We start from the raw sequence: 121,896 nt of genomic DNA, 5'->3' as shown, positions 1-121,896 counted from the left end.
TAATAATAATAATACATAGAGATAGGAAGAAAAATAGTAAGAAAAAGAGTTTCTCACACGTTTACATTTGTAACCAATTTAAACGTGTATCCAAACTAAGTGAGGTCGTAAAGTTATTTTTTCTAAGAATTAGATTTCCTCCTTTGCATTACGTCACTTTAACTTTAATCATTTTGTTCTCTGTTGCATCATTCTCGAACCGTGGAATGGTAAATGTTCTCTGTGGTTTCCTATACGAGTTTTAATCTATTCATTAACCGTTTTCACATTAATGGTACTGGACGTTTTATCCGATACAGGCATCGTGTCTTGGTAGCCAGTTTGAATACTGTGACCCATATTAAAAATATATTGCCACAACACTTTTTAGTGTTCGAAGGTCTATCGAACGAGTGTCACTCGATCCATGTTTTCATTTAAAGTTTCGAAGTTGGGCCCCCATGAAAGACGGGACTGGGGGTTACCGCAACAACATCATTCGACGTGCCCCGTGTCATTTTCCTGTTTCACTTTTTAATATGTTTATTTATCTCCAACCGTTTTCTGTTGGACTTCGCTTATCAAAATATTTCTAAAACTGGTTTACTGGCCCCAAAATATGAAATTCAGAGTGGGGGTGGGGCGACTGCCCTCCTGCCTCACTGACACCTTTGTCTAGCGGCTGCAATATGAAGCTATTCCACGCCCTTTCACATGGTTTTAGTTACATTTACTTCGGACTCTTGACTGCGAAGACATTAGGTTTTTAAATAAAATTAATTTGCTGAGCAAAATTGAACTTTATTGAAAATAAACTTGGATTCATTGTCCTCTGAACGCCCTAAATATTACTTTACTTCAATAAATTATTTACTTAAAAAACAACCAGTCTAGTTTAGAGCTCGAGTCGAGTTTAGAGCCGAGTTGGAGGAAATTTTTCGATCCGAGTTTTCGAGTCGAGCTCAAAGGTGTCTGTTTCGAGCCGAGTTGAGTTTCAATGAAAACTCGCTCATGCCCATCCTTAACTGTCTCTCGTTCACGGTTTTGTTTAGGACTCTCAAGTAAGGGTCGATCGATATGTTGAATCTCGGTCTAGTTTCGATTTACTCAAGTCTGTCTCGTCTCGAAATTTAAAGAGGAGAAACATGATACTTAGAGTAATCTCTGTCTCGGTATCACCATTAGAATATGTTACGTATGTTCAAGTTTAATTCTAGAACGCTTGGAGCAATTTCAACGAAGTTTGATACACATATGACATACAATCACAATAATATTGTAGGGCAAGATATCTCCGGTCTCCCTAGCGGTGGATAGAAGGGTGACGTATAAATAATCGAGAACGACCTACATTCATGTCGAATACACATTTTTAAGAGTCGCTATACTGATTGTTGAGAGTCCAGATGACATTTAAGCTCAAGTTTAGTCTAATAGAACAATAGATCTCCGTAGAACCTCATGCTAACTGTTAGAAATGAATAGAACTATTGAACCTACCAGAAATTTTGAAAACAAATAAATTGCACGTCAAATATACATTTCAAATATTTTAAATAAACTTTTATTCTTCCGTGTATACAGTTCAAAGACTAAACCATATTCGATTACCTATTAAAGAAAAAAAGAAAAAAAAACGAAAAAAAAATCATAATTTAACGTCAAACCATTAAGGTCTTTCGGCTGAAGGAGATGAATGATTAATGAAAGTGAATGATGATGAAAAATTAAACTTTGTGCTCTCCTACTCTGAATCAAACCTGGAACCACGTACAACAAAGGAAATACGCGCTAGTCACTACACTAGCAGAGAAAATTGCTTATTGCACTCGTTCGAGTACAAAGGCTATATGACACGGTGACCTTCAATTTAAGGTAGAACCATAAGCACCGCAATACGATCAAATTTCAAGGCTCTCCTCATCAGGACTCCAACCCAGGACACGGTGTAAGGAAGGCGCAAGTGCATGATTGTAAATATTTTGCCGTAATTTAAATGTGTTATACGGAGTATTCATATAGTTTTTGGCCAAGAAGAAGAGAAAAGTTGTAAGCTGTTGTAGTTTTATTCATTGAAACTTCCACTGAAATTAGTTACATACATTAATTCATACTATCCTTCGATATGGACAACAAACCCATGTGCAAAAATCCTGCTGCTCTGTAACAATAGATAGCAATTTCCAAGAATTGTCTCACTTCCCTCTATGCTCTGTACCTTCAACCATAAAATACAAGCATCATATGATCTCTGCATCTTTCGGAATGATGGGAGAATTTTGAAAACGCTACGTCTTATTCAGAGCTTACGAAGCAGAGATGGATATTTTTGCTAACTCTCACTCACACTCACCTACCAAAATGAGGGTGAGAGAGGGTGAGGGTGGCCCCCTTGAGAGCAAAAATGAGTGAGGGTTCCAATCTCTGGCTCAGACATCGTCAAGAATATGCTTTTCCTTCGTTTTGTAAAGTTTCTTCAATCTTCCTTTTCAATGCTCCACATGGAATGCGTTTCTTATGTTCTTGCCTCTGAAGCAAATGAGTCCACTTAAGCGCGAAGCGAGTGCGGGCTCGCGATCACACTCACTTCTTTCAACTGTGATCGTGCTCACTTGGGCTCGCGCTCAGTAATCTTAACTGCACTCGCGCTCGGTCGCACTCGCGCTCACTAATCGTAACTGGGCTCGCGCTCACTTCTCTCTACTGGACTCGCGCTCACTCGCGCTCGCGCTCAGTTTTCCCAACAGAGCTCGCGCTCACTTTTTTCAACTGGGCTCGCGCTCACTTGAGCTCGCGCTCATTTTTTTCAACCGGGCTCGCGCTCACTCGGGCTCACGCTCACTAATCTCAAGTGGGCTCGCGCTCACTTTTTTCAACTGGGCTCGCGCTCACTCGGGCTCGCGCTCACTAATCTCAAGTGGGCTCGCGCTCACTTTTTTCAACTGGGCTCGCGCTCACTCGGGCTCGCACTCACTTTTTTCAACTGGGCTCGCGCTCAATTATTGAGCGCGAGCCCGATTGAGTGCGAGTGCCGAGCTCACGAGCGCCGGGCTCGCGAGTTTGGACACCTATGTTCTGTGCAATGTTTTCCCTTCAGTATTTATACATTTCACTTCCTACACAAAACTGCATGAAATCTACAAATATTGATATTAGAATCATGGTACTGGTATCAGTACTTAGTATGATTTATCGATATTGTGTATTTTCTGGACCGGCACAGGAACCATATTCTGATTTTTTAGCATATATCCAACAAATATGTCAACTCAGGAACGAAAAAAAAATCCCCGTGAACTGATTTCCCTTGGTAGCTCTTTGTGCCCAAGAATATCATCCAACCGTAATCATTGGAAGGTTTACGGGGTTTGGGGCTTTTAGGCTGAAGCCTAGCCAAATTTCAGGATTTCTTTTTTTTTAAAAAAAATAATGTCAGTAAGTCCTATGTGTGTAAGCTTCAAGCCCCCCAAAACGTCCAGCGATTAAAAACAAAAACAAAACAAAAAAAAAAAAAAACAAAGAAAGAAAAAAAGAAAAGAAAGAAAGAAAAAGCTAAGCCTTACTGAGTGAAGCGAATGAAGCGGATCCGCCATTGTTCGCAATTTATTTTCCGACAAGAAATTAATTCCAGCATCTACCTTTATAGGATATTTACCTAAAATTAGAAAGTAGGAGGTGCCAGTAGTAATAATTTCCTCTCTAAGCTATATTTTGGACCGGTGGAAAGTAACCCCTGATTAAAGGCTGAAGCCGCCTACTCCCAGTTTTATTTTTTCTATGTAAACTTTGAGTATTTCTTGCGAAGATTATTCGCCAAAATACATCTCCAGGAGGAAAGTACAGAATAGAAGACTTTCGCAAGTATAAAAATTACATATGTTAATTAGTCTTGTTACATTGTATGTTCTAAATAAAAGAAAATTAAATCTTCAAATTTTACGTTCCACGCTTATAGGCTACTGTGTAGGGTACAGAAGAGGGCGACGATGACATGAACGAAGAGGAGTAGTGATGAGCAAATGCAAGACTAAGACCAAGACCCAGGTGGTCTTGGTCTTGCACACCGAGTCTTGGTCTTGGTCTTGCACTGGCACACTTGATCTTGGTCTTGGTCTTGGTCTTGCATCGGGATTCCTGGTTTTGGTCTTGGTGAAGACTCTTGTAAAAACTGCAAGACAAAGACTCTTGCGCTCATCACTAAAGAGGAGAAATGTAAAAATAATAGGAGGAAACGGGACAATCCGAGAAAACTCACGCACGCGGTGTTTGTCAACCACAAAACCCATTTTGCACAAGCTGGGATCGAACCAGAGACTCCACTGGCAAGAGATGATCCCTCTACTACTGACTCACCGCGATCTAAATAAAGTTTTGATATAATCAGTGAGAGATGGATTATTCTTTCTTGCCTTGTTAAATATTAGCCACTTCTTTGTCCAAATATGTCTATTTCTTTATTCTTTTTCTCAACAACACAACATTGATAGTACCTGCATTTAAAACCATTGCTTCAAAAGTAATGTTTGAAGGACACTTCATGTTGTGCTAACTTTAGAATATTTTCTGCAAGCCTATGTAATTGGTTGTTTTTTAAGTCAATAATTTATTGAAGTAAAGTAATATTTAGGACGTTCAGAGGACAATGAATCCAAGTTCATTTTCAATAAAGTTCAATTTTGCTCAGCAAATTAATTTTATTTAAAAACCTAATGTCTTCGCAGTCAAGAGTCCGAAGTAAATGTAACTAAAACCATATGAAAGGGCGTGGAATAGCTTCATATTGCAGCCGCTAGACAAAGGTGCCAGTGGGGCAGGAGGGCAGTCGCCCCACCCCCATTTTGAATTTTAGATTTTGGGACCAGTAAACCAGTTTTAGAAATATTTTGATAAGCGAAGTCCAACAGAAAACGGTTAGAGACAAATAAACATAATAAAAAGTGAAACAGGAAAATGACACGGGGCCACCCAAAACATCGCGTGGACAAAACCTCGCCGCCAAAACCTCGTGGGTCCTGAGATCAAGCCAACGTTCAAGAATTATCCAAACTTCAACACTCCCTTACGAGGAGTATTTTGCAACATACCTTCTTATGGTACAAGGAGAAGATTTGTACCAAAACGTAAAGGTTCTATGCTTAGTAGTTTTTTTATATCTGGAGAACGGCAAAATTCATTCAAGGCATTCCATTCCATTTCTCCTTAGGGCATGCATTTCGCAAAATATTGTCTTATCTGGAGCTAGTGCCCTTGTGGAGCAAGAAGATTTATACAAAATGTCAAGTTTCAAAACCTAATAAGTTTTGTAAATCTGGCGATAGAACATTCTACATTGAAGAAACCGTCGTGAAGAGGTTTTATCCTGACAACATTTCTTCCCAGGCGACACTACGTCTCGCTTAATTTAGACCAGGCGAGATTCTGTGTCGGCCTGGTTTTGGTTTTGGTTAGGCGAGATTTTGGGTATGGCGATATTTTGGGACGCGAGGTTATGGCAAGGCGAGGTTTTGGCCCGGCGAGATTTTGGCCCGCGAGGTTTTGGGTGGCGAGGTTTTGGCCAGGCGAGGTTTTGGGCGGCGAGGTTTTAGCCAGGCGAGGTTTCGGCCCGGCGAGATTTTGGGCCGCGAGGTTTTGGGAGGCGAGGTTTTGGCCAGGCGAGGTTTTGGTCCGCGAGGTTGTCGCCGCGAGTTTCTGGCCGCGAGGTTTTGGCCAGGCGGGGTTTTGGCCCGGCGAGATTTTGTCCCGCGAGGTTCTGGCCGCGAGGTTTTGTACCCAAGCCGTTCCCTCTGTCTTTACGGTGTATCTGAATTGCCACAACCAGGTAGTATGGTTGGATATACACACCAACAATTGACCTTCGCCTTATCTCCACTCGCATTCAACTCACGGTGTGAGGTCCAATTGAACACAGACATCCACGAAAAGGGACAGAACTTTCTTGGTTACCTTTATAGTTATGCACAAAAGTATAGCGTTTGGTCCCGGACAGTAGTTCTTGATTAAGCATAATAAAAACTATCTTGAATATGATTTATGGATAATAATAATAATAATAATAATAATAATAATAATAATAATAATAATAATAATAATAATAATAATAATAATAAGAAGAAGAAGAAGAAGAAGAAGAAGAAGAAGAGGAAGAAGAAGAAGCTAAAATAGTGTTTTTAGTTTTCCAGAAGGAAAACAAAATTTTCCTTTCTTTCAGGCCTCAAAAACACTAGCAGCAACACATTTTTTTGGCTTTGTACATTGTAGCTGCCCCCCCTCAAAAACGACGGACCCCCCTACACAAACCTGCTGGCTACACCCCTGCCCATTTGATACGAGCTGCGATCGAACCAGATACCTCACGCACCAGAGATGAACCTTCTTCTACTACTGAGCCATCAGAATCTAAATAAAAATTTGATATAATCAGTGAAAGTTGGATTATCCTTCCTTGTCTAATGTTAAAATCCTATTCCTTGTCCAAACATACCTATTTCTTTAGCGTCTTTTCTTTATTCATTTTCTCAACAATATAACATTGGTAGTACCCGCCGTTAAAACTTTGCTTTCGATCGATCCATTCTGCAACTGCTTTCCTCAGCTTATATGCGTAAATTCATGCACAATGCATGAACTGCATGACGCGCATAAACTCACATCGTTAGTTTACGCGCGTAAACATACGGTAGTGTATAGCTGAGCTTATGTTGCAGACCGACATTAAACAGGTGTTTGCTTCAGGAATAAAATATAAGAAATGTATTCCAAGTCCAGATTATAACGACCTGCAAGATTTTAACCGCTATGCAAACGAAAATAAAGGAAAAGTGCATTCTGTACTATCTGAAGTGTATTATATTTATCCACTCGACGAATGTTTGACATCTGACCTGTGATCTCATTGTCGAAACATCTTTGGGAATGGAAATCCCATTTTTTCATACTTATTATCAGTGGTGTTTGAGGCTGGCATTTGTTTTTGTTTTGCAAATTCCATGGCCATTTTCTTTTTCTAATAGATCATAGAGTAAGGAAACTTCTTGACCCTACAAGGTAAGAAATTTATATATAGCAACTAATGTGAAGCTTACGTTCATAGAAAAGTCGAGCGAAATATGTATTATTTTAATTGTAGGTTCTTTAAATCTCAACAAACAAGAGCTCTTAATAGTGTTAAATACATGTAACATAATTTTTTCTTAGCTTATTAATTTATATTATGAAACATTTTATTTATTCTTAAAAAAAAAAAACGACAGTTTTAGCAAGTTAATTTTACTGAATTCTTCTTGAGATCTTTAAATGTATTTTACGCGAAATTTAATTACTGCACTATGTAATTTTAATATTTATTTTTAAAAAACTGAAGCAATATTATATTTATATTTTAGAAAATTTGCAAGGTGCAAGGGACACTTAAATAGACCAGAAGGAGAAATATACAGGGTGTCCAATATACAATGCAACCCGGAGTTTGGGATAGAACTTTTGAACCTGAAGTAATACACGAATAATGGTTATACCAAAGTGAAGCTTTGTTCATGCATATATTTTTAAACTAGGAAGCAACGATTGAAGTACACTAGGAACCACACAGTGTTGCCAGATGTAACCAAAGGTGTATTTTTTTTTTCAAAACATGTAAATTGACACATAACTCATATGTTTGGATGTTCTTCGTTAATTTTCAGTTTGTTTAGTTGGAGTAGCTTGGAAAGTATGGAGCAGAAAAAAGAATTTTTCATTTCCACCGATAACTAATCGGATGAGGCCTCTGTAAGGGGTAACTAGGGAAATCGTAGTTTTCATAAATTAACACTCTGAATTGGCAACTTTACTGATGTTTCAGTGCATCAAAAGGTGTGTTAAGCATCTAATTACATTATGCAATTCCTGAAAACAATGAAAAACAAACTTTGAAATTATAATGAAATTTGTTTTTACTTATATGCATCCGGCAACACTGCTATTCATTTCTATGGGGCTATTTAAAGCAAGAGGCATACAAGAACAAATCTCGAACTATTCAAGACCTGGAAACGAACATTCGCGGTGCCATTGAGAACATTAACACTTCTAATCTTCGTAAAGTTGTTGCCAACCTGGTGAAACGTGTGAACCAGTGTTTGAATCAAAACAGAGGACACTCCCAGCATCCGCTGTAGAGCTGGTAACTCATTTCTGATAGTAGCAGTGTTACCGGGTGCATGTAAGTAAACGTTTTATCATGATAATTTCAAAGTTTGTTTTTCATTGTTTTCAGGAATTGAATAACGTAGACAGATCCTTAACACACCTTTTGATGCATTGAAACATCAGCAGTTGCCAATTCAGTGTGTTAATTTATGAAAAATACGATTTCCCTAGTAACCCCTTACAGGGGCCTCATCCGATTAGTTATCGGTGGAAATGAAAATTTCTTTTTTCTGCTCCATACTTTCCAAGCTACTCCAACTAAACAAACTGAAAATTAACGACAGAACATCCATACGTATAAGTTATGATTCAATTAACATATTTTGCAAAAAAATTGATTTACACCTTCGGTTACATGTAGCAACACTGTGTGGTTCCTAGTGTACTTCAATCTATGCTTCCTAGTTTAAAAGTATATACATGAACAAGGCTTCATTTTGGTATAACCATTATTCGTGTATCACTTCAGGTTCAAAAGTTCTACTATCCCAAACTCCGCGTTGCATTGTATATTGGATACCCTGTATATACATACATACATACATACATACATACATACATACATACATACACACTTCCTTCCTTTAAAGTCTTTTTATTTTATTTTTTATTTATTTATTTTTTTTTTCGAAATCTACTCTGAAACGATAGCATTCAGTTTGCCACTACTCGATTTTGGTGTTGTTTGTCACAATATTTTCATACGGATTTATCAGATCATATTACAGTGAAGTTTAGCACATACCTAACGAAAGAGCTAAAGGTTACCAGGCATTTATATTCATATTGATTTAATGTGATTAAGTGGTATGTATTCTCGTCTTCCGGACAAATGAGGTATCATATACTAATTGCTAAAAAAAAAAAAAAAAAATCTAAATTTTACGATAGCTTCGTCAATTGACATAATTGTTTAAATAGTAAGGTAGTTAGGGATCTCTTGCCTGTCAGATGTCAATTAACAGATTAATATTTTTTTTTCTACAACAAGCAAGACTTTATTTTACATGAATTAAAGACCAAATACAAATTCAATTTATGCTCTTTTGCAGGAGACCAATTCGACAAGCTTGGAGCCTTATATAAATGACAGCGTTTTGGTACTAATGAAAAATACAACTTACGGTATAAATGTTAATTTTCGACCCATGTTGTGTAGATGCTGGTCGATTACTCGACGAGATGCTGGTTGGTTGCTGAGATGATCCTTGGTCCTCTCCCTTACCTTTTTATATTGTATAAATTTCCTCAGTCAGACCCTGAGGTTCTCCATAACAGCCTTGTTTGTTCACTTAATTACTTTTTACGCTACGTGACTGCCGGAGAACCTCATTAGTCCACGATAAGTGTGACTGTTTATTCAAAAATTCTTTTGTAACCTAATTTAAGTACACATACATTTTTTACATATAATTACTAGAAAACAATGCTAGTTATTTCACTAAACTTTTTTGATATATTCCTTTTTGCAATATGTTGAGCTAACTTTTTTTTTTCAACTCATGTCATAGTTTCAATACAGTCCCCCCACTGATGAGGAACTGTTCCTGAACATCACCGTAGTGTGTGTCACTTTTTTTTTTTCAACTACAGTTGTGTAATGAAACTATGACATGAGTTGAGGGGGGAAAAAAAGGAGTGACACACACTACGGTGATGTTCAGGAACAGTTCCTCATCAGTGGGGGACTGTAATGGAACTATGACATGAGTTGAGAAAAAAAAAGCTCAACATATTGCAAAAAGGAATATATCAAAAAGTTTAGTGAAATAACTAGCATTGTTTTCTAGTAATTATATGTAAAAAAAAATGTGTATGTGTACTTAAATTAGGTTACAAAAGAATTTTGGATAAACAGTCACACTTATCGTGGACTAACGAGGTTCTCCGGCAGTCACGCAGCGTAAAAGGTAATTAAGTGAAGAAACAAGGCTGTTATGGAGAACCTCAGGGTCTGACTGACGAAATTTATACAATATAAAAAGGTAAGGGAGAGGACCAAGGATCATCTCAGCAACCAACCAGCATCTCGTCGAGTAATCGACCAGCATCTACACAACATGGGTCGAAAATTAACATTTATACCGTAAGTTGTATTTTTCATTTGTACCAACTCGCTGTCATTTATATAAGGCTCCAAGCTTGTCGGATTGGTCTCCTGCGAAAGAGCATAATCTGAATTTATATTTTGGTCTTTAATTCATGTAAAATAAAGTCTTGCTTGTTATAGAAGAAAATTATTAATCTGTTAATTGACATCTGACAGGCAAGAGATTCCAAACTACCTCAATATTTTAACATAATTGTATTTCCTGTTTTAACGCAGTTCGTAAAATTACCTCATTTTATATAATGTAGCTACTATTTTTTCCGTTATGTTATGCGATTTAAAAACTGGCATTTATATACTTAAAGAAATGTAAAGATGAATCGAAAACTAGAACCACATTATGCTTATCATTATCATTATCATTATGCTTATCATATATAACTTCTTGACTCAAAGCAGTGGTGCCCACCCCCCCTTATGTCCATGACGCACCCCCCCCAATTGTCTATCCGTAGGTGTTCTTCCATGAAAAAATCTTCTTTTCGATTAATTTTACCCCCCCCCCATCAAACATATTTATATAGATTTTTAACCCCCCCTAATATTTCAATGACGCAGTTTGCGTCATAGCCCCCCCTTGTGGGCACCCCTGCTCAAAGTGATATTATGATGTAAGTTTCATATTCACAAACATCTTGCTTGACCTTTCATTAACTTGTAATTTTCTTTGATAGGTGTTGTTTTAACAAATTACAGGCTATAATCAACGCACAATTTCAAAAATTTAGTTTTAATACTCTTAAATTTGACTTAAATTAAGAAATGTTCATATTTACTGTATTGTAACAGGACAATATGCCTTCAAACAGCAAACACATAATTAAAAGTAGAGGCTGCTTCGGAGGGAAGTCACCGTTAAAAAATTAGTTTTCTTTCTTCAAGTGAGAGAGAAAAGATAACCTAATGGACTTACAAGACGTGGGACTCGATTAGAAACACTATTTTACGGGCCCCAGGCTTCCAACTAACTTGCATATATATATATATATATATGAAGGGCTTGGAGTAATATAACTTTAAGCCACATTTATACGTATTGTGCAACGAAATTTATCGCTGCACTACAATACAAATTAATGAAGGCAAGAACACCATTTACGATATTTACTGCCATCTAATCTCAATTTTTGCAAATTTGTCAACAGCAACGGGTAGATTTTGTTTTTACAAATGCGGCTTAGCACTATATTGCCCCAAGCCAATTATCTATCTATCTATCTATCTATCTATCTATCTATCTATCTATATATATATATATATATATATATATATATATATATATAATATATATATATATATATATATATATATATATATATATATATATATATATGTAGGGTGCAAATTACAGGGAGAGATGAGGGGGAATTTCCCCCTCAATCACATTTTCTTCCCCCCCTCCAAAGAAGTCAGCTGAAGTATATCCACCGGGGATGCTCGCTTCTCCCCAAACTATGCTCAGTATAACTCCAAATTTCTTCGGAATGATCGATGCAAACTATTCAGTTTTGGTCATTTCTACTTAAACCTGATTGTCCATTATTTTCAACGTTGTTTAGTTGAACTATATTATTATGACTATGGTTGTTACTTGCAACTGTACCTTCGTACCCTTTAGTTCGTCATCGTTCGTGAATTTGAATGTACTAATTGCGTATAACAAAGCCACATATGGATTTATAAATGTTCTTAGCGGTTGGTCAAGAAGAAGTAAACAAATAGCTTCTTCCACCATACTTGGCGAAGTTCGGACATGCCATATTCATCCTCTACATTTGTATCGATTATCATCTTATTTTAATTTTTGTTATAACATGTTATTTCATTTTCCAGTGTACTCTTTGTTAGTACATGCTCTTCATTCCCTAGTAGTTTGTGTGTATGCAACTCAAAAGTTGCAATTAATTTGTGATAGCAATTTGTGATAGCATAGCAATTACTGCCTTTACAGCTTACGGAAATGAACTTTTGAAACTGTACTCAAAATCTGAGTACATCATTCGTCGTTATAGGTATTCTCTCGTAAATATATGTTAACGTACACGCTGGGGATTCGCTCCTAGTGAGCAGACATGTTAGTGAAGGTGATTTTTAGGTGAAATGAAATGAAATCTTTGAGTTTTACGTCCCACGCTTATGCCGGTTAGGCTAAAGGAGACGGTGATGATGAGTAATGAATGAAATGGTGGAATGAAGACAGTGGGAGGAAACGGGAGAACCCCGAGAAAACCCACGCACACGGTGTTTGTCCACCACAAAGTTCACTTGGCGGGAGCTGGGATCGAACCCGGGACCCCAAGCACCAGAGGTGAACGCTCTACCACTGAGCCACCGCGGCCCCCTGATTTTTAGGTGAATAAGCGCATAATTTAAGATTTGTTTCAGCATTTGTTAATACGACTGGTTCTCCGTGTCATTGTCCGTGTCTGTATCATAGGTGTCCAAACTCGCGAGCCCGACGCTCGTGAGCTCGGCACTCACGCTCAACCGGGCTCGGGCTCAATAATTGAGCGCGTGCCCGAGTGAGCGCGAGCCCACTTGAGATTAGTGAGCGCGAGCCCCAGTGAGCGCGAACCCAATCGAGAGAAGTAAGTGCGAGCCCGAGTGAGCGCGAGCCCAGTTGAGGGAAGTGATCGCGAGCGCGAGTGAGCGCGAGCCCAATTAAGAGAAATGAGCGCGAGTGCGAATGAGCGCGAGCCCAGTTGGGAGAAGTGATCGCGAGCCCGAGTGAGCGCAAACCCAGTTGGGAGAAGTGATCGCGAGCTCAAGTGAGCGCGAGCCCAGTTAGGAGAAGTGAGCGCGAGCCCGAGTGAGTGCGAGCCCAGTCCAGAGAGATGAGCGCGAGCTCGAGTGAGTGCGAGCCCAGTTAGGAGAAGTGAGCGCGAGCGCGAGTGAGTGCGAGCCCAGTCCAGAGAGATGAGCGCGAGCCCGAGTGAGTGCGAGCTCAGTTGAGAGAAGTGAGCGCGAGCGCGAGCGAGCCCAATGGAAAATGGCCATCTATGATCCTCGGTGCTGAAAGAGGCGACAAAAACACAATCAAACCAACGAACCTCTCAATCGGAGGATGGTTCCCAATTTGATTTAAGATGACATCAAACAACTTTTCTGTACTGACGTAGTATCATGAAGCAATTCAAACATGTTGTCAAATCAAATTAACGTGAACGTAATTGTATCATTTTATGGACGTTGAAATGAAAGAGTAATACTTTGTATATACAACAGTATCAAATTAGAATACCATTTGAAAAAAGAAAGAAAAAATGAATCATTCAATTTTACGGCTCACAGTTATGCATTTTAGGCTAAAGGAGGGGAATAATTAATGACAATGAATCAATATGCAAGAATTGGTAAAATAAGAATGGAGGAGGAAACAGGTGGACACCGGGAAAACCCACGGGCAGGGTTTAGTTCACCACAAACTAAAAAGAGTCCAGGATCAAACCAGATATTCCCTCGTACCAGAGGTAAATGCTCTATCACCACCATTCACCCCAGAATATAATTTATTTGGAGTTAAATTATCCTTTTACACAGACGCTTCGTAAGATGTGAGACTTAAATTTAACCTGGAATTAAAGATAAGTAAGTTAGACACGAAGATGTTCTTTAAATTAAACAGGAATTTGTGTCTCAAATAATGGTTAGAGCTCCTCCGTGGCTAAGCAGTTAGCGTACGCGCCTTTGGCGTGGGAGATCCGGGTTCGATTCCCGGCGGGAGCTCATGTGGTTCGGATTCCACGTTAATCAGTAGGTCCACGTCTCACATAGCCTCGCTGCTGAAAGGGACGCTAAACTGAAATTCAACTCAACTCAAATAATGGTTAAATTATTGCTGAACGTTAATTTTTGTTCTAGCCTTTCTGTTAGATAAAAGTTATTGTATACTCTGTTTCTAACAAATTTAAATGAGATGGAAATAAAACAGCAAAAGGTATTTAACAGGATTTTATTTGTACTCTAAAATTTTGTTTGTATTCTAAGCATAGCGCATCCTTAATGCTTCATGTGACAGGTGTGTAGTAAACAATAAAACCAAATAATCGTTGTGGGTTGTTCGTCTTAGTTTCTTCATTTGAGCATGTTGAAGATATTGCATGTTCAATGTGGGTCTGAAAACTTAATCCGTTGTTTCAACAGAGCTGATCACCAATAACACATTGGCGAAGTCGCATGACATAAAACTTTCTTTTGTTGTTGTTGATATTTGATAATGGCTTTGGAAGATCGACCTACACACGATGATGTATTCGACGACAATATAATAAAAATATTCCAGACTATGATGCTATGTAAGAAGGTTCTTCATACATGTTCTTGTACTTATGGAATTGAAGGAAAAACTTATACCTCAGATGTTTAGATCCAAAAATCGTTAACCGGTTTCTTCTTAACAGTGTACAATGATTACTTTAACTTGGTTTTCTTCTAACGCTTAAGAAGGAATAATCTTCGCGTCCAGTCTCCGGACATGTTTGCTTGTTTTGTATTAAATTCCGTTAGGTAAACAGATGGTAATGTAGAAAGAATATAAATCATAGGAAAACGTGTCCCACAACATGCTTCAATGTTGATTTTTTTCACTTTCTAATCTGTGAAGTTCTTCCACATACCTATATTTTCTTTTTATTACCTTTTCTTTTTGAAGACGAATGGTTAATTTTCATATGATGCTTCATTGTAATCAATTAGTTTTCAATTAGAGTGAGAAAAAAGAAAAGAAAAGGAAACTTTCAGATAAAATACATCAAACTGACACTGCAAATATACTGATAATTTTATTATGATTGAGAAACCGAGGCAGCTAACTGTACCTTCCAGGTTTCACTTTAAGAAGTTCCTAATAGCTTTTTTTCGTCGTAACAGTCCTTGTCAATTCCTTCTTTTCTGAAGTACTAAACAATGAAGGGTTCCGAGAAAAAAGGAGAATGCGCAAATTTATGCCACCACCGTCTCCATCTAGAAGGCACATCTTCGGCCAGAACTCTAAATGCTTCTTTTATTTCAAGTTCCACAACTAGTTTCAAAGACTTAAACTCATTATCTAAAAGCCTGTTTGTCTTTCATTTTCTCACACAACAAAATAAATGAAGAGTCACTAAGGATGCATTTCGTTGTTGCTTCCACTTTAGAATCCAATTTGCAACGTAAAGGTTCGACAGTAGAAATAATTTTTTTTAAAGTTTCTCTGGACTTCTTGAGTATTTTTCAATATCAACGATATTACGAAGCAGCAGTTTATCTATATAACATCTAATACGATTTACTTTTCTGCTCACTAAAGAAGAAACACTACTTGGTACAGTATTTAGCGCTCCAGAATTATCAGAAACTATAGTTTGGTCAGTAGATGTGCAGGCATCTGTTGCGTCCTGAATGCTGTCTTCAACCGTGGACTGAACTGCTTGATCACGAAATCTTGGAATACTAATACATGGCACAAACATGGTATTAGAAGCATACACGAAACACTGACTTTCTGGTTCAGTTGTCTGCTGTAACGTCTGCTGTTGCGACTGAGACTCAGTTGCTGAGCACAAGTTCTGCTCCTCAACCGATTTAAATTCTGAATAATTTCCAGGACATTCACCTGCAAAACTTCTCCATCTATCTCCAAATTCTTCATGTTGCACTATGTGATCACTGGCCAAAACATCAAGGTCAAATAATTGTTTACGTAAAAACAGATGAGTAGGATATAATGAATGGTAATTTTCATTAGCTGTATACACGACAATTAAATTTTCTATAATATCAAGAACTGATGAAATCCGAAAACTTGATCTTAAAATTAAAGTAGACGAATATCTGTGTCTCAAAAGAAGTTGCAAAAGAGACAACTTTTTGACGTGGTCTTGCATTAATTCACCTTGTTCCTCGTGTACTATGAATTTCTTCTTCTGTTGACTTGTTGCAAAGCTGTGTGGTGATACTGAACGGTTGGTATGTTTCAGGTAACACGAAGAATACTTGCCATTGCCATGTGACAAAAATAATGCTACATTTTGCGGAATGCATTTAATAAATGGTTGCAGTCTCCTCTGCTTAGGTGTTCTGCACCCAGCTAGTGAAACTTGGATAACCTTCAACGGCAAAGGACTCAATGCCTTTTGGAAAGCTACAATATCTATTGTGGCGCTGCGAAGGGCAGATTCCAAAGATGTCGTCGAAATTTTGACATTCACCGAGCAGCAGCAGTATAGTTCTTTAATTACGACACTTAACGAAGGTGACACAGAAGCAGCCGTAACACACCTTTTCATAGACCTTGCAACATCCATGACTTCTGGACTGACATTATTTCCAACAGTTTCCTTGTTTCTTCTACGGCGCCGCCTCCTCTTTTTCTTGGGTTTCTGTTTTGGAGTACTATCCCTAGCTGGTGCAGTTCCCAGAAAAGGTTTTGTGTAAGTTGGTAGACGTGCTGTAAAAGGTAATGGATGATAGCACTGCATGTAAGTATCTCTATACAAATAAGGCCTGATTGGATACATGGAAAATCTTCCAGGCATCATGTAGGGTTCTCTAGCCCTGTACCTTGCAAAGATATCCATTTGGGTTAGCTTATTTATCTTTTTTTTTTATGATTTACTTAGCCACAATCTAAAAACACTTCCTTTCTTAACACACATAAACGCTCGTCTAAGGAAACCATGGTAAATCTATTCTTAGAATAAAATATTGTTATGTTTGTTGAATTAATTTATTCGTAATAGCTAAAGGGTTTAACAGACACAATTAACTTTAAAATGTATCGACTACAAGCTCTTGACATCCAGCTCTTGGTCTCAAACTTATTTACGACAGTTCGCACTCACTGGGATTCCAGACTTCTTTTCTGCAGAAGTCGACTCTAAAATAACTGAAATTTTCGAAATTCAAGATATTAGGCAATCAAAATAATTAAATGAAGAGAAATTGCTCACAAAGAAGGGTCACGCAGTGGCTCCGCTGAGATCCGAACGAGACAATTGTGTTTGCATTTGGTATGTTATAACTAGACGAATCCTAAAGTTATACGTGCCACCGGGCGGAATGTCGTGAGTTACAACATATTTTGTAATATAGAAGCTACAAAGCTGGCAGAATAGTTTGAACCTAGTCATTTGTTCGAAAACGCAGGGGTGCCCATCCCCCCAAAGCTGATGGCGCACTCCCCCCCAAAACTAATAATCTCTTCCCTCCTCAAAACTCAAGTCCTCTAAAAACAATTGCCCAGTGTAGCAGTAGTTTTTATAGTACTAGTAATTGTTATTTTTGTTGTTGTTTTTATTTCCTGTAGTAGTATTATAGAATGCTTGTAGTAGTATTAGGGGCAGTAGTAATTATAAAAATGGCATTACTTTTATTAGTAGTCTTGGTAGTGTACAATACTAAATATGTTCTATAAGGATATTGAAGGGCATAAAAACTTCTACACACTGTGTATGGCACAGGTATTCTTTTTTTACAATTAGTAGTATTATTTTTTCTTTACAAAATATTGATATAATTCCCTTGTACATGAAAAGTAAGACGCAAGTTACAAGTTATTGAGTTTGATACCAAAAGAAAATGTTATCCTCGAAATTAGCCTACAAAAAGAAGTGATATCCAACAAAAAAACATTCCTGTAAAAGAGCCAAGTACGAGTGGCCTTAAAAAGAATTGAAATCACAAAAATGGGCACCAAGTTCTGGTGGACAACAGTTACAAACACTCACTGGCTCACTTCAAATTTAGATTTGAAACTTGGCTGTTGTCTGTATGGTTACCACTAGCTCACAATTATGTCAAACTACTTTATAATTTTCAACAGACAACATAGGCAAGTCTGTATGGTTACCACTAGCTCACAATTATGTCAAACTACTTTATAATTTTCAACAGACAACATAGGCAAGTTTCAAATCTAAATTTGAAAGTGATTCCTTGAGTGTTTGTAACTGTTGTTCACCAGAACTTGGCGCTCATTTTTGTGATTTCAATTCTTGGCGCTATTTTAACCGATCTATTGTTCGGTTACGTTTACATTTATTTATTTATTATGGACTACATATAATACGTAACAATATTCTGTTACTACTTGATATATGATGAATGATCATATTTTCTATAGTTTTCTATGTGTGTGAATGTGTGATTACATTTTCCAGGATCTGCGAAAAACGAACAACTGCCTAGCTGGCTTCACTCTGTACAATACATGGAGCTGAATATATAGAATACTACTGGAGCGACCTCTCACGGAAAGTCTCTATTGTACACAGTGATGCCACTTGTGAGCTGGTTTTCAGTTTACCGCAGGCCCTGGAAAATGTAATCGCACAAACAGAAAACTATACAAAATATTATTATTAACAGCATTACTTATTAAGTGTCGTACATGGTATAAATAAGAAATAAATAAATGCTCCCAGCAGAAAATGGGTAAATTACCTACACAAAGCGATAAACCGACCAGCCCATCCATTCATATAGCAACTTGCGCGGTACTTCATTCATAGAGTTTCTAAGCAGGGGGTAGGGGGATTCATTCTCGAGATTAAAAAAAAAAAAAAAATCGCATCGTGTTCCAATGTTATTCTGACGACAGCAAAATTACTTATTCGACATTAGAGTAAAATTCTTCCCCAATTTTTTTTATTCCCCCCAATTTTTTTCTCGATGGCACAACTTGTGCCATTCATCCCTCCTGTGGGCGGTCCTTCTCTCTTAAAACGAACCAACCTTTCCTTTCATACGGCTACTTGCGCGGTACTTCATTCATCGAGTATCGAAGCAGGGGTACGGGGGTTCACCCCGGAAAATTTTTGAAAATTAACTTATCAAAATCGTGTTTTAATGCTATTCCGACAGTAAAATTGCTAGTTCGAAAGTAGAGTAAAATCCCCCCCCCCCGATTTTTTTCTCAATGGCGCAGCTTGCGCCATACATCCCCCCTGTGTGCGGCCCTGCGGAAACGGTTGGGTAAATGGAAAACTCGGACAATACTCATTCCATCATTTTCAAGACCACACTTTTTCGGATAAAAAAAGTTTACCCCAGGGTCCTCGCAGGGTCCCAGACAGGGTCCAACTCAAAATTCTCAAATGGCAAGGGCGGTTAGGTAGCACATCGTTTGAAAGCTGTTGTAAAACGAAAGAAAATGCAGCAAGTCTCGACTCTCTATGACAACTCTGTGCAAAATGGCGGAGGGACAAAATGTAAACAAAACTTAATTGAAAAGTCCATGGTCACCCCTATAAATAGGAAACGGCGAGACAAATGTGAAAGTAGGAAAGAGAGTGTGGCATTATTTTCAAAGTACAACAATTTAAGTTAAAACGTCTTGTCCCAGGGCTCACACAGGGTCCCGGGTGGGGTCCAACTAAAACAGTTTCAAATGGCAAGAGGGGTTAAGTAGCTCATCGTTTGCAAGTTCTTGTTAAATGAAAGTTGATGGAGCAAGTCTCGACTTTCTACGACAACCCTGTTCAAAATTACGGCGGGTCAAAATTTAAACAAAAGCATATTTGAAAAAACTATGGCCACCTTGAATCCAAGATGGCCGCTTAAAACCTATGTTATACATAACAGTACAAATCTAAATTTCTACTTTTCTCTATTATCTATAGAGAAATAGAAACAATAGGAAGACTAAAGAGCAATTGAATTTCGATTCACTTCAACTATTATTTCATTCGGTAACAACACATATATGTTTTGTTCTTAATGCACGTTTGTCACGGTTCTCTCGACATCATTTACTTGAATATAACGAATATGCTATGAACACACAACTCTGACTTCCTTCTCATACTGCTAAACAAAAGTTGAATACCTTCTGGTATTTTTCTAATTTTGTCCTACGTAGTTCATGCAAAAAGGACTTGCTGCACCAGTAGGTTGGTTACTCTATTGTAACGTATTCGTGATGGTTCATTTGTATGTCATTCGTTGGTTTGATCGCAATACTTCAAGCAATACCAAATATTAAAAAGAAAAAAGAAAAAGAAAAAAAACATTCATTTGCAAAATTGGCGAGTAGTACTAAACCATGTGTAAGTCATTTCAGTACATCGAACATCGTTGTTTGGACACAGTAGTCCAACAAATAACACGTTTATATACAAACTCATTTTTCACGCTGGCAGCCATATTGAATTACAGATTATACCCTTTGATATTTTGTGGATATCTACTAATAAAAATAAACGTAAATACCACATTTTGCTTCTCCAACACCAGTAGTGTGAGCTGGACATGCTTTCGATACAAAGTGCGGCATTTTGAACTCAAGATGTCGCGTTTTTTAACATTTCCCATATTTTCGTCACATACTAATTAACATTAATGTTAAATTTGGTTTTCCTAGCTTCAGCAGTTTAGCATGCTTATCCTTTCGATATAGGTTTTAAGCGGCCATCTTGAATTCAAGGTGGCCATAGATTTTCAATTAAGCTTTTGTTTACATTTTGACCCGCCGCAATTTTGGACAGGGTTGTCGTAAAAAGTATAGACGTGCTCGATCTTCTTTCAGTTAACAAGAGCTTTCAAAGGATGTGCTACCTTTCTTGCCATTTGAAACTTTTTAGTTGGACCCCATCTGGGACCATGTGGGGACCCTGGGACAAGACGTTTTCAGTTAAATCGTTGCACTTTAAAAATAATGCCACACTTCCTTTCCTGTTTTCACATTTGTCTTACCGTTTCCGATTTATAGGGGTGGCCATGGACTTTTCAATTAAGTTTTTATTTACATTTTGACCCACCGCCATTTTGCACAGGGTTGTTGTAGAGAGTCGAGACTTGCTGCATTTTTTTTCATTTTACAACAGCTTTCAAATGATGTGCCGCTTAACCCCCCTTGCCATTTGAAAATTTTGAGTTGGACCCCAAAAATTTTGTCGTTGAAAATGATGGGATACGTGTTGGCCAAGTTTTCCACTTACCGAACCGTTTCCGAACAAATGACCACAGTAGGTTCAAACTATTCTGCTAGGTGATTTTTTGTAGTTCTTACATTACAAAGTATGTTGTAACTCAACGATATTCCGCCCGGTGGCACGTATAACTTTGGGATTCATCTAGTTATAACATATCAAATGCAAACACAATTGTCCCGTTCGGATCTCAGCGGAGCCACTGCGTGACCCTTCCTTGTCAGTATTTAATAGTTACCACATCTTTCTTACTTTTAAATTTCCAAGCAATGCTATGCATAAGAATCGAAGTCTTATACAGCGACTTTGTCCGCCCGTCTATCAGGCTGGTAGCCAGCCCAAAAATGTAGGGAGGGGTAATAGAAGTTAGTGAGGCCCGATCCAATCACATTATAGTACATCACCATATTATAGATCATTTCCAAGCCTACAGGGTTTGTCCGGAAAGTAATAGGACTGAGTCGATTTAAAAAAATTATTGAGCCAATCGTTACAATTCTTTAAAAACTTTCAAAATAGGCTCCTTCTGCGTCGATGCAGCGCTGCCAACGCGATTTCCAAGCATTGAAGGCGTTACGGAAGTCATTCTCCGGAATAGCCTTGAGAGCCGCGGTGCAAGCTGCTTGGATCCCCTCTGTCGTCTCAAATTGCTTGCCTTTCATCGGGCGTTTCAGGCGAGGAAACAAAAAGAAGTCGGGGGGGGGGGGCACATCTGGGCTGTAGGGCGGCTGCGGAAGCGTTGGGATGCCAGCCTTGGTCAGGTAGCTGTTCACAAGAAAGGCGGTGTGAGCCGGGGAGTTGTCGTGGTGCAGCTTCCAGTCGGCTCCGATGTCTGGTCGGACCCGATTGACCCATCGTTTGAGTCTCTTGAGCACTTCCACGTAAAACTTGGCGTTGACGGTTTGTCCAGGAGGAACAAATTCATGGTGGACGATGCCTTTGATGTCAAAAAAGACAATGAGCATCGTTTTCACTTTGGATTTGCTCATTCTTCCCTTTTTTGGGCGAGGAGACGCCGGCGCGTGCCACTCGGAAGATTGCCTCTTTGTCTCGGGATCATACTCAAAGATCCATGATTAGTCACCTGTGATTACGTTATTCAAAAATTGGGGGTCACTTTCACACATGTTCAAATTTTCTTGGCATAATTCCACTCACCGCAATTTCTGGTTGTCAGTGAGCACTTTTGGGACAATCTTCGCGCACCAGAGTTGGCGTGGGTCAATGAAAACTTGACCCATGACCCACCTTGACCCACGACCCACTATAAGCCACTACCCACTGTGACCCACTCTGACCCACCACCAACTGTGACCCACTCTGACCCACGACCTACCGTGACCTACCACCCACCGTGACCCACTCTGACCCACGACCTACCGTAACCTACCACCCACCGTGACCCACTCTGACCCACCGTGACACACCACCCACCATGAACCACTATCATCCACTGTGACCTACTCTGACTCACCAAAATTCATTGTCATCAACTCTGAACATGATCCACGGCCTCTTCTGTACTGACTAAAGAGTTTACACTTGTAATAAAATAAGACTGTGAAATTGTCACTAATCGGAGTTTGAATTTCTAGTCAATCGCTCAAGCACCACTCTGTTACAATAACGGTGGATCTGACCTTTACGATATAAAATGGTAAAGTGTTTATCAGTGAGAAAATTGAAACAGTCCGAGGTGGGGGGAAATTAGTGTGTGCCTAAAATATGCTTGTACTAAGAGAGTATTCTTGTAAGTGTTAATTTCTGAACGCATTCCAAAAGAAACTTATATTCGCAGGAAAATACCCCTGTACAATATGGAAAAGGTTATGGTTTCTCAGTTCACAGTATTTTTCTCACAAAAGACTTGAAAAATCAATTTTTCATAGTGTATAAAGGTGCTCGGGTACCCTATATGAGAGCATCTCCATAAAGTATGCTCATAATTGTAATTTGTGTAATCACTAAAACACCACATATGCATAGTTACAAATATGCATAATTGCAATTATTATCAATATTTATAAAAAAGCAGTTTACCTAAAGCGAAGAAGAGACTTACTAAAAATTAAGTACAAAGTTGAATAATACAAATAAGCCATTAGTAATACAAGTATACATTTTCCATAACTCGTAATTTTCCACCTTAAAACAAATCTGAAATCGGGTTTATTTCCTGTTGGTAATTTTTTCGTGGTAAATCATCCACAGCGGAATGATGTCCATCCTTCAGCCAAGAAAAAACTAGCTCGTCTATTTTGAGCTTATCTAGCGGTGGGCCATTAACATTGATGAATAACAAGTTAGACAATGTTTGAGCACTTAGTCTATATCTAATATCAGTCATCTCTAAATTCATAAGGGGAAATCTCCGTTCGCACTCCGTCGTGGAAATTGATAATACTTCTACCCGACTTCTGCAACTCCTCATCGACAATCTGCTTGTTAGACTTAAGTCTGATAACGAATTTTCTTGGTCATTTTTGAAATACTCAGCAAGAAGTATCATCTCTCTATCACCATACAACATCTTTTCCATATCGACCATGTCAGTTGGCAATGTCGACTCATGGAAAACAGAAACTTCATCTACCACACCTTCGATAGGGAATCTTGTGCATAAATTATGAATTAAAGCCTGATAAACTGATGATTTCTTATTTGTTTATAAATTTAATTTTTGTAATTACACATAAAGGTTTGATGCCATTACCAAGTTCCCTCCTCCGTCTAGAAAGCGAAAGGGAACGAGGTTGAGAGGTGACTGAGAATTTCCCTCCTTCCCCTTCAATTACCACTCTGATGTTTGCCATGTGCCAAATTACGATGAATTTCAATTAAATTATCATAGTATAATTATTTCCTTGTTCAATTATTGATACTTTTAGTGGAAAAAAGGATGAAATTTGAAAGTTCCAAATCAAGGTAAGTAGACCAACGTAAAGGAAAAAAAGTATAAAATTTTCCATATAATTATGCGTATACAGTGAAAAATCCTTTTTCCGGACAGCGGTATATTTTACAAATGTACGGCATCCTCTTGCTTACTATAGAAATCAGTACGGAGCATACGTTATCCATATGCTACATAGGCACTGCCCTTAGATGTTACATCATGCCGTTGCAGGATGTCTGACATCTAACAGTTTTCCGTATATCACATGTATATACTTATGTTACCTTCGGCAGCTATATGTTATATACGTCCATTTGTATGTGAGATCCTGACCGCCTACATTGTTTCATACAGAAAGTACGTATACATGGAACACTTATACAGAAAGTATTATAAAACATGCGTTTTCAATTATACGTCTGCTGTACGTTAAATCCAAAAACTACAGGAATTACACAGGGAACCTATCTTTTTAAGTACGCCACCTACAATTTTTTTCTCAGTGTACAATCCAAACTTAAAATTTCCGTGTAATTAAGCTTACAGTACAAATTTTATGCCTATTTTTCTCACAACTTTATGGGGTGATTGCCCTGTGCTGTAAGCGCTCCATATAGTAAACATAAGCTTCAGCAATTATTATAGTAGAAAGCAATGGGTATATGAAACCAAGCAGTTTTTTTTTTTTGTTTCTGATTTTTTTTTTAAAAAAACATTGATCATTTTCGATCATTTTTACAAACCAACTCACTAAAAATTTCTCATATATAGAAAGTGCCCCCCTCCCCCCGTCATATAGGAGAATTTTAAAAAAATGCTAGGACACATTATATTTATTTTCAATAAAGAGTTAATACACTGAATTTGAGCTCCGTAAGTTTAACGGCGTGTGAGATACTATTTTTTTCCGCAAAAATTCGGATCCTCACTACCTCCTTACAAGGGAACCTTCCGAAAATGATAGTTGCAGGGAAAGATGTGACCTATGCCAATGGAAAGAGCTGTAACAGAGATGTTCATTCCCAAAAAAATTAGCTGCCCATAGCAATAAGTTCAAGAAATATAAGGGATGGAAGTTCGGGAAACAGCAAGGTTGAACAAGGGGGAAAAAGTGCAAATTCCGCAAAAAAGGGCGGCACGGCAAAATACAATGCTGACAAGTGATGAATAGAAAGAGACTTGCCACAATAGGGAACAAAAAAAATGAAGGCCACCAGTGGGGTTAACAGTGTTGCCAACTGCAATGAAAAGTACATGTTTTGCAAAGAGTGCAATATTCAATGTCTATCTTTAATGTAGAACATAAGCTATGACGTGTATAATCAGTGGAAAATAGAAAAAACAGAAGTACGAAAAATACGGAAAAGACGGAGTTGGCCATAATGCGCCACATTTGATCACGAGCTGTACATATTAGAATGAACAAAACAAGAAGCACCAACTATGCAGGAAACCGACGTACCTAGATTCGAAAAGAAAAACGAGTTCCAAAGTTGGCAACACTGGCCATGAAAATCCTCACAATTCTAATATAGTTAGGCCACTCGCTTCACAAAAAGAAAATTCCGGCTACAGGCATTAGCCTTCGCATCATTTGTACATGCTCGTCAACATTGTACGTGCAATTGTTCGATGAGACAATGGTCCAAACAGAAGATAAATTTGCAGAGAGCAAAGCGGAATACTGCCAATCCGTCACACATGGTACAATGATCGCCTGTGAATGTCTCGAAACAGTACTCTAGAGGTGTCGGAACCTTTGGTGGTCTTTCTATCACATATCCACACCTGTAGAAAGCAAACATAATCAATGGCTTGATTTGCTGTGTGCTGCTGTCTGCAGTACTATCACCGCCTATATGATATATTCAGAGTGTCCCACCTAACTCTGCGACTGAAATGGTTTCAAAGCGAAAAAATGTGACACATCCAGTTGTGCAGGAATGTACCCATGTCAGCGAGCGACAAACTTCTGTAAGACGCAAGTGTCCCCAAGTCCCCCATCATAGGGTCCCAGGGGCCAACTTCAAAATTTCAAATAGCACCATAGGTCGAGTTATATTTCTTTCGATAAATCTTGGAATATGCAACAAAGCATATCAGAAATATTTACTATATAGGATTTCAAAATGGCCGCCAAAAATATCTGCTCGGTGACAAGAACAACGTGCATTTTTGGCGGCCATTTTGAAACCCGTGCTTCATATAGCAAATATTTCTTATAGGCGGTGTTGCATCTATCCAGAGAAATATCATCCGCCCCCTGTTCCCATTTGAAATGTTGCGGTTGACCCCTCGAGCCTTATGATGGGGGCCCTGGGGGACTTGATTCTTACAAAGTTTTCTTGGCCCTCGACATGAGTACATTCCTGTGCAATTGGATTTGCAACATCTCTTTTCGCTTCGGAGCAATTTGAGATCGCAATGTTCGATGTCATGTTAAGACACAACATATATTTGTGGCGGCCATTTTGAAAACCATGCTTCATATAGCAAATGTTTCCTATAGGTGTTGTTGCACATTCCATGATCTATCGAAAGAGGTACCACTCGGTCTCTGTTGCCATTTGAAAGTTTGAAGTTGGCTCCTGGGGCCCTATGATGGGGATCCTGGCGGCACTTGCTTCTCACAGACTTTTATCACCCCCTGACATTGGTACACTTCTGCACAACTGGATCCGTCACATTTTTGTTCGTTTCGCAAATCTTTCAGGTCACAAAATTTGCTGGGACACCCTGTATATTCCCACATACGACCCAACCATGACATAATGTTCACTACTTCTATTATCGGTTGTTGGCTCAACCCTACCATTTCATGTTCCCCGACTTGACATTGCCTCAATCACTCCAGCATTGATGCATTCCGAGTGATGCCTGTTGCCGGAATTTTCTTTTTGTGAAGCGAGTGGCCTAACTATATTAGACTTGTCTGAATGTTCATGGCCAGTGTTGCCAACTTTGGAACTCGTTTTTCTTTTCGTCTCTAGGTACGTCGGTTTCCTGCATAGTTGGTGCTTCTTGTTTTGTTCATTCTAATATGCACAGCTCGTGATCAAATGTGGCGCATTATGGCCAACTCCGTCTTTTCCGTATTTTTCGTACTTCTGCTTTTTCTATTTTCTTTTGTTAGATTGTACCACTGATTATACACGTCATATCTTATGTTCTACATTGCAGGTTGACACTGAATATTGCACTCACTTCATATAGCGCTCTTTGCAAAACATGTACTTTTCATTGCAGTTGCCAACACTGTTAACCCCACTGGTGGCCTTCATTTGTTTTGTTCCCTATTGTGGCAAGTCTCTTTCTATACATCACTTATCAGCATTGTATTTTGCCGTACCCCCCCCTTTTTTTTCGGAATTTGCACTTTTCTTCCCTTGTCCAACCTTGCTGTTTCCCGAACTTCCACCCCTTATATTTCTTGAACTTATTGCTATGGGCAGCTAATTTTTTGGGAATGAACATCTCTGTTACAGCTCTTTCAATTGACATAGGCCACATCTTTCCCTGCAACTATCATTTTCGGAAGGTTCCCTTGTTAGGATATTATGCATTATAATAAAAGCAATATGATATCCCAGTTTGGATTAAGGCCTAAGTATATACCAAAAGTAATTTCATTTGACATTGCAATTTGACCGTGATGATCAGGCACACATAACTACATTCAATTTTTTAATAAAATAATTTATATATTACAGTGATTCAAAAATGTAATTTTTCCAGTAGTTAGCTCCTCTAAAAACTCACAGATCTCGAAAGCCAAGTAGTAGTATAAGTCCTATTGCTATTATTACAATTAAAAATATCAATATCCAAAAGTGCCTGAAGTTCTTTTTTTCACTTGGTTAGATATACTCACCTCAGTAAGTAGACAGAAACAAATGGTTGAGTTGAGTTGATTTTAGATTAGCGTCCCTTTCAGCAGCGAGGCTATATGAGACGTGGACCTACTGATTAACGTGGAATCCGAACCACATGAGCTCCCGCCGGGAATCGAACCCGGGTCTCCCACAGAAACAAATGGAAAAGGAAGGGAAATGAAGGTCTTGAAAGTAAAACGAAGACAAATTTACCAGTCTTCAGACGATACTGTCTACAATGCAGTGAGCAGAGTGGGTCGGTATATCATACTGAGTCGGTGGGTCGAAGTGGGTCATGGTGGGTGGTGGTTCGCAGTGGGTTACGGTGGGTGGTGGGTCACAGTGGGTCACATGCTGTTGACCCACGACCCACTCAAAAACTTGACCCACTTGACCCACTGACCCACTCCATCTCTGGTGTACACCACACACACCTTATTACGGCAATAACTGTGCACAAATTGCAAAATACTTCACAATCTTCGAAAGGAAATTTTCAAACACAGGTGGTTTTTCTTCCAAATAACCGCTTCTTCCAAATCATGCATACCCAATAAGATTAGCAAATCTAGGAGAAGAAAACTGATTATGAATCAGTGTTGGGATCTTAATTATATTATTACGGAGATATAAATTCATGTTATAGTTGTAGAGGACAGTGTCAGAAAAAAGCATCAAGAAAATTTTTAACGGCCTAAAGAACACAAGAAGAGGCTGAATCTTACCAGTTGTTTCTGCAGAAATGGTTTCTATTATGAGTTACTCTTTAATAGGTTCAAAATTGATGAATTGTGACCACTCCACGAAGCTAATAACAAAATGGACTTTGCATTAGATGCTTGAAGAAAAATCTCTTGGAACCATGATCTCACAACACTTGATGTTAATTGTCCCGGATTTGACGCTTTCACAAGGATATTTTCAAATTTAAAGAGGTTGTGTTGGACTATAAGACAGGGTTCGAAATCCCGGGGGGGACGGGAGGGGTTTCCCCCCACCAAAAATTTTACACTTGAGTATCCTCCTCACCAAAATCTGTAAGGGGGGACACCTTAATAGGAAAATATAATTAGGTCTATAATGAAAATTTTCAGACAAACAATAATTTTAAATGCATGCTGTTTTAAAAAAAAAAAAACGTTGTTTATTTGTAAAAGGATCAGGTGTTTAACTTTTTCGGTTCGGTTGTTGACGAGATGAAGACCTTTATTCTCTAGTATATCAGTTACCTGCAAAATTGGTAAAATTTCTCAAACAAACAGATTGTTTTTCAATTTCAGTGGACGAATCTGCAAACAGGTTTGCGGGTAAGCACTTGCTGTTATATGTAACATATGTGGACGAAGAAAATAAACCTTGTTGTCGTTTTTATAAATTAGTGCCTGTAGAAAATGCCGATGCAAAATCCCTTGAAGAGAAAATTATTCAAGCATTTTCCGAAGATGGAATAGATATTTCTAATCTTAAAGAAAAACTTGTTGGATTTAGTTCGACGGGGATGCAGTGTTTATTGAGTGAAACGAAGGTGTTGCTGCTCAAATTGGAAGAAATGTCAACCCGTGCCTAATTAGCGTACACTGCATGGCACATCGAATTGATCTTGTTTCTGAAAGAGTTTTTGGTATTGTGAATGCTGTTCACAACTTTGAATGTTTGTTAGGCGAACTTTACAAGGTGTTCAATAAGTCATCTACAGCTGCGAAACTTAAAAGTATCGCGATAGTCACAGATGCCGCAGGACTACTGAAAATCAAACGATTGTTTCACATACGTTGGATTTCAAATGAGAAGAATGCAATATTGGCAGCCTTTACATATTTTTCTTGTATGATGCAATTCCTATTCTTGGAGTATGAAAATAATGACCATTTCAACAGACAGTTTTAAACTGAGTGGTATTTATATAGAAAAAAAAAAAAAACTAACTGTCGGAGAAAAAGAACATTCTATTTTCGATTTTCTTCTGGATACTCGTATTGTGTCCATTCTGCCTAATAGTGAAACGATGCAAAAGGAAGCAGTTTCGTACAATGAAAGAGAAAAAATGAACCTACAATCCATGCACTGAGGGAAATGCGTATGAAAGATGATGTCTACCAAAGTCTTTGCAAAGATAAGTATTTAGTGCACTGCACACAAGCATCTGATACAGGGAGTGATGATAGTGAGTTTGATCAAATAAGGTAGCAGGTAATCCAGGGCTTAGTAGACGAAGTGGAAAGAAGGTTTCCTTCTAATGATGTGCTAAAGTTATTTTCAGGGTTTGAAAATAAAGATCGTAATAGCATGAGTGGTTTATACGGTAACGTAGACGTATATAAAGCACCTCAATTGTTTGGTTTGAATCTTGATACTGCAGTGTCAGAATGATTTGGTTTGATTTAGTTTAACGTCCCACGCTTATGCCTGCTAGGCTAAAGGAGACGTGGACCTACTAATTATAATGGACTCCGAACCACTTTGGTCGTTCAACTGTACCCCACCGGGAATCGAACCAGAGACCACGCTAACCGAAGTCAAGCGTGGTAGCCACTAGACCAAGCGGGGGTTCTACAGTGTCAGAATCAGAGATGTTCACCCTTGCGAGGGTGGCCCTCTCGAGGGCATCCTCACCCTCAAGTTCCCTCGCCCACAATGACGCGAGGGCGAGGGAGCGCGAGGGCGAGGACAAGTTTTGGCCGCGAGGACGAGGGTGCGCGACGGCGAGGACAAGATTCGATGGCGAGGGTGAGGGTGCGCGAGGGCGAGGAAAAGCTTCGAAGAAGAGGGTGAGGGTGCGCGAGGACGAGGACAAGTTTCGGCACCCAATATATATATATATATATATATATATATATATATATATATATATATATATATATATATATATATATATATATATATATATATATATATATATAGATAGATAGATAGATAGATAGATAGATAGATAGATACATACATACATACATACATACATACATAGATAAGTAGATAGATAGATATAGATATATAAATGATCGAAAATAATCGATATTATGTAGTATCGAATCCAAAGTTTTCTTGGTCGCTAAGATGAACAGTCACACTTCCGATGGCGTTTAAATTTAAATTTAGCCATGTAACTTTGTGGAGGGGGAGGGGATATATATATATATAAATGTAAACAAAAATGAACATGATTACGTTTGTAACTTAATAAGTCTTGAACCACCCGACCGATCTCCATCAAATTTTCCACATAGATGAAGTTCGGGCCTGAGATAGTTTTTACCTATTACCTTCGGTGGTCCAAAGTAAGGGGGAGGGGAGATATATAAAAATGATCGAAAATGGCCGATATTAGTGTCGAATCCATATTTTTCGAAGTTGTTGTGATGAACAGTGACACTTCTGATGCCGATTACATCCAAATTCTGTCCAGCAACTTGGAAGTGAGAAAGGAGAAAATATCCGAAAACTGATCAAAAATAACACATATTAGATTCGAATCCAAATAACTTTTCACGGGTACCAAACACGTAAGGAGTTCTGCATTTAAAGATATTATTTTAACCCGCGTCGAGATAAATTTGCACTAAAAGTAAACTACCTCTTATGGATTGTTTTGTTTTCGTAACAAGCGAGTTATGCCATATTGTAAAGCTACTACTGAAATAATTATTAATAAATTATGAACACATTCGTCTGTTATTTGTGTGAAAATTGTTTTTTAAAAAAAACTTTACCCCTTCAGAAATCCACTCCTGGATTTTTTCGGGACAAACGAGTTATACAGTATTGTTAGATTATTAATTAAGCATTTCTTTACGAAATATGAATAACACTGTCTGAGGCGTTAACGGGAAAACCGTCGAGGGAAAACTCATTCTATAGGTAAACTCTCCCTTCACTCACCCTTCTGAATGCTTACATGATGAATGAGTTATGCCATATTGTTAGGTTATTAGTGAAAATTTATTTATGAAATCTGATTGAGAAAATTGTGCAAAAAGAACTCAACCCATACAATAAATTACACCTTTTGTATTTTTCAGTGTAGATTCATACTATGGTGTAGAGTGTTAATAACATATTTATTTATAAAAAGTAAATAAACTCGTTAGAGCTGTTTTCAAGAAAATTGAATTATAATTAAGTTTCATCCTTCAGTAAACTACCCTTATTTTTAGGTGCAGGAGGAACATTTGAAACGATAGAATAGTATAAAAACATTATGTATAGAATTGGTCCAGATATGTTGACTGCCATGGCCTCTAGCTGAATGCATGTAAAAGCGTGACGAACAGATGGACAGATATCGAAAACCCATTTTACCGATATGCTTGGGACCATGAAACGTAAATTCCTTGAAATCTAGAATTCGATCTTTATCACTGTTACCACACTTTCTTCTTTCGTCGCTGGAATGTGAAAATGAAATCTTTAAGTTTTACGTCCCTCGTTTATGACCGTTAGGCTTAAGGAGATGGTGATTATGAGAAATGAATGAAAAGGGTGGAATGAAGAAAGTGGGAGGAAACGGGAGAACACCAATGAAACCTACGCACACGGTGTTTGTCCACCACAAAGTCTACTAGGCATGATCTGGGGTCGAACCAAAGATTCCAGGCAACAGAGGTTAAAGTCTCCAACTGAGCCACCGCGGCCCCGAATGTGAAAATGAATATTTCTACACCGACACGTGAGGTGATAATGTCATTCCAAAAATGCAATAAGTTAAGTTTAATGTGTTGTCATGCTAGAAAAAAGGCTTTTGCTTGTTTGTTGTATCCTTTTAATATCAGTTGTTCACGCTACTGTATATTTTAAACGAAGTGTATGATTATCGTTCATACACATGTTCGTATTCATGTTCCACGCACCAAGATCTGTATAATTTATTTGTTTTCAAAGAAAGCATTCTTTATTCCTTACACGGACTTATGAGTATAATCATATTTCTTGCACTTGTGGGTATGACTCTTACCAAATGAAAGACCTTTCAATACTCTAAAAAGCAGAAGAATAATTTGCCATAAGCTTTTCCTTTCTTCATGACAACAAACTTTTCTATTTCATTCGCTGTTTGGTGCTAAGATTGGAAATGCTGGATGTTGCGTATGCTTTTTCTGTTCATGACTCACACAAACCAGCAGGTAGTTGAAGTTGGTCTGCTGTGCAAGAACGGGGAGGGCAGAAGTAAGCACACAAGACCATACCTCTTACCGCTGCTACCAATAGTACTTCAATCCTGACTAAGTACGTCGATTAAAGGAACATATCAATAAGTTATTTCCTCATTTTATCGTTTCGGTTCTTATTAACATGAAATTTATACACTTCCTATAATATTTTGTTAAAGAAAACAAAGATGGAATGGGATGGGATTCGATCTGGTGTCAAAATAGTAGAAAAACGTCCAGTCCGCCACTCTGCCCACCTAACCACTGAGACTCCTGAAGGTTTATATTCGGTTTAGGTTTTTGGTGTCTTTTATAGCCATGGAGAGTGTGACTTCCAATCTCAAGAGAAGAGTTTTCCTGTTTTCTTCTATATTTATGTCCGAAATCATGATTACAGACGCTAATTTATATTTGGCAGACTATCTAGACGCTAGGTTTAAACCAATAAATTCAGTATTTTATTCCACTTTCTAGTTCTTTGCTCCAGCTTTTTTACTAGTAGTTGTCAATTTTCCCTAGCAATTGTGCTCTGCTACTGCGAAAATCCCTCAAAAGCATGATTGCCAAAATACACAAAACCGACCATAATTTTGTTTTTTGCTTATACTTTTTATTATTTTATTATATATTTTTGAAATATCTCCATAAATTGCTTTGTATTATCTCGACTTACTAATAACAGAATTTTATCCATAAATATAAGGAAAATGGAATAAATGCGACAAGTCATGAGTTACAGTATACGCGCCATTTTTTTAACATAGTGGTACAACAAAGGTATAATTTTCATAATTTGTTCTGAAATAACCAGAACAAGACTGGAATTTTTGTAATAGTTGCCGTTAAACAAGATGCTAGAAAGTGTTTATTACTAAACTCATTAATAGTTATCTGAAAATCGTTATTTACTTTATGTACAATTTCAATTTTAACATATTTGGTAGCCAACCATATGAAAGAAGTTTTTGTATATAGCACTATTACGCGTGTTCCGTAAATAATCTTCTGTTTATTTGGTTTTACTTATATTCTCAATACTGACGAAAAGCTGATGGCATAATTCTAATATTAATATTAGCTGAACTTGTGCTCTCTACACAGCGCATCATTCACATTTGAGCATGAATCTCCTTCTTATTCCTCACAACATCTGTACATGTTCCTTTACAGACACAAGTGAACGACATCTTGATAAAAATCAGCAAGGGGTATCATAAAGGGGAAATATTTCGATTATATTTTTCAATATCTCGTACCGTTTGCAACATTTGAGTCTACTTTCGGTTGGATTTTCTAATTCATGTATGATCAGTGTTTTCTCTCTTCTTGCATGCAATATGTAATAAGCAAATACATTATATGCACAATTAATTTTAATGTCAGTGATATATGGTGTCCATTGGGCAAAACACTCCAAACAATTTATGGTGTTCATTAGGCAAAAGATTCCAAATAATAAAGATTCATCTTAGACTGGAGAAATGGTTATCCTCCGTTTTTCATTATCATTTGGCCATGAAACAAACGCCTGAGAGATATACAACCCCTATATACAAATATGTGGTGTTAGAATATTTAACTCGTAGGATATGATGCTTTACTTTTTTAAAAATTGCAACACTTCCAGTGTACCCCTAAAAATGTAATAAAGAAATAACAGCCATGTTTTTTAAATATTCAATTAGAACTGGAGAATCTACACAAAATTTGGAATCGATTAGTGAAAACGGCACGTCTCTAACACTTGTGGTTTTCAAGATCTCATTGTCGAAAGCGTTGGAGACAAACATATAAACTTTTCTTTGGAGACAAACATATGAACCTAGCATTTTAATATATAGATATATCACGAAGATAATTAATGACAATATTTTTATAATAACAATGTAATATTTTTACCAGAAACAATAAATGCGTGTACAGAATTTAAGTTGCTAGGATTCGTATTGTTATTTGCAACAGATAAAACATTCTTGAAAAAAAAAATTTATTTAAAAGGAAACAAAACTATACTACTTTCGTTGGTGAGAGACTTTGAAGTGCACCTTTTCTGTCAACGAGTCAGCTTAAAAATTACAGTTCAAATAGGTTCATATACAACTTACGTATCAAGCATTTAAGTGTCAAATGTATTCATTAAAAACATAAATCATTTAATGTGAAACTTCGTCCAGAAGAAAGTCCTTTATTCCACCTGGTAAAGAAACAATCTCTTCTACTAGATTGGTAAGTTCTCAAATATTGTATTATCTTCTTACTAGATAATTTTAACTAAATATCATTAACTGATTCTCGTTTTAATCTATTACTTTTTAAAAGAATAATGAATAGAATTGAATCTAGTCCTTTAAGATATAGCAACAAATGTATAATATGTTAAAATAAAATGGTAAAACGAAGGTCAAAGTGAAAACGCATAAACAGGCATTTGGTCCCTAGTAACATAGCGAAACAATTCGTCAACAATTTGACGAAGGGTCGTATCTCAAAATCTCACTTTTTCAGACAAAAAGAAATAAATATAATTCCACAGAGGAGGAAAAAGTTAAAGATGCAATAATTGATCAATAATTCCACATAATTATTATCTGGAATTTGTGACGAGTTATTACATGTTCAAATGGCTTCCCCCCCCCCCCACGTAATTATTATTTCTTTGTTCATGTCTGAAAAAATGAAATTTTGAGATACGATCCTTCGTCAAATTGTTGACGAATTTGAAACGGTAAGTACAAAAAAGTTAATATTCGAACAATAAAGGAGAGCATTTCGAGATAGCCATTTCTGTATACCTAGATACCGAATTTCATTACATTTTTGGTATTTTGGGAAATTAAAGCTCTTAACTTACGTTACATACGTCCAATGCAAATGTGGTCGCTGTCTTGGATGTTCAATAATGTTGAGAATCATTGTTTTAGATAATGTATCTGTTATATAAGAACATGAAGTAACCAATTCATTAAGTCTCTTATACTTTTGAAGAACAGGAGCAAAAATTGGGGCACGGTAGTTTATTGGTAGAGCTCTCTCCGCTGGTACGGGTACATTTTGATTCGATTCCTGTCTACATGAATTTGTGGTGGACAATTGTTTTCCGTGAGTTTTCTCGGGGGTTCTGTTTCTTCCCACATTCTCATTCCATTAATTTCATCATAATCATTCATTTTTATTAATCGTCTATCTCCTTTAGCCTAAAAGGCATAGTTGTGGGAAGTAAATCTAAAAATTTTATTTTCTTTCAAGAGCAGAAGGCTTAGGTTGATTTAGAAAGCAGTCATAAAGTTCCTAGTTTCACTCTCAGCAGAAATCACGATACGATATATTAGTACTTTTTACAAGTTATTCCTGAAATATTATACACGAGGCTTAGCTAAAAGTAACGGGCTGGCAACTCTGTCATAGTATATGTAGAGCAGTAGGGAGCGCATGCACGCAGAAAACCCTTGAACTTTTCAAAAGAGAATGATATTCATGAGTTGTAGGTCTCAGTCGGGTTAAGTCTGTGAGGAGTGATAGAAGAGAGAGGTGTGCCGGAAGAATGACAAATGTGAAAATTGATCAGCGCATTAACTTGAAATTCCACGTGAAATTAAAGAAATCATCGAGTAAGTGTGTGAAACAGTTGCAAAATGTGTGTGGTGATAATACGTTGTGATGTACGTCAGTGTTTGAGTGGCACAAACATTTCAACGAGGAACGAGAGAACGTTGTTGATAATGAAAGACTGGTTCGTCCTGTCAGAGCAACAACAGAGGAAAATGTGTCAAAACTGATTGATACTGTCCGGAAAGATCGCAGGTTCAGCATTCGAATGATAGCAGACATGGTGGGCATCGGCAATTCTGCACAGACCATCTGAACACGCGCAAAGATTGCACTAAAATGGTACCAAAAATCCTGATGTAGGAGCAGAAGGACTTCTGGAAGCACGTGTGCAGTAACATAATGGAACGTTTGGAAGCAGAACTGGACTTGTGAACGAAAATTGTCACTGGTGACGAGCCCTGGATCTACCAGTATGGTCCTGAAACGAAAAGACAATCCATACACTGTAGAACTCTCTCATAACCACGAATGGAAAAGGCACGCAAGATTAAATTAAAATGAAGGTCATGCTCATTATGTTCTTTGATATCAATGGCCTGCTCCTAATTGAATGGGTACCATCAAGTCAGACAACTAATAAGCAGCATTACCAGCAGGTTTTGGTGTAGCTGCGAAAACGTATGAGAAAGAAAAGTTCCCTCTTGTGGAAGAACAATGAGTGGATTGTGCATCACAACAATTCTTCGCATACTGCTTTGACCGTTAAGCAGTTTCTGGCAGCTAAGAAGAAGCCAGTGTTTGAAAATCCACCTTATTCACTGCTCTTGGCACCGTGTGATTTTTTCTTTTACCGAAAGTTAAATCCGCCCTCAAGGTAACTCATTTTCAGATCATGGAAGAAGTGAAGCAGAAAACGGCAAAGACATTCAAGACGGTGACGCCTGAAGAGTTAATAAATTTTTTCCAACAATGGAAACTTCGTATACAAACAATGTATAAAAAGGGGAGATGAGTTTGTTTTAAGGGATTACTTTTAATTTGTAAGTTTGTGGCAACGAAAAACCGCACTTTTGGCACCAGTCCTGTTATTTTATAGCCAGACCTAGTATATTTTCCATGAATGCAACACAAATACTATTATATCGGTCTACTTTGATTCCACGGTTTTCTTCTTCTTTTCATTATTTCTTTAATTTCTTTATTGTGAAATATATTTTTAATTTGTGGAAGTTTTATATGATTCGTAATTGAGGTGGAGTAGTGATGAATAACGGTATCTCTTAAATCGAAAAATGGCTTTTACTACTTGATTTTTATAGTTAAAGCTAGTACTCCAATGAATTGTCGATATTTTCTACATCATCATCATCATCATCATAATATTATTATTATTATTATTATTATTATTATTATTATTATTATTATTATTATTTACAGAGTCGAGTGTAGTTTCTCAGAAGCAGAAAAGAAATCCACATCAAAAACTTTCAAATGGACTGGAATCCTGATGCAAATCTTCTGGAAGCATCCTAAAGCTAAGTACTAAATTTATTGATTTCTTATTTAGATTTGCTTAATCTATTTGTATGATTTTGATACTTGCAATATGCTTGTAAAACACCCAACTTCACATACCCCTGACGGACATTTTCAATGCTGATCTTAAATTTGAATTCCAAATAGTGAACTATGAGGAAAACCTACATTCACGGAAACTTGTAGTCTCTGTCTGAATTATAACAAAATCGTTTTTATGACATCTATTTTAACAATTTGTTGAAAAATAAGTTCTAAACTGCTTTTCAAACATTTTTCCTAAAACAAAAATCGATATATGATTTTTAAAAGAATCATACGAGGGGTAATCAAAAAGTTAGTGCAATCATTTAGAAGAAATCTACACTGAAGAACTCTGAGACCATGATGGTATTAGTCCTTTTCTACCGTGCCGTCAGCGACACATTTTTGCCAGCGGTTCTTTACTTTCTGTAAGCCCGATTTGTAAAAGTCTGCATTTTGAGTTTGAAACCACAGTTCAACCTCGGAAATGACGTCATCCCTACGATCAAAATAGCGTCCTCTGAGTGGATGCTTCATTTCTGGAAAGAGAAAGAAGTTTGGTGAGTATGGGGTGAGGCAATATTCCATATCCTAATTTCACTACCTTTATCATAGATGCATGGGCGGAATGAGCTGTGCATTGTCTGACAACCGCAGCATGCCTTTTATGACCAATCCACGACGTTCTTCTTCAGTTCCTCTCGTAACTTAGTCAGGAAATGGGAATAATTTGTACTATTAATAGTTTGCCCTTGTGGTAGGTAGTCTGTCATGATACCTCTTCACAGTCCCAGAAAACGGAAAGCATCACCTTGGCGGCATACTTCTCCATTCGTGTCTTTTTAGGGTTAGGAGAGGAGGAGTATTTCAATTGTTTGCTCATTTCATTTGTTTCTGGGTCATAAAGATAAACCCAACTTTCATTCATTGTCACTAGTCTGCCGAAAAAGTCCTACTCATCCAGCTCACAGCGATACCCCACCCATTGTGCTGACACTTTCTGATGATGCAGCTGGTTGTGAATGATATTCCAGGCAGACCTATAACTCGTACATATTTCACACATAAACATTTTAAATGGTCGTCCTCCTGCCTTTCATTGTGATCTCAACTTTCTCCGTCAAGGCAGCATAATCAGTGAAAGAGGTTTTCCAGATCTAGAAGCGTCCGCGGTAGTCATGCGTCTAGTTTTGGAATTGCTGTTTCCACTTGGATACCATCTCATAGAAGATTCTTTCATCCCACTCCTTTGCTGATTTCCTCTGAAGATGGAGGAACTTAACGATGCTCCGTGCCTCAAGTTGTCAACCATTCCTTCTTCATTGATTTACTTGCAAAAAAGAAAAAAGGAAAAGAAACAAAAAGTAAAAAAGAAAGAAAAAAGTTGTTATAACGTGTCCAGAATTTATATGATTAACATACAAGAGTTAACTATAAGATGTATGTCCGAGGGGTTTCGTAGTTCGTCACCTTCTAGACGATTACATGAAATTTTTGCTATCTTCTCGTAAATGCTCCCAGTAGTATTATTGCTTATTTTCATCTGTATTGATAGACACATACCTTCCTGGAACATAAAGGTATGAGGCTCGAGCAATGCTCAGCAACGTCATCTGATCTAAATTAAGTTGAAAATATTTTAATTTGTAATTGTCATTAAAAGGTGTGTACTAACTAATAGTTTCTTGCAAGAAAATGAAATGAAATGAAATCTTTTAATTTAACGTCCAACGATTATACCTGTTACGCTAAGGGAGACGATGATTAAAGCAAATGAAGTATGATGAAAGAAAGTGGGAGGCAACGGGAGTAAACCTAGAAACAATGAAGCACAAGTATTGTTCTTACACTATTTATTATAAATTAGTAATATATTAAATAGAAATAAATTGCGGTGTCTACCACAAATTTACTTGGACGGGGATCGAACCAGGGACCCCACGAACCAGAGGTAAGCGACTACCACTGAGTTACCGTGCCCCACTTTCTTGCAAGAATTTATGAGTGCGTTGAGCATAGAAGTGATCCTACACGTTACTAAAATAGGTGTAAAACTTCAGAAGGATAAAATGTGCTTAAAGTTTTCTATTGATAGAGTGGCTTAGTATTAAAAACTACACATATATGTTGTAGCTTTTTTTAAAAAAGGTAGGGTAGCATTTCTAACCACACGCACTATTTTGATATCACAATGCAAACACAAGTATTGTTCTTACACTATTTATTATAAATTAATAATATATTAAATAGAAATAAATTGCGGTTTAATGAGGACGTCACCAGATAGTTTATTTGTCCCAGATAGAAATCGAATATTTACTAATAGATTAAGTATGTACATTTTTTTAAAAAAATGTCCAGTCAGTATCCAGAAAAAGAAATTTCAGAGCGTAATTTGCCAAAGTTGAAATCAGCTTCAGTTGTAAAGAAGGTTCAAATGTATCGTATGTAGTAATGAACAGAGTAGAAATGTGAAGATTAAGAAAAGGAAACAAAAACTGGTTAAAGGTTTCAAAATGAAAATGTGGTAAGAAATAGAGAAAATTATTTGTGTCGAACGGAAGCCCAGTAATAAAGTGTTGCGAAAGGTAAGAAGGTAAAGAACAATTAAAAAGAGTAAAAATAACGTAAAGAAGGTTCAAATGTATCGTATGTAGTAATGAACAGAGTAGAAATGTGAAGATTAAGAAAAGGAAATAAAAACTGGTTAAAGGTTTCAAAATGAAAATGTGGTAAGGAATAGAGAAAATTATTTGTGTCGAACGGAAGACCAGTAACAAAGTGTTGCGAAAGGTAAGAAGGTAATGAACAATTAAAAAGAGTAAAAATAACCAGATGTGATAAAAGGTATAATTGAGAGAAAATTAAGAGAGTAAAAAATGGAATTGATGAATGGTATTAAAGCAGATAACTTTATGTCAAGAAGAAGAAGTTAGCTGAAAACGGGTGGATTGAACATCCACCTCCAAAGAATGCCTCTAAAGGAAACATCCTTTGCATAGCAATTGGGTACTTAGTTTCTACATATCATAGTAGCTACTTGCTCTTTCTCCTCTGGCGTCGCCATTTTCGTTTATTTAATTAATTTAAAATGAAGCAAAACAACATATTAATAAGTGACATACAAACAAAACTTCATGAGTTGTGGTAGAGGAAAAGCAATAATGAAGATAGTTAAAAAGAGGACAAAAACTAATTAGAACATTATTTGATACGAAACTATCTTGTTAACGAACTTATAGAAGGTATTGCAGAAAGGGAGAAGGGAAAAGGGTGTAATAAATGTAGAGTATTAAAGAAGGCAAATGTATACATTAAAAGCGAATTGAATTATTCACTCACATTTATAAACAACAACATATGCTTCGCCACGAGGATCATCAAGCATCCGACGGACGCTGTCTACGAAGAAGTACAAAAAGGACACGGAGAGACCTATACAAACCCTCCTCAGGCTCCGCCTCCAAACTCGGTTATAAAAGAATATTTCAAGAGGCAAAAGACACTCTGGATCACTCCTACCTTTCTCTTCGCGCTCCACTCTTAGCAGGAGAGATTCTCTTTCCTTACCTCTGCGCTTCACTGGGCAAGAGGTTCCTACTCTATCTCCGCGCTGCAGTGGGCAAGAGGTTCCTTTTGTCTTCACTCTGTACTCGGCGGGAGACACCTAACCCACCTCTGCGCTGCTTCGTGCAAGAGGTTCCTTTCGTCTTCGTGCTGCATTGGGCAGTAAACACCATCCCACCGCCATGCTGCTCCCAGCAGAAGGTTCATTTCAGTCTCCGCGCTGCACTGGGCAGGAGACTCCTAACTGTCAACTTCAAGATCTCCGCGCTGCTCTAGGTAGGAGGTCCAAAACTTATAGATAAAGAACTATTATTTAGAGATACCTACTTATCTGTACCACGGTGTACATAGAACTTGTATAGAACTTTTGATAATAAAAGGGTGATGGAAAAAGAAAAAATATGAGCACTATCCCTACCATACATTACAGAATAGATTACCAGATGGTCGTTAGGCACAATTTACTAAAGAACATCCCACTAGTAAAAAGTGACCATGCTTGGATAAATTTCTAATTACGCTTTTTATGATAACTTGAGGATGCTGAATCCAATCGAAGTATTTTAAAATCTATTCGTTCATGGCGCCACGAGAAAAACGAACTCAAAGTTGGTCTTTGAAGTACTGCTTATGTCAAGACTAAAAGTATACATGATTGGATACGTTTCTAATTGCACTTTTTATACTAATTTTGAGGGTGCTAAATCCAGGGAACTATTTTGAAACGTATCTGTCCAAGGGGTTATGCGAAAAATGACTTCAGTTAGGATATACATCTCTGCTTTATTAGTCATAAAGAAGAAACTTATCGAATATACCTTACCACAAATCATATACACTGTGTTCACTGATCTGCGACCATCTACCTAATACTTTGTTGGTCCACGGTTTGCTCGAAGGATGGTCTGAACATGGCTTGGCATGAATTCTGTAAGTTGCTAAGATGTTCCTACGAGGATCTGAAACCATATATTCCTGATGACATCCCACTATGAGCACACAGATGCCAGTGCAGAAGTCATGCCATGAAGATCTCATTCCACAACATCCCATAGATGTTCTATAGGATTAAGATCAGGTGAGTTAGGGGACTAATTCATATGCTACAGCTACGTGGAATCTTTCTCAAGCCAAGCAACTACAATCCTGGATCGGTGGCACTATGCATTGTCGTTCTGGAAAATTACGTCTCCGTGTGGGCAGAAGTGTTTCATTGTAGATTGTAATGATTCTCTAACACTTGCGGATATCAGACTTGGTCCATGTAAAACAACGGTCCTAGTCCATGCCAAAGAAGGATTAGCAAACCATACAGCCGCCTCCAGATGCCTTTACAGTACGCACCATGCACGAGGGGTCCATAGCTTCGTGCTGTTGGCACCAATCAAGCACGTGCCCGTCCGAGTGCTTTAGCACAAACCTCGATTTATCCGACCAACACACCCTTTTCCAATCATCCGCGATCCAATTATCGTGCCCCATGCCCAAGCGTTACAAAGTCAGTGGTGACGAGTCTTGAGGAGTGGATCGTCTACTGTGGAACTTCATGCGTGCAAGCGTACGCCGCATAGTTGTGTGGGATATGAGTGTTGTGCATCTATTATTGCATTGGTCACGTAATTCTCTGATACTGATGGTAAATTTGGCTGCCACGAGCCGTTTGACCCAACGCTCGCCCCACGGTGTAAGCTTCTATACGATCCTTAAGTTCCGTTTCTGAGAGGTCGTTACTCCATTTTTTGTCGCTTCTTGTACACCTTCGCTAGACTGGAACGGGCGCATCCGACAACTGTTGTTGTCTGGGTTATTGACGCACCTCTTGCTCATACCCACAATCATACCCTTTTAGAATGCCGATAAATCCTGCCCACCTCCCATTGTAAAATTGTGTTGTTTATCAGCATGTAACTCGAATGTGTTCCTTCTCTCCAACACTCCCAGTCATTGTAATCACATTATCAGCTCGGCTGCTGGCCACGCCTTCTTGTGTGGAGGGGTAGTCGCAATTCAGTGACCACTTAGTGTACATACTTAATATATATCGCACCATTTCTTAATCATATACAGATACTTTTGTTAATAAAATGAATAAAAAATAATATTATCATCATAGGTATTCTACTATTATTGGCAGGTCATTTGCTGCAACTGAGAAGCTTCCATGCTCGACGGTCTTCCGCTAACCTCTTCGTCTTCACGTACGATTTTGCTGTTATCATCTATTAATTGTATGATCTCCTTTGTCCTCTCTCTTTCTTTTCTGCCACCGTACCCTGTAGCACGGTCGTCAAGATACAGTTCCTTCTTAGTCAAGGTGCCAACTAGTTTCTTTTTCTCTTTTTAATAATATTTAAAATTGTTATTTTTTCCCCACCAATTCTAACACCCTCTCATTCGTTTTCCGTTCGATCCAACTAATTCTCACCATTCTTCAAAATTGACATAAAAGTGTTATTATAAATGTATCGAAAAGTGGGCACTTTTATTATTGGCGTAAGCGATACTTCTGAGACCCCAACTTTGAGTTCATTTTTCTCACGTACATAAAAAATGGATATGAAATGTATGTATGTATGTATGTGAGTGTGTGTATGTATTTGTATGTATGTGTGTATGTTAGATCATAACCCTGCATTGTCTGGAGCAATTTCAACACATATTACTTACAGTCTGGAAAACAGAACTGTTGGGGTAAATCCCCCTGGCACACCTAGAGAGAGTGGGGATGACATAAAGATGATCGAATACGACCGACATTTGTGTCGAATTCTTAGTTTTCAGGGTCACTGAGATAAATCGTGACACATCCAGATGCCGTTTAAGTGAAATCTCAGCCTCCAATTAGCACCTAGGGGGAATGGTTTGTAAAAATAATTGAAAACTATGGGTATTAGTCACGAATTAATAGTTTTCACCGTCGCCAAGTTAATTGGTGTCAGTTCCGATGCCGTACAAGTCCAGCCTAAGTGGGGATAAGACCTCTCTATCACTCGTAGGTGGAGTGGGAAAGGGAGACATAAAAATCATAGGAAACGACCGATATTAGTGTCGAATCCACTTTTCGGAGTCACTTACATAAATAGGGACATTCCAGATGCAGTTTAAGTATATGTTCAGCCCCTGTTGGCACCCTGTGGAGGGAGTTGAAATGGTGATATATAAAAATAATAGAAATCGAATTCATAGTTTTCAGGGTCACTGAGAAGAAACGTGACACTTCCCATGTCGCTTAAGGCCAAGTCCAGTAGGGAGGAGCGGGAGAGTGATATGTGAAATAATCTAAAGATACAGGTATTAGTATTGAATCAATCGTCTTCGGGCTTGCTAAGTAAATTGGTGACAAGGACCCTTAGAGGCTGAGAAGGGAGTGATATGCAAAAATAATCAAAAATTATCGATATTAGTGTCAAATTCATTGCTTTTTGGGTTACCGAAATGAATAGTCATACTCTAGATACCGTTAAAGTGCAAATTCAGTCCCCATCGAGAATAAACTTTGCTGGTTACACACTTTCAACACTAAACGAAATGGATGACGCACCATTACGCATATCTACAGGAAACTATCGCTCAACTCACGTTTGAGATTCAAAAGTGTGCTTGTGAAAAGAACAGATAACTATGTGCATATAACATGCACGATACAGAAATGTATCAATAAATACAACTGGTTTTACATACACAGAAATCACAGGTCCAACTCACTCATTTATGAAATCATCCTTTATTTTATCGCTTTTGCTATTTGTTTATAGAAACTAATCGAGGCTTTGTGGTACAACTTACTCAATTTGACAGTGAAGTCAAAGATCAAACTAGATAATATTCAGCCATTAACCCTTTAAAACTTTGGTTTTTTTAAAGGTAAATTATAGACTTTCAGTCAAGCAGCTACAGCACCATTCCTATTTATCCTAGGATCATGGTTCGTACGTACCTCATTCTCTTCAGAATAGAACAGCCTTTCAACCGGTATGACCCACATTTACCTATCGTATCCTTGAGGCGCGAAAGTTCGAGAGAAATTGGGATTCTTTCTTATTCATTTTTCAAATTTCGAGCCCTTCTGGCCCCCTGTGTTAAAGGTCTCAAAATCAACTAGATCTCATGCTTCTATCTTGAATAGTAAGGGCGGGAAAAATTTTTACCAATGAGCCCCACGATGCACCAGATTACTCCAAAAGACCCTATGTAATACAAAAATTTCCTGAGATATCCCTATTTATGCTAGGGTCATGTTTCGCACATCATTCTCTTAAGAATAGAACAGAGTTTCAAACGATACCATTCACATGTCTGCATCATGTATCTGAGGCGGGAAAATCGCGAAAAAAGATATTCTTTTGGTTAATATTGGATTGTTTCTATCAAACATAACTGATTTTTAAAAGAAGCAAAAATATGGCACTGTTTATCACGTAAACATTCATTTTAGGACAAATAATTTTACTTTCTTATACTATTATTGTTGTCTTTACGGAAAACCCTTTCTTTATTTACGAAAAAAAATTAATATTTATGGTGGATAGGATTGCAGATTTATACGTATGTTGGTAGTTAACTGCTACCAAAAGTGTATTCCCTGCTGAATTAGTATGAATGGAGTAGCAGATGGCAGTGCAAGAAGACGGCAAGAGTTCTTTCAATTGAACATACCAAAACTATACTAAGATAGATTGACATTAATTTCAGGTGTGTTAAGAATGACTAACAACTGGAATATTACGCATTGAATGTTCAGAACAGTACAAAAAGACTTCAACTTTCGGGCTGAAAATTCACCACGCCTTATGACCCCATCATTTAGAAATAAATTTGTCATGAAACAAGAACCAAAAAGTTTTATACGGATCATCTGGCAAAAGAATATAACACATTAAAATAGCCGTCAGTTGGATCTTCAGAATGGAAATATTACAGTAGATCTATAGGACAAAATGAAGAAAGAAATTAGACTAACAATGTTGAGGTGTCATGTATAAATGGAAGAGAAAAACGTAATATTACCCATTTCTACTGTTATAAAAGTGTAGTTATAAATTACTTTGTTTTAACAATTAGTTCACAAAGTTATACAATCAATTTTGTATTAATCCAAGACATAAACCTAATGGAAATCAAACATTTTTATAGAGCGGTTTGGTTCTTGGAACTATAAGGACAACGGTCCACTACGTTCTCTGAAACGAAACAACCAATGCAATAAAGAATAAAACAGTTAATTAAATATTACTGTACATTCAATACTTAGTTGATAAAACTAGTTAATGAATTTTCAAATAATTTAAGACATGTGACCTACAGAAATCATACATTATTTACAGAGCAGTTTGTTTTTTGGAATGATAAAAATCTTATGGCCCTTTCATATTCTTTGGAATAAATTAAGCTATAACGAATAAATTATTAGTTAAATTTTACTGTACTTTTAATCATTAGTTGATAAAACTAGTTAACGAATTTTATAATAATTTAAGACATGTGACCAACAGAAATCATGCATTCTTTATACAGTAATTTGTTCCTTGAAATGAAAAGGATCTTATGGTCGTTTCATATTCTATGGAATAAATTAAGCTATAACGATTAAATTATTAATGAAGTTTTACTTTACTTTCAACGATTAGTTGATAAAACCAGTTAACGAGTATTCTAGTAATTTAAGACATGTGACCAACAGAAATCATACATTCTTTATAGAGTAATTTGTTCCATGGAATGAAAAAAATCTTATGGTTCGTTCATATTCTTTGGAATAAATTAAGCTATAACGATTAAATTATTAGTTAAGTTTTACTGTACTTTTAATCATTAGTTGATAAAACTAGTTAACGAATTTTCTAGTAATTTAAGTCATGTGACTAAGAGAAATCATACATTCTTTATAGAGTAATTTGTTCCTTGGAATGATAAGGATCTTATGATCCTTTCGTATTCTTTGGAATAAATTAAGCTATAACGATCAAATTATTAGTTAAGTTTTACTGTACTTTTAATTATTAGTTGATGAAACTAGTTAACGAATTTTCTAGTAATTTAAGACATGTGACCAACAGAAATCATACATTCTTTATAGAGTAATTTGTTCCTTGGAATGATAAGGATCTTATGATCCTTTCGTATTCTTTGGAATAAATTAAGCTATAACGAATAAATTATTAGTTAAATTTTACTGTACTTTTAATCATTAGTTGATAAAACTAGTTAACGAATTTTATAATAATTTAAGACATGTGACCAACAGAAATGATACATTCTTTATACAGTAATTTGTTCCATGGAATGAAAAGGATCTTATGGTCGTTTCATATTCTATGGAATAAATTAAGCTATAACGATTAAATTATTAATGAAGTTTTACTTTACTTTCAATGATTAGTTGATAAAACCAGTTAACGAGTATTCTAATAATTTAAGACATGTGACCAACAGAAATCATACATTCTTTATAGAGTAATTTGTTCCATGGAATGAAAAAAATCTTATGGTTCTTTCATATTCTTTGGAATAAATTAAGCTATAACGATTAAATTATTAGTTAAGTTTTACTGTATTTTTAATCATTAGTTGATAAAACTAGCTAACGAATTTTCTAGTAATTTAAGTCATGTGACTAAGAGAAATCATACATTCTTTATAGAGTAATTTGTTCCTTGGAATGAAAAGGATTTTATGGTCCTTTCATATTCTTTGGAATAAATTAAGCTATAACGATTAAATTATTAATGAAGTTTTACTGTACTTTTAATGATTAGTTGATAATACTAGTTAACGAATTTTCTAATAATTTAAGACATGTTACCAACAGAAATCATAAATACTTTATAGAGTAATTTGTTCCATGGAATGAAAAGAATTTTATGGTCCTTTCGTATTCTTTGGAATAAATTAAGCTATAACGATTAAATTATTAATGAAGTTTTACTTTACTTTTAATGATTAGTTGATAAAACTAGCTAACGAATTTTATAATAATTTAAGATATGTGACCAAGAGAAATCATAGCTTCTTCATAGAGTAATTTGTTCCATGGAATGAAAAGAATTTTATGGTCCTTTCGTATTCTTTGGAATACATTAAGCTATAACGATTAAATTATTAATGAAGTTTTACTTTACTTTTAATGATTAGTTGATAAAACTAGTTAACGAATTTTATAATAATTTAAGATATGTGACCAAGAGAAATCATAGCTTCTTCATAGAGAAATTTGTTCCATGGAATGAAAAGGATTTTATGGTCCTTTCATATTCTTTGGAATAAATTAAGCTATAACGATTAAATTATTAGTTAAGTTTTACTGTACTTTTAATAATTAGATGATAAAACTAGATAACGAATTTTATAATAATTTAAGATATATAACCAAGAGAAATCATAGCTTCTTCATAGAGTAATTTGTTCCTTGGAATGAAAAGGATTTTATGGTCCTTTCATATTCTTTGGAATAAATTAAGCTACAGGGTGTCCGAGAAGTCTTTCCCTGATTACAGAAATTGATAACTCAGGCTAGAAATAAGATAGAAATATGAAACTGGTGTTGAATTGTTTACAAACTATAAAAGTTTTGGTCACATCAGTACACTTCCACATGAGCACCCTTGGTAGCACGTAGCACATCTAGGCGATATTCAATTTCCATCCACACATTAGCCAACATCACTGGAGGGATCAATGCAACGACTGTGGTTATTCGTTGCTGCAGGGTTTCAAGATCTGGCACACAAACAAACCTAACACAGACAAAAACTTTTATAGTTTGTAAACAATTCAACACCAGTTTCATATTTCTATCTTATTTCTAGCCTGAGTTATCAATTTCTGTAATCAGGGAAGGACTTCTCGGACACCCTGTATAACGATTAAATTATTAATGAAGTTTACTTTACTTTTAATCATTAGTTGATAAAACTAGATAACGAATTTTATAATAATTTAAGACATGTGACCAACAGAAATCTTAAATACTTTATAGAGTAATTTGTTCCATGGAATGAAAAGGATCTTATGGTCCTTTCATATTCTTTGGATTAAATTAAGCTATAACGATTAAATTATTAATGAAGTTTTACTTTACTTTTAATCATTAGTCGATGAAACTAGATAACGAATTTTATAATAATTTAAGACATGTGACCAACAGAAATCATACATTCTTTATAGAGTAATTTCTTCCTTGGAATTATAAGGATCTTACGATCCTTTCGTATTCTTTGGAATGAATTAACCTATAACGATTAAAGTATTTGTTAAGTTTTACTGTACTTTTAGTCATTAGTTGATAAAATTAATTAACGAATTTTATAATAATTTAAGACATGTGACCAACAGAAATCATACATTCTTTATAGAGTAATTTGTTCCTTGGAATTGTAAGGATCTTACGATCCTTTCATGTTCTTTGGAATGAATTAACCTATAACGATTAAATTATTAGTTAAGTTTTACTGTACTTTTAGTCATTAGTTGATAAAACTAGTTAACGCATTTTATAATAATTTAAGATATGTGACCAATACATTCTTTAGAGAGTAATTTTGTTCCTTGGAATTATAAAGATCTTATGATCCTTTCATATTCTTTGGAATGAATTAACCTATATCGATTAAATTACTAGTTAAGTTTTATTGTACTTTTAGTCATTAGTTGATAAAATTAATTAACGAATTTTATAATAATTCAAGATATGTGACCAAGAAAAATCATACATTCTTTATTAAGAAATATGTTCCTTGGAATTATAAGGATCTTACGATCCTTTCATATTCTTTGGAATGGATGAACCTATAACGAATAAATAACTAGTTAAGTTTTACTGTACTTTTAGTCATTAGTTGATAAAAATAATTAACGCATTTTATAATAATTTAAGGTATGTGACCAAGAGAAATCATACATTCTTTATAGAGTAATTTGTTCCTTGGAATGATAAGGATCTTATGATCCTTTCGTATTCTTTGGAATAAATTAAGCTATAACTATTAAATTATTAGTTAAGTTTTACTGTACTTTTAGTCATTAGTTGAAAAAATTAATTAACGAATTTTATAATAATTTAAGACATGTGACCAACAGAAATCATACATTCTTTATAGAGTAATTTCTTCCTTGGAATTATAAGGATCTTACGATCCTTTCGTATTCTTTGGAATGAATTAAGCTATAACGATTAAAGTATTTCTTAAGTTTTACTGTACTTTTAGTCATTAGTTGATAAAATTAATTAACGAATTTTATAATAATTTAAGACATGTGACCAACAGAAATCATACATTCTTTATAGAGTAATTTGTTCCTTGGAATTGTAAGGATCTTACGATCCTTTCATGTTCTTTGGAATGAATTAACCTATAACGATTAAATTATTAGTTAAGTTTTACTGTACTTTTAGTCATTAGTTGATAAAACTAGTTAACGCATTTTATAATAATTTAAGATATGTGACCAATACATTCTTTAGAGAGTAATTTTGTTCCTTGGAATTATAAAGATCTTATGATCCTTTCATATTCTTTGGAATGAATTAACCTATATCGATTAAATTACTAGTTAAGTTTTATTGTACTTTTAGTCATTAGTTGATAAAATTAATTAACGAATTTTATAATAATTTAAGACATGTGACCAACAGAAATCATACATTCTTTATTAAGTAATTTGTCCCTTGGAATTATAAGGATCTTACGATCCTTTCATATTCTTTGGAATGAATTAACCTATAACGATTAAATTATTAGTTAAGTTTTACTGTACTTTTAGTCATTAGTTGATAAAATTGATTAACGAATTTTATAATAATTTAAGACATGTGACCAACAGAAATCATACATTCTTTATAGAGTAATTTGTTCCTTGGAATTATAAGGATCTTACGATTCTTTCATATTCTTGGGAATGAATTAACCTATAACGACTAAATTATTAGGTAAGTTTTACTGTACTTTTAGTCATTATTTCACAAAATTAATTAACGAATTTTATAATAATTTAAGACATATGACCAACAGAAATCTTGCATTCTTTATAGATTAATTTGTTCCTTGGAGTTATAAGGATCTTGTGGTCCTTTCATATTCTTTGGAATGAATTAACCTATAGCGATTAAATTATTAGGTAAGTTTTATTGTACTTCTAATGATTCGTTGATAAAACTAGTTAACGAATTCTCTAATACTTTTTTTCCATGTGATCAAAAGAAATCTTACATTCTTTATAGAGTGATTTGATCCTTGGATTGATAAAGATATTATGCTTCTTTCATATTCTTTTTAATAAATTAAGCTATAACGATTAAAATATTAGTTAAATTTTACTGTACTTTTAATGATTAGTTTATAAAACTAGTTAAGGACTTTTCAAATAATTTAGTACATATGACCAAGAGAAATTATAGCTTTTTTGTAGAGTAATTTTTTCTTTATAGTGATAAGGATCTTATAATCCTTTCATATTCTATGGAATTAATTAAGTTATAACAAATAAATTATTTGTTAAGTTTTAGTGTAATTTTAATCATAAGTTGATTAAAATTAGTTAACGAATTTTATAATAATTTAAGACATGGGACGAAGAGAAATCATAGCTTCTTTATAGAGTATTTTGTTCCTTGGAATGAAAAGGATATGTTCTTTTCATATTCTTTGGAATGAATTAAGCTAGAACGATAAAATTTTTAGTTAAGTTTTACTGTACTTTTAATGATTAGTTGATAAAACTAGCTAGGGAATTTTATAATAATTAAGACATGTGACAAACAGAAATCATAGCTTCGTTATAGAGTAATTTGCTCCTTGGAATGATAATGATCTTATGGTTATATGGTTATTTGCCCAACCGTCTATTGTTTGAAATCTTTAACCCAGTCATTTACTATAGTGGTTATCTTTTTTCTTAATCTGATGATCATTAACCGAAACAGGAGGTACACCTGCTGCATTCTTAGGAAATACTAGATGGGAGATGGGTTGTATTTGCCACACGTTATTATGAAATATCTCCGATAGACAAGGTTGCAGTGTGTCAGATAATTTTTTTTTTTTAATTATGGTAAACAGCTTGGTGAATTAGTTCAACTGAAAGAGAAACATAAACTAAAGATTTTAAATGTAAAATGTCTATTTTACAATTAATTCACTGAACTTTTTTTTTAAAGTCACAACCTAAAATACTGACTAAATTTCCTCAATTTGGAAACGAAGCAAAAACAAGAAGTTATATAGATTAAGTGCCGAGTTTCTATTGACGCCGTTATTTTATTTTTATTCCAAACGTGTCATGGTTATGCAACGAGGCTAATGGAGACAAGGATGAGACGGATCACAATGCTGGAGTAAACGGTAGAATTGAAGAAACCCCACGCACACAGTGCTCACAACGAAGCCTACTTTGCTCGGGCTGGAATTGAACCAGAGACTGCACGAACCAGAGGTTTGACGCCGTTAGGACCAAGTTTTCAAATATATGCTGGATAAGTCAGTTTATTGTAATTATTGTTTCGAAAGAGATGTTCAATTTCAATTTAAAGTTAGGTTCGTTGGCGAAACTTTTGGTTATTTTCCTACATACTACATATAATTCTTACTAGTAGTTCTATCAAAATGTCGTTCAGTCTTAATTAATAAGAAAAAACAATATTAAAATAGTATCTTGTACATAGTTTGCGCTGCACTTACTAAACGTAAGATTCCGAATTCAAATCCTGAGTCCGTGCTTCGTGGTTAGGCCATCCAAGCTTTAGATCATTAAACGAATATTTCAACTCCATCAGGTCTGACCGCCCTCCTCCTTGGAGTCTATCAGTCCCCTCCAGGAGTTCGTCCTGTATGCGCCACTGCATCTAGGACAGTTTTTTTTTCGGTGGGTAGTGGTAGCAGCTGAATGACAGGGGCTTAGTAGGTGAATGACAGGGGTACTTTTAATATATATAGTTTCTAGATGCTAATTTCTTGGTCCCCTTTCTAACAAATTTTCAGTTTACGTGTTAAGCTTTCATAATGAAATAATGATTTCTGCTGCATCTAAAACTGAGAAAAAAATAAGTAAGCTTGCTTTAATGCTTAAAACCTCTTTATGTACAGTACAATTATTCTTATCATTACCATGAACAGGTATAAAAGGGTGGTTAACTTCCCCTAAAATAAGTACCATAAGCTGTCTCATCCCCTAAAATAAGTACCATAATAATTGTTTATTCTAATTTACTTTCATTTTTTGAACACATGTTAGATTATAATGAGCTCAACATAATTTCATTTTAGGAACGATTCGACTTTGAAGTGGACATTCTACAGTTTCCAGAATAACTGTAAAGTACACAAAATGCATAATTCAGATTTATAGAACATAGCGGTCTAGAACATAGAAACCACTAAGGAGCAGTATATTAAGAGTTTATGATATGTTATTTTTAGAAGAGAAACATGGCAGAGAGATGACATCATAGCGTTATCATTCAATGTTTCTCAAATAAAAATACTGTCTGAAACTCATATCACTACAGTCGGATTTCCCATTTCTGCTCCTATAGGCCCAATTAAAATATTGCGCCCTTCCTTTAGAAATTCAGTAAACCAGTATATATGTTATATTCCTATTATATATTCTATTTAAGAATATTATGAAAAACGAATCATGTTGAATATACAATACTAATTTGTGATCCATATTTCTGTCGAGTAGAATTTGTGAAGCCACATGATAAGCTAAATTGTAATTCGGAGTAACAAGCGGGACTCACTTGCAGATTTGCAGATTTATTTAGTATATTTAATGCAGCTCGTAGCTTTATAATAAACTTATGTTTAATAGCAAGAGTAGCTAAATATATCAGATGTTCCTAAGTTTGGGTTGACATTACATAGTTTCCGACCTTTAAACAATACGGTTGTAATCCTCTTAAATTTGCCGTTCTAGGTTCTGGTACATAAGGTTCAGGTCTAAATCCACTTTTGAATTTTACTTTGTTTATTAGTACTTCATGTACACTAAACTGTTATATTCTTCACAACCTATCTTTAATTTCATTGCGTCAATTTTAGGAGCTATGTGACAAAATCAACTAACTAACTAACTCTATGGCCTATGGAACCCGGAGGTTCAATGCCGCGTTCACAAAAGCTCTCCACTGATTTTTATCCTTAGCTAACTGCATCCAGTTTCTACTTTGTATTCCAATCTCTGCGAGATCCATCTTAATATTGTCCTCCCATCTGCGCCTAGGTCTTCCTAATGGTCGTTTTCCGATTGGTCTTCCAGTCAAGACTTTGAAAGCGTTTCTACTTTCTTCCATTCTAGCTACATGACCCGCCCACCTAAGCCTCCTAGACTTGACGACCCTAACAATGTTGGGTAGACCATATAAATTATGTAGTTCCTCGTTATGAAGTTTCCGCCATTCCCCATTCTCGTTCCTCTTGGGTCCGAATATTCGTCTCAGGATCTTGTTCTCAAATACTTTCAGTCTATGTTCTTCCCTCAGAGTAAGTGACCATGCTTCGCAGCAATGCAGAACAACAGGCATGATTATCGTTTTGTATATTTTAAGCTTCAAATTCCTCGACAGAATTCGCGAGGACAAGAGATTTTGAACCGAATAGTAACACGAATTCCCTGCTTTTAGTCGACATTTAATTTTTTCGTGAATATGATTTTCGTCTGTTAATATTGATCCCAGATATTTGAAACTATCCACTTTATCAAAAGTATTATTTAATATTTTAACGCATCCATGATTTGCTGTATTCCGGTCCCGACGCACTTCCATGTATTTAGTTTTGTCTGCATTTACTTCTAAACCCATGTCTCTGCAAGCGTTTAATAAGATCTCTGCATTTCTTTCTATTGTTCTCCTATCATCCCCTATTAAATTTACATCATTAGCATATGCCATAACCTGGTGAATACCGTTCAACTGTAGGCCCTGGTTGCTATCTTTGATTTTCCTTATAGCGTATTCCAGAGTGAAGTTAAATAACAATGGCGACAACGCATCTCCTTGTTTCAGGCCATTTTCGACGTGAAAGCTCGTGGACAAAAATTTTCCTACCCGGACTTTAGTTTGGGATTCATTTAAACATATCTTAATTAATCTAATTAGCTTTCTCGGTATTCCAAGCTCTGTAAGGACGTTGTATAATGTTTCTCTCCTAACCGAGTCGTACGCCTTTCTAAAATCAATAAATAGTTGATGTACCGGGGTATTGTATTCCCACTTTTTTTCGAGTATTTGGCGAATGGTAAATATTTGGTCGATAGTTGATCGATTTCGTCTAAATCCGCACTGATAATCTCCAATAATTTCATCTGCGTATGGGGTCAGTCTTGCTAACAGAATATTTGAAAGGATTTTATAGGATGTTGACAGAAGAGAAATGCCTCGATAATTATTACAGTCAGTTTTGTCGCCTTTCTTGTGAATTGGATCAATGATTGATTCTTTCCACTCTTGTGGCAATTCTTCCTTGTTCCAGATAAGGAGAATGAGTTTGTGTATCTTGTTCCACAATTTTTCGCCTCCAGCTAAAATTAACTCAGCCGGAATTTCATCTACACCCGGAGATTTGTGTTTCTTTAATTTCTTTATAGCGGTTTCTACTTCTATTCGGTTGGGTTCTGGAATATACGGTTCTGCAGTGTGTATCACCTTTTCTCCACGCACACTAGTTTTTGGTTGCGTGTTAAGCAAATCGTCAAAGAAATCTTTCCATCTATTTAAGATGCTATCCGTGTCAGTGAGAACTGTACCGTCAGATTTCTTTAATATATAAGCACGAGGTTGATAGACTTTCTTAAATTCGTTGATTCCCTTATACATGTCCCGGATGTTTTTATTTTTACTATTATCTTCAAGTTCCTTAATTTTAGCTTTCAGAAAATCGCGATTCTTTGTTCTAAAAGTTTTGGAAGTTTCCCGCCTGATATCTGCGAAATTTTGTGTAGTTATTTCATTCGGATTCTGTAGCCAGCGTAATTTTGCCTGTTTTCTCTTCTCTGCTAGTTTTATGCATTCCTGGTCGAACCATGGTTTGTTTCTACGTATTTCCACGTGCCCCAATTTCTCTTTTGCTGAAATTTTAATGCTATCTCTAATTTCAATCCAGGTATCCTCAACACTAGTGCACTCCGAATTTTCTAAGGCCGAGAATGTATTCGAAACTTCAATCTGGTATTTCTCTCTTACCTGGCTCTCTTCTAATTTCTTTAAATTGAATCTCTCCGTTTTCGGACAATGAATATTACCTTTATTCAACGATAGCCTCTCTCGTATTATTGCTGCTACCAGGTAGTGGTCAGTGTCACAATCAGCCCCTCTAAACGACCGAACATCAATTATGCTAGATTGCCTTCTTCTATCTACTAAAACGTGATCAATTTGATTGTGTGTTTTTCCGTCTGGTGATGTCCAAGTGTATTTATGAACGTCGCGATGTGGGAATTTTGTACTCTTCACGATTAGGTTTTTGGATGTTGCAAAGTTAACGAGTCTAACACCGTTGTCATTACTTTCCTTATGCAGACTTTCGTTCCCTATAATCGGTTTGAAAATATCCTCTCGTCCTACCTTCGCATTGAAATCCCCTAATACAATTTTCATATGGTATCGCGGGAGTTGGTCAAATACCCGTTCCACCTCTTCGTAAAAACTGTCTTTTATATCGTCATCCTTATCTTCAGTTGGGGCATATACATTTAAAACAATAATATCACACCACCGTCCCTTAAGATTAATAAAAGAAAGTCTATCAGTAACAAATTCAACCCGTTTAATTGCTGGTAATATACGTTTATGAACGAAAAACCCTGTTCCTAACTGGTGATTTTTATTTCCTTCCCCGTAAAAGAACGTAAAATTTCCGGAATTCTCAGATCCATTTCCTTCCCACCTAACTTCCTGAACTCCTACTACGTCCATCCTGTATTTCTCTAACTCTCTCGTTACGGATTTTAACGCGCCTGCCCTATAAAGACTCCTAATATTCCATGTTCTAAATCTCATGTCCATTTTCTTTTGCTGAGGTCGTGCCAAGTTATCAGTCCTTGTCCGAGGCTTTTGTGAATATTTCTGAACAAGTGCTTTTTTTACAGGATGAGGTTGTTAGCCCCATTGGCGGCGATTGGACGTTAAAAGTAGGGGGGCAAGATCTGAATATTTGTATATTAATGTTAATATACGAATTTCCCTGGTTGAAACTATATAGATTAATAGGCCATTTCAGAAAAGTGGGGGCAACTGCCCCCCTTTGCCCCCCCTAATCGTCGCCCATGGTTAGCCCTACCCAAACGCCCAAGCTGGAGGACCACTCCTAGTCGGCTGTCCGCGACTGCTTATTCAGTATATTCGCAGCTAACCTCTATATCTAGAGGCCTTCTCCTCGATCCGCAACCTGAGGACGCGCCATGCCGTGGTGATGACAAAATCAACATTTCGAGATAAACACAAAAAACTATTTAACTTGTAATATGGACTTTTCTTTGCTAATATTTTTATTTGGAGATCTACAGCAGGTATTTTTACAACCATTTATTTCTTGATCAAGAGTATTTATGTGCATATACCATTATGGTAACAGTTGAAAGTTTTGCACATAACCCTTTTTAACAAAGACTGGAAATTAATGTCTTTCTTTTTCTGCTATGACTTGCTTCATACAATATATTTTTTAAGATATGACTATACATTTTTACCAACGCATCTGGGATTCTTGACATTAGTGTAAGCACAATATCTTGCTCGGGGGCGGGAAAGTGGGCTGTGGCTCCTACTTACAATTACTGAGAATTTTTCAACGACCTATGTTATTCAAACAGTATTGTAGGGGGCAACAGTGTTCTGGGTAGAGCTTTGCCACCCCAGGCTTACCTCTAGTTGTTGATAACATAAACAACACCTAAGTTATATAGAACACCTCCTAAAATAGACCATTACAAAGAGATCACCAAGAAGATATTTGTTTTTGAATTCCCTGTTTATTTTCGCATGAAGCAAACTAGTGCTGTGAAAAAAGAAACATACATTTGAGACGCCTGTTCATAGAAGAAATTATCCTAATATATTCCAGATCCTAATTATCCATACAGACCTTCATATTTAAAAAAAAATTAAAAGAAGTAGTTTGGTCTCTACTTTTAAGTGCCTCTTATTTATTCTTAAAAAGTAAACCAATGTTATAATTAAATAATCATACAAATAAAACAGCTCTTATAAATATCTGACAATAAAATTACTTTCATACAGTGGCACGTGGGAACGGAAAAGGCGACCTCTCAAGGATTATTTTGTTATTTTTGATTTCAATATTAATTCGTTGTGAAAAAAAAAAATTGGCGATCCAGACTTTGTGACACAAGCTTACCAGAATCTGACAAAAAAAAATGTGTGTGGTACACACGCAGGCATATCATTTGGACTGTCTATATTGTAATGTCCCACGTGATGTAGTGTATAAACAATTCCACTCGCTAGTGTTTACAAACATTACCACGTGGTTTGGCAAGAGGATTTCACACCAGATGGATCTACAATCACTTGCAGACGACGGCTTCTAGCCCCTCCCACAGAGCAGCAGACGACCACGGAGCAGCAGCGCCACCGCCACCCAAGGAACCCTTTAAATTGGCTGGACAACGGCAATTCTGTACCAGTTTTCTGGTGACCCTCCTACTGTTTGACACGGAACATTAGGAGTAACCTAACCCCAGGCCTCTATTCTGCTACGGGACTACGCCTATCCTATCTCCTGGCTTAGCCTGCTACGGGGCTCTGACTGGGAATCCTAACCTCAGCCGCTTAGCCTGCTACGAGACTCTGTTGGCCACTTAACCCTCCTCTGCTTGCTACGGAGCATTGAATCCTAACTTCCCTCTGCTTAGCTTGCCACGGGGCTCTGTAGAAATCCTGTCTGCGACCTTACGGTCAAAGACTACCTATAACTAACCTTGTATATTAGAGATATTATTTGTACAGTATTTTGTAAAAATACTTTTATAGTGAAAAGTTTTATAATAAAAACCGGTAGTGGGAGTCGATTCCGGACACTCTTTTTATTAAAACTCTACCTATATCTATATGGAACAAAGTTTTACAATATTTCTATTTCTAATTCATTGGGTCGGTGGCGATAAGCTTCAAATGTGCGAGTGTATAATTCATACATTTGCGGCAATATCTGTAGGAGGGACGATAAGATGACTCGAAATTTCTTTATTTAGAAAAAAAAAAACTTCATATTTTATCCTTGGATCACTGATATGGGTTTAGGGATGGGATGTACAACAAACAAGCTCAAAACATAAGATACGCACTTTAATTCATCATAGCATTTTAATTCATATAGTATATATTAGGAAATTGAATTATTGTCTTTAGCATTTGTCTGAAACTACAAGTAATCTAAGATGTCTTTGAATTCTTATTTGCATTAAACTCTCATTCTGTATATCGATCCTACATTCATCGTCTAGGAAACAATCCATCCCCTCCAAACAATACTTTGGATATATCAGTGTTTTTATATTTCTTCATTCCTTATTAAAACTTCCGTCTGACCCTGATTTGGGCTTGAATGTTGAAGTCGTAACCAGAAGCACAAGAAGAAAACCCCGCCAGATCATCTAAATTCTTTCCGTTGGTTGGATTTCGACTGATACTACACTTTAGTGGTTGGAAAATGTGGTACTACAAGTCCTTATTAATTGGTTGTATATTGGGCTTTAGCGTGCGTTTCAGCAGCGAGGCTATATAGACCTATAACTTTACGAGAGATCCGAACCACATGAACTTCCACAGGCAATCAAACCTGGGTCACCGGCTCCAAAGATGTTTACGCTCATCATATAGGAATATATGAAGTCCAGACTATCGAAAATTAAGGAGAAACTGAAATAATACTATGTATAGAAAAATAAATATCAATTTTCACATTAACTTCTGCAAGTGAAAACCCCGCACGATAACTTTTGAACGGATACGAATTTTTAAATTCTGTTTTTTGCCATAGATAGATAGAGTGATTATATCAAGTGAGTTCCTTGAAGGAGGTGATTCGCCCACCGGAAGTAGCAGAAATGAGCCATTTCCGGTTTTCACATTTATCACTGTAGAGGAAAAACGGCAAAAGACAGATAAATGGTCTTCGAAAATCGATTACACGTTTCATCTTCATACTTAACACTCTAGTGAAACCGGAAGTTGTAGAAATAACCCACTTCTTGTCTTAACATTGATCACTATATAGCAAAAACGGTAATAGATAGCGAAAACCTGTTTTTGTAATCGATTAAACGTTTCAAGGACAACTTTAATCTTCATCGTTAACACTCTAGTATAACCGGAAGTAAAATTACTCACTTCCGGTTATAATGTTGATCACTATAAATTAACAACGGTAATAGATAGAGAGAAGCGAATTTCTTTAATCAATTAAGTGTCCCACTAAACACTAATATTTCTGTTCAAACGAATTGAAGGAACCATGCTACAACTTCCACATTCGATATTAAATAATAAAATATTGCGTAATCCTTTTTACGGTCTTTGAGTTTATTATAATTACACATTCATACCTGGGGACCTCGAAAGTTAGAAACATGAAACTTGATGTTTGAACTGAAATTTGGTATGCTTGCAGGTGTATGAGATGTGAGGCTGTAGGCCGAAAAAACACGACGGTTTCTGGACGAAGTCCCCAGATAACCGAAGGCTAGTTATTAAATACATATTTTATCGTATTCTGATTATACATATAGTAGCAGAAGTTTCCGTTCTCCTCATGGGAAAATAAGGTGTAATAAATAAAAAACCAGAAATTTAAATTATCACACTCGGCATTTTATGTATAAATAAAAGGAAATTTCAATATAATAAATATGACCTTCTATCTGCTCTTGAAATACATGTTCCCTTATTTTTAACTAAGAATCTCTGTACCAAATTCCACACCTCCAACTTAAGCGAATCTTCACATTCCACAGTCTCTAAAAAAAAGAAGAAGTTTGAATATTATACAAATGTCTTCGTTAGAAGCGACATTTTAAAAGCGCTGAAATACGTATTCCCTTATTTTAAAGAAGAGTTTATATGTTCAGTTTCATCTCTAATTTCATGAATGTGTGAAATACTCATTTCTTTAAAAAAAAAAACTTTAAAAACCTCTTTATTTCCCTTGGAATACATGCTCCTAAAAATCGTTTCTTATCTCTTGCCTCCATGATAAAAGGAATAGGCCGTAGGCCGGTAGCTCACAAACAAGGGCCTATGTACGATCATGATATAAATAACAATCATCGAGTGCACAAAATATGATGCGACGATACTCAATTGTGTTAAACAGTTTCCGGCAATAATGATTTTTTTTTAAATCACCATCCTCCACCCTCGAAACAAATATTGCATTATCACTGGGCATAACATTAATTTATTTCGCGCTGGAGAGGAAAACAGAATTTGGAGATGGGTCAACATATTACGTGTCATGTCTTTATAATTTCATATTGTCAGCATATATTTAAAAAACTAAACTGCTGTTCTCTATTAACATAATTTAATTATTTTCAAAGTAAACAGCAAGGATAATTGTGCATAAATAAAATTTAAGAATCCTTTTTTAAATTGTTTAAAACTAGCACACAAACCAACTTAAATCTTCCCCTTGACGTAAGTTACACATTTAGCGGCACTTATACTATGGAGGTAGCCAGTAATGCTCACTTTTTTTCTTTTTAATAGGTGCGAACTAAAAATGGGTAAATGTCATTTAAAGTCAGATCGTGGATATAAAATTTAATATATATAATAATATTACGTATATGTTATATTTCTTGCTATTTATCTTTTCATACAAAAACATTTTCCCATATTTTTCAAAAATCAAAATGTGGCAATTAATCATGTTATAATAAACGTCTATTATATTTCTTGATATTTGCCTCTCTATGTAACAGAAACAATCTCTTATATAATTTGTAAAACAAATCCAAACATGATAACGTAGTATCGAATATTATGTGCTCGCGATATCATAAGCACTTTCTTTCATTTGTGCGCTAGTGGAGTACACCCAAGGAATATTTCGTTCAAATTTCACGTTTATTTTTACCTGAAGAAGTACGGTCTAGGCGATGATGAGCGAATCACTTCCACCCTTTTATATAATAGTACTATATAGATTATGGTATTAGTGTTACCTAACATAAAGTCGAGGGAGAATTTTCGAGATGACACCGAACTCTTCGAATAAACACGTCTTTAAAGACAACACTTTCACGCCTTCTTTTCAAGACGAAACAGCCTTAAATCTCGTCTCTTGGCTAACACTATTCTTAATCATTGCTATACTCTACGCATAAAACATTTTGTTTCAAACAATGGAAAATTTAATACGTAAAATTTCCTTCAATACAGCTCATTTAAATTATACTGTACATAACGTAAGAAATTAATGCGATTTATTGAAGAATTCATACATACGGTGTAAAAGGACAGTTTGTTTTAAATACATCATCGTCTGTAATTAATTATTTTCTTTTTCCTTAAGTCTTTTAAGCAATGAAAGAAATCCAGTTTGTACCTTGAATTGCTCAGATACAGTGTTTTGCCTTCGTAATATGGGAAATATGATAGTGAGAATGTGATAACTACTAGGATTGAGTCCTAAATTGCAAGCGCATGCACATACTTCAGGAATATTCAGATCTTCTTTGACATAAATGATTCATGAAACACATTCAATCTTATTAATAAAAAAATCATAGTAAAATTTTATCTAACTTTTGGCAACCCTAAGTATATTTTATTATACATGAAAATCTCAACCCCCCGTTCTGCCCATTATATAATATTTTCGCGCCTGTTATGGATTTCCAGTTTATGATCAATAGCAAGATAGGATACTTGAGGAAATGTCCCACAGTTTAATGGTTAAGCAAAACATACTTCAGCATCTGACACGATCCCGTCCTTTTATATTCTTTGGAATCAATTAAGCTATAGCGACTAAATTATTAGTTAAGTTTTACTGTACTTTTAATTATTAGTTGATAAAACTTTGATAAAACTAACAATAATTTAAGACATGTGACAAACAGATATCATACATTCCTTATAGAGTAATTTGTTCCTTGGAATGATAAGGATCCTGTGATTCTTTCGTATTCTTTGGAATAAATTAACCTATTACGATTAAATTATTAGTTAAGTTTTACTGTACTTTTAATTATTAGTTGATAAAAGTAGTTTACGAATTTTCTAGTAAGTTAAGACATGTGACCAACAGAAATCATACATTCTTTATAGAGTAATTTGTTCCTTGGAATGATAAGGATCTTGTGATCCTTTCGTATTCTTTGGAATAAATTAAGCTATAACGATTAAATTATTAGTTAAGTTTTACTGCACTTTTAATTATTACTTGATAAAACTAGTTAACGAATTTTCTAGTAATTTAAGACATGTGACCAACAGAAATACATTCTTCATAGAGTAATTTGTTCCTTGGAATGATAAGGATCTTATTGTCTTTTCATATTCTTTGGACTAAATTAAGCTATAACGATTAAATTATTAGTTAAGTGTTACTGTACTATTAATGATTAGTAGATAGAACTAGTTAAGGAATTTTCTAATAATTTAAGTCATGTGACCAACAGAAATCATAAATTCTTTATAGAGTAATTTGTTTCTTGAAATGAAAGGATCTTCTGGACCTTTCATATTCATTTGAATAAATTAAGCTATAACGATTAAATTATTATTTAAGTTTTACTGTACTTTTAATTATTAGTTGATGAAACTAGTTAAAGAATTTTCTAATAATTGAAGACATGTGACAAACAGAAATCATACATTTCTTATAGAGTAATTTGTACCTAGGAATGATAAGGATCCAACGGCGCCGACTTTGGGGAGTAGAACACTTTTGGCTCCCTTAATATTTAAAAGTAACGTCCTCCCCCCCCCATATAATTCACTCGAGGAAGAATTAACAAAGAGGAGCAAGAATTTCTTAGGTAAACTTTGTCATGCCTTAAATATTAGAAACAACCTTCTTATTCAATAGGAAACACCATTTTCAAAACTGTGTTTAATAGAGCACTGAAGCTTCTATCAACACTCTGCCAGCACTTATATGATAAGTGAAGATCAATGTTGTGCGCAAACTTCCAGTCAACTACCCAAATTTTGGACTTGAATTTGTTTTACTCCCTTTAGGCAAATTTCAATTTCTAGTAATTTAAGACATGTGACGAACAGAAATCATACATTCTTTATAGAGTAATTTGTTCCTTGAAATGATAAAGATCTTGTGATCCTTTCGTATTCTTTGGAATAAATTAACCTATTACGATTAAATTATTAGTTAAGTTTTACTGTACTTTTAATTATTAGTTGATAAAAGTAGTTAAGGAATTTTCTACTAATTTAATACATGTGACCAACAGAAATCATACATTCTTTATAGAGTAATTTGTTCCTTGGAATGATAAGGATCTTGTGATCCTTTCGTATTCTTTGGAATAAATTAAGCTATAACGATAAAATTATTCATTAAGTTTTACTGTACTTTTAATTATTAGTTGATAAAACTAGTTAACGAATTTTCTACTAATTTAAGACATGTGACCAACAGAAATCATACATTCTTTATAGAGTAATTTGTTCCTAGGAATGATAAGGATCTTATGATCCTTTCGTATTCTTTGGAATAAATTAAGCTATAACGATTAAATTATTCATTAAGTTTTACTGTACTTTTAATTATTAGTTGATAAAACTAGTTAACGAATTTTCTACTAATTTAAGACATGTGACCAACAAAAATCATACATTCTTTATAGAGTAATTTGTTCCTTGGAATGATAAGGATCTTATGATCCTTTCGTATTCTTTGGAATAAATTAAGCTATAACGATTAAATTATTAGTTAAGTTTTACTGTACTTTTAATTATTAGTTGATAAAACTAGTTAACGAATTTTTTAGTAATTTAAGACATGTGACCACCAGAAATCATACATTCTTTATAGAGTAATTTGTTCCTTGGAATGATAAGGATCTTACGATCCTTTCGTATTCTTTGGAATAAATTAAGCTATAACGATAAAATTATTCATTAAGTTTTATTGTACTTTTAATTATTAGTTGATAAAACTAGTTTACGAATTTTCTAGTATTTCTAATTTAAGACATGTGACCAACAGAAATCATACATTCTTTATAGAGTAATTTGTTCCTTGGAATGATAAGGACCTTATGATTCTTTCGTATTCTTTGGAATAAATTAAGCTATAACGATAAAATTATTAATTAAGTTTTACTGTCCTTTTAATTCTTAGTTGATAAAACTAGTTTACGAATTTTCTAGTAATTTAAGACATGTGACCAACAGAAATCATACATTCTTTATAGAGTAATTTGTTCCTTGGAATGATAAGGATCTTGTGATTCTTTCGTATTCTTTGGAATAAATTAACCTATTACGATTAAATTATTAGTTAAGTTTTACTGTACTTTTAATTATTAGTTGATAAAACTAGTTAACGAATTTTCTAGTAATTTAAGACATGTGACCAACAAAAATCATCCATTCTTTATAGAGTAATTTGTTCCTTGGAATGATAAGGATCTTATGATCCTTTCCTATTCTTTGGAATAAATTAAGCTATAACGATTAAATTATTATTTAAGTGTTACTGTACTATTAATGATTTGTAGATAGAACTAGTTAAGGAATTTTCTAATAATTTAAGTCATGTGACCAACAGAAATCATAAATTCTTTATAGAGTAATTTGTTTCTTGAAATGAAAGGATGTTCTGGACCTTTCATATTCATTTGAATAAATTAAGCTATAACGATTAAATTATTATTTAAGTTTTACTGTACTTTTAATTATTAGTTGATGAAACTAGTTAAAGAATTTTCTAATAATTGAAGACATGTGGCAAACAGAAATCATACATTTCTTATAGAGTAATTTGTACCTAGGAATGATAAGGATCCAACGGCGCCGACTTTGGGGAGTAGAACACTTTTGGCTCCCTTAATATTTAAAAGTAACGTCCTCGCCCCCCCCCCCCCACATATAATTCACTCGAGGAAGAATTAACAAAGAGGAGCAAGAATTTCTTAGGTAAACTTTGTCATGCCTTAAATATTAGAAACAACCTTCTTATTCAATAGGAAACACCATTTTCAAAACTGTGTTTAATAGAGCACTGAAGCTTCTATCAACACTCTGCCAGCACTTATATGATAAGTGAAGATCAATGTTGTGCGCAAACTTCCAGTCAACTACCCAAATTTTGGACTTGAATTTGTTTTACTCCCTTTAGGCAAATTTCAATTACAACGTGAATTTCAAAGCGTAGAGGATGCAGCTGACCGAGATCTAAAGGTGAAGGGCCTTCTTCAGCTAGTTGATAGAAAACGGCTGAATATAATGATATATTTATTCATTGTAATGGCACCCCGACTACTTTCTTCAACTCGGCGCCTATGTAAGAATCTTATGGCCCTTTCATATTCTTTGGAATAAATTAAGATATAACGATTACATTCTTAGTTAAGTTTTACTGTACTTATAATTATTAGTTGATAAAACAAGTTAACGAAAATTCTAATAATTTCAGACATGTGACCAACAGAAATCATATATTCTTTATAGAGTAATTTGTTCCTTGGAATGATAACGATCTTATGATCCTTTCGCATTCTTTGGAATAAATTAAGCTATAACGATTAAATTATTACTTAGGTTTTACTGTACTTTTAATTATTAGTTGATAAAACTAGTTAACGAGTTTTTTAGTAATTTAAGACATGTGACCAAAAAAATCATACGTTCTTTATAGAGTAATTTGTTCCTTGGAATGATAAGGATCTTATGATCCTTTCGTATTCTTTGGAATAAATTAAGCTATAACGATTAAATTATTAGTTAAGATTTACTGTACTTTTAATTATTAGTTGATAAAACTAGTTAACGAATTTTCTAGTAATTTAAGACATGTGACGAACAAAAATCATACATTTTTTATAGAATAATTTGTTCCTTGGAATGATAAAGATCTTGTGATCCTTTCGTATTCTTTGGAATAAATTAACCTATAACGATTAAATTATTAGTTAAGTTTTACTGTACTTTTAATTATTAGTTGATAAAAGTAGTTAAGGAATTTTCTACTAATTTAATACATGTGACCAACAGAAATCATACATTCTTTATAGAGTAATTTGTTCCTTGGAATGATAAGGATCTTATGATCCTTTCGTATTCTTTGGAATAAATTAAGCTATAACGATTAAATTATTCATTAAGTTTTACTGTACTTTTAATTCTTAGTTGATAAAACTAGTTAACGAATTTTCTACTCATTTAATACATGTGACCAACAGAAATCATACATTCTTTAGAGAGTAATTTGTTCCTTGGAATGATAAGGATCTTATGATCCTTTCGTATTCTTTGGAATAAATTAAGCTATAACGATAAAATTATTAATTAAGTTTTACTGTACTTTTAATTCTTAGTTGATAAAACTAGTTTACGAATTTTCTAGTAATTTAAGACATGTGACCAACAGAAATCATACATTCTTTATAGAGTAATTTGTTCCTTGGAATGATAAGGATCTTATGATCCTTTCCTATTCTTTGGAATAAATTAAGCTATAACGATTAAATTATTAGTTAAGTTTTACTGTACTTTTAATTATTAGTTGATAAAACTAGTTAACGAATTTTTTAGTAATTTAAGACATGTGACCACCAGAAATCATACATTCTTTATAGAGTAATTTGTTCCTTGGAATGATAAGGATCTTACGATCCTTTCGTATTCTTTGGAATAAATTAAGCTATAACGATAAAATTATTCATTAAGTTTTACTGTACTTTTAATTATTAGTTGATAAAACTAGTTTACGAATTTTCTAGTATTTCTAATTTAAGACATGTGACCAACAGAAATCATACATTCTTTATAGAGTAATTTGTTCCTTGGAATGATAAGGATCTTATAATTCTTTCGTATTCTTTGGAATAAATTAAGCTATAACGATAAAATTATTAATTAAGTTTTACTGTACTTTTAATTCTTAGTTGATAAAACTAGTTTACGAATTTTCTAGTAATTTAAGACATGTGACCAACAGAAATCATTCATTCTTTATAGAGTAATTTGTTCCTTGGAATGATAAGGATCTTATGATTCTTTCGTATTCTTTGGAATAAATTAACCTATTACGATTAAATTATTAGTTAAGTTTTACTGTACTTTTAATTATTAGTTGATAAAACTAGTTAACGAATTTTCTAGTAATTTAAGACATGTGACCAACAAAAATCATACATTCTTTATAGAGTAATTTGTTCCTTGGAATGATAAAGATCTTGTGATCCTTTCGTATTCTTTGGAATAAATTAAGCTATAACGATAAAATTATTAATTAAGTTTTACTGTACTTTTAATTCTTAGTTGATAAAACTAGTTTACGAATTTTCTAGTAATTTAAGACATGTGACCAACAGAAATCATACATTCTTTATAGAGTAATTTGTTCCTTGGAATGATAAGGATCTTGTGATTCTTTCGTATTCTTTGGAATAAATTAACCTATTACGATTAAATTATTAGTTAAGTTTTACTGTACTTTTAATTATTAGTTGATAAAAGTAGTTTACGAATTTTCTAGTAAGTTAAGACATGTGACCAACAGAAATCATACATTCTTTATAGAGTAATTTGTTCTTTGGAATGATAAGGATCTTGTGATCCTTTCGTATTCTTTGGAATAAATTAAGCTATAACGATTAAATTATTAGTTAAGTTTTACTGTACTTTTAATTATTAGTTGATAAAACTAGTTAACGAATTTTCTAGTAATTTAAGACATGTGACTAACAGAAATCATACATTCTTTATAGAGTAATTTGTTCCTTGGAATGATAAGGATCTTGTGATCCTTTCGTATTCTTTGAAAAAAATTAAGCTATAACGATTAAATTATTAGTTAAGTTTTACTGTACTTTTAATTATTAGTTGATAAAACTAGTTAACGAATTTTTTAGTAATTTAAGACATGTGACCAACAGAAATCATACATTCTTTATAGAGTAATTTGTTCCTTGGAATGATAAGGATCTTATGATCCTTTCCTATTCTTTGGAATAAATTAAGCTATAACGATTAAATTATTAGTTAAGTTTTACTGTACTTTTAATTATTAGTTGATAAAACTATTTAACGAATTTTTTAGTAATTTAAGACATGTGACCACCAGAAATCATACATTCTTTATAGAGTAATTTGTTCCTTGGAATGATAAGGATCTTACGATCCTTTCGTATTCTTTGGAATAAATTAAGCTATAACGATAAAATTATTCATTAAGTTTTACTGTACTTTTAATTATTAGTTGATAAAACTAGTTTACGAATTTTCTAGTATTTCTAATTTAAGACATGTGACCAACAGAAATCATACATTCTTTATAGAGTAATTTGTTCCTTGGAATGATAAGGATCTTATAATTCTTTCGTATTCTTTGGAATAAATTAAGCTATAACGATAAAATTATTAACTAAGTTTTACTGTACTTTTAATTCTTAGTTGATAAAACTAGTTTACGAATTTTCTAGTAATTTAAGACATGTGACCAACAGAAATCATTCATTCTTTATAGAGTAATTTGTTCCTTGGAATGATAAGGATCTTATGATTCTTTCGTATTCTTTGGAATAAATTAACCTATTACGATTAAATTATTAGTTAAGTTTTACTGTACTTTTAATTATTAGTTGATAAAACTAGTTAACGAATTTTCTAGTAATTTAAGACATGTGACCAACAAAAATCATACATTCTTTATAGAGTAATTTGTTCCTTGGAATGATAAAGATCTTGTGATCCTTTCGTATTCTTTGGAATAAATTAACCTATAACGATTAAATTATTAGTTAGGTTTTACTGTACTTTTAATTATTAGTTGATAAAAGTAGTTAAGGAATTTTCTACTAATTTAAGACATGTGACCAACAGAAATCATACATTCTTTATAGAGTAATTTGTTCCTTGGAATGATAAGGATCTTATGATCCTTTCCTATTTTTTGGAATAAATTAAGCTATAACGATTAAATTATTCATTAAGTTTTACTGTACTTTTAATTATTAGTTGATAAAACTAGTTAACGAATTTTCTACTAATTTAAGACATGTGACCAACAGAAATCATACATTCTTTATAGAGTAATTTGTTCCTTGGAATGATAAGGATCTTATGATCCTTTCGTATTCTTTGGAATAAATTAAGCTATAACGATAAAATTATTAATTAAGTTTTACTGTACTTTTAATTCTTAGTTGATAAAACTAGTTTACGAATTTTCTAGTAATTTAATACATGTGACCAACAGAAATCATACATTCTTTATAGAGTAATTTGTTCCTTGGAATGATAAGGATCTTGTGATTCTTTCGTATTCTTTGGAATAAATTAACCTATTACGATTAAATTATTAGTTAAGTTTTACTGTACTTTTAATTATTAGTTGATAAAAGTAGTTTACGAATTTTCTAGTAAGTTAAGACATGTGACCAACAGAAATCATACATTCTTTATAGAGTAATTTGTTCTTTGGAATGATAAAGATCTTGTGATCCTTTCGTGTTCTTTGGAATAAATTAAGCTATAACGATTAAATTATTAGTTAAGTTTTACTGTACTTTTAATTATTAGTTGATAAAACTAGTTAACGAATTTTCTAGTAATTTAAGACATGTGACTAACAGAAATCATACATTCTTTATAGAGTAATTTGTTCCTTGGAATGATAAGGATCTTGTGATCCTTTCGTATTCTTTGAAAAAAATTAAGCTATAACGATTAAATTATTAGTTAAGTTTTACTGTACTTTTAATTATTAGTTGATAAAACTAGTTAACGAATTTTCTACTCATTTAAGACATGTGACCAACAGAAATCATACATTCTTTAGAGAGTAATTTGTTCCTTGGAATGATAAGGATCTTATGATCCTTTCGTATTCTTTGGAATAAATTAAGCTATAACGATTAAATTATTCATTAAGTTTTACTGTACTTTTAATTATTAGTTGATAAAACTAGTTTACGAATTTTCTAGTATTTCTAATTTCAGACATGTGACCAACAGAAATCATACATTCTTTATAGAGTAATTTGTTCCTTGGAATGATAAGGATCTTATGATCCTTTCGTATTCTTTGGAATAAATTAAGCTATAGCGATAAAATTATTAATTAAGTTTTACTGTACTTTTAATTCTTAGTTGATAAAACTAGTTTACGAATTTTCTAGTAATTTAAGACATGTGACCAACAGAAATCATACATTCTTTTTAGAGTAATTTGTTCCTTGGAATGATAAGGATCTTGTGATTCTTTCGTATTCTTTGGAATAAATTAACCTATTACGATTAAATTATTAGTTAAGTTTTACTGTACTTTTAATTATTAGTTGATAAAACTAGTTAACGAATTTTCTAGTAGTTTAAGACATGTGACCAACAAAAATCATACATTCTGTATAGAGTAATTTGTTCCTTGGAATGATAAGGATCTTATGATCCTTTCCTATTCTTTGGAATAAATTAAGCTATAACGATTAAATAATTATTTAAGTGTTACTGTACTATTAATGATTAGTAGATAGTACTAGTTAAGGAATTTTCTAATAATTTAAGTCATGTGACCAACAGAAATCATAAATTCTTTATAGAGTAATTTGTTTCTTGAAATGAAAGGATGTTCTGGACCTTTCATATTCATTTGAATAAATTAAGCTATAACGATTAAATTATTATTTAAGTTTTACTGTACTTTTAATTATTAGTTGATGAAACTAGTTAAAGAATTTTCTAATAATTGAAGACATGTGGCAAACAGAAATCATACATTTCTTATAGAGTAATTTGTACCTAGGAATGATAAGGATCCAACGGCGCCGACTTTGGGGAGTAGAACACTTTTGGCTCCCTTAATATTTAAAAGTAACGTCCTCGCCCCCCCCCCCCATATAATTCACTCGAGGAAGAATTAACAAAGAGGAGCAAGAATTTCTTAGGTAAACTTTGTCATGCCTTAAATATTAGAAACAACCTTCTTATTCAATAGGAAACACCATTTTCAAAACTGTGTTTAATAGAGCACTGAAGCTTCTATCAACACTCTGCCAGCACTTATATGATAAGTGAAGATCAATGTTGTGCGCAAACTTCCAGTCAACTACCCAAATTTTGGACTTGAATTTGTTTTACTCCCTTTAGGCAAATTTCAATTACAACGTGAATTTCAAAGCGTAGAGGATGCAGCTGACCGAGATGTAAAGGTGAAGGGCCTTCTTCAGCTAGTTGATAGAAAACGGCTGAATATAATGATATATTTATTCATTGTAATGGCACCCCGACTACTTTCTTCAACTCGGCGCCTATGTAAGAATCTTATGGCCCTTTCATATTCTTTGGAATAAATTAAGATATAACGATTACATTCTTAGTTAAGTTTTACTGTACTTATAATTATTAGTTGATAAAACAAGTTAACGAAATTTCTAATAATTTCAGACATGTGACCAACAGAAATCATATATTCTTTATAGAGTAATTTGTTCCTTGGAATGATAACGATCTTATGATCATTTCGCATTCTTTGGAATAAATTAAGCTATAACGATTAAATTATTACTTAGGTTTTACTGTACTTTTAACTATTAGTTGATAAAACTAGTTAACGAGTTTTTTAGTAATTTAAGACATGTGACCAAAAAAAATCATACGTTCTTTATAGAGTAATTTGTTCCTTGGAATGATAAGGATCTTATGATCCTTTCGTATTCTTTGGAATAAATTAAGCTATAACGATTAAATTATTAGTTAAGATTTACTGTACTTTTAATTATTAGTTGATAAAACTAGTTAACGAATTTTCTAGTAATTTAAGACATGTGACGAACAAAAATCATACATTCTTTATAGAGTAATTTGTTCCTTGGAATGATAAAGATCTTGTGATCCTTTCGTATTCTTTGGAATAAATTAACCTATAACGATTAAATTATTAGTTAGGTTTTACTGTACTTTTAATTATTAGTTGATAAAAGTAGTTAAGGAATTTTCTACTAATTTAATACATGTGACCAACAGAAATCATACATTCTTTATAGAGTAATTTGTTCCTTGGAATGATAAGGATCTTATGATCCTTTCGTATTCTTTGGAATAAATTAAGCTATAACGATTAAATTATTCATTAAGTTTTACTGTACTTTTAATTATTAGTTGATAAAACTAGTTAACGAATTTTCTACTAATTTAATACATGTGACCAACAGAAATCATACATTCTTTATAGAGTAATTTGTTCCTTGGAATGATAAGGATCTTATGATCCTTTCGTATTCTTTGGAATAAATTAAGCTATAACGATAAAATTATTAATTAAGTTTTACTGTACTTTGAATTCTTAGTTGATAAAACTAGTTTACGAATTTTCTAGTAATTTAAGACATGTGACCAACAGAAATCATACATTCTTTATAGAGTAATTTGTTCCTTGGAATGATAAGGATCTTGTGATTATTTCGTATTCTTTGGAATAAATTAACCTATTACGATTAAATTATTAGTTAAGTTTTACTGTACTTTTAATTATTAGTTGATAAAAGTAGTTTACGAATTTTCTAGTAAGTTAAGACATGTGACCAACAGAAATCATACATTCTTTATAGAGTAATTTGTTCTTTGGAATGATAAAGATCTTGTGATCCTTTCGTGTTCTTTGGAATAAATTAAGCTATAACGATTAAATTATTAGTTAAGTTTTACTGTACTTTTAATTATTAGTTGATAAAACTAGTTAACGAATTTTCTAGTAATTTAAGACATGTGACTAACAGAAATCATACATTCTTTATAGAGTAATTTGTTCCTTGGAATGATAAGGATCTTGTGATCCTTTCGTATTCTTTGAAAAAAATTAAGCTATAACGATTAAATTATTAGTTAAGTTTTACTGTACTTTTAATTATTAGTTGATAAAACTAGTTAACGAATTTTTTAGTAATTTAAGACATGTGACCAACAGAAATCATACATTCTTTATAGAGTAATTTGTTCCTTGGAATGATAAGGATCTTGTGATCCTTTCGTATTCTTTGAAAAAAATTAAGCTATAACGATTAAATTATTAGTTAAGTTTTACTGTACTTTTAATTATTAGTTGATAAAACTAGTTTACGAATTTTCTAGTATTTCTAATTTAAGACATGTGACCAACAGAAATCATACATTCTTTATAGAGTAATTTGTTCCTTGGAATGATAAGGATCTTATGGTCCTTTCGTTTTCTTAGGAATATATTAAGCCGTGACGATTAAATTATTAGTTAAGTTTTACTGTACTTCTAATTACGCTGTTCTACAAAAAAATAAATAAATAAATAAAGTAAAATAAAATAAAATAATTTCTATTTCTGAGTAACAAAGTAGTGATTCTGAAGGGATTTTCACTCCTGAATTTTTATTCGGCTGAGTGCCTCAATATTTCAATATACAATTTAAAGTATTTTACACTGCGGAAATATTCGTCTACTGTTCCGATAAACTGTGATACTTATGATAGTGTTTCTGCCATGTAGCACGTGTCTTCCTATTCTTCTTCCTTGATTAGGAGTTCACTACCGTACTTGCTCCTCTGCCGTCGGATTCCCAGTCCCTGCCTGCTCCAGCCACCGTCGAGTTCGAAGTGGACGACTCTGTCCCAGTGCTTGCCGAGTACAGCCGCCTCGTAGGCTTGCCGACTGGACAGCAGTGTTGCTAACCTTTGGGATGATGTCACCTGCAGAGTTCTGTGGGAAGGGACTACCACAAAGTGTATGCCAGGAAGCTTCATTATTTGAAGACTTTGGAACCAGTGAGTAGGTTCAGCCGTGCCAAGCGATTGCAATGGTCTGTCACAAACGTTGGACTCTGCCTGCAACAGTGTGCTGCTGATGCTGGTGCCCTGTTAAAATGTTAAATGGCAAGGACCATACATAGTACATCATGCAATTGAAAGTTACCATGTAACTTCGTTAACAAGAGATCAATTGTGCACTAAAAATAGATATATAATAGAAAATCACCCTGTATACCTCTTAATTATGATGATTATTATTACTAGCAAAACATGCATTTGGCACACATACCTCATATGAGAAAAGGTTTTCTTCCTACACTGAATGGTAAATCAACATAGAATTCTACAGCTGACTCACGAAACCTTGTTTTAAGGGCTGTCCACATATTACGTAACGCTATTTTTGACCAATTTTTTACCCCCTCCTTTCTCCTTGTTACACTTCGTAATGCAAGGCCGAACCCCTCCCCCTTTGATTTTTGTTTTTACACCAATACTATGCTTGTATTACAAAATGCTTGTATTCTGAATACGTTTCTAGTGTTTCTTCGCCATTAAATCAAAGTATTAAAATGGTAGTACTGTAATAATATTTTAACCCCATAAGATTGTTTAATTAACCAGTCTTAATTCTTCGAAATTGCATACTGTCATTTTCCTAGGGAGATTGACCCATCTTTTAACTTAAACTAGAAATTCAAATTACTGAACAAAACAATGTTAGTTTTTATTTTAAAATAATAACTGTGTAACTTGACAGCGTAACTGAACATACTGGTTTCATCAGACACTTCATAGTGTCCGAGGAGGCCAACATGTTCAGTTAGTTGGTGAAACTGTTACACAGTTATTTCTAGTTTAAGTTATTCAAGATATGAACCAGTTAATTATTGGATTCCCTCCTTTTAGGTCACCGATGACTGGCAAGGAGGAAATACTGCCGGAAGATGAAGATGAAACAGTATCTAAAGACTGACAGCGACCTCTTTTTTCCGAGATCCAGGATGCTTCCTTTATTTGAAGTTCGCCAATGTCAACGATGCAAAGTTCTGTTTCTTGTCAACAGCAGATTCGAAGTGGCTGCACACGTGAAGGAGCAGAGACATCTCCGTTTGTGAACAAGCTTTCGAGCATCTTCTTTGAACTTCAATTTGGCACTTTTCAAATTCTTCTTGTCCTAAATTAGCGCTGGAATGCGAATAAACTCGATTTCTCCAGAAATATTCAAATCCAAAAATAAAATAAAAAAATCAGTACTTGAAATATCCATTGAATTAGATTTTAAATGTCTTATTTAGCTCTGCAAATTGTGGATCGTTCCGTCACGGAAAATGTTATTTTACGGAAAAAGAGTTTCTTCTCTTTCACATACAAAACCCCTTTAGAACAATAGAGTGGGTAATAATTCAAAAGTTTTGAACAATATTCTTAGAAATAGCGATACGAGTGGGAACACGAGGACATTTTCAAGCGGTGCTGGAAAACTAACTCCAGAAAAGCATGTGCGCTAAATGCAATGCTACGATAGCCAATAACAAAGTTGTATTGTAATGCATGTAGGATTCGTCATCAGTCATCCTGGTGTCTAATAACGTCTTCGAATTTCTTCTGCATGATTCAATTTATATAGGCTATATGTTCGCAATTTCTCAAAACAGTAGAAATGTTTACTTACTTATTTCTAAAAATAGACAAGAACTGAATAAGATTATTTGTTTAAAAGATTGCATATAGAGGAAGTTCGGGTATTATGGAATACAATTTTGTTTCGCTTGTAACTCAGTTAAGATTTGCACATTGAAACAAAAAGGAAAACAATTATACGCCTTACATATTTGGCTTTATTTACGCGTATCTTGATAAAGAAATTTCGGTACAGGGGTGGGCAAAGCTTATAATTTGTAAAGAAACCACTTTGGAGGGTAATATGAAATAGTCGGGTAATATGGAATACAAATGCTATATAGAAAAGAAATGAGTTTTCTGTTGAACATACAAAGAATACAGTGACAATATATGAAACTTCTGAATGCCAAGCCATAACTGAATGTGATTACTTGCAAAAGTCACAAATATAATACTCTGCTTCAGGATCGGCACAGTCATTGTGTGCTCACATTAAACATGATGAACGCTGGACCAAGCTCACCCCTTGTATCATCAGAAAATTTGCTGTAATAAAAAAAAATACGCTTAGCATTGTTGTCATCATAAATGTATGTTTAATTGCGCAATACCGATAGGTACTTTAGTAATCGGAATACCATACGGAATACGGAATACCATGCTTTTCTTCCGAATATTCCGTATTGCCCTCCACGCCAACTTGGAAACGAAAGAGCTGTTAAATGCATTTGAAGGCGTATAGGATAATGGCGCTTATCAAACTACCACTCTGTATATCCAACGTCATAGTAAACAAAGAATTACTGTTCTATTACATTTCAATAGGAAAATACAGGTTGTAAAAGTTTTCAGCAATAAGAAATCAGATTTTCACGTTTACCAACACAACGAATGTCACAATCACAAGGAAACTGACTGTAAAGCATCATCGGAACGTGAGGTAGTAGTTTCTTTCCTCTCCGCTTGGAAGCAACACATCACAGGTGAGATAATGAGGTATTCCATATTATCCGACTATTCCCTAATACCCGAACTTCCTCTAAACCTGAGAATAAAAATAAAAATTACAGCAAAAAACATGCGTTACGTAACAGAGACGTAAACCCCCTCCTCTCCCCTTGTCACACTTCGTAACACAAGTCCTAACTCTCTTCCTCCTTTTGCCGCGTTACGTAATATATGGACGATCCCTTAGGTTTTTAGTTTACGATGTGTTGGCGAAGAAGTTACGATTTGCTTATTGAGTATAGTTTGAAGCATTATTTCAAGTAAAGTATTTAGTATGGCTCATATTGGTACATTTACCCTACTTTATTATATTGTACGCTAGTATATTTTATGTAGTCAAAATAACCGTGCTGATACAGTTATTACTACGAGGGGCATACTGAAAGTCGTGAGCAACATTTTTTTCACAACCGTAATCTTTATTTGTAAGTGAAACCACAATATCATCTCAATCTACAGACCTTTCTTTCACTTTTCCACTTAGTCTCCGTTTTTTTTTTTTTTTTTTTTTTTTTTTTTTTTTTTTTTTTAAATCCACATCTTCCCCATCGTTCTGTAACTTTGAAAATACCCTTACGATAGAATTCCGTTCCAGCTGCCCGTAGACACTGACGCATTAGTGATGAGCGCAAGATTCTTGGTCTTGCAGTTTTTGCAAGAGTCTTGCATGCAAGACCCAGACCAAGACCAGGAATATCGATGCAAGACCAAGACTAAGGGGTGCAAGAACAACACCAAGACCGAGACCAAGACTCTTGCGCAAGAGTCTTGCACAAGTACCGGTACAACTTGAATTATTTTTATATAATGTAAAGAGGGGGAAAATCATTTTCACCTTTCACTTGAATTTCTTGGTTTCAGTAAAAATGCCGCTGGACTGAATTTGTTCTCAGTGGTTTATGCAATCTTTGTGAGTTGATCTTCCCCTGTAGCATATAGCTATAGTATTTCGTATTGTGAATCGGTTCTTCGAGTTTTCTGTAGTTGTTACTCGTTTTCAGGCCCTACGTTGTAATCAAAGCATGTTACACACAAAGAAATGTGTCATTGGTGCTGGATTACAATGCATTCCGGCGTTTTTAAGCAATGAGGATTACTTATCGGGAAATCAGACACTACTCTAACGGTGTGTGTTATCTGGAGTAAACCTAATCCTTTGACCTTCGAGCTGGTAAAATTTGTCGACTCGTCCTGGGATAAATATAGCAAAAGAGGGATTTGTTTTTCACCCTTCAGTTGCTTTGCCTCAGACAGTCTACTGACGAAACGCCACAAACGTCCAGTAAGAAGAAATTTCCAAAGTAAAAAACACATGGCGAACGGAAAAAAGTAACTTTTATGCGTATTTCGAAGTTGCTGCAGAAAGTGGGGAACATCCGTATGGGTTATGCGAACTATGCAAAATATCGAAGCAAAGTGGCAATAAAAAACAAGGAAAAACAGAAACAATTTAGGCCTGAAAAAACATCATTTATTAGTGCATAAGAACGAAGCGCAGGAACTATTTACATTAAAGCAGCAGCAAACTCGAAATATTGCAGATTTCTTTAAACTGTTTGATGATAATCAATATTATTTTAACTTTTCTCTCTTTTTTAGCAAGTATTGCTAAACATATCATTATCATAATCATCATAGCTATTCTGCCATTATTGACAGCTCACTTGCTGCAACTAAGAAGCTTCGATGTACAGTTATTCTCAACTAGTCTCTTCGTCTTACGTAGCAATTTTCTGTTTTAATACCTTCCTTCAACTAGTCTCCTTCGTCCTCTCCCTCTCTTTCCTTCCACCATACCCCCTAGCATTTCCATTATAAAACAGTTCCTCTTCAGTCAATGTCCCAACCAGTTCCTCTTCCTCCTCTTAATTACATCTAAAATTATTGTTTTCTCCCTTACTGCTACTATTCCTAACACCTTCCCGTTCGTTTTCCGTTCAACCCAGCTACTTCTCTCCTTTTGTCTCCATGCCCAAGTTTCGAAAGCATCTAATTTTTTCATCGCTTTTGCGCGATGTCCATGTTTCTGCCCCATAGAGTACATATTTGGAATCAGTGAAACAAAATTTCAAAGAAAAGCTAATCGAGGTTAAAAACAAGAGAAATCTGATGCCTTTAGAGTGTAAAAATAATTTTGCAATTCATGTATTTCAGTAATGTGTGCCGTCTTGATTTTCTTTCATGCGTCTCAGGAGTAGCCTCCCCAGTTTGGGAACAAGTGGAGTATTGGATCTGTTAAAATGATAGAAAAAGATTACAAAACGTTGTGATTTATCTTATAAGTAGTGAAGTAGTGGCACACATTCAAAAAAAGTAAATAAATAAAGATCATAGCCTACATTGTATACAATCACCATACTTACACGAAGGTAAACTGTATATTACATTTAGAAACATACATTGTATTTCTGTTACTATTAGCACATTGTATAATTTATTATCCCTTATATCCAGAGTAAAATTTCCCTATGAAAAGCATAAGATTTCTTAAAAGCAAAATTTGCCACACTCTTGCAAACAAGACCAAGACCAAGACCGGATGTGTAGTCTTGGTCTTGGTCTTGCATTTGCTCATCACTAGCACTGCTTGTCGAATATCCTCCAGGGTCTCGTAGCGACGGTCTAGTATCTGTTCCTTCACAAAACCCGAAAATATGGTAGGCAGAGGGCGCCATATCGGGGCTGTAGGGAGCACATGAACATGTTTCCCACCCAAATCTTCTGATCTGCTCCATAGTGGCACGTGCAGTATGCGAAGGCGCATTATTCTGTTGAAGAATGATCTTCATCACTGGACGTTTATCACGCAAGGCACGACGGAGCATCAAAAGTGTCTGGATGTAACGGGTAGAATTTATGGTTTGTCCAGGCTCAAGAAAGTCAATCAGAACGCAACGTGCATCCCAGAAGACTCTCCCCATAACTTTCCCTACCGATTGCACTGTCTTCGCTTTCTTCTTGGGTGACAAATTCAAGTGGTGTCATTACATACTCTATCGTTTTGTTTCAGGCTCATAATGATGGAACCAGTTTTCATCTCCAGTTACAATACTCGTCAAAAAGTCTCACCTTCATGTCGAAATCTCTGAAGAAGGGTTTGAGTAATGGTGATCCTCTGACGCTTGTGATCCTTGGCAAATAAACGTGGGACCCAATGAGCACAAACCTTCCGATAACCTAAGCTGTGAATCATTTCTTGCACCGCACTATGCACAACACCAAGTTTTCAGTGATTTCATTCACAGTGATACGCATATTTCCCCTAATCACCTCATAACTCCTTACCTTGTTGCGTTCCATGGAGGCAGTTCGAGGGTGCCGGCTGCGACGCTCATCTTCGGTACTCGTGTTTCCATTCTTAAAATGTTTCACCCACCTCCTAACCCTGCTAGCGCCCATGCATACATCTCCATCAGTGTTGGGTAAGTTACTTGTAAAAATGTAACGCGTTACAAGTTACTTTACTGTCTCTTAAAACGTAACGCGTTAGTAACGCGTTACTTGCCTCAAAAAGTAACTGTTACTTTACTTCGAAAGTAACGCGTTAAATATGTGGAAAAAATCTTATTACTTCAGTTTTCCGTACTGCTATTACTACCGCTATTATTATTATTATTATTATTATTATTATTATTATTATTATTATTATTATTATTATTATTATTATTATTATTATTATTATTATTATTGCACGTTGTGAATCGATTTATGTAAATGCAAGGACAAATTTTTATTTGACAACTATATGAATATTTTAATGTAATGTAACATTGACTAAAACACCATACTGCGTTACTCGTAGGGGTGGGCACGAGTGAATTCGAGCAAGTTTTCTTTGAAACTCGATTCGACTAGAAACAGATATGTTTGAGCTCGACCCGAGAACTCGGCTTGAAAAATTTCCTCCAACTCGACTTGAATTCGGGTCGAGTTTCGAGTCAAATCTGGTGTATAGTTTCGAGTACTCTCTTCAAGTATCTTACATAGACAATATAATTATTATCAATGGTACTACTACTACTACAGCTTCTTTTTCTTCTTCTTCTATTATTATTATTATTATTATTATTATTATTATTATTATTATTATTATTATTATTATTATTATTATTATTATTATTATTATTATTATTATTATTATTATAACAACGCTGTGTATAAACATGAAAGATAGGCGGTTTATATATGAATACTAAAACAGTAGTTGATTGCCAACCTCGGTAGTCGTGAAGTCTAGGGGTAAAGGACATTGTTCACGAGCATCTGAATTTGGGTTGAGGGTCTAGGTTGACTATTCGGGCTCGAGCCAAACGTTGTTAAAAGTTATAGGGCACTGGCCAAATATGTTCAAAAATGCTCGGCCCGGGTTTAGAATTGTCAACGACTCGAGCAGATCGGCTCACAGCTCATTCACTATCGACTCAAACCGAGAACTGAGCCAACAACTCACCCAACCGAGTCGGCTAGAGCCCTTCGCTCAGTTGAGTCGAACCAAGCAGATGGCTTATCCCAACCGAGCCAGCTCGAGCCAATGGTTCACCCCAAGCGAGCCCGCTTGAGCCATCGGGTTAGTTAAGCCGAGCCGAGCTAAGCTTGTTATAAAAAATCTCTTGTAGTCTCGCTATCGAGACGAGACGAGATGCGAACAGTGTCCCCTCTCGTGAGCAACACTAAAAGTATTCCATATTACTGCTTAGCTTACATTTCTCATGGCTTTCGCTTTCCAGTGTAATCAGGCCATGATTTCAAAACGAGTTAAAACGAGCGAGCCACTTATCAAACTTGGCTCGACTCGAAACTCGACGCCAAAAACAGTGAATCGGTTCGGAACTCGACTCGAGAATATTACTTTTGACTCGACTCGAAACTCGACTAGGATTCGAGTAGAGTTTTAGCTTGACTCGTGCCCATCCCTATGCGTTAGAAATAATAGTTGCTTATTATTATTCTGCTAAACTAATTATATAATAATAACAATGTTGCTATGTAAAATTAAAAATACAGAATATAGAGAAACATTCAACTGACGAAATGAGAACACATGAACTGGGGGTGATTCAAAATTGCCAATAACTAAAATCGATACATGCTTTTTAAAGCTAGTTGTTCCAAACTCTATAATCAACGGGACTTTAGAATATGCAAGTTGATGTAAAAGAACCCTAATATTACATACCATCAACATTACATCAATAAAGAAGACCTGCTCATCAGAACACCGTTTATTCATATTAAACCCTTAGTGAATATCGTTCATTATGGCACCCTAATTGTTGATAAGTATTTCCCGCCGGGGCACCGCTTTACTTTTAAATTCTGTTCAGCAGTGCCGTACTTACGATTTTGTTTCGGTGGGGCTTTGCCTGAAAATGTGAAAATTCTGCAAGATACTTTATATACTTTACTATAGTAAGAAAGACTTCGAGGGGGGCTTAAGCCCAGAAGCCCCACTCCTAAATATGCCACTGCTGTTCACCATCATCTTCAGCTTTTAAGAAAAAGTATTCTTTCAAATATTCGAACGATAAAATATTTTCGTTCTCCATCTTTACAAAAACAACACCATTCAAAGTAAAATAGACTACCAGTACCATTGCACTCGTACTGTGTATTTCAGATGTAAAGCATCACGGGCAATAGCCAATGGTGCGCGATATTCCGCGCGGTGTTGCCGGATCATGGACTCCCCTTTCCCTTCTCGCTCTTCCTCCAGTTGAGATTATGACACATACATTTGCAACATTATTCGCAATGTAAATATACTATTCCAGCAAACTCAAGAATTTTGACTGTGCATCCTAGAAGTATATATAGCAATTAAATTACTTACCTATTAACTTTTCCAATGGATATGCTAAACACTCGTCTTCAACACTGCTTTCACTATCGTCTATATGTCAGTTAATATTTCGTCATTGTCTGAATCTGAGTCTTGTAAATTTATTATCATGGGCTAAAAAAAATGTAAACACAAAAAATAATTCTTCGAGACTGATTTCGTAGCACTTTATTTTTTTTAAAAAAAGAAGGCTCCGCACTTGTACTCGGTTTGCTTAAAGACATTGTCAACTATAATTTTGGAGAAGAAACGAACTACCACGAAAGAAAGTAACCCAGACACTGATGAATTCTGTTTATGCTAGAAGAAAACTTACGTTCCAACACAACTAGCAGCTTTGTTTCCTTCTCAGTTTTCATAACAAATAACTTTCTTGGGCTTGGTCTAGGTCACACAAAAACAATCCGTCTGATTCCTTAGCAAGTTGGGTTACGATAATTTACGACACCATTCAGACGCCTGGTGCTTTTGAATCCTTGCTGGAGGAGGAAAGAGGGAATAAGTGGTCGCATATATGTAAGGTAGTGAAACGTGAAGAAAGAAAGAAAAAAAAACATACTGCGTTTTTTCTGTCTAGTAAGGAAGAATTTATCCCGAAGTAAATTTCAAAACAATATTACGAACTTCCCATACTTTGTTCTTACGATGTTAGGCTTATATATCTATCTATCTATCTATCTATCTATCTATCTATCTATCTATCTATCTATCTATCTATCTATATATATATATATATATATATATATATATATATATATATATATATATATATACAGTGAAACCTCTACTAACGGACACCTCTACTAACGGACACCTCTATAAAGCGGACACCTCCAGTAACGGACATATTTTGTAATCCCCAAACACTGTAATAAGATAAAACATATTGGCAAACCTCTCTAAAGCGGACACTCTCTAGTACGGACACGGACAGTCTTTTCTGTCTTTTATAGGTATTATTTACCTCCGTATTACGGACACTTTCTCCGTAAATAAGTTGAAAAGTACTGTAAAAATACATTTTTAGTAATTCATACATCTGTCACCAAGAAAGCATTGTGACATTTTGTCTCCTCAACTGTCTACACAGCAATCCAGACGAAGAGTCTGTTTAAGAACACTCATGTCCTTTGCTTGCATTCCACTCCTACCCAAGCTGTTTTAGACACAAAAGTGATTGACAGTTGCCCGCCGTTTGGAATAACACGTTATTCTACTGTCCTGCTGGAATCTCTAACCAAGCAGAAGACAAGTTCGGTAGTTTTTGCCCGCGGGTACGAATATTGTCACAAAAAGAAACCACTGGGCTGCAATTAACCCACAAATTAAAGCGACATACTGAAAACGTAAGTGTGAAGTACAGAGAATTATAACATCTGATTTCCATCTTGTGCCTCGAACATAGAGTATTGAACAGCAGAGGACAACACAGGTACAGCAACATTTTGGTAATATTCGTGAATACATGATTCATCCAAAAATATTGTTACTAATTGCATATTACCTTTTTACTAATTTACGTAAGAAAATATCAAAACCTCTGTAAGACGGACACGTCTCTATAGCGGACAATTATTGATTCCCCACGGCTGTCCGCTTTAGAGAGGTTTTACTGTATATATATATATATATATATATATATATATATATATATATATATAAATGAATCAGATTCCAAAGGCATGTAGCCACGGGAGAAAAGGGGGCCTTGTCTTTCCAAACTATTTCCAACTCCAAAATGAGGTTCGTGGTATGTGTTTAATAAACTTATTTAATAGTTAATGCAAATGAGGGACGTTTATAATAAAATATGAAAATTAAAAAAAAAATCAAACATCATCAATACGGATTTTGTACCTAATTAAAACAACTAAAATTAACCATATGCTTTATATTCTCATTTCCCTAACTGGGAGCACACCGTATGAACTCTCTATTAGATTATTGCATAATAATATCTGAGTTGATATTTTTTCGAGTTTTTATTTTCCTTTACTGTTTTAACCCATATAAATACAAGGTCAGATAAACAGACTGCTATAAACAGCATTTGCTTTCTTATGAATAGATTATTGATTCATCTACAATCCGGTTTTCAACTCAGTACTGTCAACATCCGTCTTTTGATAAGGTAGCATCGTGAAAATATAGCATGTGTATAGTATGTATGGTGAGTTAAAATGCTTTCATATTCTGAAAGAGATCATTTGTTCTCTTTTAAATGTGTGAAAAGCTTTCCTCCCCCTGAAAGTAATGTTCCCCTAGAACAACCTGCTGGTTACACCCATGATTATTCTGTAATAAAAGTTGAGTTATATTTCCAAATTGAAGAAATATCCACTGGAAATTAGACGCGGGACTCATCGCTCGTTTTACTAATTGTTTTATATGGAAACCTTTAAAAGCGTGTATCATAACAACCAGTTGACATAAAAAGATGTAGTTTTCACGTATGTGTTCGTAATTCTTTTCTCTACTTCGTAAAGTGAGCAATTGATGTGCTAATACAATATTTCTAATAAGCGCCTCTGGTATTGTCAAGATTCGCAGTAGCGCGAGAAGTCAGCGTGCGGGACTGCTTGTCGCGAATTGTCAACACCGCTCAAAGCCAATTGGACGCCGCGTGAAGCCAACTCAAGGCCATGCCGCTTATCATTTGAAATCTGTTATAGTTCACTCACTGCATGTATTGATTGAATACGCGACAAAACGTACTAGCGACAAAACGTACCACCGACAAAACGTACCACTTACCCTGAGGGCTGCTTGTGAAGGGTTTTCTAAAAACACTTTAAATAATGACAAGCGACAAAACGTACCACTTGCCTGGAGGGCTACTTGCGAAGAGTCTTCCAATCAGCCATCAAATAATGACAGGCGACAAAACGTACCACTTGATAGGATAGTATATAAGTATATATATACCGGATAAAATAAGGTTAAAAGTTGAACAGATTGGTTGTGAGAAAAGTACCGATGCAAGACCAAGACCATGCCTGCAAGATTCTCGCAACGCCAAGACCATACCTGCAAGATTATCACCAGACCAAGACCAGCAAGAATCTTGCATATGCAATATTAGAATATTTGCTGATTTCCATCACACTTTATCCAGGTTTTGGACTGGCAAAATAACTATATAATGTATAAATATAACAACTTTGGCGTGTTTAAAATCAGCTGTGGTTAAGCTATCGTCAACATTTTTTCCTTTTTCTTTCTTTCTTTCTTTCTTTCTTTTTTTTGGTACGTATTTTATATTTTTGCTTTTCATTTTATTTACATCAGCAGCAAGAATATTTTGGTCTCTTGTCATTTTAGAAGATTCTTGTAGTTTATTCCAGTTTCTGTATGTAAGCTATTGCCTTTAAGCAAGATCTTAGACTACCATTTTCTTCATAGTGGCGCTTCACTGTTCTTTCAAGGCGTTCATCATACTTTATGTACTTCTTCTTCCTCTTGGAGCTTCGAATGTTTAACTCTGACCTCAAAAATGCACAGTGTGATCTCTCGGCTTCTTCCCTCAAACAAATAATGACGTCTTTAACGCGCGGGTTTGGTCTTCCTAATAGTGTGTTTAGCCGGTTGTTCCAACCCTCTACGGCATTTGTAGTTCGGTGTCGTTTATTATTACAATTCCACATTGTTACTGGAATGTCCTCGTTTTCCAACCAATTATTTACAAAGTAATCGAAGAAAAGAGTTAGCTTCGTTGATTCTGGGGTTTCTGAGTGTATTTCCAGCCAGCCATCGTACACTTCCTCTGGTTTTAAGAAGGCCAGAGCCGCACACATGCGTATATACAAACAGATTTCCTTATTCTGTCGATACTCCACCGAAAGTCCTATCTCCTGAACTTTCCGCCAAAGGCATTTCTTAAAATGAAAGAAACATCCACTGATTTCTGTCGCAGGAAATACTTGGCAAAGCGCAGATATTGCCGACGATTCAAAATCCACGTTCACTATTTCTGGTTTCCACTCCGGAACAGACTGAAGGATGAGTCGAAACAAACGAACATATGTTTCTTTATTTTTGTTGGGTAATAAAACAAAGACTACCGGATTGATGTTGGTTTCTTCATACGTACTGCCACCCTTCTAGAGGCGGCACTGAGGAGTGGCGAACGCACCCAGAATCTTCCTTTTGAAAGAAGTTTTATATATATCTTTTTCCTACAGCCTTTAAACAAGCGCTCCGTTAGGGACTAATTTATATATTTTACTCCTCATGGAATATGGATTTCTCTCAGGATTAGAAACCTGCTTGTGTTTGATTATTTTTGAAAGTATATTTTAACATCAAAAGATGATATTATATTACGAACGTTTCTATTCTATCCATTAATTAAATCACATCTAAAAGTGAGACAAGTGTAATATCAGAGAAGGGGGATGGGATAACGAGTCAGTTGTTACGCCATGCCAGCTCTGTTGGCCCGTGTTTCACGATGCGGGCAGGTGTTTTCACGATTCATCTTACAAATATCTCCCAAACCGTTACTCCATGTTAAAAATCTTAGTGAACCTTCTTTGTAGAAGTAGTCTTAGAAATAAAATGAAAAACGAACAAACAAGCCAGACTGTACGATAACGAAAATATGAGTGATACCGTAAACGCTTCCAGAGGGAGGGGGTCTCGATTTTTACAAATATCCCCTAACCAGTTACTTCCAGCTATAAATTGTACTGAATCGTATTTGTACTACGTAATCTTAGGGGGGAAAAAAGAGTGAACGCGCTAGGGTATATAGTAACGAAGATATGAGTGATGCCATAAACGCTTCACAGGGGGGTTTAGGGGAATAGCGGGATAAGCATCAGGGAGAATTTAGGAGAATTTTGAGAAATTATACCTTTACATGTGTGCTAACGATTGGTAGATAATTCATCTTGCTACAAATTTGTTCTGACATTTTCCCTTCATTGACCGGGCTAGTGGGCAATATATATATATAACCGGGTCACGGATAATTCGCAACAGAAAATGAAAAGGGGTCAATTCCCACCAGGAAAGCAAAAGGAGATAGGTTATTCGTTATACGTACAATATACCTAATAAGAAAAACACTTGTAGATGAAATATAAGCTTTAGAAATATGAACTACTACTACTACAACTATTATATTATTACTATTATTATTGACCATATAGGTTCGGAGGCCAATTCACCAAAATCTGTTGACTCCATTCTTAGAAGCCCATTATTATTATTATTATTATTATTATTAATTATTATTATTTATTATTATTATTATTATTATTATTATTATTATTATTATTATTATTATATTATTATTAGTTTTGAAATACTATCAGCTGAACTTCCTATTTGCTACTCATTTCCTATTTTGATGAATGTTGAACAATGACTTATGAGAAATGATAACTTCGATTAAAATTTATTGTGATTACAGAATTTAGCTTGAAGTACCGTGATGAATTCAATATGCTATTTCGATGACAGCAGAAATTATATTCTTTTGACACACATATTCATATGGCCACGTCTCTCGCAAGAGGAAACCAAAAGTGTCATAAAATTCCTGACGTAAGTTGTTAATTTATCACATCATTAACTTCACGAGTGATCAAAATGACGTGTTTGTGCATATAGCTTTCATTTTATTTATAGACCCTATTAATTGCTGTATATTTATATTTTATTGTTTGTGAAGTCAGTGTCAAGATTTTGTATCCTTGGCCTTTTTCTTTTGGCGCGAACAATTTTTTTCATTCATTCATGTCTGCATACTTTCTTTCATCTGTAGCGAAATGGATCCTCAGAAATGTGCATCGGAATATATAAAAGAGCAACCTTTGTGTAGATTTAGGCCATCTGTCCCGAAGGAAAAGAAAGGATGTTTCCATGCTTCTTTCCTACCGCGTAGTGTCTTTGTTTCTTCAATTCCCAGTTTCAGTACAGTGCAGTTTATTGTACGTGTAACATGGAGCACGCTGCTAGTACACTTGGAGTGGAAGAGCAATTTTTTTTTTTTTTTTTTTTTTTTTTTTTTTTTTTTTTTTTTTGTTCTTATACCTACCGTACTTGTAGCATGTAATTATGCTGCTGCTAGGAATGGTAGGAAGCGACTATGGGTGAGGGATTGGATAAGACGTCGTTATGGCCATGGTATTCACTCCACTCTTTTACCAGAGTTGAGGATCAATGACAGTCATTCTTATTTCAACTACTTACGAATGACTGACGAAAGTTGTTCTTTGTTCAATGACGTCACTCATGATGAAAGAAACAACTGTCCATAGGCGCTCAGAATCTCACATACAGATGGATGTATGAAATATATAGCTGACGTATATAATATGCGTATACATGTGTAGTATACGGAAGTTTGTTAGATGTCAGACACCCTGCAGCGACATGATATAATGTCTAAATGAGAAAAAGGCAGTAACTATATAGTATATGGATAACGTATGCTTCGTACAGATTTCCGTACTAATCGTAAGGATTCCATATATTTGTACAACATACCGCTGTCCGAATAACGGATTTTTCTCAGTGTACACATAATTCTATACTATATGCAATAGTATCATATATACTTTGATTTTCATATTTATATTGTCAATGTAAATAGCAACAATACAAAATATCAATATCAATATCAAAATACCTGTATGTTTTTTTGTAGTTTCAATCAAATCATAGGGTCAGATAATGGGGGATCAGGGCCGTCTTACGCATCCTTTTGCATTGTTTGCTTAATATATGGCCAAACATGTCTTGAGGCTGTGAACTATGGAACCTTTTACGTACTGCGAGCAGTGGCGGTTTTAGCGGGTAGACACGGGGCTACCCAAAAATATATAAAACTGAAAATATATAAACACTAAAAGATATAGTAAAAAGTAAATATATTTTCACTTTTTCTATTGATGGTAAATAATTATTTAATAAACAGCATCAACAACTACTGTAAAAGTAATTTCCTATTGTCATTAATCAATCGAATGTGCATATGTATCCATACGCGAGGAGCGGACCTACCCAAAATTAAAATCCTAAAACCGCCCCTGACTGCGAGCTTTAGCATGTTGGAGGTGAACTACTGGAAAACAATACAATTGAAATGACTTGATACTAGACCGAAGTAAGTTTATTTTATCTTTGTTTCAGCTATAATGTCAAACGGTTTACTTGCAACTGAGTCAGTCAATTTTCAATTTCTATGCAGTTAGCTATCTTTTTTTTCTTTTTCTTTAATCACATTCATTTTTACTGATATAGATGTGAATAACGCTGCTAATAAGAGAATAGTATCTAGTTATTTTTCCAAGAAGAACAAGTAGAATAACATCTAAAATTTATGATAAAACTAAAAGAAAGAGTTATTCTTCTTACAGAATTATTGCGAAAAAATGAAATGAAATCTTTAAGTTTTACGTCCCACGGTTATGCCGGTTATTCTAAAGGAGACGGTGATGAGATATGAATGAAATGGTGGAATGAAAAAGTGGGAGGAAACGGGAGAACCCCGAGAAAACCCAGGAGCATGGTGTTTGTCCACCACAAAGTCCACACGGCGCGAGCTGGGATCGAACCAGATACCCCAAGAAACGGAGGTGAACGCTCTACCACTGAGCCACCGCAGTTTCTATCTACAATCAAAATATAGGCATAATTAGAATAATTGCAAAACCTAAGGATTTCTGCTCAAGTACAACCCTGAAAACTATGTACATCGGTTCAAATTTCCATTTAATCCATCATATATATATATATATATAATATTATTTGGTGACAATCAGTTTATCGGAAAAAACATTATTATTATTATTATTATTATTATTATTATTATTATTATTATTATTATTATTATTATTATTATTATTATTATTATTATTATTATGAAAATTAGTAATTGTGAAAGATAATAACTTCGATTAAAGCTGCTATGATTACAGAATTTAGCTTGCAGTACCATCCTGAATTCAGTATGCTATTTTGATATCTGTGAGGAAGCTAAATTATTTCGATGCCTACATTCATGGAACCGAGCTGTTAACAAAAGAAGAGACACTTGTTTTCCCTGGCAGTCGTAAAAATGTGTATTTTGGCTCTTCCCCCTCCAGCCCAAAAGAAACCGTTGTTTCGGAAGCGGCGCAACTGGATTTTCTTTTATGTCAGCGGGAGGGCGATAGCAGGTAGCAAGCAAGACGGCCCAAAAAGTTGGACACTGTTGAACTTCTTGCAAGATGGAAAAAAAGTTTTATGACACTTTCAAGACTGTGTGTACACGGGGAAATATGGTAGGGTTTCAAGATTTTTTTTTTATGACAGCTACAAGATCTTGTACAGCGGGGGACACTTCTAAATGGTACACCTTAGCCGTAAATCTCCATATGGCTGTACCATTTAGAAGTGTCCCCCGCTGTACAAGATCTTTTATGGTGTACACGGGGTTTTATTCCTTTCCAGCCTGCACTCACTCAAGGTCAACTTTTTCCTTGAAGTGGTACGTTTTGTCGCGGATTAAATATCTGAAATGTTTTAATTAGTCCATGACAGGTTGTAATTTATATAAGTGGTACGTTTTGTCGTGGAATACATATCAGAAATGCTTTAATTAATCCATGACAGGTTGTCATTTATGACAGGTCATCAAAAGTGGTACGTTTTGTCGCGAAAATTCAAGTGGTACGTTTTGTCGCTGGTACGTTTTGTCGGGACACCGTATTGATTTGGAGTTGTCAAAATCTAAGAAAAGATCTTCCAGGTTCTTGCAATCAGTACACGTGATTTCCCTGAGGCTGTCCTCATCTTCCAAAAGCATCAAGTAGCACTATATTTTGTTATGTAAATAAACAAATCAAATTGTATCTATGAATGTATTTGCAAGCCTACCAACGTAAAGTTTGTAAGGCGAAACGGGAAAATGCACATCGAGATTTCCCGTTCCGCCTTGCATTAAGATGAAAAGTGATAACAGGTTTTACATGCTAATTTCATTGCTAGAGGTCATAAGGCGAACCGGTAAAAGGCGAACAGTGCAGGAATTGTCGGTCACTGACATCGTTCATGCTCCATTGTTCCATTCTGAGAAATTCACTTACAGGAAAGAAACATTTGTTTCCGAAAAAAATATACATATATTGTAGTTACTCATCCGAAATGTAACGCGAAAAAGTAACGCAAACTAGGTACGTTACTTAAAAATTTGTAACGCGTTACCGTTACAGTTACTTTGGAAAAAATGTAACGCGTTACTAGAAAACGTTACTTAAAAACTAACGCGTTACAAGTAACGCGTTACTTGCGTTACGTTACTTCCCAAGACTGATCTCCATAGGCACGCTGCAGTCTGCGGTGAATGTTAGAAGCAGATTGGTCCTCTTTAATAAGGAAATCAATCACAGCACGCTGTCGAAACGAAACATTGCTGCCCGCCATTTTGGAAATCTTGCCTGTGGTCACGTGCTACCAACAAATAGCGTCAACGTCTGGAAAGAAAGAAAGAACGGTGTGTAGATTGAGATGATATACTTGGTTTCACTCACAACAAAAGATTACGGCTGTGAAAAATGTTGTCCCTCGTATATACAATTGTTACCATATTACTACATACTTATCAATGAAAAAAAATATCAAGCGTGTCTTCCATTTTCTTTTAAATCTTAATCAGTATTGTTAAATCTCTTAAATATTTACGTTTTTAAAGCTACTATATCATACATTTACTTCAGTATATGTGCGAACTGGTTGTGATCGGCTATTAGTACAGTACATCAAATATTATGTGCAGTGTAACATAAGAAATCAATATAAGCAGTAATAAGCATATATAAAGTTTGGTCCATATAGCATTTTCGTGGATCCCAAGAGTTTCAGATATCCTCTGATCTTATTGGCCGATACAGATAGGATATCAAGAGTCATGAAATACATATTGCGGAAACTAAAGGCCAACTGCTGTTGGTCCTCATAGCCGAGCGTAGTTGCGCCTGATGAGTTTTCGTAGAGGCAACACGTCCTGTGTTGCTCGCGCTTTGGCGCTGATTCTGCCAGTGGTGATAATTTTGTGTGTGTGTGTGCGAGTTTTTGCTGTGCTTTCTGGACTTCAGCAGTGTGAGCTTACCACTTGATTTGGGTGATTTCTCCCCATTTTTGTTAAGTGCAATGCAAGATTACGATTGAATACGATGGCCAATATTAGGCTTAACACTCTTCGAGTTAGGTTTCAAAGTGTTTTTAAAGTCCTCAATTCGATTTCCCTCCACGAGTGGATACGATCTACTTTTGAACTTGCACAAGATGCAATCTTAAGTATCGAACTAGACTTTCTTCGTAAACTTTTATATATCAAATTAATTACTCAACAACTGTGTGAACAGATCATTAATAAATTTGATAATAAGTGATGTATGTAGATGCAGAAGGTACTTATAACCTTCCGCTACACTCGGCTTCTCATACAATTAAATTGGTACGTATCCATGCGCTACCTATGGAAATTACTGATAACCAACTGAAACAAGTACTTCAAGTTTATGGTGAAATTCTTAGTGTTAGTGACGTACTTTATGCTGATGGTCATTATTATAAAGTACGTATTGGTCGCAAAGTTGTGAAAATATACTCTCGGTTCTCTTCGCTGTTGTGTGACGTATACCGGACAGACAAAAACTTGTGCGAGGTCTGACAGCGAAACGCATTTGGTGTTCCAGTGTGATCGCCGAACATTTAGCGCCCGTTTGGATCATCGGTCCAGTGACCCTTCTGGAATTTCTACTTTGGGTAGCCGAATTGCTCGACCTATCTTACAACTGAAGGATGCGCCTGCTATTTATAACTATAGTGTGTTTCCGGTTTTGCCGACAAAAACAGACCCGCTTCTAGTACCACGCTGACAATGCTAAATGACTCTACCCCGACAGACCCCTGCAAGCTACCTTCTGTGTCCCAACCAGGTGACACATCCTCACAGGTCCCTCTTCATGACGATGGTATGGCTAGCCATTTTCTTCTGAGGTTATCCCCGACACAAATAAGGTACGTGACTTATCTTCAGCAAGTACTCGTCCTGAACATGTTGTTAGTCATTTCCTTGACACGATCTCTCCGATGTGCTCGACTCGACTGGCAGTGGCCCCCCAGTAATGACTACATCAAGTGTTGATGATATTACTGAACCCCCTATTAGTGTACAGCTGAAAGAGAAGAAACGTCCCAGTCACGAGGTTAATACTGGCAAAGTTATGAAAATGACCGGGAGGACCTATGATTCGACCATTAAAGTAATCCGTAATACATTACGACAGATGTCTCAATTAGATGCTATATGTAATAATGATGGGGAGGTTGTCAACGAAACTTTGAATACCCAAGCTACGCATTGAGAATATGCTAGTGGTCTGTTTGGGACTTTTGTTTTTGTTAATATTGCATCTTTTTTGCTGTTTTCCTTGGGCCTTCTGGTATTTTTTGTGTGTCTTCCACTCCACGTCGTGCCTTTCTTTGAGCTCTCAACGTACTATTTTAAAACAGGAAAGGTCAATTTTAATGGTCTCACATCTCCTACCAAGCAAAGTGCTGTTTCGGATTTTATTAAATGTTGCTCACTTGATATACTGTTTGCCCAGGAAGTGACCTTGACCGAACTTCAAGGCCTTTATCAGCTCACTTTTTTTTCTAACGTAACCGTTAACGGCACAGGTACCGCATTATATTTCGCAATGATTTAGATTTTGAACAGTTATACAAACATTCCACCGGCCGAATTATTACTGGGAATGTCGCTAATGTCCGGTTTTGTAACTCCTATGCACCAAGATTCCCATAATTTCTTTAATTTCGAGGTAGCCTCCGCCTTACATGACAGTGCTCGTTTGATTATATGGGGCAGAGATCATAACAGTATAGTTTCCGCTCAAGTTTCTACTTCTACTTCGAACTTTTGCCCTACTTTATTACACGTGATTAACCAATTTAATTTGTGTGATGTCTGGCGTCATTTTCATCCCCACAATCCTGGGCACGCGTTTTTCTACGCCACTGGATCTTCTTGCCTCGATTCTTTTTATATCTCACTGTTATTACTTCCACATGTTCAATCTGTGGAAAAGATCCCAGTTTGTTTTTCGGATCACATGGGGCTAGTTATGACTATTTGACAGTTACCACTTCAAAAGCTCCTGAAACATAATAGCCTATGGCACATAATACCGGCATCCTTTCTGAGCCAGAATTCCAGCAGTTGCTACGCCAGCGCTGGAGAGAAATTAATTAACAACTTTTGCGACGGACCAATATTATCCAATGGTGGGAACAACGGAGCAAACCAGCTTTGAAACAAATCTGTAAAGAATACAGCAAAGAACGGTAACAGCGATTCCATGAACAATATATTTACTACTCTCAGCTTCTACGCGACTATCATACGGCACTTCTTAACGGCGAACCTGTACTTCCATAAATTAAACAGGTAAAGGCTTTTTTGTTAACATTACACCGCCAAAGACTCCACACTCTTACTGTCGGCAGTAAAATTTATCAGTGTCTCTCACAGAGCCTCTGATTCTTGTACATATCAGTGCTGAACGTCGCAGTGGCAAGAAACAGATTGTTCATAATCTACTGAATGATGAAGGTGTTTCATGTGAAGGAACTAATAATATTCCATTCTTTGTGTGCTATTTTGCCGATTTGTATCGCAACCATGATGTTCCAGCTAACGCAACCATGATGACGGTGTTTTCGATACCTTGAACCCTCTCCCAGTTGAACTCTAAGCAGAGCTTGATGCCCCCTTTACTGAAGCAGAAATTCAGCATGCCCTCCACCACGCAAAAAAGAATAAATCTAGTGGATTGACTCCCTACCTTACGAATTTTACCAGTCATTCCCAGATCCTTTCATTCTTTTTTACAGAACCTTTTAATGCCTTTCGATCTAATTTACAAGTCGACAAAACATTTACGCACAGTATTATAGTGATCATTCCTAAGCAGTCCAAGAACACGCGAATCACTCACTCATTTTAGACTTATCAGTCTTGCATGTTGTGATTATAAACTTCTCGCAAAAGTTCTAGCAGCCCAGTTATGTAATACTTTAAGTTCCATTTTGTTACCGGGACAATTTGACCAAGATCACCAGCATCCTACATATCTGGCTTTATCGAATATTAGGGACACGATAGCATATTTTGAAAGTCGTCCGAAATTAATTGCCGCGCTTTTGAGTACTGATTTTTCTCAGGCCTTCGATAAACTAAGCCATCAACACTTATTCACCGTCCTTGAGAGGCTTCATTTCGGGCCAGCATATTTAAATATGCTTAAGACGTTATACTCCCAGCGTACTGCCCAAGTTAAACTGAACGGAGCCTTAACGCGGGTCGTTCCAATTAAACGGGAGCTTATTCAGGGATGCCGCTTGTCCCCCATGCTATACAGCATTGCCGTTATGCCGGTTCTGCATAAGATCCGGAATGAAATGACGGGGTTGCGTGTTCCTCCAGCTACTATTAAACTTCAGAGCTATGTAGATGATATATGCTTCTTTTCTTCGCTCCCAGCGCGATTTAGATAACATCCTTAATAATCTTCAGATATTTAGTCAACTATCCGGTGCAGAATTACATCCCACGAAAACCAAACTACTCGTTTTGAATGATACATCTTCTTGCACCTTTGTCTCCCCCTTCCCTGTAGTTAACACTCATAAAATTCTTGGCATTACTTGGCATACCAATATAAAAGCAACTATTCAGGCAACATATGGAGTGGCTGTTCCTAAGGTCATTAATTTGCTTTACAAACACAAAGCTCGAAATCTTACATTACATGAGCGAGCGACCTTCTTAAATATGTTTGCTATTGTACTATATAATGCAGATTTTTCAGCTTTCTGTATCACACGCCAATACACTTAACAAACATCTGTTTGCCCTTTAGTGATATCAAGCGACACTACGAGTTCATCGTAGAACTGTATGTACGAACAAGCAAGTAGGAGGGTTAGGTATTAGAGACGTGGCTCTTCAAGGTCATTGTCCGGTATTGCACCGCACATGCCAGTTTCTAACTTCCTTTTCTGAGTTTTTCTCCGCATGCCATGTTTTGCGTTGGCTTCGACACATGACTTTCAGTTCACCTGTTTCTATTCTGAACTGGTCTCAACCTTACCATTACCTCCGCACCGTCATTCTAGACATTGCTTATGCTCTTATCAGTCACACAGCTATTGAAGATATGACTGTGAAGAAATTGCATACTTATTATGAAACTTATCTCTATATCCCCCTAAATGTGTTACTCGACATCCCAATTGTTCTTGGGCACAATTTTGACATAATATTAATTCCTCTTTTTTACCACCTGGAATGAGAGCGTTATGGTATAAGTTAGTGCACAATGTGTTTCTTACTAACCATCGAACATGGGAAATCGGTTTTTGACCAGATGCTCAATGTATCTATCCGATGTGGACAAGCTGACACACTCATCCATCGCTTGCAAACATGTCCATACACATATTATAGCACATATACTTCGTATCGATCCACAGTTTATTAATAGTGAGCCATTTTTTGCCTGATTTTAAATACTTCCCACGTCCTAAACACAATATTATAGTGTGGTTAGCTATTCACACAGCGGCTATACTACTTTCCGAAAATGAGCTGGCGACACAAGCAATGCGCATTTTTAGACTACAGTGCTCTTTAAAAACAATGCCTTCAGATCTACGCTTGCGTCATTTTGCTCACTACCCGACTGCTTGTAACTAACTTTTTTTTAGTGTGTGTGTTTGTGTATATACTTCATGTGATTGTTTTTCAATTGTATTGAAGTGGTATCCTTTGTAATTTGTGATTACTCTTCTGTTCTTATGATATATACATATGTTATGTAATTTCTCTCAATAAAACTGATTGTTAAAAAAAGAGCGTGCTAGCGCAACATGTTAGTAATGAAAATCGTTTTTGGCGTGGGTTCAAACTCTGCCCAAGGAAAGATTTTTTTTATTTTTTAAAATTTTCATAACACTTTTTTCATTAAAATAAGATTGAAAATAATACTCAAAAAAGTGATTTACCGATTATTCTTTTAAATTTTCATAACACTTCTTTGATTAAAATAAACTTGCAGTTTTACTATACAGATCCATAGTAAAAGTAGTAGTAGTAGTAAAAGTAGTAGTAATAGTAGTAAAAGTAGTAGTAGTAGTCAGGCCCGTGCTGGCCCACCGGGACGTGTTCCGGTGCGCCCTCCGAAATATCACACTATAAATAATGGCACAAGTTTTTAGTAATAAATTCTTAGTTTTATTGGTAAAGAACCCGTGAAAGGTGCAGTGCGCCCTTTACATTAGGCGCCCTTCCGAAACCACATCAAATATGAACGATTTTATTTACTCTTCTGTATAGCATAGTTCTGTACAATAAATACACACAGTTACTGTTGGCGAAGAACCCGTAAAAGGTACAGTGCGCCCTTTACATAAGGCGCCCTATGAAACATCACATTATAGATAAGTGGTTTTAGTTATCCTGTATACCAGCTTTGTTTAATAAATTCAAATACTGACTGGTAGTACAGAACCTGTGAAGAATACAAGGCGCCCTTTACATAGGATGCCCTGCGAAATATCACATTATTTTTTTTATTTTATTCTTCTGTATTTCAGTTTTCTATAATAAATTCATACAGTTGCTATTGGAAGAGAACAGGTAAAGAGTATAATCACTTACAAAAATGTTATAAAGTTAACTTATATAGCTATAAAACGAAACAATCTGATACATCAAGAATAGTTCGGATAGTCACACGTACGATGCATTTATGTAATACTATACTGACACTAGTCTCTAATTTACGATTTTTACGGCATCGAAGCTTTCACAGTCTTAATATGCATCCATATATGCGAGCATATTGATTGTTCCTGTGTGTTTTAAAGCAGTGTTCGGATAATCAGTAAATGTTGTATTTCTGAAATATAACTGTATTAATTTCCGTAAAATGTGGTCTTCCTGTCACCACGGCACGGCGCGTCCTCAGGTTGTGGATCGAGGAGAAGGCCTCTGGGATATAGAGGTTAGCTGCGAATATACTGAATAAGCAGTCGAGGACAGACAAGGGGTGATAATCCAGCTTAAGAATTGAGGCTAACAACCTCATCCTGTAAAAAAAGGAGTGTTTAGATAAGTTCGCAGAATCCTCGTATCAGAACTGATAACTTGGCACGAATTCCGCAAAGTAAAATCGACATAAGATTTGGAACATGAAATGTAAGAAGTATCTATAGGTCAGGCGCGTTAAAATTTGTAAAAAATGAGTTTAGAAATAGAGGTTGGACCTAGTGGGATATCAGAAAGTTAGATGAGAAGGAAATGGAGGAGTCAAGTCGGGAAATTTTACGTTCTTTTACGGGGAACAAATTAAAAATTACCAACTAGAAACAGGGCTTTCCGTTCACAAACGAATTCGTAATATCAGTAATTACATAGATTGAATTTGTTAATGATATATTTTCTTTTACTTCTCTTAAGGGTCACTGGTGTAATATTATTTTAAATGCACATGCCCCAACAGAAAATAAGGATGGCGATTTAAAAAAATACAGTTTTTACGAAAGAATAGGACGGGTCTTTGATCATCTCCTGCAAATACCATATGAAAATTCTGTTAGACAGTTTCAATGCGAAGGTAGGACCAGAGGGTATTTTCAAACCGATTATAGGGAATAAATGTTTGCATAAGGAAGATTGTGACAATGGCGTTAGACTCGTGAACTGTGCAATATCCAGAAACCTTATCGTGAAGATTACAAAATTCCAACATCGCGACATTCATAAATATACTTGGACTTCATCAGATGGAAAAACCATATTCAAACTGATCACGTTTTAGTAGACAGAAGAAAACAGTCTAGCACAACTGATATTCGGTCGTTCAGAGGAGGTGATTGTGATACTGATTACCACATGGTAGCAGCGATAATAAGAGAGAGACTGTCGTTGAATAAAGGGAATATTCAATATCTGTAAACGGAGCGGTTTAGTTTAAATAAATTAAAGTACAGTCAGGTGAGAGGGAGCCAGATTGAAATGTCGAATAGATTCTCGGTTTTAGACGATTCGGAGTGCACTAGTGTTCACGATACTTGGTTGAAATTAGAGATAACATTAAAATTTCAGCAAAAGAAATATTGGAGCACGCAGAAATACGTAGCACGCATTCATGGTTCAACCAGGAATGTACTAAAGTAGCAGAGAAGAGAAAACAGAAGAAACTGCATTGGCTACAAAATCCGAACGAAATAACTACATAAAATTTCATTGTCATCCGGCAGTGACTTCTAAAACTTCTAAAACTTTTAGAACAAAGAAATGCGACTTTTGAAAGTTAAAATTAATTAACTTGAAGATAATAGTGAAGACAAAAACATTCGGGACATGTATAAATGCATCAACGAACTTAAGAAAGGCTATTAACTTCGTGCTTATATATTAAAGAAACCTAAAGGAACAGTTCTCACTGATACAGATAGCATATGGAAAGATTTCTTTGACTATTTGCTTAACACATAGCCAAAAACTAATGCGCGGGGAGAAAGTGAAATGCATGCAGCATAACCGTATATTCCAGAACTAACCAGACAGAAACAGAAATCGCTATTTAAAAAAAAATAAACACACATCTCCGGGTGTAGACGAAATTCTGGTTGACTTAATTTTAGCTGGAGGGGAAAATTGTAGAGCAAGATACACAAACTCATTATTTGGAACAAGGAGGAATTACCATAAGATTGAAGAGAATCAATCATTGTTCCAGTTCAGAAGAAAAGCAACAAAACTGATTTAATAGTTATCGAGACATTTCTCTTCTGTCAACATCCAATTAATCCTCTTAAACATTCCATTAGCAAGATTGACTCCATACGCAGATGAAATTATTGGAGATTATCAGAGCGGATTTAGGTAAAATCGATCAAATATCGACCAGATATTTACCATTCGACTAATACTTGAAAAGAAATGAGAGAATACAACATCCTGGCACATCAATTATTGACTTTAGACTCTGGTAGGAGGGAAAAATTGTACAAAATGCTTACAGAATGTGCAATACCGAAAAAGGTAGATTAATTAAGATATGTTTAAATGAATCCCAAAGTAAGGTTCGAGCGAGTAGAGAAATTCTTGTTCAGGAGCTTTCACGTTGAGAATGACCTGAAACAAGGAGATGCGTTGTCGTCATTATTATTTAACTTTGTTCTGGAGAACACGATAAGGAAAATCAGAGACAGCAATCAGGTCCTCGAGCTGAATTGTATTTGCCAGGTTATGGCGTATGCTGATGATGTAAATTTAATAAGTAATGATAGAATAATAGAAAGGAATGCAGAAATCTTAATTAACGCTTGCAGGGATATAGGCTTAAAAGTAAATGCAGAGAAAACTGAATAAATGGAAGTTTTTCGGGATCGTAATACTGCATTTTATTGATGCGTTAAAATACCAAATAATATTTTCTTTCGACAAAGTGGATACTTTCAAATATCTAGGATCACTATTAACAGACCAAAACCATAATCACTAAAAAATTTGATGTCAACTGAAAGCAGGGATTTCGTGCTATTATTCAGTTAAAAATCTTTTGTTGTCGCTAATTCTGTTGAGGAATTTGTAGCTCAAAATATAAAACGATAATCATGCCTGTTTTGCTGTATGGTTGCGAAACATGGTAACTGACTGAGGGAAAATCGCAGACTGAAAGTATTTGAAAACAAGATTCTTAAACCAATATTCGAAGTTCAAAATGAATGGGAATGGGGAAAGGCGGAAACTTCATATTCATTCATTCATATTTATTTGCCTGTTCATAGCTTACAAATGAGGACAATCTTCAATTAAGCATTACAGTTGTCAGATATGATTTACATTCTCTATATATTATCAGTAAGATAAGTTTCCACAGAGTAATAGCTTTTTTCTAACAATAATTCTAACAGAGTATTTCTGAATATCCGTTTTTCGTTAATGTCCTTATACTTTGTTGGTAATTTGTTATATAATTTTATACAATTCATATACACAGTTTTGCTAAAATTTGCATAATTCTGTTGGATAATATACATATTACAATTCTGCCTAGTATTGTATGAATGAATCGTATTAGCTAAAGTAAATAAATCCTTTTGCTCGATTACATACATAATTGTGCGGTATATATATAAACTAGGTAATGTCAATAATTTATATTTTTTAAAAATACTTTTACATGAGGATCGTTCAGGCATACTAAACATTATTCTAATAATTTTCTTCTGTATTCGGAATGTACTAGAACTTATTCTCGAATTCCCCCAAAATATAACACCATAGTTTATTATTGAAAAAACTTTGCTATAGTATAAGGACATGACAGCTTCCTTGCACAAACTACCTTGCAACCTACGGAATGCAAAGCAGAGTGAACTGAGTTTAGTATTAATGTATTCAACATGAGTATTCCATGTTAAATCTTCATTAACATATACTCCTAGAAATTTAATAGACGGTGTTTGACATAATTCTACAGTTATTGGTACAGGTTCATTTCTTTGGCCCGAGAATCGAAATTTGACAATGTTAGTTTTTCCTAAATTCATAGTTAATTTATTTATGTTTAACCAACTAATAATTTTTGTTAACGTCTTTCTAGAGAGCCTTTCTGCTTCATTTACTGAGTCTCCACTGACAAGAACATTTATGTCATCAGCATACAACTGCATAATTTTATACCCTTTACCAAACATTGTTAGGTCATCATGTCGAGGAGGCTCAAATGGTCATTTTATGTAGCCAGAATGGAAAATATTATAAACGCTTTCGAAGTCGTAACTGGAAATCCAAATAGGAAAATGACCGTTAGGAAGACCGAGGCGCAGATGGCAGGACAGTATTAAAATGGTTCTCGCACAGATTGAAATATAAAATAGAAACTGAGTTCAGTTTTCTAAAAAACAGAAATCAATGGAGAGCTTTTGTAAACGCGGCAATGAGCCACTTGCGTCCATAGGAATGCTATATTAAGTTGTTGATACATTTAGCTTCTTTTTATTTGACAGAAATGTTATTACAGGAATTAAAAAGTTTTTCTGTAGTAAAGGGGATTTCGATTCGAGGTTAGCTATTTACGTTATTACTAAAACAAATTTGGTGGTAATTTTGATATAAAATGGTACCCATACTTTCTTTCAAACTCTCTCTCTCTCTCTCTCTCTCTCTCTCTATATATATATATATATATATATATATATATATATATATATATATATATATATATATATATATATATATATATATCCGTTTGTATAGGCGCCCTTTTAGTAGACTTGTCCACCGCCCTCATTAGTATCCCAGCACGGCCCTGGTAGAAGTAGTAGTAGTAGTAAAATTAGTAGTAGTAGTAGAAGTAATAGTAGTAGTAGTAATAGTAGTAGTGGTAGTAGTAGTAGTAATAGTAGTAGTAGTAGTAGTAGTAGTAGTAGTAGTAGAGTTAGGTTAGGTACTGTTCTCTTGCCCAAATTTTTCTGTACATTTTACATTAACTTCAAACATCTGGCTAGGGTAGCGCGCGAAAAATAATACAGGGTAGCGAGCGAATATGAAACTCTCGGGATCGGCATAAATGCGTCCATATAACTTTAGAAAGCAATTTAATGCAAGCATACATCAATTGTTTTCATGTAGTGCTAAGTACTACATCGGAAGCAAAACTTTTGTTATTAGCATCACACAACATGTAGGCCTACTGAGCAATGAGTGGGAAATTTTCAGAGGACGGTCTAGAAGGTAAAAACTGGGGGGAGGGGGGCAACCAGAATCCAGACTATGATAGGTATATCATGAGTTCACTATAAACTTTCAAAAATATAGAATTAATAGCTTCAATTATTTTTGTCGCTCAAAAAACTGGGGGGCCTAGGCGGCCACTGGCAAAATTCTTTACTAGATTCATGATTTGCAATTTAATATCCCTTTTCAGTATCGATTAGGCTGAATTCGACCTATACATAGGCATACTCTCATTGAATACCAATCCAATACAAAAGAAGATAATTTAAAAGTGTTTAGTAATAAGGTTACTCACGTTTAAACTAGTATCAATTTCGTTTACTTGCTTAGCATTAACATTTAATAATAAGACTTCATTAAATATTAATATTATTTCAATGTATTGGTCAAGTGAATTTTAAAATTAATATTCAGCTTACTATATATCAACTTTACCATACTAGTGAATTTACTAAACACTCTTCTCCAATCTCTTTAATCTTCATGTACTACAAAAATAATTTTTAGATGGCAGCAAAAAAGTGGAAGATGAATCTTAAGGAAAAATTTATTTCAGGCAATAGTATTACATATAACGTTTTTAAATTTACATGTAATTTAAATATTTCATCTCACTAAATATAAATAACTACTTTGCAGTACAAAATTTCTAAAACTACAAAACAATAATAATCAACTTCACATTTTGTTGTCTAGTTATAAAACGTATAATGAAATACTGCGTCTGCCATGCTTGACCCAATTTTCCCAGTTCGCTGGGATTATTAGGTGATTTCTGTGGTCACATGCATGCATGCATGTGTACCATTCATTCTTTTTGGCTAGGTGTAGCAAGAAGCTACACCTTAAAATAACACAGAAGTAATAAAGTAAGAGAAAAATTAAAAGGTATTAGTTATTCCATTTTATTAAAATAGTTGTCAAATTCCTCCTATTTGCTTCATTTCGCCATTATAATCCATATCAACTTTTAAAAAGAGTTCTCAGTATTTCGATAATATTTTTATTCGAGAAATGAATATTTAATATTTACATAAGTTGTTTATATCTGATCTGATTAAGAAAAATTAAAATTTTAAATTCTTTTAACAGACCCACAATAAAAAATGTGTTTAAAGATATTACTTATAATAATATGTTCAGTTATAATAATAATATGTTCAGTATATGTTACAGTATATATTATTTGTCAAATATTAGGATGCATCACTTAGTAACATTTAAAACTACAAAAGATAACCAATAACTCGTCTTCTGTCAGTAATTTTGGAAAAGATGAGCCTGTCCTTGATAACTTGCAAGCAATAATTATATTCCTTTTACATTAATGAAAACTAATCTATCTGTTCTAAATTACTGTATCTTGTGAATGTTGGAGGAAACGATTATCATTTTCTTGGGTCGATACTATGAACCATTTTTCTTTCAAGTTTTGCATAAGTATTTCTTTACTTTTTCTTAAGGCTCCTCTCTTAAATCTTTAAAGCAATTAAATAACGGACATGTATATTATTTTTTTGCAATTAGTCCTTGTTCCATACAATAAACGTATAACACTTATGAAAAAGTCATAGTTTGTACTTTCTACTAGAAATTTTTCAAATTTGTGCAAATTTGGTATCTTCGTAGAATTTTTCTTTTCTAGGAAATTTGCAATTAAACCACTGGGCATATTACTGTCCTTACAAATGCACCTTAGGGGAAGAGAGTTTGATTATAACAGTAAATTTCTATATTAACCTTTAATAATTGACGAGATCTGGATTAAATCACTGCTTCACATTGAATACTTTCATATCCCTTATATTCCTCCAGTCTGAGCGGTCCACTTCTCAATATTAAAGAAATATATATATATATATATATATATATATATATATATATATATATATATATATATATATATATATATATATATATATATATATATATTACAAAGGAATACACGAAAATTTATCAACATAATGGAAACACGAGAAGAGAGTGCAACTTACAAGGTTAATTCGGCACTGGACAATCTTTCGTCCTCAGAACAGTTCTGATGCCACATGAAATGATGTCATAAAGATCGTTAATGGCAGCGAGCGGAATATTACATCATTTCGTACAGGTTTTCTTTTGGCGCACCACTGGAAAGAATTGTTGAAAAATTATAATTCTTTTACAATTTCTTCCTTGTTGTCCCGTAAAAAGTTTTCACTGAGAGACATGAAAATATCTCACTTGGTATATATAAAATTCAAGGAGGCCTCCTGAAGTAATTGTTGAAAAATTACAATTCTTTTACGATTCGTATAAATACGATTTCCGGATGTGTATCATAAGAATTAGTGGGAAAAAACGAACCAACCTGTGCTATGGCCACTAAAAACCAACAAACGCTATATAAGCGACTCAGAGCAGATCGCAGCTGGTGAGCCCGCGTGGTAGCGCTGGAGTACGTTCGAAGAGAGGAGAGGGCGCGTCAATGATGGTGAGTATGCGGGCAAGCGAGGTTAGTGAAAAGAAGTGGGTTTTGACAATGATAAGAATTTGAATAGCACTTGTCATGATTTCATACTACTAGCGCTGCACTTGTAAACATAAAATCCAGGTCCTGTAAACTTTGTAGAACTATATTGCCGGTAGAAAATAGCATCCAATAGAGCCATTTTTCATATGCACTCGCTTATTTTATCCGTCGTAAAGCACTTGTAATGATTTTACACTAGTAACCCTATACTTGTAAACCTAAACTACATCTGTTATTACTTTCTATTTAATTCTGTCGCCTGCAGAAACTTGTTCCTTATAAACATGTCTTTTCATGTAAAATATTGAATTTTACCTGTAAATCTTCCAAAATGTGGTGCGCCATAGTCACACCTACACCCATCATTTTTCGAGCAGGTCCAACTGTCAGTCCCGTAAGAGAGGATGGAGGCGGAAATCTGCCATCGAAAACGGAGCCAGATGTTCTATTATATGTTCAAGTTTATAGATTGTAAGGTCCAGAAGGGGTGTTCATACCAATGTTCGTCAAACCACGCCACAACAGTATCAGCTGTGTAAATGGGTGCATTATCATCCTGGAATATAATAAACCGTTCCGCAGATAGATAAACATTGGTAAAGTTTGTAGTACTGCTTCCACCCACCCACCCTGCCAATAGGGTTACTACTTTTTGGTAAGCCTAAAGCAAGATACCTTTATCGAACATGGGTAGATCTCCGATTCCTGATACCCACATTAAGAATGACAAAAAGAAATGTATTCGTGTATGAAAATTGCAATCAAGATTTAAACCAAAAATATAGAAAATAGAAAATTTATAGCATCAGGTTGTTGACGATTAGTCAGTGGTCGAAGTGAAGCGGTATGCGGTGGTATGCCAAACTGCCTCTGTTTTTTCAGTGATGAAGACATACCGCATCTGGTTCTTCAGTGATCAAGATATACAGTCACTGGAAACTACCTTTAATAAATCTATTTTTATACACAATAATTGACGAATAGCTTTGCACGTAAAAAGATTTTATTTCTTGTGTAGAAATAGTTTCTATGTTGACAACACCGACGTTTTTGTTATCTTTTCCCTATCCTTTGTTTTTAAATTGAGGTGTCTTCAAAGAAAATAATCTAGTTTATATTTTGTCCCGTATTGAATTGTTTATTTCTTATGTATGTGCGTGTCTTCTTGCCTTAATGGAGATAAATGTCATGTTTTGATCATGGGAATATCAGAGATTTTCTGCTGTGAAGGACAAATATTCAAGGGATTTGGATATCCTTCAGTTGAGTGAGGGATTCGGGAGTTTTCCCGCAGGAAATTGTTTAAGATAAAGACTCGGGTTTTGAGCATTTGCGTGCATAATTCTCTCTAATAAAACACAAGGGAATATTTTTTAAAACTATTTCCCCCAGAAAGTTGTTGGCGGGGGATCAAAATCTCTCTATGTACTCCCGTAACTACAGAGAAGCTCTCCAATGGTTTTCAGTCATTATGAAAACAGAAATGCAATCTTTTATACAACATACTCTCACTGTATCTCAACATTTAGATAGAAGGTATGTCGAGACAAAATCGTAATAAAATATACCACCTCTGTTTTTTTTTTTTTTTTTTTTTTTGTTTGTTTGTTTGTTTTTTTCACTTCGAACATTAGTTCAGCAGAAGTTATTAACCATTGAAGCAGTCAGGGCGGCCTACAAGGGGGAACATGACGCCAATGGCATCATTAAAATTTTGGGGGGGTTAAATGTCAAATAATTAAAATTCTCTCATTTCACGTAAAGACAAAAAATCGTAAGAACTAGTTACTCAGTCAATTACTACATTATTATAGCTTCCTGTTTCCCTTTTTTCCTTCACCCCCGCCACCATAATACCGTAATTATTTTAATGAATGTTTTTCTGCCTTGTAACCGGATTTTTTTTCGATTAAACACACAGAACCATATATCAAACTCAGAACAAATATAATCAAACTTTTTCTCCCCAGAATTTTCTGTCTTCCAAAAATACTTGCCTGTACAGGTAGATAATCATCTTCAAACGCATACATAACGAAAAATCACTTGCTATTTATTTATGTAGGAGTGAAAGAATAATTTTGCAAACAGGAAAACAGAACTATTTTTAGAATCAAATGAAAACACTGCTACCTCCTTCCCAGACTTACAGACAACTAAGAGAAGTCTGAAGAAAAAACGAACAGAAGAGAGAAATTAAAAAGAATGGATACTACTAGATGGACAAGTAAAAACGATGCACTAAGGACTGTGTTGTCCTGTTTTGATGTGATCAAGCAAACCCTTTATGAACTGAGCGCAGACAAAGATTCGTATGGCAATCAGCTACATGTAAAGGTTTACTCAAACAATTAGCTGATTATGAAGTTGTTGCTGTAATGCATTTCTCTAATAAGACATATAAAATTCTTAACCCTATTGTCTTCAGGGCTCAACAGTTAATAATGGAATAGTTTATTCAGTGATTGATGGAATAAAAAAGAAGCTCAGTTCACTAAGAAAAGATGAATCGTGAAATATGTTCAGAGATAGACACATTTGTTGAAAACCATGAACTTACCTCCGCAACAATCAAAAGATCACGGAAGAGGAAAAGGTTTATGGACAGGCTGGCATTTGAAAAAGTAATAACTGAACTTTTGAGAAAAATTAAAGTTGATGTTTACTTTACTGACTACTGACTTCTCAATTAGTAAATCGCTTTTCGTACCAATCCTTGGCCTTAATAACCCAAATGGCTTTCTTTTTCCATGATGGACTTAACAAACCGAATCAAAGTCTCCGGTCAAATATGATACAAGAATTGTGTGACTTCTACCATTTTGATATTAAAGAAACAGTAGCTGAGCTAGATAACTTTTCATTCGTATACAAGGCCTCACACCACAGTATAGACATTTCTGATTTGTTATTCAAACAAAAAAAAAAAAAAAAAAGTCTAATATTTTCAAGCAAGACAAGAACAATAGTAGTAAATTAGACTCAGAAGATGCTCAAGAAGCTTCAGATGGACGAGAAATTGATGATTAGGAAGACAGCATGAAAGCAAATGTGAAGCTCAGGATTAAACGAGGTTTTATTAAGCCATACTTTTTTTTTTTTTTTTTTAGCAGCTCTAGGGATTTCCAAACGTAAATAAGCTCTACAGAATTCTGAATTTCACTCTCTGTATGTGAATAAAATGAGAATTCAAAATTTTATTTAATTATTGCGAGCTAGATGTGTAATTTGTCGCAATAATACCCAAAATGATTTCTTGACATTCTAATTAGTTTTTTTTTCTGAAAACCTTTCCATAGTGGAGAAAGGATATTAGAAGAAAATAAAAGTACTTACAAAAGAAATATTTTAGGCTTCGTAGCAGTTGACGTTTTCAGGAGAGGCGATTATTAGGTAGTAGACTAAACGTATGATTTTTGAGTTTAGAACGATAGATAGAATTTGAATGATTGGTTTAACAAATGTGTTTATGTATATATATATATATATATATATATATATATATAATATGTGTGTGTGTAGTGTGTGTGAATGCCTTTGTTACTAGTTTTGCTTTTTAAAAATTTTGGCACTATGTTTTTGAATTTTAGAAAGTTTAAATAGTAGTTTTTGATAAATATTGTTGTTACGTTAAAAAATATAAAGTATTGTTGTTTTTTTTTTTGTTGTTTTTTTTTGTTTAGTTTTGAAAAAATCCGTGTGTCATTTGTTTAAATTACAACGTTACCAGACGTTTTTATATTTTTAACTTCTTTTTGAAGACAACAGATTACTGAAGCACATATCGAGGTTAGCTAGGTGTTACGTTAAAGTTTTTGATGTAAAAAAAATATTAACAATGTATAAGTTGTATTATTATTTCTCTAAGGTCACTTTCGGTTTAGTCTCAATTGCAGAAGGATGTAAAATTGAATTTATAAAATTACTTGTAGCAACAACAAAAAAAGTTTTTGTTGGTGAAAAGTTTATTTTTTAGTAAATAATCTTGTGGGTGCGGCGCACCTACAAAATTTTTAGTCTGATAGAAACAAAATAAATAAATATTTCTCGTTTGCCATTATAAAAAAAATATGCAATTAAAACATTGAGATGGAAGTTAAAATTTCTAACCTTAAAACATAATTGTTTGTTTCAAATGTTTGTGCAAAAGCAAACAAGCAGCACACCCCCCATCCTTGCATGTCTCTGGCCTCGTCAATAGACTCACAATAAAATTTTAACTATATTGTGAATAGAATCGAGCACAGCCCTTTATGACACTATTCATAAAAGATTTTAACTAAAAGGAAATCAATCCAAAAATGTCGAGACTTCACTGAAAACATATAATACGTTCCGTTATTGATACGAACCCACATAAATTTCGGAAAGTCGGTGCCGTTGCTTGTATTAAAAATATGATTTTTAACTGTTTCATTAAAAAAAAAACATGCATTATTTGCGATCATTTTTTAATTATATAATAGTAACAAGCTGCTCAACTGAGAGAAACATGAGTTGGATCAAAATTGTAAAAAAGTCGCCTGAGAATAAGCATGGGGGACACTTGGTTAAATAACTTACTAAATTTAAGTAGTTTGTTTTAGTATTATTTTAAGTTACTGATGTCTAGTTTTAAAAATAAAAGTAAGTAACACTGAAAAATCTGAATGAAGTATTTTTGCGTACTTTTATAAAAACTTATCAAAGTGGGCATCGTCTACGTAAATATTATCCAATCTTCTTGAAATTTGTTATATACAGGGGTTAGACAAAAAAATCTTTAAAAAAACACTTCATACAGGACACGTAAGTTTGGCCCTCCACTGTACAACACGTGTTGTGCTTGCCGATCTTTTTTTGTTTTCGATCTGTCATGTGAACCTTCCTCTTCCGTCAGCAGTAACTAGTTCAAATGTGAGTGTCGTGGTGTGAAAGCGGTGCGGTAAAATGGGCGACCTGACAGACTTTCAAAGGGGCATGATCGTTGGTGCCCGTCTGGTTGGAGCTTCAGTAGCAACAATGACGAATATTGTGGGGGTATCGAAAGGCACTGTATCCAATATCACGAGGCATACACAATTCATGGGCAAACGACGTCTGCAAAGCACAACAGTGGTCGAAAGACAATTCTCTCAGATACAGACCGCAGGGCATTAAAACGGATTGTAGCAGCTAAAAAGAAGACTCTAAAATGAAAATTACGTCTGAACTAAATTCCGGCGTACAGAACCCGGTTTCATCGAAAACAGTGCTACGGGGACTTCATAAAATGAAAATTAATGGCAGGGCTGCTATCGTCAAACCCCTGGTCACAGCAGTAAATACGAAAAGGCATATCCAGTGGTGCAAGGACCACAAGGCGTGGAAGTAGAATGAGGGCAGCGGTTCGTCAAAGGGTTTTTAATCCCGTTACTTTAATGTATTTAAGATGTTTGACAATTTAGAGAAATCGTCTGATGTTAATTTTGACATGTGAAAGTGTGTCATGATTTCTGAAAGTTTTTTCCTGGAAAGGGTGAATGACATTTTGTGACCCTTGATGGCTGTCGTGTCCACGTAGGCGCATGGTCCAAGCAGTATGATGGTCCCCAATGGTTCCCAGGACCCGTCCAATGGCACCTGTAGCATGCATAGCCCCTGTATTGGTCAGGACCCCTCCCATGGTTCCCTCGAATATTGTTGCGTGAACATATAAAGATAATGGTTCCATGAACCTTTGGTTGTGAAAAGAGTGTCCCTGCTTATGTATTCACAATTGGAATCGAACCCGGAAGCTGGAGTGGAGGGAGGAGGAGGTTGGGGGTAGAGTAAAAGAAGCCAACAGGAATCGAACCCGAGAGCTGGAGTGGAGGAATATTTCTTTGTTCATTCATTTATTGAATTGGATAATTTGATGTTGCATATTCAGAACATTATACGCGTATAACCATAGTAAATGCCTCGTGTATATCTATCTATCTATATATATATATATATATATATATATATATATATATATATATATATATATATATATATATATATATACACTCGAACGCTGAACTTAGCCTACACACATCAAACTTGGAGAAGTCAGCAGACTAACTGAAGTTTTTGTGCGCTTTTGGAACCCGGATGGAAAGACGGAAGTGAAAGCTGTTGGTGTAGGGTATTGACTTGATTACTACGTGACATTAGAGATAGTCGCTGACGCATTACCAATTAACTTTGGCGCCGCAATGAGTAGACATCACAGAACACCGCCGACTAATAGAAAAGAACCTTGGAACCTGGATCGATAGGCAGAAGTCAAAAGCGGTTGCATAGGTGATTGACCTTATTGCTACGTAACATCAGAGAAAGTTGCTGACGCATTACCAATTAACTTTGGCGCTACGATGAGTAGACATCAGAGAATACCTACAACATGATAGAAAAGAACTTTTGTCGCCGCGTAAGATGAACACGTGATCAACTTCAGGGTATGAAAATACTTTAAATACAAGTTATAATAGAGAGAATATATAAAGATACATCACGTAGTCGTATGAGAAAAAGGATTATTGCAAAAGTAATATTGAATTTGATGCTGAAACAGAAATATACGAATCATCGTCAGATGAAGAATTTGATATTGACGCAATAGAATCACCGCGCTAACAGTTTCAGAAACCCCACTTCATCTCCGCCTGTATTATCAAGAACATCAAGATTTTGGAGTTTCGACTGTTGTTGTAAGTCAAAAAGTGGACCGAGAATGTATAAAGAAGGCTATTGAAAAATGGGATTTCAACGATACATTAATATGCGACGGATGTGGAGAAGGTTCCTATCATGCTTATGCTCACGATTATATGAATGTACCCCCAAAGTCATTAGAAACCCGTGCCTAGAATATTATAGCAAGCCCTAGTGTTGAAGAAGATGTGTTTTAGCTGTATGCAAATACACACATTATTGGATTATTAACAACAGAAAAATTTTATGAATCATATCTGGAATTATTAAATGATACAGACTATCACCCGGAGTTACTGGATGTTTTATTAGGAAGACAGACGGAAATCAGACATTCCAGAGTGAAAAAGTGTATTCAAATCGTGGCAGTTTCCTGTGAGTTATGTACTGCTGAAAATATTAATGTGAATTGTGTATTTTAAAACAATAAACGTATACTTACGTAATAATAATCCAGTTTAATGCGTGGAATACAAATTGAATATTCTTCATGCTTGTACTCATCTTCATAATATTTGCAGCGAAGTACTTCTTGATAAAACACTTAGTGCATTTTTGGAAGTGTTTGAACGAGAACGTAGTGAAATATCATTTATAGGCTTTATGCGTAATACTTCTGATCTTTTAAGAAACACAGAGTTTGTTGATCAAATTATACCATTTTTTATTCAGCGCACAAATGAAATTTCACCATGCGTAAATCAGTATACTATTGATATTCAAGCTTTAAAATGTCTGATAATGAATTTATTATTCATGAGTTTTGTCTAAGCGCATGCGATTATACAGTAAATTTTCATTGCTTGGTAAAATCCCCAATTGAAAATAATTTATTGTCATTAGGTTGCCAAAAATAATTTGATTGGTTAACATTAAATTTACATTGTTTGAAGTGGGATAGCAAAACTGGATATACTGTATTATTCATACGCAACCATGTATATTAATTATGTGCAAAGAATTCAACCTTTTATTGTAAAGATTTAGAAAAATTTCTTTGGATTATGAGAATATGTGCATTAGATAATATTATTGATTTAGAAACAAAACATTGTCCTTCATTAAATGATTTGTGTGGGATTGACAGAATTATTATTTTACGAGAACAAGAAATGGAGTATAAATATTTGTTAGCTGGTAGCAGTAATGAATTTTGTTTCGCCCTTCTTCTAGATAGATTGAGTTGATTTTGAGTTTACATTCTTTTCAACAGCAAGGCTATGTGAGACAGGACCTACTGATTAACGTGGAATCCGAACCACATGATGTCCTGCCGGGAATTGAACCTGGGTTTTTCTAGGTAGGAAGTTGAGGTGATACCTTGAATAGAATCGTTCTTGTGACTAGACGTGTAAGGTCGGCATCTATTTGTAATATGTGTCATTCCTTTAATGCTTTATCAACGTCGCATATAGCATTGAAGCTAACAATAACGTGCTGGCGAAATCACGTGTAAAATTGGAAGACCGAATTAGTTGTGTAAATTCGCGCACAGATCGAGGTAACGAAGCCAGAGTAATATGCGTATGTCTCTGCTCTCGCCATCCTCCCTCGTACAGTATTCGATAAGAAGGTAGACTGAAGATCTTGTAGTCTACGAATCGATTACCGTGCATGCAGAACCATTTTTATTTCTTCAGCACAAGCAGAAAAGGAAAAAAGGAATCGAGATGCATTAAGTTTACAGCTAACAAGTAAGACTGCACCAAAGTTATGAGTCATTAAGTGATTTGTTTAAAGAAATAATAAAATGGAGGAAAGTTGTTTTGTCTGTTGTAACATTTCTCCAGGAAAAAAAAGAACTTTAGTCTGGACACCGAAACAGCTGATTAGTTATTTCCGCATACAGTTAGCAACTATGATATGTGTTGGTAGGTTAGGTTCGACGAACATCGTGCTTCGTTTGTTCATAGAATGTTAACAGCGCCACCTATGAACTGTGGTAGAAATGTCAACCTTCGATTAGCGTCAGAACAGAAGAAAAGGTAATACACCTCGGATCTAAAAATACAAGTAGGATCTAAGAAATTGTAATAGTGCTTCGTTAAGTTAAATTGGCATGGAATTCGTAATTGTGAGTGATTTAAAATAATCCAAGATCCGCCTGTGAAGTGGTGTGAATTCAATAGCCTGATATGTGATTAATTATATAAATAATCGTTTGTAAGTGTGTTTGATGTGGCATATTCAACGGGACCGTATGTATGTTCTAAATTCTAACCTTTTAATTTACGCCATTTTTGGACCGATTAATACTTCGATTCCGAGGGATATGTTCATCGGATCACACGCAACTATTGTTCTATTTATATTGAAATTAACAGTTAAATTAATTAAAACATTTTTGGAATTAAAACTAGAAAATTTGCAATTGTTATTTGGATAGGAGTAATTAATGAGCGTTGAAATGTGGAATTGTTCACACCGCTATCAACAAGAATTGAAAGGGGAAACTTCGATTTAAAGGATTGTTTGTTATGTTAAGTGTTAAATATATTTGGTTGTCACTCTTATTAGTTGTTACATATATTATGAATAAATTGTTAATCATTTTGAAATTTATTGAATATTTCTTGCTAACTAAATCATTGCCTTTAGTTCCGCATCAAAGGAAAGATTACATAAACCCTTTCGAGATTAGCAGTGTACCCGTTATGGCGCATTACTGCTACATACAAATTAAAAGTTACCTTTTCTTCTGTTCTCTGTAAGAAACTTTGATGCGTGAGGGAATCGAACCTGTCTTTATTGAAGGTAAACAAACTGATTTAGTAGGAATTATATGCTGGGTAAAATTCTTTGTACTTGGTTTAGGCAGTTAACTAGAAAAAAACAAACATACGAAAATTAGTATTTATAATACACAGAGAGGGTTACGAGTTAACCAATTACGGCGTGCGGCAGCACCTTATGTTCCGGTGGCAGACCCACCCCTTATAGTTTTTGATAACGACGATGAGGAGGAGGGGAGAGAGAGACAGCCAGTTGCGGCTAACATACAGAGACATTGGAATCAACCAGTGTTGCGAGCTCCCATAGTTTGTAATTTCCAGAAGCAATTTTCTGAAAGTATTTTTCGCTCATTAGAAAAACAAATTAGTGAAGTACCGGAAATAGATGGAAAGGATGGGTTATTGGTTTGTCATTTCCTATTGAAGCTTGATATGTTAATTGTTAAGGAAACAGCTCCTGTAGGAGCTATTTTAGTTTCAAGTCTTCAGAAATGTAGAAAACAAGTTTATAAGGAATTACAACGTTTACTTACTATCACTACAGATTGGAAACATATTTGCCATTCGTTATTGGTTAAGTTTGTAACTCCTTTGGTAAATACTGAATTTATGAAATTGGTTTAATATAGAGTTATGCGGGAAGACGAGAATTTATTAAATTTCATTCAAGAGAAGTTTAGTACTTACAATATTTTGGAAATGGAAATGTGTGAGGAGGAAATATGTAAAATGATTAGTAATTTAGTAACTCCGGAAATTAGAAATTTGTTATTGATTTTAAGTGTTCCGAAAACAATACATGAGTATGTAGACTTCGCTGAAAGTTTTGAAATTAATGAAAAGTATAGTCAAGATTATAAAAGGGTTATAAGGAAGGACAATATGCCTCACCCGAGATTTGAAGCCCCTCTAAGGAGTATGAACACTGGCCACGTATGAACACGTTGGAGAATAGAACATTTACGCATAAAGGATATTTTTCGAGATCGAATTATGCTTTAGGATTTCATAGTGCTTCAAACTCTACCAAGGAAGACGGTAATGATGGAACATTATTACAATTACCTGTTAGCATTTGTCATACATTGTTCCCCTGTATCATTGACACGGGATCAAGTTTAAATTTCGTCGAGGAAAAGGTTTTAGAGGCAATACGAACAAAATGTCAACCTGCGGTGAAGCAAGTAAATTATTCCGTAACTATAATGCAAGACAAGGAACTAGTAGTGCGTAAATTGATACAAATTATATTTTTCATTAATGGTGTTCGGTTTTCTGCCTGGTTTGGTGTAGTGAAACATCCAAAACTTAAACTATTAATTGGTATAAACTTTCTCCGCGAAAAGTTTGCTCATATTAATGTTAATGCCCAAGAACTTTGGTTTGAGAAAGTGAATCTTAAAGTTGGATTACAGCCTTTAGATTGGGAATCTTGTGTTATGAACAGTAAGCTGTGCGATTCTCCGTATATTTTCAGGTCTGTCCGGAATGCCCCCAGGCAACATGGCGCCAAAGCCTGGGAGTCCTACGGAGGTAACAGACCTGATTTTCCACAACATGCATCGGACAGAGCAAAAATTCAAAATTCACCACAGCCAAGGAGTTTTGGGAGAAGAGCCAGTCCAGCAGTGGTAGAGGAAGGAGGCAGAGATGAGAAAAAGTCCCCATGGAAACTTCGTGCGTGGAGATGAGGTGGCCAGAAACATCGACGGCGCATGAGAATGTGGGAGAACCGGCCGGCTCCAGGGTTTCCAATCCTACTTATAGAGATATCTCTATAGAGGAGGCCGAAATCAAATCAAAAGGTATTAACGATTTTGAGAATATTGCTAATGAAAATTTAATTGACTATGTGAAAAATTTAGCTATAGAATTTCAAGATGTTATAACGGAGAAATTAGGTCCGGTTAAGGATTATCAGTATGAAATTCAGTTAACCGATCCGTCTCCTAGCATAACTCAACCTTATTCAGTTCCTAAGCATAAATTGAAAAAATTAATCAATATATTGACAAATTAATAGAAACTGGAGTTGTTGAAGAGATTGATAGTAGTCCTTACATCTCTCCGTGCTTTTTAATAACGAATAAGGATAATTCTAAAAGGCTTGTCATAAATTATTTTTCTGTTAACAAGAAGTTATTATTGACGGCTTATCCGTCACCTAATTTAGAGGTCATTATTTCTAATATTGGACGTCATAATCTGTATACATCGGTCCGTTTAAAAAGTTCGATTTTTCAAGTAAACATTAAGCCAGAATGTAGAAAAATAACTGCTTTTGCAACACCTAATACGCTATTACAAATGGTTAAGCTACCGATGGGTTTAGCTGTTAGCCCATTTATTCTTTCTAGCTTAATGGATAAAATTTTAGAGATCTAGGTGATTATTTAGATATTTATTGCGACGATTTGATTATTCACACAGATTCAGTAGAAAAGCATAAAGAAATATTAGAAAAGGTACTTACACGTCTTCGTGAATGGGAGATTACTATCAGTCCTCATAAGGCAAAAATTTTGAAATCAAAAATTAAAATTTTAGGATATGAATTCAGTAATGGGGAAATGAAAATTGATGAAGAAAGAATTAAAGTAATTAGAGATTTGCCTAGACCTAAAAACAAGCGTGCTTTAAATAAGATGTTTAGGATTTTTAAATTATTATCTTAGATTTCTGAAAGACTATGCTGATTTGTTAAGTCTATTAAATGCAATGAGGTCACCCTCAGTTCCATTTGTCTGGGGAAAGGAGGAGGATGAACTTTTAGAGAAAACTAAAGAAGCTATCATAAATCACGTGATTCTTAGAGTCCCAGATATGGGTGCTCCCTTTGTAATCCATGTCGATGCTTTGACTAAAAATTATGGGGCCATATTAAGTCAATATGATGGAGAAGGTAAATTAAGACCTGTTTATTTTCTTAGTAAACGTATACCCCCATCAGATTGGTCCAAGAGCATTTTTGAGCTAGAATTAAGAAGCTTAGTTCACGCTCTTGATAAATTCGATATGTATTTGCATAAAAAGTTCACGGTCTATTGTGATAATTCAGCTTTGACTTGGATTCTTCGAAATCATAAGCGTCAAAATAAATATGGTTCCCTTATAGAGAAGGTTAGTAAATATCAGTTTTATATAGTTTATTTGCGTACTGGACACAATCATTTAGTTGATTATATTTCTCGTATGAATAATTATATCGATTTTACCCCTCCTTCGAAGGACATTATGGAAATTGATAAAGTAGATGGGAAGGATGTACATTTAAATTTTGTAAATTTTTGGAGAAATCCATTTTTCCATAGACCTTTGAGTGAACATCAGCGAGATGATCCATATTTGCGTACTATTATCCAAGAAATTGAGAGTGGTAAGATTAAACATCCTTATTTGATTAAAGATGGAGTATTGTTAAAGAAAACTAAGGGGAAACATTATGGTGGATTAAGAGCGGTCATTCCTGAGTCACTTAAATATAGTATTATTAAATATCATCACGAAGACCCTGTGGGTGGTGGCCATAGTTGAGCGCAACGTACGATTGCTAAGATAGCTAGTAGATATACTTGTAAAGATTTATTTCAAAGTATTAGAGAGTTTGTACAAAAATGCCAGATTTGCCAATTTTGTAAAGACCACCCAATATGGTACTTACTATCCATATAAAGAAATATACCCGAACAATTCCGTATATTTAGATACAATGGGTCCCTGGCCTGTTAGTAATGGTTTTAAATATGTTTTGGTATTAACAGATGGTTATTCACGATTTGTAATTATTGAACCTCTTAGAAATCTAAATGCGAAATCGATCTGTTTAAAATTGGATAAGATATTCTACTCCTACGGATATGCAAACAAACTTTTTTGTGATAATGCCAGTTATTTTCAAAGCGAATATTTCAAGAGTTACTTATTTAGTCTAGGTATTAAACGTATTCATACGTCTCCTTACTCAATGTCCAGTAATTTGACGGAGCGTCAAAATAAAAACATAAAACAAATAATAAAATGTTATGTACATAAAAATCAAACTCAATGGTCAAAGTATATTTATCAGGCACAATATACTTTAAATAATAGTGAGAATAGTGAAACGAGGAAAACAGCGAGTGAATTATTTTTAGGACGCAAAATGTTTAATCCTTTGGACATTAATTCGATCTTAGACTTAGGTATTCTCGAAAATTCGCCAAATAAAGAAGAATTAAGTAAAATTATCGTAGAAAACATTGAAAGAGCCTGGAAAAGAAAAGAGAAGATTTATTCAAAGAAACATAGGGACATAGATTTGCCAATAGGCGAGAAAGTACTTGTAAAGAGAATTATGAAGGCCTCTCTTGAAAAGAGATTTCGACCAAAATTAAGTAGTCAGTTCCACGGCCCATTTGAAATCCTTAGTTATCCTACAAGGAACACTGTTTGGTTACAATTGGTAGCTGATAAGAATATTAAGATAAAAAGGCATGTTAGTTTCATTAAGAAATATTACCCTAGCAATTCCAGTAATTCCAACAATTCTTGCAATTCTAACAATCTTAGACAGTATAATAATTTTGGTACCGAAAATTGTAACGCTAGTAATAGTTGTGAAATAAGTAGTAACAACAATAATAGTAATCACAATGACTCTCTGAGTCATAAGGTGGATGGAAAAACTCTGTATGTGCAACATACTGGTTATTTGTCATCTCTTTTGTAATGGATGGACACTCGTCATCTGAATTCATCGAATGGAAAATGGAGCTCCTGTTGACATCTACTTGTGAGAGACTTTGGTGAATTTCGTGGTGAGTTTGTTCCAATTCTTCTGCATGCAGTGATTAAGATGAACAATATTTTTTTTCTTTTCGAAATTTCTATAACCAGTTTATTTTGAAAAAAAAAACTAGAGCGTGGGGAATTTTATATGTAACATTTCTCCAAGAATAAAAAAGAACTTTCGTCTGGAAAAGGTAATAAAGGA

General features: G+C 35.1%; 1 long non-coding RNA gene across 2 annotated transcripts; it reads left to right on the top strand.

The window, feature by feature from the left end:
• The first annotated feature begins 6,530 nt into the window (after nt 1-6,530).
• LOC145660565 (uncharacterized) lies at nt 6,531-77,015 on the top strand. 2 transcript variants are annotated; one of them, XR_014126835.1, is made up of 3 exons: nt 6,531-7,023; nt 38,082-38,183; nt 76,606-77,015. It is a non-coding gene; the product is annotated as an uncharacterized LOC145660565 (long non-coding RNA). The 2 variants fall into 2 exon arrangements; XR_014126834.1 differs by lacking the exon at nt 6,531-7,023 and adding an exon at nt 10,194-10,252.
• Nucleotides 77,016-121,896: the final 44,881 nt, after the last annotated feature.

The sequence above is a fragment of the Thermobia domestica genome, chromosome 9 (genome assembly GCF_964235325.1).
Source record: "Thermobia domestica chromosome 9, izTheDome1.hap1.1, whole genome shotgun sequence".
Lineage (NCBI taxonomy): Eukaryota > Metazoa > Arthropoda > Insecta > Zygentoma > Lepismatidae > Thermobia > Thermobia domestica.
This window is presented reverse-complemented; position numbering and strand designations above follow the sequence as displayed.